Genomic DNA, 143260 nt, shown 5'->3' with positions numbered 1-143260 from the left:
AGCCTGGAGCACGCGAGGATGGATGAGGCGATTTCTGGATTTAACGGTGGTAGAGATGTGGTTACACCTATTTTTGCAAACCCACGGTGGGATGGAGCTCAGCTAACCCAAGGTGTCTGAGAGTCAGGCAGCCAAATCTGTGCTGCTTAAAGCCTGTTCTCTCTGTGAGAGATACTCCTTAAACCTCCCCTACAGCCTCCTTGTGTGCAGAACAGATGCATTTTAGATAAAGCAGGACTCATACCGACCGATCCTGCGACTTTGAGAGCTGAGAAAACACACAAAAATAATGAAGATATGTGGCCAAAAAATGACAGAAAGAGCCCCCTATTCTTTTTCTAAATATCTGAACTGTTACCATATATGACACCAGCAAGAGGTGTCAGAGGGTTTTAGAGGTGTCAGCAATCTGTTAAGGCATCCTTCCTCATATTCCATCAATATCCCATCTCCTTGAGCAGAGACCATAATTTTCACACCTGCCTGAAAACCTCTAGAAACTCACCAGTTTCAGTGCCCACAGAATAACTCCTTGTTCTGCTTATGGTTTTCTTCAATTCACCCTGGTTTTGTGCAAGCTCAAAATCAACACCCCACACAAAATCAATACAATGGCACACAGCATGACCTTTAGCCAATATGTTTTTATGGAAAACTCCCAGAGCAACTACTTCAGATTTGGACAATCTCCAACCATACTTCACTGTAAGAAACACTCATACTGTAAGAATAAAAATACTCGTACTGTAAGAATAAGAAATACTCATACTGTAAGAATAAAATAAAAATTAAAACAAAAATTAGAGAGCAATAAAAATAGCTCAGCTGCAGCACAGCAGCTCTCAGGGCCTGGAGATTGAGCTGCCAGGTCCTTTCTGTACAGATTAAAAAATCAGCACAGTTTGGGAAAGGGGATGGGCTGGGCTGGGCTGAGCTTCCCAGCCCCTGAATCCTTCACTGTGGGAAAACCATAGAATACATCAATAAAAAATAATAGAATACATCAGAAGGGTGGATCTGAAGCACCTGGGATGGTGGGAGGTGTCCCTGCCCATGGATGGGCTCCAAAGTCCCATCCAACACAAACCACTCTGGGATTCTGGGATCCACAGAAGGGCCCTGCCCTCAGAGCCTTCAGGATGGCTCCTCACCACCCCAAATCCATGGGATCAAGATTTGGGATGGTTCCCAGCCCTCCTGGTCTGGATCACTAATGCAGCTTCTTCCACAGCAAATTCATCTCCATGGCTGCTCCCAGAAATTGAAAGTTCACAAGAATTGCCTTCAAAAACCCTTCTGAGAGATGGAATTTTTGCTCAATTCCTTTACACCTGTGGAGAGCAACTCCAAGACTTCAAGCGAAGAGTTTTTTAAAGGGAATTTGGCCACTAAAGATTCACATTGAAGGGTGCTCCAATGGAAATACCTCTTTTCAGCACTGCACGTGTCTGTGTAGAATATAAAATGCCCAGATGCAAGCTCACAAGAGTTCCCTTCAAAAACCCTTCAGAGAGATGGGACTTTTGCACAGTTCTTCCACACCTGTGGAAAGCAACACCTGGACTTCAAGTGAAGAGTTTTTGAAGGGAATTTGGTCACTAAAGATTCACATTGAAGGGTCCCCCAATGGAAATATCTCTTGAAGGGTCCTGCAATGGAAATATCTTTTTTCACCATTCCCCATGTCTGTGTAGAATATAAAATGCCCAGATGCAAATTCACAAGAATTCCCTTCAAAAACCCTTCTGAGAGATGGATTTTTTGCTCAATTCCTCTACATCTGTGGAAAGCAACACCAGACTTTAGGTGGAGACATTTTAAAAGGTGATTTTGTCAGTAAAGATTCACATTGAAGAGTCTCCCAATGGAAATATCCCCTTTCAGCATTCCACGTGTCTGTATAGAACATAAAATGCCCAGATGCAAGTTCACAAAAATTCCCTTCAAAAACCCTTCTGAAAGATGGAATTTTTTGCTCAGTTCCTCTACATCTGTGGAAAACAACACCAGGACTTCAAGTGAAGAGTTTTTTAAAGGGAATTTGGTCACTAAAGATTCACATTGAAGGGTCCTCCAATGGAAACATCCCCTTTCAGCATTCCATATGTCCATGTAGAACACAAAACGCCCAGATGCTCCTGATTTTAGGAGTGTTTCAAAGCCAAACCTGACCTGTCTAAAGGGAGATATCTTTGTCCCAGTCATCCAGAATCCTCTTCCAGGCAATGGTTGGGAATCTGGGATGGGACGGGACTCACCTCACCCCAAAGCAAATGTCTGACAGGTGTCCGACGAGCTGGATCCCATCTCTCACCACTAACTCTGAAGGAAACTTCACTGCAAAATATTCAGGAAGATCCTCCCCCCAGGAGGGACAGAAACAAATCATAGATCTCCCCAAAAAAATGCATTAACTAGATTTTTGTTTCTCCCAGTAAATTTTGAGCACCTTATCTGATGCCCAGTGGGATTCTCCTGACATTCAGGGCGTTTTGGATGGACTCCTCCCTGTCCAGACTGTCCCATTTCTTCCCAGCTACAGCAGGCTCAGGGAAAAAAAGGGAATTTCCCTCGTGTCCCTCAGCCTGACGAGGATTTAGAGCTGTTTTCTGTCACAGCCCTGGCTAGTAATGGGCCCCATTGTGGTTCTCCTGGGGGCAGAGGGACAGACTGAATAGAAGGCTTGGCAAGTGTTCAAGGACCTCCATTCCTGCTTCCCACCCCTCTATTAAACATTGGAAATATCCCTAATAATCATTGGAACTATCTCTATCAGACATTGGAAATATCTCTGTCAGACATTGGAAATATCTCTATTAGAAATATCTCTATTAGACATTGGAAATATTTCTATTAGACGTTGAAAATATATCTGTTAGACACTAGAAATATCTCTATTAGATATTAGAAATATCTCTATTAAGATGTTGGAAATATCTCTAGTAGATGTGGGAAATATCTCTACTAGACATTGGGAATATCTCTATTAGATATTAGAAATATCTCTATTAGATATTGGAAATATCTGTATTAGACAATGGAAATATCTCTATTAGATATTAGAAATATGTCTATTAGATATTGGAAATATCTCTACCAGACATTGGAAATATCTCTAGTAGATATTGGAAATATCTCTATCAGACATTGGAAATATATCTATTAGACATTGGGAATATCTCTATTAGATATTAGAAATATCTCTATTAGATATTGGAAATATCTCTATCAGACATTGGAAATGTCTCTATTAGATATTGGAAATATCTCTATTAGGCAATGGAAATATCTCTATTAGATATTAGAAATATCTCTATTAGATATTGGAAATATCTCTATTAGACATTGGAAATATCTCTATCAAACATTGGAAATATCTCTATTAAAAACTGGAAATATCTCTATTAGACATTGGAAATATATCTATTAAATATTATAAATATCTCTATTAGATATTATCAATATCTCTATTAGATATTATAAATATCTCTATCAGACAATGGAAATATCTCTATTAAACATTGGAAATATCTCCATTAGACATTGGAAATATCTCTATTAGATATTAGAATATTAGAAATATTTCTATGGGACAAGGTGCACCCCTCTGGAGGCACAAGGAGCTCCTGCTCTGCTCAGAGAAATTTGGATTTGTCTCCCAGGCTCAGCTGCAGCAGAGATGGGCTCTGGCTTTTCTCCCTGGTGGGAATTCTGTTGGATAAAGCTGGCTGCCCTAGAAAGATGGGTGTGCACAATTTTTTGCTATAAAACTGCATCTTCCAGCAGAAATACAAACCTGGAAAGGGAAATTAAGAGGCATGGACGGGGAAAAGGTGGAAAGGGTTTGATTTCAGTGAACTGAGAGCAAAGCGAAGTCAGAGGAATTCTTGAAATGCACAAACATCTGTGGCTGTGTCCCTTTGCCAAGATAACTGTCAGGACAGGGAAATCACTTCAAATCTCTCCTTCTTAAGAAGTTTTGAGATAAAGTTCTATCACAATCTGGAGGTAATGACTTGTGGGTGTGTCTGGGGGACTCTGGATGTGCCCAAGAGCACGAGGAGGATGCATTTGTTCCCTGGAGTGTCCTGGAGTAAATATTTTACAGAGGAAGCTGCAAAACCCTCAAAACCCCCAAAATACTGAGAGCCTCAATATTTTACAGAGGAAGCTGCTGAGGCTTTCAGCAGCTGGGCTGAGACAGGACAAAAGATGAATTTCCAGAGGAGAGGGGTGGTCTGGAGGTTTTCAGAACCAACCTGGATGCCATGAATGTTCCTGCACCCATTCCAATACACCAATGAGCACTGAAGAGATTATAAAATACAGAGAAATGATGGATAAAAAAGTTAATTACTTGGTTTCACCTATGTGAATTTATTCCTGGCAGCAGGAATGACAGATTTTAACAATTGGGAAATAGGCAAGTGTGCAAAGACTTTTGGGTATATTCTGAGCAAATCTGGATGATGTTGGTGGAGGTACCTCTGAGCTGGTCTCCTCAATCAAGCTGGAACAGGGGGTTTCACCAGCCAGGCTCCATCAAACACCTGAGACAGGAATTGCACCAGGAGAAAGTGCCCAGTTCTCCTCAAAGAAAGGAGCCAGGAGCCCCTGGCTTGGATGGGAATTGCAGCCATGGGGTGGATAAAGTGAATTCCACCTGAGGTTTTGCCTGCAGATGGACATGGAGTGATGCTGAGATGCTCTGGGATGTCTCCAGCTGCTGCCAAGGACAGAGCAGGTCACTAATGGATTGTGTGCAACCCCTGCCAGGCCTCTGGGGATGCCCAGGATGTCACCCAACCCTTCAACCTGGCATGGGCTCCTGGTGGGAACCTGGCCATGCCCATCTGTGCCATTCCAGGGAGGCCTGTTTAAACTGGGAACACTGGGAATGGTGCCTGGAGACCAGGAAATCTCCCAAACCTGTGATGAACCCCAGGGCAGGCTGGAAATGTGAGGGTCTGAGTTTGAGGAAGAGCTGAGGCACTCCCTGACCCTTCTCCAACCCACTCTGAGCCTGCAGAACCCCATGGGAGAGGAGAAATGACCCTCCCAGACAGCTGGAACCCCTTGCAGGGCTGGTGATGGAGAAGGGAACCAACCACGTACTCTGATGTGACTTTGCTGGCAAAACCTGAGAGTGCAAAGGTGCAAAAGGAGAAAAGAATTTCACAGCATGAAGGAATATCCACCTTGGGAAAGGGCAAGAGCATCCCAGCTAATAATTATCACTGAATCCACGGAAGAATTACTGAGTGGTTTGACACCAGGTCAGAAACTGTGCTGAGGAGGAGACCAAAGGCACCTGGAGCTCCTTTGATGGCCCAGTCTCTACAAATGCAAAGCTCCCTCTGGGCAGCAGCAGCAGCACCCAGATGGGAAGGGGGGCTGTGAATATGCAGGTGACAAACCAGGAAGAGGGACAAACAGCACCTTTGTGATGCAGAACAGCCTCCCCTGGCTCCCAGGCTGCCTTTAAAGCCGTGCCCTATGTTAGGAGCTGAGAACAAGGCAGTTGATGCATCAGCTCTCCTTCCTCCCCTTGGCTTTTGGGAGCTCCTGCAGAATTTGGAGTGAACTGATGGATTTTTAGAGGGTGTGCTAAGACAACAGGAGTTAAATCCTGTCCTTTTTAAAGGGACAAAAGGGAAAAGAGAATGGATGGCACAGGATGGATGGAAACAGCTGGCATGGACATTTTCATGAGTGGTTTTTCTGCAAGACCAACCCCAGACCCGATCCAGCAAAGCTTTGATGGATTCCCCATGGGAAGGCTCCTGCCTGGGTGCTCCTCCAGTTCCAGGGTTAAATCCCACTGAACCATCCAGGCTGTGTCTCTGGGTGGTGACAGCAAAGCAGAGATGGGTTCAGAGAGACCTTTTGGAATGGGGACACTCCTGCTGCAGCCCTGGCTGGGCACGGGGAGGAGACCTGTGTGCTCTGCCATTAAAGTGCTTCTAAAGACCAGTGCTTCTGCCCTGCCATTAAAGCCCCTTCCTGTCACAGAATCACAGAATTCCCAGAACGACCAGGTTGGGAGAGACCTTCAAGGCCATCGAGTCCAGCCCAGCCCCAACAGCTCAACTCAACCCTGGCACCCAGTGCCACATCCAGGCCTTGTTAAACACACCCAGGGATGGGGACTGCACCACCTCCCCGGGCAGCCATTCCAGAACTTTATCACTCTTTGTGTGAAAAACTTTTCCCTGCTATCCAACCTGTATTTCCCTTGGTGCAGCTCGAGGCTGTTTTCCCCATATTCCAGTGGGTTTAACCCCAGTTTAAACTGTCTGGGCAGAAATCACAGAGCTCCACACCACCAGAACAACGTGGGTGCCTCTTCAGAGCCTTCTCCTTCCCATCCACCATCTCCAGACCTCCCTCATCCTCCTCCTCTTTTTGCAGCCACACTGTTCATCCCCACAGGGACTTCTTTAGGAGCCAGCATGACTCCAGCACTGCTCTGGGAAGGGAATTTCCCTGTGGATGGGGTGGGACCTTTCCATGCCTGCTGTAGAACGAGGCTGTCACCCCCAGGTGTGCTGCTCCCAGGGGCTCATCCTGGTGCAGAGCTTGCAGGATTCCCCTGGTGCTGGGTGCTGTCATTACCCCAACAAAGCCCTTTGAAATGCAGCTGGGCCCTTTGAATCAGCACTCGAGGAATCCAGAGCAAGGGCACAGCCCAGGGACAGCCCCTGCTCGTCCCGGTGGGATTTTCCTGCCCTCCCATGTGGCATTCACATTCTCTGGAAAAATCCCTTTGCCCAGGATTTTTCTCCTGGGAAGCCGAAAAGCCTCAGAGAAAAAGGAAAACAATTCTTATCTCATTTGCTTCTCCTGTGTTTTGCTCACGTGGAATGTGTTTGGAGATTGTTTACCCACAGGTGATTGTTTCATTGGATTCTGCTGTGAGTTGTTTTCACTCTTTGGCCAATCAGGGCCAAGCTGTGTCAGAACTCTGGAGAGTCACGAGTTTTCATTATTATCTTTTTAGCATTGAGTATCTTTTCTGTATTCTTTAGTATAGTTTATTATAGTATTATAGCATATTAGAGTATTAAATATATAGCATATTATAGTAGCATATATATAATATAGTATATATAAACATATATTATATATATTATATATCTTTATATACGTAATATATATAATATTTTATATGTATTATATTTCTATATGATAAATAGTATAATAGTATAGTATTCTTTAATATAATATAGCTATATACTATGGTATAGTATATATAGCATTGTGTATAGTATATGTACTATATATAGTATATTATATATACTATATTATATATACTATATTATATATAGTATATTATGTATACTAGTATACTGTATACTAATATATATAGTATATTATATATACTATAATATATAGCATATTATAGTATTTTATATATCATATATATAAAACAATATATATTCTATATATTTATAATATGTATATAATATATATATAATATTTTTTATATATACATACATAGATAGTATTATAGTTTTCCATTCTTTAATATAATATAGCATCATAAAATAATAAATTAGCCTCCTGAGAACATGGAGTCAGATCCATCATTCCTCCCTGCCATGGGGCACCCCACAAGTACAACACTCCTGTGCGTGCAAAGGAAAAACATCTGCTCCTCATGAGGTCTGAGGTGGAAAAATCCCCTCCTCCTGTGCCCATGCTGAGCACCAGTGGTGCAGGGATTGATGCAGGGGCTGCAGGAGCAGCATTGTTGCTGCATGGCTGGAGCTGGGTAGGAGGGAATTGGGATGGAAGCAGGAAAGGGATCCTGCAGGGTTGGGATGGAGACACCAGGGAGTCAGCCTGACTTCCCCTGCTGCAATCAGCAAGCCTTGATTCTCAGAATCAATCAGAAATCCTTGATTTCCCTCTCTAGGAGACACCAGAGTAAAAATCAAGGCTCCTCCAGCCTTAATCTTTTAGAAGGAATGGTCAAGAAGTCTTTTCTTGGCCAACAGAAATTAATATGATTCCCATCCCTCAGCTCCAGCTACCCTGCTTGAAGATGTCTCCGCTCCCTGCAGGACCAGATGACCTTTAACAGGTTCCCTCCAACCCAAACTATTCCAAGCACTCAAAACCTTTCCATAGAGAATTCTCAGAGGTGTTCAAATGTCTGCAAAGGACACGTTCCACCTCTAGGGTTACCTGGAACTATCTGGGGAGCAAAAGGATTCACTTTTCTTTATCTGAGTTAGGAAAGGCTTTTTATTGGATGCAATTCCTTCAGCCAATGCTTTGAATATTGAGTTGCTGGTTTTCAGGTTAATTTCTCTAATAAAGTCCTCTTAAAATGGAAAGGAAAAATCAATTAATACGTAGCAGAACAACACAATTTGATAAAATGAGTCTGAAAGGTGAGCAGATGGGGAATTTGGGATTTTCTATAGCACACACTGGGCTCTCTGGGGAAACCCCAGCCCTCCCCATGTTCCAAACAGGGACTTCTTGCTAAAACTTTACAAAACTTTCAGTTCCTGCTGAGAAAAAACCTCCTGGTGTGATCCTGGTTCAGTTATTAATCTCAACAGAACTGGACTATGCCAGGAAGAACACAAACACCACCAGAGTTCGTTTCTTCAGTCTCACCAGAAAAATGGAGATGGGAAAGTATTTCCCTTTCCCTTTGCACACAGCATGGACAAGAACTGGTTTTTACCACTCAAATCTGCACAGAAATATCCCTGGACCCTTTTCCTTGTACCCCACTGGTGCTTGGGTGCAAAGCACCCATCCCAAATCCCAACTGGTGTCTGAGATGGGCCTAAACCATCACTCTGTGATTAATCTCTGCCTGGAAAAACAGGGCTGGCTGAGATCCTGCTGTCATGGCGATAACACAGGTACAAAAAGGCAACTCCAAGGTTTGGCACAGAGATGGATGCAGAGCAATTGCACTGCTCCACTTGTTGGAATCCAAAATGCAGGGAGCTCTCAGAACTTTGGGCCTGGCAGGCAAAGCTTAGAATGAAACCCAGGAGTTGATCTGAGACCTTGGAAAAGGCTCCCAAACTGAGGTGCTAGAAGTGAGAATGTGGAGTTATAGTTAAAAGCAGAGACACTTTCAGCTAAGTAGAAGAAAGTTTAGAGACATGTTAAACTAAGTAGAAGAAAGTTTAGAGTTTTAGAGTTTAAGATACAGAAAAAAATGAATGTAGTTACAAAGGTAACAAGAAGTTTTTGTAGGTTTGTATGTCATGACATGAGTGGCTAAGAAAGCTTACACTGTAGCACGGGTACATAAGATGAAATATTTAAAGATTGGATCAAAAGCATAAATATCCTTAATGGCAGTGGTTTATTGGTCAATAACTCCTTAAAAAGTCTTGAACTAAGGGTTTTGTGACCTTCTGAACCACGCAGCGAAGGTGTGAGCTGAGCTCAACCTTCCTGCCTATGTAGAAGACAAGAAAAATAAATAAAAATAAATCCCATCACCAAAACGAACACAGAGGTCCTGTCCCTAACTCAGCCCAAATTCCCACATACCCTGATGGATTTTAACATCTCCCCACGACCTGCTGCGGCAGGGGAGGAGACACAGGTGAATTCCAGCACCTCACCCCAGCCAGTGGAGCAGAGGAGTGGGGAGATGCAATTCACACCTGGGAGCCCCAGAGATGGCAGCAGGAGCTGGGCTGGCCCTCAGGTGACCTCCCAGGGATGATCACCCCAAGGCAAGCAGGGCTGGGTTGGTCCTGCAGACCAGGATTGGGTTTCTCTCACTTTCAAACAGGAGCTGTTGACCTTCCTTGAGGGGGACAAACCCCAGAAAAGAACAGAGAGCACCAGGAAGGAGCTCATCCCTGCCCTGCTGCTGCTGTGGGGATGCCACAGTGTGGTGGCTCCAGGTGTGGGTTTCTCTGGGTCTGGACTGAAGGCTCTTGAGATGTTATTTCATGTTCACACTCAGGTGTTTATTGTTTCTTATCAGTAAAACAGTCTCACTGCTGGGAGTTCAGCAGCTTTTAATCAGAAGGCACAAAATGGCCAACAATCTCTTGTTCCAAGGCCTTTTCAGACTTAACTATCCAATTAAGTATCAAGCTGCGCCAAGGGAGATACAGGCTAGAATTACAGAGGAAGTTTTTCACAGAAAGAGTGGTCAAATACTGGAATCATCCACCCAGGGAGGTGGTGGAGTCACCATCCCTCGACGTGTTTAAAGAAAGACTGGATGTGGCACTTGGTGCCATGATCTAGTTGAACAGTTAGAACATGGGTTGGACTCAATGATCTTAAAGGTCTCTTCCAGCCTAGAAATTCTGTGATTCTGTGATTAAGAACTGACACCTGGATTATTTCCCTTTTAACCCAATAACTGATCCCACAGAGCTGCCATGGGGACTTTTCTGCCCAATTACAAAATGCCACCCAAACCCATGGAGAAGGAGGAAGAAGCAGCATGAAGAGGAAACCCAGGATGACACCCTGTGCCCTCCATCTTGCTGCCATCCACAACACACTAAAAACCCCAAACCCTCAATTTCTCACCAAGTGACACACCCACACTGCTCTCTAGAATCTGTTGCACACTTTTGTGGATTCCAGTCTGTCTTGGAGTCTGGGAAACTTTCTCCATGGATGAGGGTCAGAGTCAGTGCTGCCCTGGGGGTCAGGGCAGCCCAGGGCAGACACAGAAATATTCCCAGTGCCCTGGGTTTGCACACCACAGAGCAGGGACAGGCTCAGCAGCTGCACTGAGCATTGCTGGGTGATGTCCCTGCTGTTGGCAGGGCCCCCTCGACCTCACAACTCCCAAATTGCAAAAAAAAAACCACAGGGGAAAGAGCTGCTGGATCCCTCTCCCCAGCCCTCGCAGAAAGGGGATCCTGCAGCACATCACATCCCGCAGGGATGAGGAAATCCATGGATGTGCTGAGGAATGAGAGCAAAGCCACAGCAGGGAAATGTCTGCACACACATCCCCATCCCCTTGTTCCACTGGAACTCCTCTTCCCATCCCTCTCCAGGCACAGAATTTAACCCCACACATCCCCAAGCTGCCTCACACCCAGCAGAAATGATGCCAGTTACTTTTTCCTACACCCCGTACTTCCAGCTCAGCCCAGAGAGCCTTTTTTTTTCTTTTTTTTCTGCTTTCTTTTAAGTTAGTGCTGTTCATTTTTTGATTTGTTAAAAAAAATTAATAATTAAAAAAAAAGAGATTGGAATGAGTGAAGGAAGGTTGAGGGATTTCTGAAGCAAAATTCTGGGATGATCTCCCCCAGGAGCAGCATCCTGGGCTGCAGGAGGATAAAATTCCCAGCATGGAAGCTCTGTGTTAATTTTTAAGGATTTTTTTTTTTTGTCCCCCCCTTCTGAATCATTTCTGCCCACTAGCTGTGTTCAGGCCAAGTCAGGCCACTTAGCACAGATTGATAAATAAAATAAATAAAATTAAAGGGTTTTAGCCCCCCAATTCCATGTGGAGTCAGTCAAGCCAGTGCAAACCAACAGGAAAAAGTTTAAATTCTGCTCATGCTGCTCCTGTGACTCCCCCCAGGACAGGGAACAGGTTACATTTAATCATTTAATCCTCCCTCACCCAGGAATTTTGCTTCAAAATTCCCTCAACCTTCCTTCCCCCATCCCAATCTCTTTTTTTTTTTTTTTTTTTAATATTCTCTCTCTCTTTTTTTTTTTTTTTTTTTTTTTTTAACAGACCAAAAAATGAACAGCACTAACTTTAAAAAAAAAAAAAAAAGCAGCAAAACCCGAAAACCATCTGATTTTTGCAGTTAATCTGGCCCCTGGGTGTGGGAGAGCCTGTTGCTGCTCTAGGTTGAGCAGCTCAGTGCTGCACTGCTCTGGGGAAGGTCCTGTGGGGTTCCTGAGGCACAAAAACCCCCAAAACATCAATCCCAACAGCAACCAGCCCCTCTCCTTGGATTATTGTTAAACCATTATTTCCAAAGCTTCTTTTTATCCCGGTTTATAAATGAATTATTTGATGATTTTTTGATTTTTTTAAGGAACTCACAGAGCCTCCCCTCCCACCCCCAGTATCATCAGGGAGGGATTTTTTCCTTTTTTCTCCACTGAGCTTTTCCCAAAAGCTCCCAGGAATGTGGGAATCTGCTGGGTCTGGCTCCAACAGGTGCCCTGTGCCGTGCTGGGAGCAGCAAATTGAACAGCTCAGCCTAAAAATGAGTTCTGAGAGGGCAGACAGAGCTTACAACACCTGATCCCCATGAGAAATTTACATTTTGGGGCAACAATTTAGCAAAACTCGCAGGAAAATCTCATTTCTCAGCCATTGCTTTTTGCAGGGATTTTCTCCAAGTGTCAATATCCACAGGATGAGCTGATGCTTTAATTGGATTTAGTGGGGAGGGGGACACAATTTGGGGCTGGTAAATGACAGATTTTCTGCTCTAAACACCCAAAATCACTGTGAGCTGATAGAAGGGAGATGCTTGGGGTGGGATGTGACCAGACTTAAAAATTCCTGATTCTCTCTTGCAAAAAATAAAAAAGAGGAAAACAACAACAAAAACAACAACAAAACAGAAGGAGGAGTGGGACACGATGAAATGAAAATCAAATCAAGCAGCAGGGTGGATTTCGGTGAATTTGGGACCTGGCCTGGCAGAGAAGGAATTTGGGATGTGCATCCTGGGCCACCTTACAGACCCCAAACCTCACATCCCCAGGGCTCATATCTCACTTGGGGATGAATAAAGAGGGAAATGTTGGGGATGAATGAAGAGGGAAAGGTTGAGGATGAATAAAGGGGGAAAGGTTTGGGGATAAATGAAGAGGGAAAGGTTTGGGGATGAATAAAGAGGGAAAGGTTTGGGGATGAATAAAGAGGGAAAGGTTGGGGATAAATGAAGAGGGAAAGGTTTGGGGATGAATAGAGGGAAAGGTTGGGGATAAATGAAGAGGGAAAAGTTTGGGATGAATAAAGAGGGAAAGGTTTGGGATAAGTAAAGCGGGAAAGGTTTGGGGGTAAATGAAGAGGGAAAGGTTGGGGATAAATAAAGAGGGAAAGGTTTGGGGATAAAGGAAGAGGGAAAGGTTTGGGGATAAATGAAGAGGGAAAGGTTGGGATGAATAAAGAGGGAAAGGTTTGGGGATAAATGAAGAAGGAAAGGTTTGGGGATAAATGAAGAGGGAAAGGTTTGGGGATAAATGAAGAAGGAAAGGTTTGGGGATAAATGAAGAGGGAAAGGTTGGGGATAAATGAAGAGGGAAAGGTTGGGGATAAATGAAGAGGGAAAGGTTGGGGATGAATAAAGAGGGAAAGGTTTGGGGATGAATAAAGAGGGAAAGGTTTGGGGATAAATAAAGAGGGAAAGTTTGGGGATGAATAAAGAGGGAAAGGTTTGGGGATGAATAAAGAGGGAAAGGTTTGGGGATAAATGGAGAGGGAAAGGTTTGGGATAAATAAAGAGGGAAAGGTTGGGGATGAATGCAGAGGGAAAGGTTTGGGAGGGCGAGGGGAATTTGGGCAGCCAATGCAGCAGCTCCGGGCCTCTCCCGCGACTCCCCCAGCCCAATCCAGCCCCGCTTTGCATTTCCATGGCCCGAGGGGGGTTTGGCCTTGCGAAAGAACCGTCTGAGAGCCCCGGGGAGCTTCGGGGGGGAGAAGCCACCCCGGAGCCCGCGGTGTCACCGGGGAAAAGCCGCAGAGCCCGCGGTGTCACCGCTGCTGTCACACCTGGGGATGCCCCGCTCGGGTGGCACCTCCTGCCCCATGCCCACGGCATTTTCCCATCTTTTACCCATTTCCCGCAGCTCCGTGCACCGAGGGGACACGGGGGACACAGGGGGGACACAGGGGGGACACAGGGGGGACACAGGGGGGCCGGGACCGCCGGGTGACAAGCGAATATTTATGTCGGTATTAGAGGAATGCGTTTCCTTCTCCAATCAGGAATGCGAGCAGAGTTTCTAATTATAAGTTAGATGGTGGCTGGCAATAAAAGATTGCTTTTTAATGACTCCCGTCCAGGTGCTCTCTCTCTCTCCTCTCGCTCTGCCTGTCTTCCCAAGCGCACATTTGCATTTTATTGCTGCTTTTTTTTTTTTCCCTCTTTTTTTTTTTTCTTTTCTTTTTTTTTTTTTTTCCTCCCATCCCAACGAATTCCCTGCTTTCAGACATACCTGAAATAGTTGCAGAGGCTGCTGCCTTCACCACCCTCTCACCTCTGCACCGCCGGACAAGGGGGGGGGACCGCGCATCCCGCACCCGCGGACGGGGCGGGGGGAGCACGGGTTAATTGATTAAAAAAATCAATTAAAAAATGAATACCAGCACGGGGACGATTTTTTGGCTGTTGTTTTTTAAGGGGGGTGTTCGGGAGCCCCCCGGCTGAGCCCGCGGAGCCTCCCCGCGTTAGGGCTTCCCCGAGCGAGCGCAATTAGCTGCGCGGGTAATTAGAGCCGATCGTGCGCCTACATGCCTTGCCCAGCACCATTTGCTTTTCGTGGGGGAGCGAGCGAGATTTTTCTCTTAAAGGCGTAGGGTGCAGAGCGGGGGGGAAAAGGAGGAAAAGCGGCGAAACCCCCCCAAAAAACGAGGCGCGCATCGCCGCGCTGAGGGCGCGCGGGTTTTGCGCGGATTCCGCGCGGGTTTTGCGCCGATTTTGTCTCCCCCAGCCCCGACTTTGCTGCGCCTTCCCCCAGCCCGGCTTGTGCAGCTTCACCTCCTTTTCCTTCCCCTTCCCCACCCCTATTTTTCTTTTTTTTTTTTTTAATTTACCCCTCAATATTCCTTAACGCGAAAGGAGGGGGGGGGGGGGTTGGAAATAAAAGCAAATAAAAGCAAATAAAAGCAAATAAAAGCAAATAAAAGGCACCCAAAAGTTTTGCCGCTTTCCCCCCTTCTCCTTCCACCTGACTGGCTCGAAATCACCTTGAAATGCTCATGTCAACTTCTATCATTATCTCTTTAATTCAGGCAGCGCCTTTTGTTCTTCACAGGAGAGGATCAAAGCGCTCAGAGAGGGGAAAAAAAAAAAAATAAAAACTTTCCGATCGCTCCCTCTCGCTCTCTCTCTTTTACAGTAGGAGAAGGAGAGATCAGGTATAACCCAGTCAAAATAAACAAAGTGAATGCATAAATAAAAGAGGTGAAATGCAGGTTCTAAGAACTTGCTGGCGCTGGAACAATCCCACCTCTTTAGCTGAGTGGCAACGAAAGGAGAATTTCAAGTCATCTTTAAGCGCAGGGGTTGCAGAGAAAGCAGAGGAGGGGAAAAAAATAAATGAAAATGAGCGAAAAAAAAAAAAAAAAAAAGAAGAAGAATAAAAACTTACCACCAGATTGGGTAACTTGACAGAGCCTGACTCAACCCACAAAGAAACAGGAAATATCCAAAAGAGGCCATTGATGAAAAGTTGTCTTTCTTTTTTTTTTTTTTTTTTTCTGTTAACCAGAGTTGCCAAAAATCTTCCTTTCTTCTGAGGCAGGATGATTATTTTAATAATAATAATAATAATAATGCACAATAATTTAAACCAAGGAGAAAAAAAAAAAAAAAAAAGTCAAATGAAGTGAACTCAACCCGACCAGGTAAATCCTCTCTTGCTTCCTTCTACTACTCTCAAGGAAAAAAAAAAAAATCTCCGAGAGGTTAAAAAACTCTTCTCTCAGCCAAGACACTGAAGGCAAATATTAAAAAAAAAAAAAAAAAAAAGAAGAAGAAGAAAAAAAAAAAAGTTTGAAGTAGCTCTCTTAAAAAGGACCCAATCAGCACTTATTGCCAAAGGGAGAATTCTGATGCTTTGGCTTGTTCTGTCAATCAGGAGCGTGAAGTCAGGAATGAGCTAATTGCGAGGAGATAGTGTTTTAATACTCATTAGGGGGCACGTTGGCCCACAAGCCAAGGGATAAAATGTAGTTTTAAAAAGGGGAAGGAAGATTTAGGGGGTTTAAATAGACAGGGGGGACCCCTGTGGATTTGGGTAGCTATAACAACCTGCCCGGATTTCACTCCCTGGGTCGAAGCTACTAAAATGCAAAAAAAAAAAAAAAAAAAAAAAAAAAAAAAAGTGTGAAACGTTGTTGTTTTTTTTTTTTTTTTTTTTCCCCTCTTCTTCTTCTTTTAAAAATTAGTATTTTCTCAATTTTCTCCTTCTTGCCATTCTGTCTTCTTCTTCTTCTCAAAGCTCCATTTCCTCACGGGGACCGTTGGGATGTATTTGAAGTAAAACTTTCTAGAAACTTTCGCTTGGTCTCTTTTTTGGGGGGGCTTTTTTTGCTCCTTTTTTCATGGGGAAAAAAAAAAGAAAAAAAAAAAAAAAAAAGAGGATTTCCACCCAGGCACGCAGCCCCTTCCCCAGCAGTCCAAGCAGCCGCAGACCCAAGAGCTCCACTGAAGACATCTGGTAAAAAATCGACTTTTTCCATGCAAATCTCCAAAGGGCTCCTTCAGCTCATCCCAATTTCCAGGAATCCCAACCCCGGACATTTGGGAAGGCGCCGCTGCAACGACTTCATCCACCAGATCCACCCCACAGGGCACCAGTAATTGAGCTCTTTTTTAATTTCTCTCTCGCCACATTGTCCCAATTTCTCTCTTTTCAGCGCCGGTGGTGGGGGGTGATTTTTGCATTTCTGCCGTACCCAAAAAATTCGGATTTTTTTTTTTTTTTTTTCATGGGGGCAGAAAGTACCAAAAAAAAAAAAAAAAAAAAAAAAAGAGGGGAATGGGGGGGAATCATTATTAATATTATTATAAAGATGTAGCTCCTGGATTCCCGGTCCGTGGTGGGATTTGCTGCTGCTCTGGAACATATTGGTGAAAGCTGGCTGGGGCTGGGAGCAAGTGTCACCCACAGCTGACAGGCGTCCCCTTCCCCTGGCTCATTTGAAAGGGGCTGGAGAGGCGAAAAGAGGGGATGGAGGCATTGCCTGGGCGAGGAGAGATTTCTCCCGATCCTCTTTTCCATGGTTTTATATATATATTTATATTTAATTTTTTTTTTGTGGTTGTATTGCTTGCCGCCCGTTTTTGGTTTTTTTTCCCCTGCGTTTTATCACTTATTTTGTTGTTTTTTTAAAAGGATTCAGCGAGCTGGAGGAGATTTTATTATTTATTTATTTCATTTATTTCTTTCTTTATTGCTATTTATTTATTAAAATAAATATTTTAATTTATTTATTTTATCCGCGAATCAGAAAAACCTCTGTGGCTCGCAGGGAACAAAGCGAGGCACAATTTTTAATGACTTTGTTGGGGGAAGCCTCGCAAAACCCCGCATTAACTCAAATCAAAATGCGCTTTCATCCTCATTAAGAGCCGCCTTTATATTTTCCCTGAGTAGGGAATATTTCTATTTACACGCACAGGGCTTTTACATGCATATATATTTATAAAGATATGTTTGTGTGGAGCTAGATGGGAGAGATAGATTCATTCTAGTGAAATTACACTAGAAACGCAGTTCATTCGGGGATATTTAAATTCGCCGGGAATTTTGGCAGGGGTCGGGCCCTGATTATTTTCTTTTCGGCTTGGATGACAAGCGATTGCAAATGCGAGCTCTGGCAAAGCGCTCCGAGATTTTAATCGCGGAGCGGAGCCGATCCCAGCGCCTTCCAGAGGGGGGAACGGATGCTCTGCGAGGCTGCTCTCCCCAGCAAATCCCCGCCGTGTCGATGCCGCGATTATAGCCAGGGTATTAAATTCAAATCCACCCTCCTCCTTGGGCAGCTCCCCCGAACCCCCCAAGGGGGCTGGAGGAGGGAATTTTATTGCATAAGGTGGGATTGAGGGAAAAGGAGGAGGAGTGGTGGTGGTGGTGGTGTGGTGTGTGTGTGTGTGAAAAATCATCTTAAGGACTTTCCCTGTGTATTAGAGAAAATCCCATCCAATTATAGCATTACTGGAAAGAACCAAACACTGCGACTTTCAAAGGAGGGGATTTCTCCGTCTTTTCAAGTGGAGTTGCTCACGCTGCAGACTGGAACACACACACACACACACACACACTCACACACAGCCAAAGGGCAGGACGCACGGACAGACGGACGGACGGGGCAGGACACACATCCCTCCCGGCTAATCTGCCCCTCCTTTTGTTCCTGCCAACATCTCCCCAAGGCTCTGCCCCTCCCTGCAGGAAGCAGCTTTACCTGCAGGTACAAATTCAGCCACTCTCCCTTTTCTTTGCCTCCCCCCTCTCTTGGCTCTGCAGCTGCCGCTGGCTTGGGGAGGAGGAGGAGGAGGAGGAGGATGGAGATAATCCACTTTGTCAGGGGCGGACAGACACACAGACACGGCCCGGGATGGGCCGCCTTGCCTCTCTCTGACGCCAGCAGCTTCTCATGACGCTGATCCCAAGGTTTGGGCTGGCTGAGGGTTATTCCCAGCCCCAGGAATTGGATATCTGTCAGCAGAGTCACTTCTGGATCTCCAAGGGCCGGGTTTTGCATTAGCATCTCAAAAAAAAAAAAAAAAAAAAAAAAAAAATAATGCTACCAAGCCTTAGGGATACAGGGCAGCCTCAGGGAGGTGACGCCAAAGCTGCAGTGTTTTCTCCCAAAGGCTGATTTAGGGCCAGGCTGGTCCCTTTTTCCTAAATATCTGCACATCATTCAGACACACGTTGGGATGGGCAGGACCTTTGGCTTCTTCTCTCCTGGATCTGCTCATCAATATCTGGGGAGTTTTTTGAGGGGGGAAATTGCCCAGAGGGTCTGGGAAATTGTGAGCACTGTGGCTTGCTCTGACACCAGCAGCTTTTAGTGATGCTGATCCCAAAGTTTGGGCTGGCTGAGGGTTATTCCCAGCCCCAGGAATGCTCCTGGGCATTGGATATCTATCAGCAGAGTTACTTCTCAACCTCCAAGGGTCGGGTTTTGCATTAGAATCTCTAAAAAAATTGCCAGGGGCCTTAGGGATGCAGGGAAGGTGGCACTGCTGGAGTTCGGCTGCCCAAAGCCTCAGAGTTTTCTCCCAAGGGATGATTTAAGGCCAAGTTGGTCCTTTTTCCCCAAATATTTGGGAATATATCAGACACGCGTTGGGATGGGCAGAACGTTTGACTTCTCTCCTGGACCTGCTCATCAATATTGGGGAGTTTTAAGAGGAGAAATTGCCCAGAGAAGCTGTGACTGCCCCTGGAAGTGTCCAAGGCCAGGTTGGACGGGGCTTGGAGCACCCTGGGATGGGATGGGATGGGATGGGATGGGGTGGGATGGGATGGGATGGGATTGAAGGTCCCTTCCAACCCAAGCCATTCCAGGATTCTGTAACCCCACAAGAACCTGCTGCAGGAGCAGGAGCAGGAACTGGACAACTCCAATGACCCAGCTGGGACAGGGAAAAGGGGATGGGAGGACACACGGGGCTGGAATGTGGAGGCAGTGCTGCTTCTGTCCTGCTGACTCACCCTGGCAGCTCCAGGGGCCACCTGAGCCTGTCAGGAGAGCTGGATTTGGGGACATGAGTGATGCCCAGAGCAGGCACCACCACAGGCTGCAGCTGCTCCCACGACAGGCTCATCCAGGCTGTTCCCATCCCACAGGAAGAGATGAGGGAGCTCTGCAGCAATCCAGACTGGTCACAATTCCCAAATAACCCCTGAGTCGCTGCTCCTGCTCTCCCTGTGCCTGTGCCCTCCATGGCAGAGGCTGCAGGATGGGAGGATCACCCTCGTGGAGACCCCACCAGAACAAACTCCTTGTGGGGATGAAGGTTTTGTTTCATTTTAGTGGAGGACACCAGTGATTCAGCCCTTCCCTCCTTCCCATCTGAATTCCCACTGGTAAATTCTGATTTTGCCGCTTCTGCAAATTTCAGCTGGGCTGAAATTTCAAAAATTTCAGTTTTCTGGCTGGTGGTTCACCTTCCCAACTCACAATTTACCTCCTCTGTGCTCCTCTCATTGCCCTCTGCTCTCCAGGGATGGCGTAGCCACCCTGGCAGTGGGAAGATGGCACAGCCTGGTGTTCCTGCTGTGCCCAGAGGCACAAACTGGATCATGAGGGGCACTGGGAGCACCAGGAAATGCCCACGAGGCAACTCAGCAACCCTCCCTCCCCAAAAGCAGCCCTGCTGTGTAACCCTCAGAGCATGTGGGAGACACAGATATCAAAAGAAGAAGAAAAAATTATATTTATAAATATATTATAAAATAATATAAATAGAAATATAAGCATATTTTATATAATAATTATATATAATATTATATAAATACATTATATTATAATATAAAATTATATTTATAAATATATAAATATATACATTATAAAATATATTAAAAATATATATTATTTTTTATATGTTTATATATTTTATATATGAGATATGTGTATGAAATATATTATACATTTTATATATGTTTATATTTTATTTATAATAAATTATAATGTATGTTATATTATTTAAAATTATATATACAAACGTATATTATATATTTTAAAAAACAATATAATATATATAATATATTTATATAAAAAGATATAATATATATTTTTGTATATTATAGAAAAAAGTCTTTCTTTCTTTCTTTCTTTCTTTCTTTCTTTCTTTCTTTCTTTCTTTCTTTCTTTCTTTCTTTCTTCCTTCCTTCCTTCCTTCCTTCCTTCCTTCCTTCCTTCCTTCCTTCCTTCCTTCCTTCCTTCCTTCCTTCCTTCCTTCCTTCCTTCCTTCCTTCCTTCCTTCCTTCCTTCCTTCCTTCCTTCCTTCCTTCCTTCCTTCCTTCCTTCCTTCCTTCCTTCCTTCCTTCCTTCCTTCCTTCCTTCCTTCCCTCCCACTTTTATTTATTTATTTATTTAATTATTTATTAAAAATATATACCAAAACTTTATTTTCTTATTTTTATGAGATTATCCACATGCTAGGTTTCTGGATTCCTGTCTGCTGGAGTGAAGGATGCCAGAGTTTGTCGTGGCCCTGTTGACTTGTGCCGTTTTTATTCTCTCGCTTTTAACGTCCCTAAAGACCGAGATCCACCTCAGCCGTGTCACTGCCACAACAGCACAAAAAGTGACAATTTGGTCGCCAGGGTGGGGCAGGAGATGGCACACAGGGCTGGGGAGGTGGCTCTGGGCAGCCCTGGTGACCATGAGGAGGGTTTGGAGCTCAATCCCTGTCCCCTCACCAAGGCAGGCCCAGCCGCTCTGGCTGTGGCTCTCCATGCTGGAGAGGAGTTTTTCCCCCAAATAATTCCACCTTTCCTTCCTCCTTGGTTCCCCTCAGGTTCAAGGGTGACCTGAGCAGCTCATGCAGCCCATGGAGGTGGGGTGGGCTCCTCCTGGAGCTCATTCCTGTCCTGGGGATCTGGAGCTGCCTGAGATGCCCACAGGCCCCGAGGTGGAGGCACTGATAGCACTGAGCAGATCAGGGCAAACTGGGCTGTGCTTCTCAGCTCTGCAGGCTTCAAAGAGATGTCCTCAGCTCACCAGAGTGGGACAGCAGGTAGGAGATGGGGACACAGGGCTGGGGAGGTGGCTCTGGGCAGCCCTGGTGACAATGAGGTGGGTTTGGAGCTCAGTTCCTGTCCCCTCACCAAGGCAGGCCCGGCTGCTCTGGCTGTGGCTGTGCCCACCAGACGAGGTTGCTCCCATGCTGGAGAGGAGATTTTTCCTGAAAGAATTCCACCTTTCTTTCCTCCTCAGGGCTGACCTCATGGAGCCCATGGAGATGGGGTGGGCTCCACCTGGAGCTTATTCCTGCCCTTGGGATCTGTCTGCTCTGCTCCCATCTCCTGAGCTGGCTGAGGTGCCCACAGGCCCTGATGAGGAGGCACTGATAGCACTGAGCAGATCAGAGCAAACTGGGCTGTGCTTCTCAGCTCTTCAGGCTTCAAAGAGATGTCCTCAGCACGCATGAAAGGCAACAGCAAACATTGGACATTGCCCCAAATCCCCCTGGGATGTGCCCGGGTCATTCCGTGTGTAATCGGAATTTTGGCTGCTCCTGGAGTCCCATTTTAAACATTTCAGTGTAATTGTGTTATCTTCTGATCTCAGGGCTCCAGATGGAAATGAGGGATGTCTGGGAGTGTAAATCCAGTGCTGGAATGAGCCCAGGAGGGGTTGGAGCTATCACTGGATGGAGGCAGAGCTGCCAAAGATCTGCTCTGCTCTGTCCCAGACCTGTGGCACAGCACATCTGCCATGGGTGCTGATCCTTTGCAATTCGAGATTCAGGCTTTTCTATTTCTGCTACCCAACCCAAAAGAACCCAGAATGTTCTTGTGAGAAGGTTCTCTCATGTTTTGTGTGCCTCCAATTCCCTGCAGGCACCAGTGCTGACCCTTCCTTGGATCCAGGCTCTGCCAAACGCCCTGGAGTGTCCTGAAGCACCAAGAGAGGAGTGGTGGGTGCTGCTCTTCTCTGGCCTCGTCTGTGCACGGCCACTGCTCAGGGCTGGTGCCACCAGAGCACATCTGCCATGGGTGCTGATCCTTTGCAATTCCAGATCCAGACTTTTCCATTTCTGCCACCCAACATCTGGTGACAAAAATCTTCTTTTGAGGAGGGTTCTCTCACATTTTGTGTGCCTCCAGCTTCCCCACAGGCACCAGTGCTGACCTTTCCTTCCATTCCAGGCTCTGCCAAACTTTCTGGAGTGTCCTAAAGCAGGCAGGAGCTGCTTTGGGAGGGCAGCAGGTGACAAACACAGGGGTTGAATGGGTGGTGGTGGCTCTGCAGAGCCTTTGCCACCACTCTGTGATGTGGCTTTGTCCCTCTCCTGGGATGCACACCTCTCCTGATGGGCACAGGGAGGAACCTGGGGTTCTCTGCTACCTCTTTTTGCCCCTTCCCTCCGGCATGAGGCAGGGCCATCTGCCCCGTGTGTCCTGCGGGAGAGGTGGCACTGTCACCCGTGTGGCTTTGGCCCACCTAGTGGTGCAGAGGGAGAACAAACCTGCCCAGGAAAAAAAGGGAGGACGGAGAACAAACCCAGGGAAAGGGAGGATGGAGAACAAACTCAGGGGAAAGGGAGGATGGAGAACAATCTGTCCAGGGAAATGGGGGGATGGAGAACAAACCCAGGGGAAAGGGAGGATGGAGAACAAACCCAGGGAAATGGGGGGATGGAGAACAAACCCAGGGGAAAGGGAGGATGGAGAACAAACCCAGGGGAAAGGGAGGATGGAGAACAAACCTGCCCAGGAAAAGGGAGGATGGAGAACAAACCCAGGGAAAAAGGAGGATGGAGAACAATCTGTCCAGGGAAATGGGGGGATGGAGAACAAACTCAGGGAAAAGGGAGGATGGAGAACAAACCCAGGGAAAAGGGAGGATGGAGAACAAACCTGCCCAGGGAAAAGGGAGGATGGAGAACAAACCTGCCCAGGGAAAGGGAGGATGGAGAAAAAACCTGCCCAGGGAAAGGGAGAATGGAGAACAAACTCAGGGAAAAGGGAGGATGGAGAACAAACCCAGGGGAAAGGGAGGATGGAGAACAAACCCAGGGAAAGGGAGGATGGAGAACAAACCCAGGGAAAAGGGAGGATGGAGAACAAACCTGCCCAGGAAAAAGGGAGGATGGAGAACAAACCCAGGGAAAGGGAGGATGGAGAACAAACCTCACATAGGTTCTGCTCTCGTTCCCCAGGGAGAACAAACTTGCCCAAGAAAAAAGTAGGTGTCCCATGGTGTCTCATGGTGTCCCAGGTGTTCCATGGTGTCCCAGGAGGTGTCCCAGGTGTCCATGGCTGGGAGGTGTCCCATGGTGTCCCAAGTGTCCCATGGTGTCCCATGGTGTCCCAAGTGTCCCATGGTGTCCCATGGTGTCCCAGGTGTCCCATGGTGTCCCTGGCTGGGTGGTGTCCATGGCAGGGCATAGGACAAGGGGATTTTTAAGCTTCCTTCCACTCCTTCCATGATTCTGTGGCTCTGTGATCTTCTCCAGAACTTTCCACAACCTCCTGGGGCCATGGCAAGGGGAATCAGAGCTTGGCTGGTGCTGAGGGAGATTTTCCAGGGATCTCCACCAGCAAAGTCGCTTTGTGGAGATCACCCTCTAAAAAATACGTGCCCTAGAGAATAATTTGGGGTCTTCCTTAAAAGATGAGGTTTGAGGAAAACTGATTTATTTTAAGGCAAACTGATCATTTGAAGGCAAATCTGAGACCATAAGGAGCAAACCTGCTTTTCTGGCACACTGAGAACCCCAGAATCATGGAGAAAATAACCCAAAATAACCCAAAATGGGAGCTGAGGACCCTGATCAGTGACAGTTGCCCCTAAGGAAACTCAATAAATGTAGAAATGACCTGAGCCCTGTGTGTGTGGTGTGTGTTTGCTCCTGTGGAACTTCTCCAGGCTAAATTCAGATTAAAACCCCATTAACAGCAGTGGAAAATAATCTCTGGGGCCCCAAACCTGCTGTGAATTGTAGGAACAACCATCCATAGGAGACTGGGTGCCACTAACCGAGGAAATGAAATCTTTCCAAGAGAATAAATTTTAAAAAATTAATATAAAATAAAAAACAGCCTTCTTGCTTTGAGAGAAGCATTTTGGGGTCAGGTATTTTGGCTCTTGGGAGCAAATCCTGCATCCCTTTCTGGCCACATCCCTACTGCCCAATCTCAGGCTCTGAAGGGATGGAAGTTTGGTGAAAATGCACCTCCAAAGGGGTTCAGTTCCTTGGGAGTGAAGAGATTTTGGTGAGAGGACTAAAACATCCTTTGGGGATCTTTATTTTCTACCCCTCTTTCATTATCTACTTCATTAACTACTTTTACCTAAATGCCCAAAGTCAGGAAAGCTGAAGTCCAGCATTAATTGGAATGAGATTATTTTTGACGTCCTTTTCAACAAAAAAATATTCTGTGATTTTATTGAGTTCCTCCAAATTCACACTTAGATTTTTCATGTCCCTTTCAATGAAAAATTCCAACCAAATTCTGTGATTTTTTTGAGGTCCTCCAAATTCACACTTGGATTTTTAATGTCCTTTCCAACAAAAGATATTCTGCAATTTTATTAAGAGTTCCTCCAAATTCACACTTAGATTTTTCATGTCCCTTCCAACCAAAAATATTCTGTGATTTTACAAAGATTTCCTCCAAATTCACACTTGGAGTAAGGGCTGGCTTTAAAACTGCAGTTTCTTTGCTCTATCTGATTGCTCTTTATTTATTTTGAGGGTGGAGATACACACTGGATTAAGGGAAGGAAAAAGAGAGGGAAGCCAAGTGTTTGTGAGACAGAAAGAACAATAAGACGAACAGTTATTTATTAAATCATGGATGCACTGATGTTGAAATTTTCTAATCCCTTTCTAACACCCAATTCAAATCACTCCTTTTCAAAGGGCTGGCCACACTCCTGCTGCAGGTGCAAACAAAGGAAAAAACAAATTTAAAATTTAAACCAGAATTTGATCCCTTTGTGAACTCGCTCCTAACCCCCCTCTTTGAAACTCAAGTGATAGCATCGCTGAGATGAATGTTGGGATTCAGCCTCGTGTTTGCAAATCAATATGCATTTTAAACAGGGATTACTCTGGGCTGCTGACAAGCACTGGACTGAAAAACTGCCCAGACTGGAGTGTCTTCTCTTCAGCCACAGAGCAAGTTAATTAAGATACATTAAAATCACTAATAGGAACATAGGGTACAATTTGAGAGCACGGGAGCATCTGCATTATTGCCTGATATTGCACGGGTGCCTTGGTTGAGGTCTTCAAACCTGTAAATGTGGTTTAAAAGTGCAGAATATAATTTTTTTTAGATTAGTTTTTTTTCTCTTTTTGTTTTCATTATGTTTGTTTTAAAACAGCTTAATTGTAAATATCCCAGTGGCAAAGTTGTGGTGCAGCCACAGGATGGGAAAGAGGAGCTTGGAGGGGGCCAGAAGTGGGGAAATGGTGAGATAAGAAATAATGAAGAATGAAATAAATAATGAATAATGAAGTAAATAATGAATAATAGAATATCTCGCCTGCACCCCAAAATCCACTGTCCCTGGTGCTTTGCTGCAGGAGAATCTGGTGCCAAGGGGAGAAGAGCTCCTGCAAAATTCGTGGAAGGAAAGATCTGCCTGCACCCGGGGGAGGACAAAACCCGAAGGATTTGGCCGAGGCAGTTAAAAAAACCCACAAAACCCCACCAAGGTGCCAAAACCTCAGTCAAGGGAGGTGTTGACAAGGGATCCCAGTTGATAAATAAACAGCAAGGAGCTCTCCCTTGCAAAGCCTGAATGACAAAGAGAGAGAAGCAGGAGCTGCAGAGTGTCCCTCACCATTTTCATCACAAAAGCTGATGGTGGGGGGCAGGTTTTAACACGGCAACAAGTCTGACTTTCTCTCCCTTTCTCCCTCCTTATTTTTTTTTTTTTTCCTTTTCCCCCCCTCTTCCCCTCCCTCTTATAAACAGAGAGGACAAGAGGTCATATCCCCAGGGTTTAAAGAGCCACTTCTCCCCCTTCCAGGGAGGCTGGATGTTCTTTCAGCCTGTTTACAAATTACTCCAAGTTATGATGTCTTCATGCACTTGCAGGGTGGCCACCTGTCCCCAGCTCCCTCCTGCTGCCTCCACTCCGTGTGCTGGGGTGACACCTGCAGATGGTTTCTGGCCCAGCATCCATTTAATCCATGAATTAAAATGAGGCAAAAAGCCACAAATCAGGTTCTTTGCTCGGGTGCCTGGAGGTGTGATGTCCGTGGGGTGATTTGGGCAAGGGATGAGTGCCCAGGCAGGGATGCTGATGGATTTGATGCTGGTCATGGGGGAATGAATTCAAGCTGAAAGAAGGTTCAGATTTGAAATTAGGGAGAATTTTTTTTCGCTTTTGAGGGTGGTGAAGCCCTGGCACAGGTGCCCAGAGAAGCTGAGGCTGCTCCTGAATCCCTGGAGATGCCCAGGCAGGGATGCTGATGGATTTGATGCTATTCATTCCTATGGGGGAATGAATTCAAGCTGAAAACAGGTTTAGATTTGATATTAGGGAGATTTGTTTTGGCTTGTGATGATGCTGAGGCCCTGGCACAGGTGCCCAGAGGAGCTGTGGCTGCTCCTGAATCCCTGGAGATGCCCAGGCAGGGATGCTGATGGATTTGATGCTGTTCATTCCTATGGGGGAATGAATTCAAGCTGAAAACAGGTTTAGATTTGATATTAGGGAGAAATTTTTCGGCTTTTGAGGGTGGTGATGCCCTGGCACAGGGTGCCCAGAGCAGCTGTGGCTGCTCCTAGATCCATGGAAGTGTCCAAGGCCAGGTTGGACATTGGGGCTTGGAGCAGCCTGGGACAGTAGAAGGTGTCCCTGCCATGGTAGGATGGTTGAAACCAGATAATCTTTAAGGTCTTTTCCAACCCAAGCTATCCTCTGATTCTACTGAGGGAATTTTGCCACAGAACTTGGAGCATTTTGGAAGCAAAAGCCAGGGCTGCACCTCTCCGGCTCGCTCTCAGCCTCATGTTTACAGGACCAAAATCAAGCCCACATCCTCCCATTCTTCCCACTCTTTTATAAAGCTGTTTCCAAGCCCTGGGCATGAAGCAACGTGGCTTTAGCAGCAAGAAATTCAGTGGGAAACGCAGCTAATGATGCTTGGTGCACCTTCCCCCTTCCTCTGCGGGCTCCGATAAGGGCTGAGCTCCCTTTTCTCCCGGGGGAAAGGAGGCAAATGCACTAATAAGGTTTTGGTTTTTTGCCTTTTTTTTTTTTTTTTTTTCTCCTCCCCTACCTGTGCCCTTATTTTCATACAACTTAATCTCACTGAAACTTTTATCTCCCTGCCAGCGTGGGCTGGGATTGGCCGAGGGGGGCAGGAGTTGGAGGGGAGGAAACGAGCGGATGGAGACGCTCGCTCGACATAATCAGCTCACCCAAGTTTCCCAAGGAAACCAGACTTCAAATGCTTCACAAGGCTTGCAGGGGCTGCTTACAAATCCCAGTCATGAGCCAGAACCCCCAGTGCCAGGCACTGCACCAACATATTCCTGCACACAATCCTTTCCCCGGGCCAGGGCTCAGGAGTTGAAAACGAGGAGTTGAAGGTTGGCAAGCGCCCCCTTTTCAATATGAATGTGGAGCAACTCCCTTAATGTGGGTTGGATTTGGCTGCAGCCTGCAAAGGAGCAGAGCTGGGCTCTGCTGGGGTTGGTTTTGTTCATGGGAATGGCAAGGAAATCACAGGGCTTGATGAACTTTGCCTCTGAACAGCCCTACTTGGCTTTGATCCCGCCCAGAAATCCTCTTGGCTCCGTGGAGGAAAATCTGCAGGGCTTGGCCCCGTTGGAAGCTGTGAATTTTTTTCTTTAATTTTTTTTTTTTTTTAAAAAAAAAAAAAAAGGATTCTACTCTTTCTCTGCAGGTAGAAAAAGTGCTTGGGTCTTCACAGGACACTGGGTCACCCATGTGCCATTACCCTGCTGGTGTCACAGCAGGAATGAGCCTGGAAAATGCCTTTATCTACCAAGGCAAGGCTTAAATTCTGGAGCTGCTGTAGGAGCCACTAAAAAAGTTATTTTTGCTGCTTAAACTCCTGCAGAACTCCCACAGGAATCAGTGGACAGGAGGAGAAAGGAACTCTGTGGCAGGAAGGGACTGCAGGGTTGGGGATATTTGGGTGAGCTCAGAAGTTCTGGCTCTCCTGGGAGGACCTGATCCATCTCTTCCCAGCCCTGTTTTTCCCAAAAAAGGGATTGTTGTGCTCCCATCCCTGAGGCTGGTGGCATCACTGCCTGACCTGGGGCTGGATCTCCATCCAGCTGGTAGGGAAGCCCAGCAGGTGATCCATGGATGGAGTTCATCTCTGGAGCTGCACAAATTTGCACATCCTGCAAATTTGGAAGACACCCAGAAATTTGCACCCCAGACATCAGGAATCTGCTAATTTTCTTCCTTTCCTTTCCTTTCCTTTCCTTTCCTTTCCTTTCCTTTCCTTTCCTTTCCTTTCCTTTCCTTTCCTTTCCTTTCCTTTCCTTTCCTTTCCTTTCCTTTCCTTTCCTTTCCTTTCCTTTCCTTTCCTTTCCTTTCCTTTCCTTTCCTTTCCTTTCCTTTCCTTTCCTTTCCTTTCCTTTCCTTTCCTTTCCTTTCCTTTCCCCTCCCCCAAAATTCACCCCAAAATTCCACCTGGAGTCCCCAAAATTCCACAAATGTGGAATTCCACAAATGTGGAATCCTTCTCTCAGAACCTGGAAGATTTGAAGGAATCAAATACATCTGGAGCCACGAGTTACTTTCCAGTTTGTAATTTTTAAAAACAGGTGGGGAAGGTGTTTTCTGAAATGTTCTGCCCACCATGGAGCTTGATGTTTGCACAAAACAGCACAACTCAGAAGCTGTTGTGTTGTGAATAAACCCCAAAATACCATCAAATATTGAAGTATTTGCTAAATTAATTGGGAGATACAGATATTTGAGGGAGCAGTGCATAAAAATGGAGACTGACAAGGTGGGGTTGGCAAGCTTGGTCATAAATAACGCAAATTTTCTGAAATATTTTTAGTTTTTGGAAGAAATCAGCAATTTTAAACACTCCTTGAAGCTCTTCTGAATAAGGCCATTGGGACAAGTCCAGGCCAGTTAAGGGAGGGTGTGAGGGAGCTGCTGATGAGGACAAGAAGCCACCTTGGTCCCACTGGCTTTGTGTCATGTATCCCCACCCAGGGGCTGCCTGGCACCTCCCAGAATCACAGGAGTTGGGGAGAACCTCTGAAATCACAAATTCCAAACCTCAACCCAGCTCTGCTGTGCTCACCATGAACCCTGCAGTTTTGGACATGGCAAACCCTGGAACTCTGGGAATTTTTAGGATGGGGGAAAGTGTGACGGTGTTCACAGGGGTCTGAGGATGAGGGAAGAGATGAGGATCTGACTCCATGTTTCAGAAGGCTGATTTATTATTTTATGATATATATTACATTAAAACTATACTAAAAGAATAGAAGAAAGGATTTCATCAGAAGGCTGGCTAAGAATAGAATAGCAAAGAATGATAACAAAGGTTTGTGGCTCAGCTCTCTGTCCGAGCCAGCTGACTGTGATTGGCCATTAATTAGAAACAACCACATGAGACCAATCCCAGATGCACCTGTTGCATTCCACAGCAGCAGATAATCAATGTTTACATTTTGTTCCTGAGGCCTCCCAGCTTCTCAGGAGGAAAAATCCTCAGGAAAGGATTTTCCATAAAAGATGTCTGCGACATGGAAGAAATGAACTTTCAGGAGCTTTGTAACCTCAACCACCACGGCAGAACTTTGGAGCTGGCCTTGACCTCAGGTCTTTAGGGTTTCCTTCTCAGGGCTCTTGTCCATCCTGGGGCTCCTTGGGACACCTTCCGCCATCCCAGGATGCTCCAAGCCCCATCCAGCCTGGCCTTGGACACTTCCAGGGATCCAGGGGCAGCCACAGCTTCTCTGGGCACCCTGTGCCAGGGCCTGCCCACCCTCAGAGTGAAGAATTCCTCCCTAATATCCCACCTAATTTCCCATCTAAATCTATTCTCTTCCATTTTGAAGCCATTCCTCTTGTCCTGTTACTCCAGACCCTTGGAAATATTCCCTCTCCATCCTTCCTGTCACCTCTCTTTAGGTCTTGGAAGGCCACAGTGAGGTGACCCCAAAGCTTTTACTCTCCAGGTGTAATTATATATATATATATATAATATATATTAGATATCATATATATAAATATATAAATATATATAAATATATATATATAAAATATATATTATATATATAAATACAAGTCTAAAACAATAATACATATCATATTATAAATATATTATATATTATATATATTATTAATTATATTTTTTGGAAAATTTTCTTTGTTTAGGATTTTTCTTTTCAGAAGCTGAGAAGCTTCAGAGCAAAAGAAAAGAATATGATTTCATTTGCTTTTTCTTGTTTTGTTACTTTAGAATGTGGTTTAGAAATTGTTTACTTGAATTGTTTTTACGTAATGATTAATTACTGTCTGGCTGTGTGGAGATTCTAGAAGAGGTTATGAGTTTTTAAGTAGTATTTTGTTGAGTTTTCTGTATCTTTTTTCTATTCTTTATTATAGTTTTAGTATAGTATTATTTTATATAATATACTACCATAAAATAATAAATTAACATTCTAAAACATAAAGTCAAATTCATAAATTCCTCCTTCATCCTGGAAACCCAGCAAATATCACATCCAGGCTGAACAATCCCAATTTCCTCAGCCTTAACATCAATGACATCCCTAAAAAGACACAAACCACATCTCCATAGGAGAATGGAAACATCCAACAAAGTGCAAAAAAAAAAATATTTTTCAAGCATTTCCAAGGTTTCTGTGTCAGCTTGGATGTACAAGTGGCATCTGGCCTCATTCAGACTGAAGTGTTACCATGGACTGTGAATATGGGATGGATTTATGGATTTCCCAGGCTTCAGGGTGATTGTGGCTCATGGAGAAACCAGCAGAATTAAAAAAAAAGAAAAGCAAAACCAGCAAGAAACCCCAAAATTCTGCTGAGAGAAATGGAGAGATGAAGTGATGGGAAGAGCAGCAAAAAGGTGGACAAGAGGGAATATCCCAGTTTCTGTTAAAGTGGAGGAAGAAGGAATCATCCAGGTCAAATATGGTTAAAAAATAGATGATGGACGTGGGAGCAAAGTGGTAAAAATGGTTTAGGCTAATTGGGGTTTAATTACCGCATTAATGACACAATGCAAATGAGACTGATGTCACCAAGCACAGGGAGCAGCTGATGCCGCCTTTGAAGAACCCAGGTTGGTGGGCACCAGGCAGGGATTCTGCTCCAAGAAAAAGCTGTGTCCTTGATGGACAGCTCCCTGTGCAGGGCTGATTCCCAAAAATAGAGAAACGGAGTCAGAATCCATCTGGGAGGAAAATAGGAATAATGCTGGGGGTGCCTCGTGAGATTGAAACTGTTCAGCTCCACTCAGCCTCTGTCAAAATTGGAAAGGAAGAGAAAATGAAAAGAGGAGCAGGTTAAAAATATCAGGGGTTCATTGCTGAGAGGTGGTGAGTAATTTCAGCAGAGAAATCAGTCAAGGAGCTGTAATTTGTTCTGACTCATGATCCAGCCCAATGGGATTGAAATTAAAATTGGTCAAAGCAGCCACTTCTCCACAGATGGCTGATGATTAAACCCAGCAACTCACTGCCACAAGACAGCACGGGGTTCTAATAATAACAGAGCAAACCCCAGGAGCAGGGAAACAGCACTTTCATGCTTTGATAAATCAAATCATTCCAGATTATCTTTTGGAAAAGTTTAACAACAGCTCCAGCACGGCTTGGAGTCTCTGGGTTGGGCTTTTCACCCTTGAGGATGTCCAAGCTCACATCTGGCCTCTGCCACCTGTGAGGCTGCTCTGAGTGAAGGCACTTGGTCACAAAATCACAGATTAAACGGAGGTGAGCTTGCAAATAAAGAGATTTTCCTTCCCCCACACTCAATACATGAATATTCATCGACTACCAGGGGTAATATAGATTATGATTGGATATTAGAGTCAAAATTAAAAATCCACCTCCCAGATGAGCACCTGCTGTCCTGTGCTCAGCTTCAGAGAGGTTCATTCTCAGCTTCTATTAAAATCTTGTGGCCATCCCAAAAAATGCTGTAAAATTCCTCTAGCCACCACAAAAATCAACAATTAGAAAACTAACAAAACTAAACCAGCCAATCATATATATATATATATATATATATATATATATATATATATATATATATATATATAAAAATATATAATTTTAGACATATAAATTTTATAGATATAAATTTATATATATATAAATTTTAAAGAATTTTTCTACTTGGCAAGATTTGGGCAAGGAAATGCAACAATTGAAAATCCCATTAATATAATAATATGTCAGCCATATAATTTTGAAAAAAACCCAATTAATTTACTCATTGTTATTGGAGCAGGCCCTCACAGTCCCAACCACCAGGACAGCCTTGCTCTGTTGGAGGTTTTTTCCAACTCCTCTTTGGAGTCTGATGAATTTTTAAAACTTTATCTCAGGTTTATCAAGAAATAAAAGGAGGATGGGAGGGATGGTCCATAACTGTGGGAAAAGCCAATTTTTAAGATGTTTTTTTGCTTTTCCAGGGCTGTCTGCAAGGCAATGACCAGCACTGTGGGCTTGCAGAGATGGGGAGTGGATTCTTCCTCCCCCCTCCTCCTCTCCATCCCTCAGGATGCTTCAGCCAACACAGTGGATGCAGAACATCCTCTCTGCTCCCCAGGGATGTCCACTGGAGATCCCAGAGAAATCCCACGTGTAGAGGTGGGAAAACCAGTGCCAGGCACTGAGGACAAACCCAGGGGAGGACCTGCCATGGACACCCATCCATGCTGGGTGTCAATGTGCCTTCAGCAGCTCCAAAGGTGCCCAGGTGTGGATATCCAGGGAATGACAGGTTCCTCCATGTCCTGAGGCCCAGATTGTCACATGTGTCCCTACAGGTGTCCCAGATTCCCACAGGTGTCCGCACAGCACCTGAGCCTTTTCTCCCTCAGGAGATCTTTTTGTGAGAGTGCAAACATTGGGTCAACCATAATTGGAGTAGTTGATTACCTCCCTTAATTGTTGTCACAAATGAGGTGCAATTAAGGCTTCTCCTCGGGAGTGATCTCATGGGGGGCCACTCACACACAGCATCAATGGGTCTCTTTCTCTCCTGGAATGAGAATTTTTCTCACCTTTGTCACAAAGTTAATTTTTTATTTTGCTGGTGGTCGTTATCATGGAATCCCAGACTGGTTTGGGTTGGAATGGGTTGGGTTGGGTTAGGTTGGAATGGGTTGGGTTGGAATGGAACGGGTTGGGCTTTAAAGCCCATCCAGTGCCACCCTTCCCATGGCAGGGACACCTTCCACTGTCCCTCTCTGCTCCAAGCCCCATCCAACCTGGCCTTGGACACTGCCAGGGATCCAAGGGCAGCCCCAGCTGCTCTGGGAATTCCATCCCAGCCTCTCACCACCCTCAGAAGGAAGAATTCCTTCCCAATATCCCACCCAAATCTCCACTCTTTCACCTTGAATTTATTCCCCTTGTCCCATCACTGCATTATCTCTCCTATGCTTTTGCAAGGAGGATAAACATGTAAATCAGTTTATTTATTGAAATAAAATATTGGCTGGGCTTTTTTTTTTCCCTCTTGCAGTGAGTTCTGCAGATGGACAAGGTGTGGAGCACTGAAGTGTAGGAACACCTCACATGTGGGGTCGGGAACAGCACCGAACCTTTAGTGGTTCCCAAATTGCCAACCACAAACTCGTCCTTCTCACCTGGGCCGCTCCTCACCTGCCAGGAGCTGCCAAATGTGAACAGCCACTGCCATCTAGTGACCACGGAGCAGCTCCCGAAAATTCCTTTTCTGCCTTCTTCAGGGGACGTGAGAAAGGAGATTGCTGGAATCCAAAACGCAGGGAGTTCTCAGAAGTTTGGGCCTGGCAGCCAAAGCTTAGAATTAAACCCAGGATTTGATCTGAGACCTTGGAAAAGGCTGCCAGACTGAGGTGACAGAAGTGAGAATGTGGATTTGTAGTTTAAAGCAGAGACATGTTAAGTAGAAGAAAGTTTAGAGTTTTAGAGTTTAAAATATAGAAAAATAAAAGTAGTTACAGAGGTAAACAAGGAGTTTATAATACAGTACTGTAAGCTTGTGTGTTACAACAAGATGGGCTAAGAAATCTTACACTGTAGCATGGGTCCATAAGATGAAATATTTAAGGATTGAGTCAAAAATATAATATCCTTGTTAGAAGTATTTTATAAGTCAATAAATCATTAAAACATCTTATAACTAAGGTCTTGCAACCTTCTGAACCATGCTATAATGACATGAACTGAACTCACCCTTTCTGCCTCTGTAGAAAACAAGAAAATAAACCCCACCATCTAAAAACTCAGAGGTACTCTCTCTAACTCATTCAAAATTCCTTCCAAAATCCCCATAAGAGATGAGCACCTGGCCCCAGGTGAAGAATTCCCGATTATACGGAGTCATTTCATTGTCCATCCGTTTGACATTTCTTGAGGAGGTGGGAAGGGAATTTTAGCTTCACCAAAGTGTCCCTAGAATTTTTAGGGTTGGAGAAGCTTTCCAAGAACATTGTCTTAGTTTTGCATGGGAGATATTTACAGAAGTAATGTAAAGCTTCTAACCATTAGAAAGTTACGTGTACTTTTGCGAAAAACACATGTTAAAGATGACAGAAACTTAGAAACTTGATCTTTTTTTCTGGTCTGGAAGAAGGTAACAGGAAGTCCCCGTTGTGGCTAGGCCAGGCCCTGTCCATGAGCTCATTCTAATATAATAATTGACCAAGACTAAACTTGCCACATTCATTAATACATTAACCTAAAAATCTCAAATTAACAAACCAATACAATCATAAAATCCAGGCAGTAACCCAGCACCACTGGGTTCACCACCAACCCATGTCCCCACATGGCTTGGAACACTTCCAGGGATGGTGACTCCACCAGTTCCTTGAGAAGATTGTTCTGGTGGTTGACTGTCGCAGACATCTTTTATGAGAAATCCTTTCCTTAGGATTTTTCCTCCTGAGAAGCTGAGAGGCCTCAGGAACAAAATGTAAACATTGATTATCTGCTGCTGTGGAATGCAACAGGTGCATCTGGGATTGGTCTCATGTGGTTGTTTCTAATTAATGGCCAATCACAGTCAGCTGGCTCAGACAGAGAGCTGAGCCACAAACCTTTGTTATCATTCTTTCTTTTTCTATGAAATTAAATCTGATGAAATCCTTTCTTCTATTCTTTTAGTATAATTTTAATGCAATATATATCATAAAATAATAAATCAGCCTTCTGAAACATGGAGTCAGATCCTCGTCTCTTCCCTCATCCTCAGACCCCTGTGAACACAGTCACAGCTGACAACACTTTTGGTGAAGAAATTTTCCCTAATTTCCAACCTAAACCTCTTCTGGCTCAGCCTGAGGCCGTTCCCTCTCCTCCTGTCCCTGTGCCCTGGGATAAGATCCCAAATCCCCCCTGGCTGTCCCCTCCTGTCAGGAGCTGTGCAGAGCCACAAAGTGCCCCCTGAACCTCCTTTTCTCCAAGCTGAGCCCTTCCCAGCCCCCTCAGGATTTTTTCAGCCCTTTTCCAACTCCATTCCCTGCCCTGGACACATTGCAGGTTTCTCCCTTCTCCCACATCTTGATCTCCCCATCCTGATCCTCCTTGTGCCTCAGGAGATCTGAGTGTCCTCACTCCTCTCTCATTCTTGGCCTCACCCAACCCAGCTGTTGGAATTACAATCCTGAACTAACAACAGGAGGAAAGATCCTCTCTGGATCCTCTTATTGTCCAAAAGGGAGGAAGAGGAGGAGGACTCAGAAGAGAAGTTGTGCAGAGATGGGACAAGAAGGATGGACACAACTGGAGTGAAATAAGGACAGAGAAAGGGGGGGCAGATTCATCCCAAGAATAAGCCATGGAAAACCAGGAAGAGCAGAACCAGAGTGGGAGATCAAAGAACAGATGGGCAGATGCCAAAGAGGAAGAGGGACACCCATCAGGGACAAGGATGAGCTGGAAGAACCTCAGCCCATCTCCTGGCTGGGAAATCCAGACCCCACAGGATCTTTTCCCTTCAGGAGGGAAGAAAAGGGTGGGAAAAGGCTGTGGGAAGAGAGAATCCCCATCTCTGTTCCCTTCCCTGGACACACTCCAGCTCCTCAATGTCCTTCTGCTCATGATGGGCCCAAACTGACCCTGGGATTGGAGATGTGACCACACCAGGGCTGAGTACAGGGGGGACAATAAAACCTGAATAACTCCTGACTCTGGTCACCCCAATGACCTGCCCATATTCCCAGGAAAAGCTGTCCTGTCCATGGAAAAGGTGGTTTGGGTGATGGGATTTATCCATCTCAATCTGTTTCAGCTGCTCTGGTCCTCCCTGTGGCTCCAGCCAGAGCTGAACCACCCAGCTGCAGTAATTTCAGTTGTCAGAGCATTAATTAATTGATTAAATTGATTAAATTAAGTGATTGGAGTGATTAAATTAACGATTGCCATCTGGGAGGAACCCACAGCTCAAAGGAGGGTAATTCAGGGCTCTGCTTGCCAGCTATTCACCCTCACCTTCCCATGAGCTGAGTTACCTCACGATGGCCCCAAGCCATGTCTCAGATCCCAGATTTTAACCTTGCTCTCAGTGGATTAGGAAAATGGGACTGGAATTAGAATTGGGTCTGGAATTAGAATTAGTCCCATGCTGGAGCCCTGGGTGCTGAGAATTTCAGATTTCTGTGCTGCCAGGCACTGACCCCAAGAGAACACTGCACTGACCTGAGGCTGTGGAGAAGCTTCCAGAATGGAATGACAGAACTGGGATTGTGGGTGTGGAGTTTGGATAGAAGTGTGTGATACCACAGGGTGGGAAACTCAGAGTTTAAGGGTTTGGAATACAGTAATGGATATAAAGCAAGATGGAGGTTTGGGGTGGAGGCTCCTTCTCCTTCTCCTTCTCCTTCTCCTTCTCCTCCTCCTCCTCCTCCTCCTCCTCCTCCTCCTCCTCCATGGGTTTGGGTAGTTTTGTGTCATTGGATAAAAAGTCCCCATTGCAGCCATGGGTGGTTGGTTATTGGGTTAAAAGTGAAAATAATTTCGGTGTCATTTCTTAATGGGACAGTTGATCCTTCAAAGGCCTTGTAGAGAGAGAGATGGGGCTCCATGTTTAGTTTGTTGGAGTGAAGTGCTGCAGAACTCAGGGTTTGAGAGTGTGACAGAGATAAGAACTGATAAACATCTGAGTCCCAACATGAAAATCTATCTCACACATTTAATCCCCACCTTGGCAAAATAAAGCAAAGAATCTAAAGCAAAGAATCCGCAAAGGAGGGAGTTTTGTATGGATTCTCCACATCTGGGACTGCACTAAGTTCTCCAGGAGAAAACTCCTGATGGAGGTTTTGGGGTGGAGGCTTCTCCTTCTTTTCCTTCTCTGTGGGTTTACGTGGCTCCATTCATGGTGGGGGTTGAAGTGAGCCAATGTCACTGAGCTCCAGCTCCCTCTAAAAAGCCCAAACTGAGCTTGCAGAATTTTACAATTTATGGACATGGAGAAGAGGTGGATTTCCATCTCTCCCTGGACATTATTTCATCCTTCACCTGCACACAACCTTTAAAAACACAACACAGGGCTGCGTGTGAGACAACGCCAAGTCAGGGCATCCTCTGGAGAGCTCCCTGTCCAAAAAAGACCCAAAACCTGGAGCTATGCTGGGACAGATCTCATTTGCCAGAAGATGGCACTGGTTCTCCATGGAACCGTCTGTGGAGCAGGTGCATCCCAACCCGTCCCAGCTGCTTCTGCTCCTCTGCTTGCCTTAAAGCATTTCCCAGGGATCCCGTAGATTTTGGGTTTATCAGGAGCACCGGGGCAGCTTTATCTGCACCCAGAATATCCTGGAATTCACAGCTCTTCCTGCACAAGTGCAGAGCAGGCAGAGTGGATTCCTCGCTTGTAAATGTATGGAAAAGCCACTTTTTGGTTGTTCATTTGGGGTTTTTTTTTTGTTATTTTTGTTTCCTGCAGAGTTTCACTCCCTTGACTCAAAGCCTTCTTTCCAAAGAAGAAAAAGCACCTGAAATAAATAAATATCTTCAGCTTGGCAAGGATTATTTTATTAATTGCTGGTTATCTCTATGCTGGAGATGCTCATCTGCCCATTCGAGCTCCCAGAAGGCCATGGAAATCACGGGAGAAGTGGGGAATTATGGGTTTTTATTCTGACATAGAGGAACAATTGTGATTTTTAAGGTGATCTGGAGCTCCCTGTGCTCCAGCCAGGTTTGTGTCAGGATTTCTGTTGCGTTATTCCCCAACTTCTGGCACTCTGGCTGGAGAGACCCTCCTGGAGTGGTTTTGTGTCAGGAAAGAGATGCACTGGATCTTTTTGTTCTCCAAGCTCTTGTTTGTTGTTATCTTATCTAGAGTTTTGCACGCTGTCCGCACCAGGCTCAGCATGTTGGAAAAGCACCACAAAAATGGCCAACAATCTCTTGTTCCAAGGGCTTTTCAGACTAAACTCCCCAATTAAGAACTGACACCTGGATTATTTTCCCTTTTAACCCAATAACTGATCCCACAGAGCTGCCATGGGGACTTTTCTGCCCAATTACAAAATGCCACCCAAACCCATGGAGAAGGAGGAAGAAGCAGCATAAAGAAGAAACCCAGGATGACACCCTGTGCCCTCCATCTTGCTGCCATCCACAACACACTAAAAACCCCAAACCCTCAATTTCTCACCCAGTGACACACCCACACTGCTCTCTATAATCTATTGCACACTTTGGTGGATTCCAGTCTATCTTGGAGTCTGGGAAACTTTCTCCATGGATGAGGGTCAGAGTCAGTGCTGCCCTGGGGGTCAGGGCAGCCCAGAGCAGCCACAGAAATATTCCCAGTGCCCTGGGTTTCCAAAGGTTTGTGGCCAAACAGATCGGGGCCATTTCCACACCCTGCTCCTGCAGATCCCTCAGAGCAGCTTCTCCCAGTGCCCGCAGCAAGGTGGCTCCGGAGTCCCTGGAATGAAATTTCCATGGGATGTGCTGAGGAAAAGCTTTCAGGTCAGTGGAAAAGGCCAGCAGGCAGGCAGGAGCAAGTCTCCAACAAATCCTGTTCCTCTGCTTCTTTCCCGTGATAAAAGCTGCGGTTCTGCCAATAAAACCTGAAAATCTCCCCGAGGGCAGTGGTGGTTCCTCACTCAGAGGAGCAGCAGTGCTTTGCCAGCCTGGAGAACAGCACAGATTTTCCCAACTTTTTCCATGAGCATCATCTCTGTTCCTTTCCACATGTACGCATGCAGGATTTCTCTCTGCCTTGGAAAAATCCAATTTTTCATCATTTAGTGAGCCATGGCACTTTGAGAATCCTGTGATTCCTGGTGTGTATCTGACCTCTCAGACTGGGCATCAGGGACCAGCAAAGAATCCATCAAAAAGGCAGAAAAAACATTTTTTTCCCCAGCCCCACATCTGGAAAAGCAGAGAAACACTTGCTGCAGAAGCAAATAAGAGCCCCTCGTTTATTCCATTTTCAACACTTTTAATCCCTTGTGTGTTAAGACCTCGACCTGTAAAAAGCAAAATAAAGGCATTCAACTTTTTATTGCAGGAATCTTCCTGCTCATTAAGAATATAATAATAATGAATATTAAGAAATAAAGAAAATGTAAATAATAAAATAGAATTTAAATTACAAGAAATAATAAATAAATAATAATAAATATTGTTCAATTGCCAAATGGAAGAGAGCAGTGCTGGGATTTGCTTTGGCCTGCCAGGTTCCATCCTGCGTGTGGATTTAATTGCCTGAATCACTGAATTCTTACTCACAACCTGTGGGAAGAAAAGAAAGCCCCCCAAAGCAAAGAGAAAAACCCCAAACATCAAAGGAAAGCCCAGCAAGGTGCAGTTTGAGCCCAGGACAAGGCTGAGTCACCCAGGCATGATCCAGCAGCACAGGTAAGTGCTGGTCCTGCAGTTTTGCAAGGTTCCTGCCAATCACACTTGGGATGACAGAATATCCTGAGCCAGGAGGGATCCATGAGGATCAACAGGTCCAAATCCTGGTCCTGACCTCAAAACCACACTGTGGTTTAATAAGGGAGCACAAGGGAGAAAATGCAAACCCCAACTTTGCACCTGAGGGAGGCTGAGTTACCTCATGTCCTTCACCTCCTCCCAACTGGCTCACCTAAAACCCTCTTCCCAAATTTTTAGTCTCCTCCTATTGTAGCAATGTGGTTTTTGTTGATGGAGTGACAAAACTAATTTTTTTTTTTTTTTAAAGAAAGAAGTTTAGAAGTTTTTTCCTTGGATTAGGTGAAAAAGGCATTTTATAGGCTTCAAACTTAAGGATGGCTAATTGGACAGGAGCTAAAAAGTTTCACTTGGGCAATTTACTAGAAAAGGAAGAGAACAAAGGATCCATGAGGATCAACAGATCCAAATCCTGGCCCTGCCCGGGACAAGCCAAAATCACACTGTGGTTTAATAAGGGACCATAAGGGAGAAAATGCAAACCCCAATTTTGCACCTGAGGAAGACTGTGTTAGCCCAGTCCCCATGTCCTTCACCTCCTCCCAACTGGCTCACCCAAAATCCTCTTCCAAATTTCAGGCTCCTCCTATTGTACGAGTGTGTTTTGTGTTGATGGAGTGAAAAAAAAACTATTTTTTGGGGTTTTTAAAAGGAAAGAAGTTTAGTTTTAGAAGTTTTTTTCTTTGGTGAAAAAGGCATTTTACAGGCTTGGAGGACTTCAAACTTAAGGATACCTAATTGGACAGGGGCTAAAAAGTTTTGCTTGGGCAATTTACTAGAAAAAGAAGAGAACAAAGAAACTAATTGCTTTTGTGAGGTGTTTTAGCAAGAGCAAGAACCTCTTGCACCTAGATTGGTTTTTCTCTGTAAAGAGTTTATTATTTTGCCTTTTATTAAATCTTTTTGTTTCCAACACTTGCAACAGAAGCCATCCTCATGATTTTATGCCTCCAAAAGTAGCTGAGCTATCTTGAGTGAAAAAAAGACCTCCAAGAGCTGATGAAACCTGGCTGGAGGAGGCTCCTATTGCTCCAGGCCAAGACTAGAAGCACTGACTTCCACTATCAAGGCCCCTAAATCTTCACTGACCATAAAAGCTGCTGCTGGAGATTCATCCCAGCCTTTTCCAGCTTTTCCAGGCATCGCTGCGTCTTGCAGGAGCCTTTAAACCTTCAGTGTGGCTTTGCTTCAAGACGGGACCTGAAGGAAGTGTGGCTGAGGTCCAGCCTGTGCTGGAAGTGCCAACGAGCCTTGGCCTCCTCACACATACTTGGGAGGATTTAAAGTCAGTGCTGAAACGGGATGGGAATTGCTTTTATCTGCCCCAGCAGCCCAGGCCAGCAGGAACACGCTCTTGGAAGCTGCACACCTTCTTTTTTGGCTTTTGAAGGTGCCCAGTACAGGAAGCCAGGGCACAGGGGATCCTCCCTTTCCTACACATTGGAATTTCACCGTGATATTTTATGAAAAATCCCTTTGCCAGGATTTTTCTCCTGAGAAGCCTCAGAAAACAAATGTAAACAATAATTATCTGATTGCTTCTCCCTGAGTTTTGCTGCTTTGGAATGTGGCAGGCGCATCTTTGATTGGTTCCATGTGAATTGTTTTTAATTAATGACCAATCCCAGTCCAGCTGTATTGGGACTCTGGTCAGTCACGAGATTTTATTTTATTTTATTTTATTTTATTTTATTTTATTTTATTTTATTTTTAATTTTTTTATTTTTATTTTATTCCATTCTTTTTCAACCTTCTGCCTGTATATTTTCTCTATAATTTGGTATAATTTTAATATATAATATAATGTAATATAATGTAATATAATGTAATATAATATAATATAATATAATATAATATAATATAAAGTATAATAGAATATTATAATATTAAATAGTATATAATATAATATAATATAATATAATATAATATAATATAATATAATATAATATAATATAATATAATAATAAATCAGCCTTCTGAGAACTGACTCTGGTCAGTAATGAGATTTTTTCTTTTTTTCTTTATTTTTTTATTATTTTATTTTTTATTATTTTATTTTATTTTATTTTATTTATTTTATTTCATTATTTTATTTTTTAAATTTTTATCGTATTCCATTCTTTTCCAGCCTTCTGTCTTTATCCTTTCTCTATATTTTAGTATGGTTTCAATATATTATATTATTTATATTATATTATATTATATTATATTATATTATATTATAGTATAGTATAGTATATTATATATATTATATTATTTATATTATATTATATTATATTATATTATATTATATTATATTATATTATATTATATTATAGTATAGTATAGTATATTATAGTATATTATAGTATATTATAGTATATTATAGTATGTTATAGTATATTATATTCTGTATAATATAATATATAATTATGATATGATATTATATTATATTCTGTATAATATCATATAATAAATCAGCCTTCTGAGAACTTGGTTTGGGGGGTGTGGATGTGAGACCCTTCAGGAAGGCTCTGGTTTTGGGGAGATGGATGTGAGAGCCCTCAGGAGGGGCCTGGTTTGGGGGGCTGGATGTGAGATACTGGTTTGGTCTGGAGTTGGATGCAGAAAGAATGTGGGAATAGAGGAAAAAAAAAAAGACCTGGGCTGATAAGAAGGTTAAGAAGGGGATTAAGAGCTGCAAGGTGATCGTGATGATTTCTGTGTTTTCCACCCTCACTGCTTTGCCTGGCTCAGGCTCACACCACCAAGCACAAAATCTCTCAGCAAAAGACCCAAAGGAGCCCCCAGCAGATGTTCTGGGTGTCCTGTGCCTCGGCCATGCCTCACCCACACCAATCCCAGGATTGAGAGGTGACCCTGCAGCAGCTCAGCGCTCCAGGGGCCTCTCTGCAGGAGATTTGTGTCCTTTCCATCTCTCCTTTCCAGCACTTCCCATGTCTGAGGCATCTCAGCGTGGCAAAGCTGCTTCTCCTGCACCCACAGAACCCCTTGAAAATGCCCTGAGCTCCCCAGAGCCTGGCACTCCCCTGCACTTGAGCGAGGAACCACCTCAGAGAGCTGGGCCTGCTCGTAAATCAGGCCTTGGTGGCAGGGGATGCTTCAGTGCTCAGCCCCTGACCTGTGGCCTGCTGTGTGTGGGTGCTGACAATGATTTACAGGCCCGCAGAGCTCTGCATGCCCACACACACTGCCAGGGGCCAAAATGCCCTTGCAAACTGCAGCTACAGCCGGCATGGAATCCCCTGGGAATGGGGCAGGGCATGGGTTCTGCTTCTCAACTCAGAGCCAGCAGAGAGAGGAGAGCAGATTGCTTCCCTTGTGCTCCTTGTAGAAGTTTGGGAACAACCAAAACAAGAGAGAGGAGGGAAAGGTGATGGCTCAGGTTTGAGCTTTTATATTTTCAGATCCTGTGCTGCTTTAGTGTGTGGGTCTGAGCTTCACATCAGGGCATGGTGAGCTCTGTGCACAGAGCAGGGAGACAAAACAATTCCTGCTCCAGCTGGGCACCAAGGACAAATGATCCAAATCTCAGCCCCAGAGCACAAACACCGTGGGCTGGAGAGAGAAAAACAAGCAGGGTGGGACTGCCTGGGCTAAAGCTGGAATGGGACAATGAACTGCAAGGTGCAAATGGAGCAGAACTGATCCCAGGGAGAGACCCCGGGAGCGCTTGTGCATTTTGGGGCCATTTTGGTTCATCTTGGGTGCAGCCCTGGCTGGGCTCTGGTGCTGCCCAAGGTGCATCCATGGAGGCCTTTGAATAAATCCCTGCTTTATTCTTTAGCTCTGTCCAGTCTCTGCTCTAGGTCAGGCTGCACAAGGCATCAGGGGCAGATGGGTGATGGGGACTTGGCTGCAGGAGGAACCTGGAGTGAACCTTCCCCATCAAACCTGCATCAGTTTTAGAATATCTCACTGCATTCAGAGCTCAGGTGTGCCAGGCTGGTCCCAACATTGCCTGTGGTTGCCCAAAAACCCGAGGTGTGAACCAGGATCCTGTGGCACTAAATAAACCAAGCTGGAGCATGGACAAAGCCCATCCAGGCCCCTCTGTGGTGTCTCCGCTCCAAACAGGGCAGCTGCCCCAAACTGGCTACTGGCAAAATGCATTTTACCTAAAAGTACTCCAGAGATCCCATCCAAAAAAAGGTGTGTTGAAACACATCTACGTACAAACATATTCTATCCCTTGCTCCATGTGTGCACAAGGTTCAGGCAACCACAAAAAGCTTGGAAAAATATTCCCAAGCCAACCACCTGATCTGGGACTCCTGCCTATGGCCCAGTGATGTGATGTGACTGTTTTGGAGGGGCATAAAGAAACCTGAGTGCTCAGCAGCTCCAATGCACACAGCAGAACATTTTCCTGCTATCGGCAGGAAATTATTCCAAAAAGCCAGAAGATGAAGGACAGTAAAAGTAACAAGGAGATAAAGTGGAAATTAGTGATCAGGCGTCTCCTAAACCTCCCTGGCAGCTGGGGAAGGAAAGATACAAATACAGAACCACACTTGGTCTGGTTTGTGGCTCCTTCCAAGGTCAAATTCTCACTCCATTTCCAAGCTGAGGGCATCAGGCAAAGATGTGCAAGTTCTCCAGCCACTTATGGGCCTCTGGGAGCCAGAAACCTCCCAGAAACCTTCTGAATCCAGCAAATCCAGGGGAGTTTTCCTTACATTTGAGTCATTCCAAGTGGCTTGAGAAGGCCCAGACATGAGTAGGAGGAAGATCTTTCCAGGGATTGCCCACATTTGGTGATGGGATCAGATCCCCTCAGATCATAATGAAACCTCAGATTCCCTCTCACATGGAGCCCCCAAATCTCAAATCATCTGCCTCAATGTTATTGTATTTGCTGGGACCCTCGTGGCAGGAAGGAATGATGAATCTGACTCCATGTTCTCAGAAGGCTAATTTAATTTTTTTTATACTATATTATTTTAAAGGCCAATTTATTATTTTATAATACTGTATTATATTAAAAGAATAATATTTAATATTGTATTAAAAGAATAAAAGAATAATATACTATACTATACTATACTAAAGAATACAGAAAGGATACTTACAGAAGGCTAAAAAGATAATAATGAAAACTCGTGACTCTCTCCAGAGCCCCAACACAGCTTGGCATGGATTGGCCAAAGAGGGAAAACAATTCACAGCAGAATGCAATGAAACAATCACCTGTGGGTAAACAATCTCCAAACACATTCCTGATGAGCACAACACAGGAGAAGCAAATGAGAGAAGAATTGTTTCCTTTTTTCTCTGAGGTTTCTCAGCTTCCCAGGAGAAAAATCCTGAGCAAAAGGATTTTTCAGAGAATGTGAATGTGACACAATGGCGGTGTTTAATGTTGTCTGAGACACTGTGGGGCACCTGGGACGTCCATCTGGAGGCCATCAAACCTTCTGGATGTCTGCATGCAGGTGGGGCAGCCCGTGGGGGATTTTAGGTGGCAGGAAGTCCCTGTGGTCAAACCTCATCGAGGTGCAGACACCAATATTTAGATATTTCAGTGTCCAACCAAATCCCAGTTCTTCAAGGTCTGGAGGTTAATCCAAAGGCTTCCTGTGGCCAGCAGAGCTTTAAGGGCAGTGGGGAAGAAGAAAGCAGGCAAACTGGTGAATTTGTGGTCACTGGGACCTGGGGGTGCTTTTCTACCCTCTGCATCCTTTTCTTGGGCATGAACTCTGGCACCAAGAGTTTCCTAAATAGTCACAAGTTGCCCTGGGCTGCTGCCAGATTTTCCTTTGGCCATAGAGCTGAGAGCCCCAGAGCTCCGGTTTTATTGGGAAGTGATAAAATAAAACCATTTGCTGCAAGAACATTCAGAAGGGGAATCCCCCAGGATCAATGTCAAGCGTTGTACCCAAGCTGTTTTTGCAGGGAACACGTGGCCAAGAGCAATGGCTTCATAAAGGACAGGAAATTTAAACACTGAAGTTTTTATTTAGCAGAAAATTAGTGTGGCAAACAATTTAGACCTGCTGGAGAGAGAAACCTGGCTGGGGACAGAGGTTCTGGTTGCTTTTATTGGTTGGCAATGATCCGTGTTGGGCATTTTTTGGGGATCATCTCCTTTCTCTTCCCTTGCACAGGCAGGAGTTTCAGTTTCTTTTTTAGGACAATGCAAAAGGAGACAAAAATTAAAAGCTTTAAAAGAGTGAGATGGGGAAAGTGGAGAGTGGCTACAGGAAGCAGCAGTGATCTGCAGGGAGGAATGATTTTGAAATGACTGATGGATGGATGAAACACTGATTTTCTGTAGCTTGTAGATGATATTTGCAGAAAATGAGTTGGGATCTGAATTGAAACTGAATTTTATGGGTTATAGCCCTTGGAAAAGGGAAAAGTGGCCTCAAAAAGATGTAGCTGGTCAGACTGAAGAAAGTTCCTGTGATTTTCATCTGCTGCCCCATCCCTGGCAGTGTCCAAGGCCAGGCTGAGCAACCTGGGAGAGTGGAAGGTGTCCTGCCCATGGCAGGGAGTTGAACTGGAGGATCTACAAGACTTCTTCCAACCCAGACCATCCTGGGACCTTGTACCTAGGCCTGAAAATACATTTAAGCTCCTCCTCAGCCAGGGTTTTCCTGTATTGCCAGTAAAAAGTAAATCAGCCTGGTAGCAAAGGTTTGAAATCAAAGCAATCAGAGCACAGCTGTCTTTCAGGGGGATGAGATCCCAAAGGATGGAGGGTTTGCTGCAATTGGATGGAGAAGAGCTGGGCTAAAACAGAGGGGACAAACAGACAGTTTATTGTGTATTTAAACAGGCAGTTTATTGTCTATTTAAAATAAACTGTGTTTATTTTGAATATGTTCATTTTCTGTGCAGGGGAGGTTTTTCTGCGTGTTATTTTGCATTTCCCTCTTGAGGACGAGGAGATATTTTCTCTTTGCTCCTTTGAGTAAAATACTCTTTGTTATTCTACCATTTGCCTTGGTGAATTTTAGCTCCCGAGTGAATTTCCTGGGCGTCCTGAGGTTGCTGGTGATTTCTGAGTGAGCCCTCCACCCCCCAGCCCTGTCCCTGCTGCTGCCAGCCAGGCCTGCAGACAGGTCACACTAATGTTTAACTCCAGCCTGTGTCACTGCATTCAGAGCCTGCTTTCCCTCCCCTCTGCACAGGTTTATTCCCAGTGGATGCAGTGACCCCCTCACCTCTCGGCGTCCCCTACACCAAACAAGGCTGGCTGTGCCTCCCCTGCCCTTCACAGGGCATCTCCTGAGAGCTCCTTTCATCTCAGCTCTCCAGCCCTGAGCCTCTCCAGGGGCCACATCCCTCCCTGGAGCAGCAGGAAGGATTTGTGATGGGAGGAACAGGTGGATTCCTGTGCTGGGGGGAGGATGGGGTGCTGACACAGGTCAGATCCAGGACTATGGGGGGAGAGGGCTCTGACTTAATGTCTCTAAGCAGAAGAAAAGCCATCCCTGGGATCCTTTGATGTCAGATTTACTTCCTTATCATTCACTTCAAGGTTGGATATTTGGTCAGGGCAGTGAGGTCATGATTGATGACTATGATGTGATGATTACAATGATGATGATGATTTTATGTTTTATTATTATCTATAGTTGGAGTTATTAGGATGACTATTATGGCTATGGTTTTATTATATATTTATTGTATTTGCTGGGTCCCCTGATGAAGGAAAGAATGATGAATCTGACTTCATGTTCCCAGGAGGCTAATTTATTATTTTATAATACTATATTATATTAAAGAATACTAAACTAAACTATACTAAAGAATACAGAAAGGATACTTACAGAAGGCTAAAAAGAAAATAATGAAAACTCGTGACTCTCTCCAGAGTCCTGACACAGTTTGGCCCTGATTGGCCAAAGAGTGAAAACAACTCACAGCAGAATCCAATGAAACAATCACCTGTGGGTAAACAATCTCCAAACACATTCCAAAGCAGCAAAACACAGGAGAAGCAAATGAGATAAGAATTATTTTCCTTTTCTCTGAGGCTTCTCAGCTTCCCAGGAGAAAAATCCTGGGTGAAGGGATTTTTCAGAGAATGTGAGTGCCGCATACACTATTCTCATTATTGGTGTGATTATGATTGATGATTATTGATGATGATGATGATATCAGATTATCATCACCACCTGCAGTACCTGTGCTGTGGGCATTGCCCCAGAAGCTCCTCCAGGAATGCAGAAACCTCTGGCACAAGGGCCCATGGAGCTGTTCCTGTCTGGACCCAGCCAAAGAGATGCCTACCAGCTCAACCTGGCTGTGGTTACCTCACTCTAAATTTCCTTGAGGAGAAGCCTGCCCCATTCCCCCTGATTTTAGAACCCTCAGCACATTTTCCCCCTGGAGACAGGGATCAATTCCTACTGCTGACCCTCTTCTCCAGCCTGGTGGCCACGACCTGTCCCCACCACCCTGAGTGGCATCAGTGCTTAACAACAGCAAAATCAGCTCCGTGACACCAGAATCCAGCCAGGCTGCGGAGCGCTCTGAGTGGGAAGGGAACCTGCACTTCAAAGCTTACTCATCCCTGCCCTGGAAGGCTGGGAGTGCTTCCCAAGTGTCCTCTGGGGAGGAACAAACACTCCAGGTGTTTGCAGACCACTCTCCTCCTGCCTCTTTCCTCCTGGGATGATGACAGAAAGTCAACACTGCTGTTCCTGGAGTGGACTTGAAGTGTGTTGACCTTGCTGAGTCACACAGGCCCCAAGGCTGCTGAGGGTAGTCCTGTGTCTGGTCTGTCAGCCCTGAGTGGCTCAGGTGTCTCTTTTTTTCCCCTCCAGGGTGTTGTTTCCTGGTCCTGGGGGGCCAGGCTGTGTGTTTTAGGAGATAGGGAAATGGTTATATCCTGCTCAGGGTGATGGGAATGGATCGAGGGAGTTATTAAGGATTGGAACCCTGGGTGCTGAGAATTTCAGATTTCTGTGCTGCCAGGCACTGACCCCCAAGAGAACACTGCACTGACCTGAGGCCCTGGAGAAGCTTCCAAAATGGAATGATAGAACTGGGATTGTGGGTGTGGAGTTTGAATAGAAGTGTGTGATATCACAGGGTGGGAAACTCAGAGTTTAAGGGTTTAGAATATAGAAATAGATATAAATGTTTTTGAGCAGTAACTAGTCCTTCTTCTTCAAGGGTTTCAGGAGTATTTTGTAATTAGACAAAAAAAAAAATCCACATTACGAGACACGAGTGATTGGTTATTACGTAAAAAACAAAAAGGACATAATAAATAAATAATAATAAATTAATAATAAATAAATTTAAAATAAACAAATAAATATAGGACATGTTTCCAGTGTATTGGGAGTGGTGTTTCCTCCTATAAATTCCTTGTGGGAAGGGACAGATGCTCTGGAAGAACCCAGCTCAAGGGAGTGGAGTTGGATGCTTAATTATGATTATGCGTGGAATCAAACTCCTGTCAAATGAAGGTGAATCATAGAATCAGGGAATATCTTGAGCTAGAAGAGATCTACAAGGATCGTCCAGTCCAACTCCTGACCCTGCACAGACACCCCAACAATCCCACCCTGGGCATCCCTGGCAGCAGCGTCCAAACCCTCTGGAGCTCTGGCAGCCTCAGGGCTGTGCCCATTCCCTGGGCAGCCTGGGCAGTGCCAGCACCCTCTGAGGCAAGAACCTTTCCCTGATATCCAGCCTGAACCTCCCCTGGCACAGCTTCGCGCCATTCCCTGGGTCCCGTGCCTCTGTCACTGTCACAGAGAGAAAAACTCAGTGCCTGCCCCTCCACTTGGGGTGAAAATGCACATTTGTCACTGTCACACAGAGATGTTCAGGCCAGGATGCAGTAATGGAGTTTGATATTTGCTGAATACACTAAGGGAGAAAATTTGACCCAGAGGCTCCTTTCTTGACACTGCCAAACTCTGATTTCTCACCTGGGTGAGGTGATCAGGTGGATGTCCCCAGGGCCACACAGATGTGGTGCTTGGGGACATGGCTCAGGGGGATTTGGCAGTGCTGGGTGAATAGTTGGGCTTGATTCCCAAAATCACAGAATCACACAAGGCTGGAAGAGACCTTCAAGATCATCGAGTCCAACCCAGCCCCAACAGCTCAACTCAACCCTGGCACCCAGTGCCACATCCAGGCTTTGTTAAACACACCCAGGGATGGGGACTGCACCACCTCCCCGGGCAGCCATTCCAGAACTTTATCATTCTTTCTGTGAAAAACTTTTTCCTGATATCCAACCTGTATTTCCCTTGGTGCAGCTCGAGGCTGTGTGCTCTGGCTGTGTCAGTGCTGCTGCAGACAGAGCCCAGCCCCAGCTGAGCACAGGCACCTTTCAGGAGCTGCACAGAGTGATGGGGGCAGCCCTGAGTCTCCTTTTCTCCAGGCTAATGATGGTGATCTTGGCTTCCCAACCTCAGTGATTCCAACGTCTTCCAGAAATTGAAATATTGGTGTATTCCCTGTGTGAGACATGTTCAAACAAGAAACTCCTACAAAATGACAGAAAAGAGCAGAACTGAGCCCCCTGACCCCTCCATGACATCTCTGATGGATCTATTCAGACAGCAAAGGGTGCAGGGTGGGGTGTGCAAGCTCAGGACTTGCATTCAGAGCAAGAGGAGACACTCCTGACACCCTGAAACCCTGCATGGTGATGGCTCTCACTCTGACTTGCTGCTAAAAGAATTTGGAGTGAGCTTTGCCTGTAAGCTCACAACCATTTGTGTGAAATTCCACCTGCTCTAGGGGAAGGTGTCCTGCCCATGGACAGATTATTTGTAGGATCCCTTCCAACCCACACCATTCTATGATTCTGTGATATCTGATAATCATTTATCAGATATCTGATGAATTATTTAACTGATATCTAATTTAACTGTTGGAAAACCATTTGGCGTGGAAATAATAATTTAAAGACCAGACAGGAACTCCTCCATGTGCCCTTGTGCCAGAGGTTTCTGCATTCCTGGAGGAGCTTATGGGGCAGTGCCCACAGCACAGGTACTGCAGATGGTAATGATGATATGGTATCATCATCATCATCAATAATCATCATCATCAATAATCATAATCACACCAATAATGAGAATAATATATAATAAAAGACATAACCATAATAGTCATACCAATTACTCCAACTATAGATAATAATAAAACATAAAATCATCATCATCATCGTCATCATATCATAATCATCAATCATCAAGGTAATCTCACTGCCCTGACCAAATATCCAACCTTGCAAGTGAAAGGTAGAAATAATAATTTCATAATTTTATTTTGAGGATCTGTGTGTGTTTCTGCTCTGCACACATTTTTGTTTGTGCACACAATGTGTGTATTACAGCCACATATGGATTTAGCAGAGTGTATATCTACAACCACACATGGATTTATGTGTGTTTTTACTCATTTTGTAACCACCAGAATCCTCCAGCCTGGCATTTTCCCTCTCCCTGCTTGTCCCAGTGTGAAATCCTTTCCTGCTGCCCGGGAAGTCAGCCTGTCACATGAGCAGCAGGCCAGGGGCATTATCTGCCTGCCGTTCCTCCTGAACAATGTGAGTAGATGATTAACCATTAAAGCAACACACTTTGCCGAGCCATTAACCAGGGAGGAAGGCCTGAGCTGGGATGAACAATGGGCTCCATACAGAAACCAGCCCAGCCTGCCCATCCTGGAAGTGCCTCTCTGACAAAGCCTTGGAATGGCTCGGTTTGGGCTCTCACACAGCCAACCCCGTGCTCCCCACTTTTCCATCTGCCCTGTGCTGACCTTGGAAGCTGATCTTGCCCAAATCAAACTTTGGGAGGTTTAGGAGCTGCCGCTGGTTTTCCAGCCTGCCTTTTGCACGCTGCAGGAATGCCGTGTGGGAATTGAGGGGCTCCTAATGATGCCTTGTGCAGGCTGACCTAGAGCAGAGGCTAAAGAATAAAGCAGGGATTTATTAAAACCCTCCATGGATGCACCTTGGGCAGCACCAGAGCCCAGCCAGGGCTGCACCCAAGATGAACCAAAATGGCCCCAAAATGCACGAGCGCTGCCGGGGTCTCTCCCTGGGATCAGTTCTGCTCCATTTGCACCTTGCAGTTCATTGTCCCATTCCAGCTTTAGCCCCTGCAGTCCCACCCTGCTTGTTTTTCTCTCTCCAGCCCACGGTGTTTGTGCTCTGGGGCTGAGATTTGGGTCATTTGTCCTTGGTGCCCAGCTGGAGCAGGAATTGTTTTGTCTCCCTGCTCTGTGCACAGAGCTCACCATGCCCTGATATGGAGCTCAGACCCACACACTAAAGCAGCTCAGAATCTGAAAATATAAAAGCTCAAACCTGAGGCATCACTAAGTCGGCCAGATTTACTTATCTGGAGGCATTGGCCAAATACATGAGACAGAATTAATCGTTTCTCTCTAGATAATAATTACTAATTAAATCTTTTTGGGAATTATGGTGCTCCATCCCATCCTGGCTGTGTCTGTCAGATTCATCCTCAATCAAACCATCCCAGAATCACTGAAGGGCTTGGGTTGCAAGGATCCTTAAACACCAAGTTCCATCACTCCTGTGTTTTAAAATCCACCCAGTTGTATCTGCATGTGTGTTTCAGAGTCCCTCTTTTTGTGTTTTAAGACCATCTAATGTGTTTTAATGACCATCTACTTCCATCATTCCTGTGTTTTGAAGACCACCCAGCTCCACGATTTATTTTGGGTCTGTTCCTGCTCAGCTGTCCCATACTTACCCCCTGGCATCCTCCTTGGTGGGTGCCACTGGAAAATCAGGGAAAAGAATTTCCCAACCCTCTGATTTCAAAAGAGAAGGAAAACTGGTGATGTGATAAAGCCAAGGAGGGAACTCTTCTATCTGGATGTCATCAAAATCAGGATGTGACACCAAAACTGGACACTGAGATGGGGAGATTCCCACTTTTTTGCCCCTGCCCAGGTTAGTACATGGATACAGACTGGGGGGATGCTCTGCAGTGTGTACATTTGGTACATGGAATATTCCTGGTGCACCTCAGGCTTCCCAGGAATAGTGAAACAGGCAATGCCCCAAAGGCAGAGATCCTTGGAGTTCCATTTGACTCAGATTTCCAAGGTTCTTTAGAACAGTGAGTATGAAAACAGAACACAAAATATTTCTTTTGCGGCCTGGGAGGAAGAGTGAAAAATGGGTGAAAATCCTGCTTTTGTGGCACTTGGAGATCCAGTTTTGGGGTGATTATGTTGGTGTTGGGTTCATTGTTAGAGTGGATGATCTTGAAGGTCTCTTCCAGCCTTGATGACTCTTTGATTTCCCAAATTGAAACTTTGAAAAAATCATTTATTTGAAACAAATAAGGATGAAACTTTCCTACATATTGAGCTTCATCTCTGCTTCCCCCTACAAATTCCTTGAAAAATTCCTGTTCAGATGAACTAAATATATGACAGAAATCAGATTTTGGGCCAGATCTGGAGTGACCCAGTACCTTTGGGATGAGTGTCCTGCCCTGGAGTCTGCACACCCTCCCAGCTTTCCACTGGGGATGGGCCCTGCTTCCCATTGCTCTGCTTCCCTCTCGGGTTTTGTGTGATTGAAATGGCTCCCAAGGTATTAAAAAGTCTCTTTTTTCCCAGCCCTGCGACCGAAGAAGAATTCGAGATTCCTCGGTTCTTCTTCTCAAGGCTGTTTATTTTCCCTTATCTATTCCATTCTTTCTTTGACCTGCTGAGATCTGTCTGGCAGGTTGGTTTGGGGCACACTGACCATCCTTGAGGCAGCGTTAGCTTTTTATACTAAAAACTATGTGTACTTTATTTACAATAATTTTCCAATACCTATCACCTATGTTAGACACTCTGTCTTTACGCTAAACCAATCCAGAAATGCCACCATCACAGCAGAAGATGGAGGCCAAGAAGGAGACGAAGAAGAAGACGACAAAGAAGAAGACAACGAAGAAGACAACGAAGAAGACGATGATGAAGAAGAAGAAGAAGAAGAAGAAGAAGAAGAAGAAGAAGAAGAAGAAGATGATGATGAAGAAGAAGAAGGACAGCACATGCCCAGATTCCTCCATCTTGCTTCTTGAACCCCCATTCTAAATCCCCAAAATTCTACTTTTTCACCCTGTGATAAATTCACTATCATTCTACTCAAACTCTTGTGGCTTGTAACTCCCCACACAAAGTTGGGAATTGTTCCCATGGGCTAAAATCAAATGCACAGGTGTTTGTGACTCCGTGCCAAGGGCTCTGAGCCCCCTGACAGGGTCTGGAGTCCTGCAGGGCAGCCAGAGGGATGTCCTGGGTTCCGACACTTCCCAACTATCCACAAACCCCCATGGTGATGTCCCATCCCAAACACCCACCAGACAACACAGCCCTGGACTCTGAGCTCACCCAGCTCTGTGGGCACAGAAATTGGGATGCTCCAAGATTCCAGGACTTCTGGTTGTCTTCCAAACTGGGTTTGGTCAAAGATTTGGACAGAAGAAAACGGATGACAGCAAAACCAGAAGGCCATGGTGATATTCAGATTTTTACCTGTTGAGAGTTGGGATTTTTGTTTTGCTGCTTAGCTGGAAGCAATCCTGGGAAAGGATTTCAGGGATGCAGCAGGCTGGGATGAGGTTTGCAAGAACTTGAGCAGCAACTGGAACTTGTAAAATGATTATTTCTGTATTTTTGGCTGGGCAGAGAGGCAAAACCACTGGCCGTAAACAGGCAGAGCAGCAAGAAAAATACTCTGTGCTCAGAAACTCCAGAATTACAGAACAGATTGGGTTGGAAGGGTCCTTAAAGATCATCCAGTTCTACCCAGCAACACTTCCACTATCCCAGGGTGCTCGAAGCCCCATCCAGGCTGGCCTTGGACACTTGCAAGGATCCAGGGGCAGCCACAGCTGCTCTGGGAATCTGAGCCAGGGAGGAATTCCTTCCCAACACCCCATCCCAACCTTCTCTCTCTCATTTTGGACCCATTCCCCCTTGTCTTGTCACTCCAAGCCCTTGTTAAAAGGACTTTTGAACTCGAGTTTTCTTTCAAAAGGCTCATTTTACACACAAGAACAGGGATCACTCACAGGAACCTTCTCCTAACTTGGCCAGAACCTGCAGTGCTCACAAACCAGGCCAGGTGACAACACCCAGCTCCCAGACCTGGCTGGGGACCAGGCAGATGACAGCCTTCAGGACAATCACATCTCAGTTCCAGCAGGAAATCATAAGCCCAGCTTCAAAGAAAGCAAAGCCCTGTGAAATGAAACACTTTTATTAGCAGGGAACATCCAAAAAAAGTGAAATAACACCACCAGCATCACCCGTCCTCCAAAAATAAAAGCAGAGAGAGAGTTTTCAGCAGGGCTGGAAAATCCCTGACACACTTTCAATGGGTGGGCTTGGTGCTGTGGCTACAAAAACATTTCTGCTCAGTTTGTTTCTGGCTGCTCTGCAGCTGAAGGGTTGCCAGGGTTGGATGGATGGTGCCACATTTCTCTTCACAGAGAAAAGCAAGGCACAATTCTTCCCAAGAATATTTCTGGCATTCATATTCTCCGAACCTCACAGAAAGGAAAAAATAATTCTTATTTGCTGTGCCTGTGTTTGTTCTCAAGGGAAATGCATTGTAGAAGATTGTTTACTTAAAAAAAAATTAGTAATTAAATTATAGCATGTTTTAATTCACTAACCAATTAAATCCAAGTGTGTGTGTATCAAGACTGTCAGCTGTCAGTCACAAGATGATGCACAGTAAAGTACAATTAAGTGCTTAGCAAATTGAATTTAAATGTAATATAATATAAATATAATGTATTTATATACATTTTATTATATATACATTTTATTTATATATAATATAAATTATATATTCATTATATATAATAAATAGAATAGAATAGAATAGAATAGAATAGAATAGAAAATACAATATATAAAAATATAATATACAAATGTAAAATAAAATATATAAAATAAAACATCTAAAATAAAAAATGAAATATATAATAGAAAATAAAATATATAAAATAGAATATATGTAATATATAATATAAAATGTAATATAATGTAATGCAATGTAATGTAATATAATATAATGTAATGTAATATAATATAATGTAATGTAATATAATATAATATAATATAATATAATATAATATAATATAATATAATATAATGTAATGTAATGTAATGTAATATAATGTAATGTAATGTAATATAATATAGTATAGTATAATATAATATAATATAATATAATATAATATAATATAATATAATATAATATAATATAATATAATATAATATAATATAATATGATATATAAAAACATATTTAACCTTCTAATAAGATGAAGTCCTCCTCATCCTGCCTCTCCTTCATCAAAAGCAAAAATACCCACTATAGCTGGATCCCTTTTCCTTCAGCATTCCCTGACATGGGATTGCTCATCCCAAAAATGCTTGGAGGGATGGTGGACACTGGGAATAACTCCCCTGATAAATGTCCTAGAAATATCCCAATGTTTTGAGCCACAGCAACTGCCAACAACTTCAAAGAAATTCCTTAAAAAAACCCAAAAATGTATTTTTTTCTCCAGAATTTCAGGCTGGGAATAGCAGGGCTGAGGAGCAGCAGTTTTCCCATTTTTGTTGAAATAAGTGTGGCTGCTCACAGGACGGAGCAGCACAAGAGGACACGTCCCTGGGGACACTCCTGCCCCCCAAGAGCTGCTTTGGACAACGTGGGGTCTCCCAGAACCCAAAACCAGCCCAAATTCAGGGGGAAGCTCAGGTAGTTTGGAAACACCAAAGGAATTTGGTCTTTTTATCTTCTTCTCCAAGGCTTTCCATCAAAAAATGAAACCAGAGAGCAGCAGATGTCCTTTAGCTCAGCCCAGGACATCCATGGAGCTCAGTTTTGTTCCCTTCTGAGGATATTTCACTCTTCCCTTTCCAGCCTTTCCTTTGCACTCTGGGATTTTTTTAAAGCCAGCTGTAATTTACAGGCAAAAAGGTCATATTTTGAAATATCCAAGGAAATCTGTTGATATTTTGGACCTGCATTGGGAATATTTTAATTTTTTCCCCACAGAAATTTTCTCCCACCTTTTGTGCCACCCACACAATTTCAATGTGGATTTTTTGGATATCTTCTCTTCCCTGCCAATCTCCATTTCCAAAAAATTCACTATTAAAAAAAAAAAAAACAAACAAAACCAAAAACCAACCAAACAAACCAAACAAGCAAAAAAAAAAAAAAAAAAAAATAGAAAGAAAAAGAGAGAAAGCACTGCCCAGACCCGCTCCTCATTCACTATTTTTATGATTTTTTTCTTCTTTGCTGTGCTAAAAACTGATCCAACATCCCATGCCGCTTCCCAGTGAATCCAATGGAGAGAGGATTTTTTAACTGGAATTATTTCATCAGAACAGTAATCAATTAGAAGAATTTCCAAAAAACCCACCAAAATTATTTTATCAGAGCGGTAATCAGTTACAGGAATTTCCAAAAAAACCCCAAACCCATGGTGGAATGCAGCACCCACAGACAATGGAGATGGTTGGAACCCGTTGCAAGACTTCAGCCAGAAATCAATTTGTAGAGATTTAGAGAAGTTTCTGTCACCTCTGTCGAAGGTGACAGCAGTGACCACAGCCAGGGGCAGCTGAACTCCAGCTTCTACTCCCCACTTTCTACTCTTTTTTTCACTTTTTTTTCCCTTTTTCCTTTCTTTCTCCCTTTTTTCCTCTTTCTCCCCATTTTTTGCTTTTTCCCCTCTTTTTTCTTTTTTTTCCCCTTTTTTCCTCTTTTTCCCCTTTTTTCTTTTTTCCTCCCTTTTTTCCCCTTTCCCCCCCTTTTTTTCCTTTTTCCCTTTTTTCTCCCTTTTTTCTTCTTTTTTCTTTATTCTTTCCCCCTTTTTTCCTTTTTTCTCCTTTTTTCCTCTTTCCCCCCCTTTTTTCCTCTTTTCCCCCTTTTTTCCTCTTTTTCTCCCTTTTCTCCTCTTTTTCTCTTTTTTTCTTTTTTCTTTTTTTTCCCTTTTTCTCCCTTTTTTCATCTTTTTCTCCCTTTTTTCCTCTTGCCCCCCCCTTTTTTTTTTCTTTTTTCCTCCCTTTTTTTCCTCTCCCTCTCCGTTTTTTCCCCCCTTTTTTCCCCTTTCCCTTTTCTCCCACACTATCTCATCTCTCCTCTCCCCTCAGGAATTGTGCATTAAATGCTTTAATGTACATTCAAGGTCAAAGAGCCTTGGCTGGGGCATCTCCCTGGCCCCTGCCTCCATCCCCAGGGGGACAGAGGTGGGTGACCCTGAGGACAGAGGGACAGGTCACCAGATCAGCTGGGATATTTACCCTCCCTGTAACCCTTGATTCCCCCTCTTCTCCCCCAACTCCTGCCCCCACAACCCCAATTTCTTCATTTCCCCCTTCCAGTCGCTCTCCCAGTGAGCCCAGGTGTGTCGCAGCTCAGGAACAGCTCAGGGTTTCAATGTTTATTCTAGAACAGAATTAATCAGCTCAGGAATAGCTCAGGGTTTCAATGTTAATTTTATTCTAGAACAGAATTAACCAGCTCAGGAATTATCTCAGGGTTTCAATGTTAATTCTATTCTAGAACAGATTTAATCACCTCAGGAATATCTCAGGGTTTCAATGTTAATTTTATTCTAGAACAGATTTAATCAGCTCAGGAATAGCTCAGGGTTTCAACGTTAATTCTATTCTAGAACAGATTTAATCAGCTCAGGAATAGCTCAGGGTTTCAATGTTAATTCTATTCTAGAACAGAATTAATCAGCTCAGGAATATCTCAGGGTTTCAATGTTAATTCTATTCCAGAACAGAATTAATCAGCTCAGGAATATCTCAGGGTTTCAATGTTAATTTTATTCTAGAACAGATTTAATCAGCTCAGGAATAGCTCAGGGTTGCAATGTTAATTTTATTCTAGAACAGATTTAATCAGCTCAGGAATATCTCAGGGTTTCAATGTTAATTCTATTCCAGAACAGAATTAATCAGCTCAGGAATATCTCAGGGTTTCAATGTTAATTCTATTTTAGAACAGAATTAATCAGCTCAGGAATAGCTCAGGGTTTCAACGTTAATTTTATTCTAGAACAGATTTAATCAGCTCAGGAATATCTCAGGGTTTCAATGTTAATTCTATTCCAGAACAGAATTAATCAGCTCAGGAATATCTCAGGGTTTCAATGTTAATTTTATTCTAGAACAGATTTAATCAGCTCAGGAGTAGCTCAGGGTTGCAATGTTAATTTTATTCTAGAACAGATTTAATCAGCTCAGGAATAGCTCAGGGTTTCAATGTTAATTCTATTCTAGAACAGAATTAATCAGCTCAGGAATAGCTCAGGGTTTCAACGTTAATTTTATTCTAGAACAGAATTAATCAGCTCAGGAATAGCTCAGGGTTTCAATGTTAATTCTAGAACAGAATTAATCAGCTCAGGAATAGCTCAGGGTTTCAATGTTAATTCTATTCTAGAACAATTAATCAGCTCAGGAACATCTCAGGGTTTCAACGTTAATTCTATTCCAGAACAGAATTAATCAGCTCAGGAATATCTCAGGGTTTCAATGTTTATTCTAGAACAGAATTAATCAGCTCAGGAATATCTCAGGGTTTCAATGTTAATTCTATTCTAGAACAGATTTAATCAGCTCAGGAATATCACAGGGTTTCAATGTTAATTCTATTCTAGAACAGAATTAATCAGCTCAGGAACATCTCAGGGTTTCAGTGTTAATTCTATTCTAGAACAGAATTAATCAGCTCAGGAATTATCTCAGGGTTTCAATGTTAATTCTATTCTAGAACAGATTTAATCAGCTCAGGAATAGCTCAGGGTTTCAATGTTAATTCTATTCTAGAACAGAATTAATCAGCTCAGGAACATCTCAGGGTTTCAATGTTAATTTTATTCTAGAACAGAATTAATCAGCTCAGGAATAGCTCAGGGTTTCAATGTTAATTTTATTCTAGAACAGAATTAATCAGCTCAGGAACAGCTCAGGGTTTCAATGTTAATTCTATTCTAGAACAGAATTAATCAGCTCAGGAATAGCTCAGGGTTTCGATGTTAATTCTATTCTAGAACAAATTTAATCAGCTCAGGAATAGCTCAGGGTTTCAATGTTAATTCTATTCTAGAACAGAATTAATCAGCTCAGGAATAGCTCAGGGTTTCGATGTTAATTCTATTCTAGAACAGATTTAATCAGCTCAGGAATAGCTCAGGGTTTCAATGTTAATTCTATTCTAGAACAGATTGAATCAGCTCAGGAATATCTCAGGGTTTCAATGTTAATTCTATTCTAGAACAGAATTAATCAGCTCAGGAATATCTCAGGGTTTCAATGTTAATTCTATTCTAGAACAGATTGAATCAGCTCAGAGAGGCGCTGAGCTCACACAGGGGTTTCTCCCTCCCTGTGCACAAGTCCAGGTCTGTCTTTTACGCCTGATTTTCATAAGGAAATGACAATTTTCCAATCGTCCTCACAGTCCCTCAAATAATGGCTGGTTAATGCAGGTTTTCCAGCACAGGCTGAAGGTGGGAAGAGTCCCTGCTCCCTTGGCACTGCTCCTTCAGAGCTCAAAAATCCCTCCTGCAGCTCTGCCCCACAAAATTCCTTCATTCCTGACTTGTCTGGATGCCGTAAAGACAAAAGGGACCCAATTTTGCACTGGGATTAATTATACTAAAAAGCATTCTGGTTCAGACTATAAAGTCCATCATTCTCCATGAAATTACCAGCAAAAAGGTGAATTCCATGTGAGGAATTCCTGCCTGGGTTTGCTCAGAGGGGCTGTTTTTATGGGATGGATGTAATGAAGATGAAGCTTTGCAAGAGCAGAACACAGCTCAGGAAGGATGTGCATGGAAGCAGGAGGCAAAAAAAAAATTAGGTACTTTAAAAAAATAATTTGCCAGCTTTTGGAAACATCAGTGAAAGGAAATGTGTTTTGTTGCCAGAACAAAAGGATTGACATTAATAGAAGCAAGAAGAGAGAAAAAGAGGGACATGAGGGACTGGAGCCCCCCTGCTCTGGAGGGTTGGGAATGTTCCCCTGGAGAGGAGAAGCTCCAGGCAGAGCTCAGAGCCCCTGGCAGGGCCTGAAGGGGCTCCAGGAGAGCTGGAGAGGGACTGGGGACAAGGATGGAGGGACAGGACACAGGGAATGGCTCCCAGTGCCCGAGGGCAGGGATGGATGGGAGATTGGGAATTGGGAATTCCTGGCTGGGATGGAATTGCCAGAGCAGCTGTGGCTGCCCCTGGATCCCTGGAATGTCCAAGGCCAGGCTGGAGCACCCTGGGACAGTGGAAGTTGTCCCTACTCAAGGCAAGGGTGGGGCTGGATGAGTTTAAAGCCCCTCCCAACCTTTTTATGCTTCCATGATTCTCTTCAGGAAGGCGCAGGCACCTCAAGGTCACTTCATGCAAAAAGGTGAAGAATTGGTGCTTCCTTCTGTTTAACTTGGAAGCAACAACTGCCTAAATTAGAGGGAATCCCTGTAAATCCAACAGCAGGGTGTGATCCCAGGGGGACAAACGCTGTCCCGTGGGCAGGTAGCATTCCTTGTGTTGTATATGTGGGGTGCCCCAACAAAGGCAGGAATGATGGATCTGACTCCATGTTCTCGGAAGGCTCATTTATTATTTTATGATACAATATTATATTAAAGAATGCTATACTAAACTCTACTAAAGAATACAGAAAGGATGCTTACTGAATGCTAAAAAGATAATAATGAAAACTCCTGACTCTCTCCAGAGTCCCAACACAGCTTGGCATGGATTGGACAGTGAGTGAAACCAACTCACCAGAAACCAATCAAACAACCACCTGTTGGTAAACAATGTCCAAACACATTGCAGATGAACTAAACACAGGAGAAGCAAATGAGATAAGAATTGTTTTCCTTTTCTCTGAGGCTCCTCAGCTTCCCAGGAGAAAAATCCTGGGTGAAGGCATTTTTCAGAAAATGTGAATGCGACATTCCTGGCTCCTGTCTGTTATTTCAGCCTCCCTCCGGAGGGCACAGAAACACCAGGCCCACTTCTAATTCAGGGAACTGAGAAAGGGAAATGTGAGTGGCTCCAAACGGAGGAAACACCACCAGAGGCTTCTCAGCTATCCCAGGAACGGCCTCGGCCACCCGGCCCAGCCCAGCCCGGTGAGGTCTCTGCCCCTCCTGCCCTGCTTGGGTTACTCCAGCCTGGGAGTGGCTGCCAAATACCTCATGGGGAATCCGTGCAGGGCTGGCAGGGAGGGATGAGCGAGATGAGCTCACCGGTATTTTCCTCGCCTCTCACCCTCCTGTGAGTCAGTCGTTCCTGCTGAGCTGGAGTGGCTGCCCTGGAGAGGCAGAGAAACCTCCATGGGCAAAACCCCCTGCTCTCCAATGGATGATTTGGATGGTGGGTGGAAGCTGGTGTTGCACTGCAGAAAAAAACACCTGGAGCAAAGCTTTAGGGAGGGAAGGGTGTTGGGATCTCTTGCTGGTCAGAATGACTCCAAGAAAAGTTGGGAAGTCTCTTTCCCAGCCTGAGTGCTTGAAGAAGGAGTCAGAGCTCTTCATTTCTCAGTCTCAAGGTTGTTTATTGTATCTTATCTATAAAATTCTTATTTCTGTCCAGCTGAGGTCTGTCCAGCAGGACAGTTCCAGGCACTCTGCCTGCCCTGGGGCACTGTTATGTCTTTATACTAAAAACTACATGTACAATGTTTACAATTACTGTCCAGTTCCTATCACCTGTGTTAGACAGTGAGCTTCTACTCTAAACCAATCTGTGAGTGCCACCATCACAGCAGAAGACGGAGGCCAAGAAGAAGAAGGAGAAAGGCTGGGCACACCCAGATCCCTCCATCTTGCCCCTGAACCCCCATACCAAAACCCCCAAAATCTACTTTTCCACCCTGTGATAACTTCACTAATATTCTACCTAAACTGTCATGGCTTGCAGATCTTCATCTAAGGTTGGTAATTTGCTCCATGGGTCATAATCAAACCCACAGGTGTTTTGGGCTCCGTGCCAGGGTCCCTGAGCCCCCTGGCAGGGGTCTTGGCAATCCTGGACAGCCAGAGGGATGTCCTGGCTCCTGACAGAAGGGAAGCCCTGGAGAAATGATGAGCTGCAAAAATCACATGAATGGGAGCAAGGGCTCCTGTGGGATGGGGAAGCCTCAGGCAGGCTCTGCTCCAGAGCTGAGTCATGGAGCAGGAAAACTTGAAATCAGCCACCCTTGGGAAGAGCCTGCTGGAGTGGACACAACAGTGCTGGCTGAGCTGCCATGGGATGGTGTCACCCACAGGACAGGGACACAGGGAATGGGATGTCAGGACACTTTGCAGGATGCCAGGCTTGGATCCTCACAGGTCACTCCCACAACTGCTTTGCCTGCAGGAGCACATTCCAGAAGCACAGCGGTGAGGTTGTGGTCATTTAAAAATTCTCTACAAATGCATTTCCCACAGGGTGAGGACACAGGGTTTGTGCTGCTGCCACACCAGAGGTGACAACAACTCTGGGGCCCCTTGTCCAGCATTATCCCTGCACCTGGCATCTTTTCATCCCAAAGAAAACAATTATGACCCTTTGGAACTGCCACTTTGTGACCGTGTTCACAGGGGTCCCAGGATGAGGGAAGAGACGAGGCTCTGACTCCATGTTTCAGAAGGCTGATTTATTATTTTATGATATATATTACATTAAAATGATGCTAAAAGAATAGAAGAAGAGGTTTCATCTCAGAAGGCTGGTTAAGAATAGAAAGGAATAAATAACAAAGGTTTGTGGCTCGGATAGAGATTCTGAGCCAGCTGGGCTGTGATTGGCCATTAATTAAAAACATCCAATATGGGCCAATCCCAGATCCACCTGTTGCATCCCACAGCAGCAGATAATCAATGTTTACATTTTGTTCCTGAGGCCTCTCAGCTTCTCAGGAGGAAAAATCCAAAGGAAAGGATTTTCATGAAAAGATGTCTGCGACACCACTTACACCACCAAATCCCTTGTGTGCTTGGCTGCTTCCCCGTGGCTCTGCTGTGTCCCTTCCCTCCCGGACAGAAAAATTTTCTTTCCCAGAGCCTGTGTGGCACTGCTCCTATGTGGCACTGCCCTCTGCTGTCGGTGGCTGCGGGGACAGCGCCCGAGGCCCCTGCCCTGAGCAGAAACACCGAGATTTCTGTCACCTGAAGGACCTGGAAGCCACCAAGCTGCCCCAGGAAGATGCTGCATGCGTGGTCCCCAGGCAGCAGCACCCCGGGGGAGCCACTGCCTGCTCGGGCTTCCCTTTTTGTCCTGGCTGGAAGCAGAAGTGGGGACTATTTTTGGAAAGAGTCACGCACAGAGCCAGGGCATCACCCCGGGTCTGGCAGAGAAAATGAGTAACAGCAAAGGGGCTTGCTGCCTTTCCATGACCCACAGGGGCTGCCTGGAGCAGCTGGAGTTTCCTTCCACGTGCTGGGATCACCAGCTCCTTGGGGATGTGCGTGGAAAATGACTCCTAAGCTGCTTTTTCCACCAGAGAAACGCTCAGGAAAAGCCTCCCAGTGATAACATTGCTTGTCCTGGCCTCCACCTACAGCCCTGCCTTGCCTTTTCCCAAGCTGGAAGGGCTCGGGTGGCAGGATAAGGACACTCAGCGTGACCCTGGCGCTGGTCCTATCTGCCGAGTTCTCCTCCAGGAAAGGCCTCTAGATGGGGCTTTAATGAAATAAAATGACTGCGGCGGCCCCACGGGGCTTCTGACCCCCAGCACCCACAGGGGGCTGACTCGGTGCCACTTCACAGGGAGAAGGAAGCTGAGATATTCCCACATAATGGTGAATCACATGGATTTGAGGAAGCTGGAACCCACCCCAAGCCAGTTTCAGCCCCCATCTCATGGGGTGCTGATGCAGAGCCACAGTGGGAGCCCCACATCCCATGCCCGGGTGGATGTGGGGAGCTTTGAACGATGCTTTTCCACGAGGACACTTTTGTTTTGGCAAAAATGTGGTCAGGGACTGGGCTGAGGTGTTTTAAACATTAAAAAATAAAAAAAATATTCTTTCTCCTTCTCACCCCAAAAATAAGCAGGATCCACACAGTTTGCACAGTGCTGGGAAGGCTGGGAATGCTCAAGGGTACGGTCAGGGGTGAGAATGAATTCACTGAGCTCTCTGTGTCACTCCAGGGGCTGTTCCAGGACAAAAGGTTTATCCCCATGAACCGTCCCCCTGTGTGGCTCCCGAACTGCTCTGCCCACACATTCTGGGGGTCAGAAACACCAATGCCCCCATTCTGAGCACCACATGCACCAAATGTCACCTGCCGGGGCTGAGCTCAAACCCCCAGGGATGGTGGCTTTGGAGATGGCAGCCAGTGCCAAGTGTCCTCCTGGCTGTGTCCCCACGGGGACACGGCTGGCTCAGCAGTGTGACACACACACGCCCAGCAGGGGAACCTTCCCGTCCTCGGGAGCTGGAATTACCTCCAGGATGACGGTGACAGTGACATCGACAGGCCTGGAAAAACGCTGCCGGCCGCAGGGGTGACATTCAGGGCATTAACTGCTTCCTGCCCGGCCTGCTCGGCGTGCCTGCACTGCTCCCAGCGCTGTGGGTGTGCGCACGAGTGTGCAAGGGCTGTGCCTCCCCACACCCGACCTCTGCACAGCTGCCCAGATGTGCCAAACCTCCCCCTCGCACATCTTCCCTGACCCTTGCACCACCACCCAGCCCTGTCACCTGCAACACCCACGCCTTGCACACCTGGCCCTGCTGCCCATGCTATGCCCAGATGCCAATCCTTTGCACAGCTGCCCAGATGTGCCAAACCTCTCCCTTGCTCAGCTCCCCACCCCTGGCACATCCAGCCCTTTCAGGACTGCTCCATTCTTGCACAGCTGCCCAGATGTGCCAAACCTCCCCCTTGCACAACCTCCCTGATCCTTGCACGGCCACCCAGCGGTGTCACCTGCAACACCCACGCCTCGCTGCCCATGCCATGCCCAGATGCCAAACCCTTGCACACCCACCCAGATGTGGCACACCTACCCCTGGCACATCCAGCTCTTTCAGGACTGCTCCATTCGTGCACAGCTGCCCAGATGTGCCAGACCTCCCCCTTGCCCAGCTGCCCACCCCGGCATATCCAGCCCTTTCAGGACTGCTTGATTCGTGCACAGCTGCCCAGATGTGGCACACCTATCCCTTGCACAACTGCCCAGATGTGGCACACCTATCCCTTGCACAACTGTCCACCCCTTGCACATCCAGCCCTTTCAGGACTGTTCCATTCTTGCCCAGCTGCCCACCCCTGGCACATCCAGCCCTTTCAGGACTGCTCGATTCGTGCACAGCTGCCCAGATGTGCCAGACCTCCCCCTTGCCCAGCTGCCCCCCCCGGCACATCCAGCCCTTTCAGGACTGCTTGATTCGTGCACAGCTGCCCAGATGTGGCACACCTATCCCTTGCACAGCTGTCCACCCCTGGCACATCCAGCCCTTGCCCAGCTGCCCACCCCGGCACATCCAGCCCTTTCGGGACTGCTCCATTCGTGCACAGCTGCCCAGATGTGGCACACCCACCCCTTGCACATCTTCCCTGCTGCAGCCCCGGCACCTGCAACAGCCACGCCTTGCACACCTGGCCCTGCTGCCCGTGCCATGCCCAGGTGCCAATCCCTTGCACACCCACCCTGGCACACTCATCCCTCTCTCCCCTGCCCTTTTCTCTCCCCTCCTGCCCTCTCCCCTTCCCCAGCGCGTCCCGCGCTCCCCTCTCCGCGCTCCGCTCGCGTTCCCCGCTCTCTCCCCGCCCCTCCGCTCCGTGTCCCTCCTCCCGGGGCGTGTCCCCGTGTCGCAGCCCGCCTCTCCCCCGTGTCCCTCCCCCCCCGGCGGCCCCTCCCCGGCCCGCCCCGCCGCCGCTCGGGCTCTCTCCGCCGGCCGCGCTATAAGAAGCGGGGCGGGCGGCGGGGCCGCAGCGGGCGCGGCGGGGGAACGAGATGAGCAGCGCCGGCGCCGCTGCAAGATGCTGGATGGACACGTCCTGCTGGGATGGCTCTCCTCCTGCGCGCTCCTAGGGCTGCTCGCCTGCGCCCCGCGGCCCTCCGCCGCCTACTTCGGGTAGGTGCCCCCCCCCACCAGCTCCTGCTCTTTAACTTTTGCCCGAGTTTGTTTTTTTTTTTTTTGACGCTCGAGGGGTTTTGCGCTTTGGTGGGGATGCCGCTGTTCTCCTGCGGGCACCCTCCGTCTCTCGGGGGTGCGGGCATCCCCTCCTGGAGTGACAGCCGGGACAGGGGCAGCGACAGCGCTGTGCCCGCGGCTGTCCGGCGTCCCAGCGCTCGGAATCCCCTTGGATTTGCCAGGCGGGACCGGGCGCTCCGGGAGCTGCCGGCCTGTATCCCGGGACCGGGGGCGAGCGAGCGCTTCGTTCCCCCGTTCCCCGCACGGGTTCCCCGCGCTGAGCGGACCTGCAGCGCACCAGCCGCGAGCTGTAACCCCGGTAGCATGGGACAGCGAGGAGAAAACTCCTTTTTCCCCTCAATTAAATCGCGGGTTTCAACACCCGGTGCCGGCAATGGGGTGCTGCCGGTTGTTTTTTGGGGGATCCGCGGGTGCGGGCGCCGCATCCCCGGCGCTCACCTGTGCGCGGCGCGGGGCGCGGCCGGCAGGGGGCGCTCCCGGCCCGGCGCGCGTCGCGCAGGTGGATCCCGGTCCCTTCCCGACCCCCGATCCCGGCCATTTATCCCATTATCCCGGGGCTTTTATCCCCCTTATACTGAGGTTTTATCCCTCTTATCCCGGGGATTTATCACCCTGTTTTTATCTCCCTTATCCCGCTTTCCCGGCTCCGTGCGGTGAGCTGGACCAGCCAATTCGCCCCGCTCCCGTTCGATGACCCCCGCAGCCGCCTCAGCTCCGTGCGGGTTTTCCCTCTGTGCTTTTTGGGCTGTCGCTGCCTCTTATCCTTCATTTTAAACTATTTGTCGTAAAATATTATCGGTTTGAGAGAGGAGTTTGACGCGAGCACCTGTGTAAGAGGTTTTGTGTAAGTTTACACAACAGTGGAGATTCTGCCTTTTTTTTTTTTTTTTTTTCTTTTCTTCCCCTTTTTTTGGGGATGTTGTGTTGCGACCACTGGTAGGAGCCACTGGACCAGCCCTGGAGAATGTTTTAGCAGACTTGAGGTTTCCCCCCCTTCTTTCCAGTAAAACAAATCCTGGTGTTGAGGCTTGTCCATTGCTTGTGGTCTGGCAAAGTTTTGCAAACAGCGCTACTTACATCTTCTGTTTCCAACTCCACAACCGTTTCACTTCCTGCTGCTGGGGCTGGTTTTCTAAGGAAACAGCCTGTCCTGTGTGTGCAGGTTTTTAGGAAAAGCCCTTTTCCCCCTGGGCAGTGTGCAGAGGGCTGTTCCCAGCCCGCTGGCTCGTGTGTCTGCCCAGGACCACCGGCACTGTGCAGCTCAGTTGTGCCTTGGGGACTGACGGGCTCTGCAAGGAGCTTGGCTGTAACTCTCCCATTAATCCCTGCTGTGCTGCTATCTGCTCTAGAGCAGCAGGTAACTCATTCCAGTTCCTTCTGGGCTTTCTCTCTTGCCTTGGAGAGGTTTTAACTGTGCAAGGGACGTTCTGAGCCAAGGGCAGTGTCTGCTGTCTGTCCTGACTGCTTTGGGATTTTCTCTGTCTTGGTACAGCTGCTGTTTCTGGGTTGAGACTCCCTGCCTGGCAGAGAGGAGATGCTGCCAGATGTGCACTCCGGGGCTGCTGTGCTGTGCAGTGGGGTTTGCTTATGCAAAACCTCCTTGTTTCTGGTTAAAGCCCCAGCGAAGGAGCAGCTGATCCCCTCTTTGTTCTTCCAAGAGCAGAGGTTGCACTTGCAGAGCTGCTGGGGCCACTGGGAATAGTCAGTGCTGAGATCCCAGCTCCTGATAACCCACAAGTGTGTGTGGAAGAGCTGTTCCCTCCTTGCTGTGGGTTTCTCTCTGTTGGTAAGGAAAGAAATCCCACCTGGTAAAAGCTGGGTGTTCCTGCAGAACTTCTCAGTTTTCTCTGCAAGTAGAACTGCAGAGAGTCCCTGCAGTACTCCCCAGTTTTCTCTGCAAATGCCCTGGGAAGGCTGGTATTGATCTTTTTTCTTCTGCCACGTTCATGAAGGAGCTGCTCCAGGTGAGGCAGCACATCTGTTCATTCTGATAAATCCCTGCTAGCAGCTTGGCTGAATGACCTGAGCTAAATTACACCCTCCAGGCAGGGAAAGGGATGTTTCTTTCGAAGCAAAGCCACTTTTTGGTGGCCTGCTGGCCCCTCTGGGTGCTGGCATCCCTGTGGAGGAGGTGGTGGGGCACGGAGCGAGGCAGTGCTCAGCAGATGTCACACTGTGGCTGCTCCCTTCCTCGGCCTGGAGGGGGACAGAGACAGCTGTGGATGAGCCCTTCCCCCCCCCAGCCCCAATGTCTCATTTCAGGGAAAGAATTCCACGTCTCCAAATGTTTGGCCTGGTGGGGAATGAGTGCCCAGGGACAGAAACGGGGCATGGTTACAGGGTAATGAGATTGTGTCAGCATGGAGTTATGTCTGAGCCTGTCCCTGGAGGGGATGCTGGGCTGGGGACACCACGGCTGGAGGCTGCTGTGCTGCCCTGGTGTTCTTGGAGGGATGCACAAGTGGCTGAGTGGGATAAATGCCCTCTGGAAGCAGAGTTTGGGATGTGTGGGAGTTAAACTGTGGTGCAGGTGGGGCTCTTGCTGCTGTTCTACTCCATCCCCAGGCTGTCTGACTGGGAGATGTGCTAAATGTGATGGTTTGTGGAGGAAGAGAGAGATTTTCCCTTTTCTTGAGAGGAATTCTGGCAGCTGGGCGTCGCTGCCCTCCTCCTGGAGCAGGTGCCAGCAGGACCCAGGGTTCCTGCACCTGCAGTGATGCTGAGCAGAGCTGAGACCATGCAGGCACCTGCTCAGGAGGAGTTTGGAGGCTTTGGCTCTGCCCTAACTCTTAGGAAGCAGCTGGAGAGCCTGGCTGCAGGGATCAGGGATGTGGTGATGCTGCAGCTCCTGAACCTTGGCTGATAAGAAACTTTTTGACTGAGAGGAAAAAGCATGTCTGTAAAACTGAGCACAGCCCTGCTGGCTCTTTGTGCACTTAGAGCTGCCCTTGAGGAGGAGGATGATGATGGTGGTGGCTGAATTTTGTGGAATTTTGTGTTTTTGGGGGGAGGCCTTGCCTGGGGCTCTGTGTCAGCCCGCTGGGATGCACTGGCTGCCCCAGGGGTGAGCCTGCTTTTATATCCAGCCCCGGGCTCTGCAGCTGGGCTGTCTGAGCACTGATTTGCACCATATTCCAGCAGGCTGCTGGGGGGAGTCTGGAGCAGCCCCAGGCTGCCAGGATCCCTGAGGAAGCATTGCGTTTCAGTTTTCCTCCCTGCTTTGCTTTCCCGGTGCCTGACACGCTCTGGGCGTGGGTACCTGCCCTCCCTCCCTGCCTTTCCTCTCTCCGGGGTGGCTGGGGGTGGTGGGAATGCCGGAGCAGCATCTGGGGATTGTGCTGGGACTTGCACTTCTGGGCTTTGGAGGTGGCAGGTGACAGGATTAGCCATGCTGGGGTGACAGGGGGGCCGAGGAACTTCAATCCTGCTGTGCCCTGTGCTGGTGGGAAGGGAAACCAACCCGTGGGAGCTTCTGCTTTCCTGATCTGTGAATCTGAGGTGATCCAGGCCATAAATCAACTCCTCTATTTTCTGTTCTGATTTGGAGTCTGATTCAGTTTTGATGCACCTCTTTTCTTTAAAAACAATATTTATTTTTTTAATTCTCGCTGGAAGGAACATTTTTTGCTGCTGGTTGGGATTTTGCTCTGCTTCCCCTCTGGGAGCAGAAGGATCCCAGCAGCTCTGCCCCCTCTGCAAACACTTGTCAAGACAGTAGTAATGTTACAAGTGGCTCATGCTTACATAGTGTTTATATTGACAGATTGCAATGTTCTGCATAAATGTAACTGATCTGTCCCCTGCACGCAGGCAACAGGAACCCTCAAATGCTCACGGGGGGAGAGGGAGGGAGGCAGGGGAAGCATAGCTTGCCCTAATTTACCAACACACCACTCACTGCGGGCTTTGCAGTGTGGGAAGCGCTGTGTATTTTTATTCCCTTTGGCAGGTGCAGGATAGGTGCCCTGCTCTGCTGTGGGGTAGAAACCTCGCTGTTCAGGGCGTGAATTTGTTAGGAGGGACTTGGAAAAGAGTGGGATGTTGGACTTGAAGGGGCTGTTCAGGCACCTTCAGGGTTCCTGAGCGGGGCACAAAGTCACCCTGAGTTCCAGTGTCAAGTGTAGGATAGAAACTTCACTGTTCAGGATGTGATTTTGTTAAGAGACTTGGAAAAGAGCAAAACGTTGGATTTGCAGGCTGTTCAGGCACTGTGACCATTCTGGGCTGGGTTCCTGAGCGGGGCATGAAGTCGCTGCAAGTTCCAGAGTCAGCTGTAGGCTAGAAACCTCATCCTTCAGGGTGTGATTTTGTTAAGAGAGAATTAGAAAAGAGTGGGATGTTGGACTTGAATGGGTTGTTCAGATATCATGAGTGCTCTGGGGTGGTTCCTGAGTGGGGCATTAAAGTCACCCTGAGTTCCAGCCTCAGCTGTAGGATAGAAACCTTGTCCTTCAGGGTGTGATTTTATTAGAAGAGACTTAGAAAAGAGCAGAAGGTTGGACTTGAAGGGGCTGTTCAGGGTGTATTTTTGTTAGGAGAGACTTGGAAAAGAGCAAAACATTGGACTTGAGGGGCTGTTCAGGCACCATGAGTGCTCTGGGGTGGGTTCCTGAGTGGGGCATTAAGTCACCCTGAGTTCCAGTGTCAGCTGTAGGATAGAAACCTCATCCTTCAGGGTGTGATTTTGTTAGGAGAGACTTAGAAAAGAGGAGGATGTTGGACTTGGAGAGGCTGTTCATGTGCTGTGAACGCTCTGGGCGGGTTACTGAGCAGGGCATGAAGTCACCGTGAGTTCCAGCATCAGCTGTAGGATAGAAAACTCATCCTTAAGGGTGTGATTTGGTTAGGAGAGAATTAGAAAAGAGAAGGATATTGGACTTGAGGGGGCTGTTCAGGTGCTGTGAGCGTTCTGGGGTGGGTTCCTGAGTGGGGCATGAAGTCACCACAAGTTCCAGCATCAGTTAGAGCTCTGTGAGTTCCAGCTCTGCTGTAGGACAGAAACCTCGCTGTTCAGGGTGTGATTTTGTTAGGAGAGACTTGGAAAAGAGCAAAACATTGGACTTGAGGGGCTGTTCAGGCGCCATAAGTGCTCTGGGGTGGGTTCCTGAGTGGGGCATGAAGTCACTGCAAGTTCCAGTGTCAGCTGTGGGATAGAAACCTCATCCTTCAGGGTGTGATTTTGTTAGGAGAGACTTGGAAAAGAGGAGGATGTTGGACTTGAAGGACTGTTCAGGGCATGATTTTGTTAGGAGAGACTTAGAGCAGGATGTTGGATTTGAAGGGGCAGTTCAGGTGCCATGAGCGCTCTGGGGCAGCTTCCTGAGCAGGGCGCAAAGTCACCATGAGTGTCATCTGGAATGTCCCCTCCGGGAGAAGCAATCCCACGGGCTCTGCCAGCTGGAGTGTCCCCTCCATGAGAAGCCATCCCACAGGCTCTCTGCCCATTTTTCCAGCCCGTGGGCCGCTCAGGACGATGGCAGAGCCCGCGTGTGTGTGGCTGTCACTGGAGGGTGGTGTGGGGCCACGTGCAGGCCGCTCCAGGCCGCGGTGGCTCCGCCGGGCTCTGGCGTGTGTGAGATGGAGCAGCTGCTTCCCAGCACGACCCAAAAAAACAAAACCTGGCCTGGGCTGGCGAGGCAGGAATGCAGCAGGCAGGCAAACACAGCTGGAGTGCCCGGAAAGGCCGGCTCGGCCATCCCGCCCTGAGCCGCGCGTTCCGCCGCTCCCACACGGCTCTGCGGGGTTCAGCTGCTGCTTTTGGGGTTTTCTTTGGAAAAATTGAAGGGTTTGCCTGGTTTGGGTGGGTGGGTTTGGTTTTTTTTCCCCCCTTCTCTTGCTTTTTTGGAGCTGGGTGAGTTGTCACTGCTGTGAGTCCTGCCTGGCTTGGCTCCCAAAGTTGGCCTCTCTGGGTCAACTCAAAGCAGTGTTTAACCTCCATTCCTCTGGAGAGGGAGCCCCGTGCCCAGAAGCAGCATTTGCTTTGTAGGTGCCTGGAAGTGGAACTGGATTTGATGAAGTGCCATGAGTGTGGTGGCAAAGCCAGGAATATTTGGAAAAATAACTGTGCCAGACCTGCATCTTCATCCCTGGGGAGCAGGATTTGTCCCAGATCGGGCTGGGAAGTGTCTGGAAGCTCCTCCTGCCTGCAGAGGATGGAGCAGCATTAACTCCGACAAGAATTAGTAATTTTTTGGCTTAAGTAGTGGATTGATCACATTGCTTGACATTTTGGAACCACCAACTTGTGCCTCAGTTTCCTTCCCTTGGAGCTGTTCCTCTCTGAACTCAGGTTAATGATGAGCACTGCTGCAGCCTCCATGTCCAAATATTGCATTTTTCTTTTTCCCAGTGCTGTAAATGACACCTTGGAGGGGGAAGATGGGTTGTTAGGAGACTATTGCGTGGATAACTGGCAAAGCAGGAGGCTGGTGACTTCCTTTAGCCTGACTGGTGATGCAGAACCAGAGACCGGGAATCCACAGGACTCTGGTCTCCTGCTGAAAGGCCTGGTCAATGATTAACTTGATTTCTGGAAGCTGCTGACAACAATAAAAGGGAGTCCAGCCCCACAACCCCAACACAAAGAGCCCCAGAGTGTTTAATAATTAAAGGCCTTGTGCTTTATCGGGGTAATGAGAATGGCCTGAAGGCTTATTTGGTGGCAGGTAATTGAATTAGGCTGTGGGATTGGCAAGGGGGAGCAGGTGAAGTGGAAAGTCTGCAAGGCTGCATGGAGAAGCCTCTGTGATGCAGCTTAGTCAGAATCTTTCTGACCAGAGCAAGTTTTGTCAGTTTTTGCTGCTTTCTTCATGTTTCTGTCAGATTAATTCATTGTGCTGGCAGACTTGGTGTAGGTGCCTCTTGGAGAATCATGGAATGATTTGGGTTAGAAAGATTTTCTAGTTCCACCTCCTGCCATGGGCAGGGACACTTTCCACTGTCCCAGGGTGCTTCAAGCCCTGTCCAACCTGGCCTTAGACACTTCCAGGGATGCAGGGGCAGCCACAGCTTCTCTGGGCACCTGTGCCAGGGCATCACCACCCTCCCAGGGAAGGATTTCCTCCTAACACCTCACCTAAACCTGTTTTCTTTCACTTTTAAACATTCCCACTAATCCCATCACCATCTATCTGTGTAAAAAGCTCTCTTGTGGATATTCCTGGCCCAGGGATGCTCCATTCCATTCCCTTCATTTAAGGACGTGCTGACAGTGTTGTTATTTCTAATAAATGTTGGTATTTAAATATTCTTTAAGGTTTTTTTAGTGGAAAATCTGAGTCAGAAGAAACTGTGAAGGTTCAGCTGTTGTGGGGGTGGCTGGGGAGCCAGTGGAGGTGCTGGACCAGTGACCATCACTGGTGTTCCCACAGTGTGAGGCATTCGTGGTCCTGAGCTGCACAGGGGTGGTGGCACATGGAAATCTTGGCTCAGGAGAGCTCAAGACTGGGTTTGCCTTCCCTGTCTCCTGTTTCATCCCTGTGCCTTGATGCCTTCTAAGAGGGAGTTAGGTTTTGCAGGTGTTTAATCAGAATGTCTCCACTGAGGGGACTACCAGAGGTGGGAGGACTTCTGATGCCAGAAGCTCCACGTAGATCCTCTCTGCTCCAATTCCATGGAATAATGTGGCCCCTTCAGGGCTTGTGTTCTGTGACTACCTGAGTTCTGTGGAAGAGAAAGGGGTCAAAGCTTCCCCTGATGATTGAGGAGAGAACTTGACGCATTCAAATTGTCTTGATGTGCACTCTCTCAATTTCTGTCCCTGTGCTTCTTTGAGACCCCTCTGGGGTGGGATGGTGCCAAGTTCACGCTGAAATCTTCTGTTAAACCCAAACTTCCCAAGTTCCCAACTCCCAGGGCTGTGTTTGAGCAATTCAAGAACTCTCCTGGACCTGTTTATCCATTCTGAAACCTTCTGAGCCCCTGGCTTCCCTCCACACTGGAGCAGCCCCTTCTCCCTGCAGCCAGAGCAGCTCTCTGGTGGCTTGTGCTGTGTTCCTACACTTGGTTCCTTGACCTGAGGAGCCCTGGAGCACAGGGCTTGGTGTTTGCACTCCTAAATGGTCATGGGGGGCCACTGCTCCTCCTGCACAACGTGGCTGCAGGTTCTGGGCCAACATCAGCCAGCTAGGATTTGCCTTCCTGGCTTTTTCCATAGCACAGGTCAAGTTGAGAGGACCCAGAACTTATTAGGATTATTATTATGGAAAGGGTTAACCCTTTAGAAGCTTTTTTTTTTGACGTCAAGATGCAAATTTTTTTCCTCTTCTCCTGTTTGTGACTGTGCTTTATAAGGTTCCTCCAGCTGCTGGCTGTAAGTGCTAATGAGCCTTATCTCTGCAGATACTGTCATAAAACACACTTATGAAGTTTATCAGTTCAGCAAGCTTTACATTTTATTGTAATGCGTGTTTGCACTTCCCCAAGTGGAACAGGGAGTATTTTGATTCTGTGGATAAACACAGCACTTACAGGATTTGCTGGAGCTGATAGAAGAATATATCCTGATTTTTTTTCTTTTTTTTTCTTTTTCTTCCCTCAGCTCTTACCAGGAACTCTTGTTTCAATTGAATCCAGCAGCTCCTGATTGTGTTTTGTAGCATTCCAGTCTGTTATTATAAACCATTCTCTGAGGTGTGGGGAGCATTTTGTTAATTCAGTTGCTGAATGATCTTGGGGGAAGGGGAAATGACAGGTTAAAAAAAACCTAAACTCGTTTTTGGGGAAGAACACAGAGGAAAACCTCTTTTCATCCACCACAGAAAATGCAAACTCAACAATTTCTGACAGAAATGCTGAGTCTGGGATACAGCATGGAACACCCAATTCCTGTTGATTCCCAGCAGGCTGGATGGGAGTCGGCAGGAATTTCATGAGCAGATCCATTTGGCCTAGATGATTAAACCAGCATTAATTGGTCATGGAGTCTGGGGCAAACTTGCTCTGATTTCTGCATTTGCCATATGCTGGGTGGAGGAATTTCCCAACTGGAGCAAAACTTTCCTGGAAGAATTTCTTGGGGTCTTCCAGAGTGGAGCAGCAGATGATTTCCTCCAGATCTGAGTGAAGCACTGAAAGAGACCCACAGGGACATCTGGGTTTAGCTGAAAATCCTCCCTGCTTATTGTATTTGTGGGGTGTCCCTTGGCAGGAAGGAATGATGGATCTGACTCCATGTTCTCAGAAGGTTAATTTATTATTTTATAATGCTATATTATATTAAAGAATACTGAACTAAACTATACTAAAGAATACAGAAGGGATACTTATAAAATGCTAAAAAGATAATAATGAAAACTTGTCACTCTCTCCAGAGTCTCGACCCTGATTGGCCAATAAGTGAAAACAAGTCACACCAGAATCCAATGAAACAATCTCCAAACACATTCCAAAACAGCAAAACACAGGAGAAGCAAATGAGATAAGAATTGTTTTCTTTTTCTCTGAGGCTTCTCAGCTTCCCAGGAGATAAATCCTGGGAAAAGGGATTTTTCCAGAAAATGTGAATGCCACACCTGCTGGCTGAGGCAGTCCTGGCAGGGATGGGCAGAAGTTTCACCAGAACCTTGGTGTGCTGTTGAAATCTCTGAATTTCTCTGGAGCAGCCTCCCAGCACAAAGAGGGTCAAGCCACTGCTGTTTTCAAGGCCAAATCCTTTTGGAAGAGGTCAATTGATGAGGAAAAACAAATAATATCAAAAATTAAGAGCTTATTTTGAAATACCCAGGGAGGTGTGCTGGGTGTGACCCCTGGGAGGGGACACCAGTGGCAAAATGAATTGTTCTGATTCAGAGCCCACAGCTTGGCACTGGGATTTCTGCTTCTGGATCTTCAGCACCTCTTAAGTCTGACCTCAGAGCTCCTTCCAGTGCTTAAAGGGGCTCCAGGAGAGCTGGAGAGGGACTTGGACAAGGGGTGGAGGGACAGGACAAAGGGAAATGGCTTCCCACTGCCAGAGAACAGGAAGAAATGGAATATTGGGGAGGAATTCCTCCCTGGGAGGATGGGGAGCCCTGGCACAGGGTGCCCAGAGCAGCTGTGGCTGCCCCTGGATCCCTGGCAGTGCCCAAGGCCAGGCTGGTTGGAGTTGGAGCAGCCTGGGATAGTGGAAGGTGTCCCATGGCAGGTTCTCCTCATGACTTGCTGGGATTTTTGTAGCCTTCCCTCACCTGATCCTAAAAGGAACAGCACGGAGGGATTGCTGTGCCCTGCTCCTCATGGCTTTCCTGCAGCTAATTCCCAGTGCAGACCTCAGTGGGAACCCCTGTTGCCAAACCCTGCTGAGCTGGGGGTATTGTTTCTTTACTATTTTACTATAAATATTAACATAATAATTCTATAATTACTATAAATATTAATATAATGCAATGATATGATTAATCTAAATATCAATAGAATACAATGATATAATTACTCTAAATATTAATATAATTAAATAACTAGATATAATTAATAATATAATAAATGTAAAAATGATAATATAAACTTAATATATAAGAATAAATATGACATACATAATAATAAATATACAAATTTATACATAATAGAAATATATATTATATAATATATAATATATATGTATTAAATGTAATATATTAATATATATTATATATTAATAAATATTATATATTAATAAATAACAATAAAGATATAATATAGTATAAACATAATAAATAAGTATAAATGTATATACTAATTTAGTATTAATTATTAAATATAATTAAATATAGGATAATTAATACTAAATATAATTAATATAATTCAATTAATGTAATTTCTCAATATCTTTTTGGATTTTTTTTTTTTTTGAAGATTTATGACCTGATGTTTGGTATTCCAGCAAAACAAAGCCAGGCAGCCCTGGTGGTGTAACTGTACTTTTTGTTGATGGCTGCTGAAGCTTTTGGGTAGTGGGGAGTGGTGGCTGAGGGCTCATCAGGAAGGCTTTGAAAATTACCCAGATAATCAAAGAAAATGTGTTTGCGCTTGAGTTAACATGGAAAGGCTGCTGGGTTTTGGTGTTTCTCAGCTTTTTTACACCCTGGATTGGGAAGCTGGGAGCCAGCTCAGTGGCTGCACTGGGGATGAGCGTCCACCTTGGAGTGGGTCCACTGGTGTTGGCTGCAGAGCCTCTCCCAGGGCAATCCATGGCTGCAGGGGACCGTTCCCAGCTCAGGAACATGGAGATCAGCTGCTCTCCTCTGACAGGAAACCCAATCCTGCAGCCCAAACCCCTCAGGGGACAGCTCACCAGAGCTGATACTTGATTTAAAAGAACTGACTTGTTTGGCTTAATCTTGACAAAATTCTTTTCTAGCCCTAATCCTCTCCCCGTGTAAGGTGAGATCTTGAAATACCTGGCAAACCTGGAGCTCAGCTCTCTCTCTCTGCATCTCTGGGCCTCTCTGCAATCAAAGGTGAGGGGGGCAGGGGAATTTTCAGCATTTTCAACCCCTGCCAGAGATCGGTCTCCTGCTGGGAGCAAGCAGGGAGCTCTTTCCCAGTCTGTGGTTAACAAGTTGATCTGAGAGGCCAGAGGTGAAGCAGCCACTTGAGCTGAATTACAGGGTCTGACCAAAGATCCAACACTTCCTCTGGCTCGTTAGCACAGCTGTGCTGCGTCCCTGGGGACTCTTTCTATCTCCTGGCTTGTCCCTTGTTGACTCTGGAAATCCAGAGGCTTAGCATGAGTTTGGAGAGAGAGAGGGCTGGAGCTGAAGAGCTGCCCTTGGGAGGGTGTGAGGGAGGCTTTGAGCAGTCCCTGTGGTCAGTGCTACGAGCTGTAGTGTCCAAACTGGTTTGTGGAGCTGAGGAAAATGTGTTTTCAGGCAGATTTGCTTCTCTGCAAAGGTGCAGGGCAGGCACTGAGCTGAAGGGATGGTGCTTGCAGGGTGGTGGGACCAGGCATAATCCTGGATCAGCTGAGCTTGCAGAGGGATCCCCAGCGATGAAGAAACAAAGCTGACGTTGTGGAGATGCCGTAGGAGTAACTGCAGTGGGATTTTGTGTTCCCAGAGCACAGACTGGGTTCAGCAGGGCTGTCCCAGGGCAGGAGAAGGGCATCCTCCCTCAGCCCTGCATCCCTGGGGCTGCTCCAGGCTGATGGAAAATCTGAGAGCTGCTGCTGGGAGGGGGCAGCTGAGCTGACAGCCTGGCCTGGGCTGACTCACAGCCACACAAACGCCTCAGTTTGGGGCTGACCCCGGGACACCACGGCTCTGGGGGTATTTCTGCCTGGATGTGCCCCCTCACAGACTCATGGTGAGCAGTGATGGGTGATTGCTCTGCTCCCAGAGCCTGCAGAGAGCCAGGGCTGAGCTGAGCTGCTCCCAGGGATGCTCTGCTGCTGCTGGTCACATCAGTGGCCTTGTCCAAACAGCTGCTCCTCCCTGCCTGTGTGAGGCTGTTTATTCTGCTCCCAGGGCTCTCCTGTCAAGTGCTTGGGGTTGAAGTGGCTCTGGAGCTGCTCTCTGACCTGTCTGGATGTTCAGTTTTACCCCGTTGTGGGTGAAGGGAGTAGAGGTTGCTCAGGGTCTGCGTGACTTTGGGTGCTTCAGTGTCACATTCACATTCTCTGAAAAATCCCTTTGCCCAGGGCTTCTCTCCTGGGAAGCTGAGAAGCCTCAGAGAAAAGGAAAACAATTCTTATCTCATTTGCTTCTCCTGTGTTTTGTTCCTTTGGCATGTGTTTTGAGATTGTTTACCCACAGGTGGTTGTTCCATTGGATTCTGCTGTGAGTTGTTTTCACTCTTTGGCCAATCAGGGCCAAGCTGTGTCAGGATTCTGGAAAGAGTCAGGAGTTTTCATTATTATCTTTTTAGCCTTCTGTAAGTATCCTTTCTGTATTCTTTAGTACAGTTAATATAGTATTCTTTAATATAATATAGAATCATAAAATAATAAATTATCCTTCTGAGAACATGGAGTCAGATCCATCATTCCTTCCTGCCACAGGGCACCCCACAAATACAGTACCTTCAGCTGTGGCACAGGGCTGTTCTCACAGGGAGCAGCTCTGAGCTGAGTCAGGGATTTGGTGCACATCCTTTAAAGACCCAAAAGGCTTTGGGGCTATGGATTTTATTTAAAAATGCTTTCAATATGTGCCTGACAAAGCAGAGCCCTCTGGGTGGAGTTTCTCCTGTTGCAGCAGTAGAGGGGACCCCAAGGTAAATTTGTAGGGGGATCCAAAGGCAAATTTATAGAAATCTTCCTGCTGAATTGGTGAGGTCTGAAGTGTTTAAAATCAGGAAACACCAAGCTCCAGCCCTCGAGGTCTGGCTGCAGAACAAGCTGAGTGGTGCAGGCTTCATTTTGGGGGTGCAGCGTTGCACCTGCTCTCCTTTCCCAGAGCCTGGCTGGGAGATGCGTGGCTGCATTTCCAGGGCAGCTGCTGCCCTTGCTTCAAGCAGCAGCCACACGTTGCTCCTGCTCCTGTCAGCTGCCCGAGCTCCTCTGTTTGTGTGTCTAAAACTTGAAGGCTGGGGAGAAGGAGGAAACCTGACCAGTGCAATGGAAACCTTCAATTCCCCGCGGTCCCAGGAGGAGCAGAGCAGCTCCGGGCTGGAGCTAGCAATGAACTCCGTTTGTACGCTGCCTCGCCTCTCCAGGAGGAGCAGCAGCCAGGAAAAATATCAACAGTTCCATTAAAAAGTCTGCTGCTTTGCTCGAGTAGTGGAATAAACATACCTGGAGGTAAAGCAGCCCGAACCGCACAGGAAACATTAACAGCAGCGAACACACGCAGCCTCTCCCTGTGGATGTCCCCGAGAAAAAACACTGCGTCCATGGCGATGGGGACATCAAACAGCAGCTGGGGGGATTATTCTTAGCTGGGGAAGCAGTGGCTTGTGTGAAACAGGGGCTCTGTGGTTTCCTAGAAAGGCAAAACCTGGGCTGAGCCTGCCCTGTGCTGCTGGCGGCTCTGGGGAGGGGGAACCTGGGGTAAAAATGGAGGCAGGATGTGGTTTGGGGTGGTTGGTAGCCCTTTGTTTGGTTTTATTGCCCTTCTTAGCTTCCTGGTCGCTGTTTCTGTGGGAGTTGTGTGGGGCTGACCTGCTTTTGCTCTAAGCAGTGGAGAAGCTGGAATGAAAAGCAGTGGGAAGTGGGAGCTTGCAGAAGGGCAGGGTGGGTGTGGTAGCACTATAAATGTTGGATCCAATCACCCCCAGCCATCCATGCACGGTGGAGCTGGCCCCTTCCCACCTGCACAGACCCCAAATCCATCCTCTGACCCCTTTGGGGCAGGGGGAAGGGAGGGAGAGCTGTATTTGATATTTCAGTGAGGTATGGTAGCCCTTTGTTTGGTTTAATTGCCCTTCTTAGCTTTCTGATTGCTGTTTCTGTGGGAATTGTGTGGGGCTGACCTGTTTTTGCTCTAACTGAACTGGGATGAATACCGGTGGGAAGTGGGGAACACACTGGGACCTTGCAGAAGAGCAGGGTGGGTGTGGTAGCACTAAATGGGGGATCCAGTCACCCCCAGCCATCAGTACAGGGTGGACTTGGCCCCTTCCCACCTGCACAGACCCCAAATCCATCCTCTGACCCCTTTGGATCAGAGGGGATTGCTGTATTTGATATTTCAGTGAGGGGATGTGAGCATGGCTCCAGTGGGAGATGCTGCCAGCACTTGTTGGACCAGGGAGCTGCCCATAAAACCCAACTTCCCCTTGGCCGTGCCCAGCAAATGTGGTCTGCCCAGAAAATCCGCGTGGAAAATGCCTTTGGTAGCAACCAGGTGGCACCTGTCAGGCACCAGGAGACATTTCTATTAGTGCTCTCATTGGAGTGGTTTGGATCCCTCCCAGGCCTGAGCTGTCCTCCCTGGGGCAGATTGATGGGATTATTGCATGCTAGAGACAGTCCCAGTGCTCCCAGGCCTCATCTGCACAGCCACTTAGCACAACTAATCTGAAGTGACTTTTAAAGTGGATTAGTTCAATTACTCTTAACTAGCCCTGGTGGAAACGCTCTCCTTGGGGATTAAAGGTCCTTAATTCACTTTAACAGACTCGATTTCAATGCAAAGCAGGCTGAACTGAATTAAGGGCACTTCAGAGCCTTGTTTGGAGGAGGCACTCCAGAACTGATGTGGTTTCACCACCCCACTTTGCATTCCTGGCCTCCATTCGTTCCAGTTGAGCGTTGCTGGAGTGTCCCCTTACCGGTGACTAATGCAGGCAGCCTCTCACACAGGGAGCTGCAAACTTCACCTCAGCTCATGTGAGAACCAGCTCCTCCTGCATCTGCTGAGCCACTGCTTAAAATTGGTGTTTTACAGGTGTTTACTCTCCTTAATTTTTTGATTTTTTGTTTTCTTTTCCAAATATTTTTTTCCCCTTCAACTCTTCAACCCAAGCTCGTTTTTGCTTTTTCACTTCAAAATGCAGGGCAGTGAGTCACACATCAGCTTTTCCCTGCTGTCCTGAATCTCTGGATGAACTGGGAATACTTGACCAACAGCTCACTCCTCCTTTAGCTGGGGAGTTTCCCTCCAGTTGAGGGTGAGCTGTGGTTGTGAAAGACTTGTTGGCCTCAGTTTTCCTCAAGTTTTTGTGAAAAACAGTCACTCCATGTGGTGCCCTGGATAATTCTTGCTTTGGAGGGAGCTGGGTGGGACAGGGCTTTTCCTCTGCATTTGCAGTGTTGGCTGATGTGGGTGTGGAGGAGAAGAGGGGAATCCTGCCAGTGCCAGGGAAGGTCCCTGAGGGGAAAAATATCATTACTTTTTATTTCCTTCATGCTGATCCTAAACGTTTTGGCTGTGAAGGGGAGAAGATGTAGCACTGACCCTTCTGCAGATGGGGCTCTGCACCCTTTGTCCTCATCCCGCACCCCATTCTCTGACCTAATACCATCCTGATCCCATCAGATCCCTGCTTTGCACCCAAGTTTAATCCCTGAGGAGCAACTTTGAGCAGACTGTGGAGGGAATGGCTGCTGGGCATAGCTCTGCCACCTTTCCTGCCCAAGGAAGGGTTAAACGCAGTGACTGCAGCGAGTGCCAGCATTGCTCTGGGTAAGGCTCCTCCAGCGTGCCAGAGCAAGGTTTATTTTACTAATAGCCCTGTGTAACTTCACCCTCCCCTCCTGCTCAGGATATTTCAGCTCCTCTCCTTGGTTCAGCATCCCTTCAGAGCTGGGGGAGCACTTTGGGTGGCCACAGCAGCAGCTGGCAGCCCTGTAGGGATTTTTTTGGGAGGGTTGGTGAATAAACCCTGAGTTTCTTTAGGTTGGGCTGTTCATGGCTCTGCTGAAGGGTCCCTGCAGGCTGTGGAGAAGGGAACAGACACTGCACACAGGCAGGACATGGATGCTGCTGCTGCTGCCCTGATGTGCTGGGGCTGTGAGACCTCTCTGTGCTGCAGCTCAGAAATCCCTCAAAGGCCCCTCTGTGCTGCCCTGCAGAGGCTGTGTCTCGCTTACAGCTCTGCCTGAGCCCTAAGCTGATTTAATCCCATCTTCTTGCTACCAAGGAGCTCCTCCTTCCCTCTCCACAGCAGCTGAAGGACATCACCAAGCTGCTCCTCAGGCCCTGGTGGCCTTCAGGCTTGGCTGGAGCTTGGCACAAACAGTGCCAATGTGGCTGCTGTGGTTCTGCTCCAAGCCTGGTTTCTCTGGTGAAGTTTTCTGGAGCGGTGATGGAAATCAAGGCCAGATTTGGGGAGGTTTTTTTTATTCTTATCATGGAACCGGTTGGGTTGTCAGGAGCTTTAAAGATCATCTTGTTCCACCCCCTGCCATGGGCAGGGACACCTTCCACTGTCCCAGGATGCTCCAAGCCCAACCTGGCCCTGGACACTTGCAGGGATCCAGGGGCAGCCACAGCTTCTCTGGGCACCTGTGCCAGGGCCTGCCCATCCTCACGGGGAACAATTTCTTTCTAATATCTAATCTAAGTCTGTTCTTGCTCAAAGAGTACCCACAAAAGTAAATACCTTTTTTAATTTAAATTTTTAGTTATATGACACTGTTTTGAATTATCTGGGCCGAGAGCTCTTTCTCCCTAGGTTTTGGTGGCAGTGCCTGGTGAGTTTAGCACCATGAGATGCTGCTGTTTTCTTCAAGACAAAAAAGCCATTAACTTCATCTTTAGCATCTCTTAAGACTTTTGGGGACTTTTTGCTCTGGGAAATACTGAAAGACTACTGAGAACACATCAATGTTATCTAGGTGTCCAACTGAGAAACTCCTGAGAAGACACTGAGGTGTTGCTGAGAACTCTCACCTCAGGACACATTTTTATTTGGGAATGATGCTGGTTTTAAACCTCAGGATCTCTAAAGAGGTGCATTAATACATCAAAACCTTCTTCTCTCTTAGGGATAGCTGGGAGTGCCCCCATCCCTGGGAGTGTCCAAGGCCAGGCTGGACAGGGCTTGGAGCAAGCTGGGATAGTGGGAGGTGTCCCTGCCATGGCAGGGGGTGGCACTGGATGATCTTGAAGGTGTTTTCCAACCCAAACCATTCCATGGTTCTCTCTCTGTTCTAGAGTAGCTTTTTGAAGGCCTCTGAGGTCAGGCTCACAAAGTTTGAGTTTGTGACCATCATCCAAAGAGGGAATCCAACAAGCTGCCTTGTTGCCATCATCCAAAGAGGGAATCCAACAAGTGCTCACATCCAAAAGCAGCCCAGTGTCATTTTCCATCCCTTGTGGGGGGATTGTAGAGCTCCAGAGCTGCTCTTCTAAGCAGTCAGGAGTGCTGGAACCATAAATGCAAGACCTGCGTGTCCTGGGAGGTTTTCATTTTAGAGCCAAATTAAATTATTTCACTTCAGTGCCACTTCTTGCATCGTGTGTTACTGTGGCCATTGGGTGTGGGGGATAAAGGATCTGCTGGAGTGGCCCTAGAAATGAGCTTTCAGTAGGTAGAAGATACCTGGCAACACCTAAACTGGATTTTTCCTCCTGTAAACTTTCAATCTGAGGGATGCTGACCTGTGGCATTCGTGGGATTGGTGAAGTTTTCTGTGTTTTCTGTGGAAGTTGCCCCCTTCTTTTCACTCCTGCAGCTTTTCCACAGGGATGGAAACTCTGAGGAGATCCTCAACTTCCATCTACAAAAATGAACTAATCAGCATCAAAATTGGGAGTAATGGGTTGAGTGAGATGTTGGTGTATGGATTTTATGGCTTTTTGTGGTTTCGTGTTGGGAAGAACGAATCTAGGAAGGGCCTAAGAACTTAATGAGTTCTTGCTGTGATCAACTAGTGGTTGGGTGGAGGAGCTGAGCAGATTTAAATCTGGAGTAGAATCACAGCCAAGTCCTGTCCCTTTGAGGATCCAAAGGGAAAATTCCTTTGCCCACCAAACTCTTGTCCAGTTAGGCCAACATCTTCCCCAGTAGTTCCAAAGAGAGAGATGATGTTCTCAAAATCACTGAAAACTCTTAAAAATCACTCAAAATCTCTGCTGTGGGATTTATATACATCCTGCTTAATGGGTTCACACTGGAACACTTCTTGATCTCTTGCTGCCCTGTTTTCAGCAGCCTCTGGACAACCTGAGAGCTGTTGCATTTAGGTGCCAGGATAATTTGGTAAGGATTTGTCCTTTTTAATGGTTTCTTTCCCACCTCACTCTTTAAAGCTGCTCTAATTCCATGTTGCCCTAATTGTGATATGCAAACTTTAAAAGGAAAATCGCAGCCAATGTATTTTAAGATCCTTTTGGGCAAGCAGCCCCCTACTTAACGTGATAAATTTGGACAGCTTTTCTCACTAAGGAAAATAAAAAGCTTTCCAAATCAAGAAAATTATGTAAGCAAATCCGATGAGTGTGCTCTAAAATTAAACCTGCCTCACAAGCTTTGGGACCTTTAGTGTGGAAGTAATGTTGGGGTTTTTGGGGGACTTTTTGGTTGGGTTTTTTTTGTTTTTTTTTTTTTTTTTTTTTTGTTTTGGAAGCTGTAAAACCTTGCTGGGGAATGTCCAGTGGTTTGTCTCTGATTCACCCATCCACTTATTATGACCAAATGTGGAAGAACATTGAATTATCAGGGACCATCCTTGCCCAGGACCTGCTTCCTCTCACCCTAAATGAGCCACAGGAGGTATTGGGCCAGGAATATTCTGGAAGCAGTGGTTGCCTTGTCCTGTTCCTTCATGGATCTCCTGCCATGCAGCATCCAAGCATGACTCTGTAGAATTCCAGAATGGTTTGGGTTGGAAGGGACCTCAAAGCCCATTTCATTCCAGCCCCCTGCCATGGACAGGGAACCTTCCACTGTCCCAGGTTGCTCCAAGCCCTGTCCAACCTGGCCTTGGACACTTCCAGGATGGGGAATCCACAACCTCTCTAGGAACTGCGGTGCTGTTGTGGCCTGGTGTGGATTTTCTGTGCTGGAACCAAGTTGTGCTGTCTCCTCACCTGTGACTCAAATTGTCTTGGGTGAGGCTCCTAAACCTGGAGTTTGCAAACTGCTACGGACACTCTATCTAAAGGATAATTGTTCCAGCATGAAGGTGGGATAGAAAGGTTTTTACTGGTCACTTTTCCATAAATCCCTGTCTCCTCATTCCATGTGCATTGGGGAAGTCTCTTTTCTTGCTGCTGTCTTCATCCTCCCTCCTGCTGTATCACCTCAGCTCTCCTCCACTTTGTCCACGGTGTGTTTTTCTGTAGCCAAGCTTTGGAGACCTTCATTCCCTTGCTGCAAATTTGGAAGGGCTCAGCATTATCCTCCAGGGAAAGCAGTCAGCACCTTTCTCCTGAGGGAATTGGAGGTGCAGGCACTGATCTCCTCTCTGTAGTTGATGCCTTGTGCAGGCTGCCCTAGAGCAGAGGCTGGACAGAGCTAAAGAATAAAGCAGGGATTTATTCAAAGGATCTCCTCCATGGATGCACCTTGGGCAGCACCAGAGCCCAGCCAGGGCTGCACCCAAGATGAACCAAAATGGCCCCAAAATGCACGAGCGCTCCCGGGGTCTCTCCCTGGGATCAGCTCTGCTCCATTTGCACCTTGCAGTTCATTGTCCCATTCCAGCTTTAGCCCAGGCAGTCCCACCCTGCTTGTTTTTCTCTCTCCAGCCCACGGGGTTTGTGCTCTGGGGCTGAGATTTGGGTCATTTGTCCTTGGTGCCCAGCTGGAGCAGGAATTGTTTTGTCTCCCTGCTCTGTGCACAAAGCTCACCATGCCCTGATGTGGAGCTCAGACCCACACACTAAAGCAGCACAGAATCTGAAAATATAAAAGCTAAAACCTGAGGCATTGTAGTGCCCAGTGACAGGATCCAGAAGAACAGCAGGAGGCTGTTGAGGGGTTCAGGTTGGATAACTTCTTCCACCAGAGGGTGGTTGGGCACAGCCCTGAGGCTGCCAGAGCTCCAGGAGCATTTGGCAATGCTCTCAGGGACAGGCTGGGGTTGTTGGGGTGTCTTTGCAGGGGTGGAGTTGGACTTGATGATCCCTGTGGGTCCCTTCCCACTCAGAATATTCTGTGATTTGAGTGTCTCCATGTGGTTTCCCTGTTGGGACTCTGGTGCCAAATGCCCTTACAGGTTGGAATGGGAGGGAGACCCTCAGCTCTGCACACAGTTGGTTTCTCCAGCCAGAGCAGGAGTTAATTGACCTTAACATTTGTTCTGAGTCCTCTTTGGGCTGTTGATAGCTTGAGGTGACCTTTAGGGGTTCACGGCACCTTTCCTGGCCAAAGCCAGATACGAACATCTGTAAAACTTTAGCATTTCACCCTGCAGAGTCTCACACTGTGCTCTTCACTTGTTGGCCCCAACAGCTGTGTCAGCTCAGCCTCCCAAGGTGTTTCCATGTGGGGAAAATCTCCCCTGATCCTGTTTTACTCCTTTATCTGCAGCCCGGGACAGGTTTCCAGCAAACACTCGCAGCAGTTGTGAGCGTTGCTATCCCTCCCCTCTCTCGTTCTTGGCCCTTGGTCCTCCCGAGCTCGTGCAGCCAGGAGACTCTGAAATCCCAACTGTGCAGGACACAGCATGGATAAACATCTTAATCTCACGGATCCTTCAATCTAAATGTTTTCTGGGGCCCTCCTTCAGGCAGGATTAGCCGGGAACGGCGTCCCAAAGGTCGCAGCCTTGCTGTGGCTCGCGCCGCTGCTCAGGATGCTGAACGTGTGTGAAAGCCTCAGCAGAAAGCCTGAGATGCCATCCCTGTTCTCCGAGGAGCATCTGTGTGTCCTCTTGGGCTTTGGACTCAGGTCTTGGAGCTCTGCCTGCCCCTGTTAGCCATTGTGATAGCGTTGCCTGGAGCGCCCAAATGTGACATGTAGCAACTGGCATTTTGGCTACACTTAAGTGCAAGATTTTTCCAGTGTAGGTTTATATCTGGTTTGTTTTTTTTTTTTCTTCTCCTCTTCTCTCAAGTGTGTGCATATTACTGTTATGATTTATTTTCAGGCTCTAACTTGGGTTTTATCCCTTGAAATGCTTTGGAAACTTTGAGGGTTTTTTTTTTAATTAGTGGCATGGCCTTCTTTACCTCAGAGGAAAATTCCAGGGTGAAGAATGCTTTTGATTGACAAAGAAATTATGGTGGAAAGGTTTTCCTCTTATCTTTGTGTTCTTTGGGCATTACTTTCCTCCTTGAAGCTGCCATTTGCTTTGCTAAACTTCACTTTGCTTCTAGAATGGATTAGGGTTTTTTCCTGGAATGTCAAAGCCCTCAGTGTGGATGCAGAAAGTTGGGTGGAAAGTCATGATCCTGGGAAAATAGTCTTGAGTTCTTGCTTAATGTGACACAAGGTGGAAGAAATGAATACAAAGAGTATTTTGATGATTAATAGCAATTTTTTTGGGCTAGGATGGGTTGTTCTTGCTCCCTTCATCCTAAGACCTGTACCAACAAAGTGAACGTCTCCCAGTCATTTCCTCCCTATACCTCCATGATTTTGGTTTCATTTCTCATTGCTCCAGCTGCCTGTGAGCAAAACATTTTTGGGGCACTGCTGTTTTGGGGCTGGACAGGGGTAAACTGGAGAGATTCCTTTCTCCAGCACCAGGAAAACAAATGGCAAACAAATGTGGAGCACAAAGCTCCCGCCGCTGTCGTTCCCGCGGTTCAGGCCGTGCCATCGCTCGCGGGGTTTCACAGAAACGAGCTGTGGGACATCCAGGCTGGTGTCCCTGGGGTTGTGAGGGTCAGGGATGGATGCTGGACACCTCCCCAGCCTCAGGGAGGTCTGGCAGGAGGCTCTGGCAGCGAGGAGCCACCGAGGCTGGGAGTGGGACAGGGCTCTTGACACGGGGCCAGCGGGAAAGTCTCGGGCTCGGACGGAGCGAGGGGCTGGGGAATGTGATCCCGGCTCCCAGGCAAGGACGTGGCCAAGTTCTGTCACAGAGCTCTTGGGTTTCAGCTGCTGCTTCAGCAACGTGGTTGTGTAGGATTTGCTGAAAGAGCTGGGAATTCTGGTTTGGTTTGTCCAAGAAACCAAAGGCAGATCTCACCCTGGGTCTGCTTAAACTCCCAAGTTTCCTTGAATCTCCTGAATTTCCCTTCAATTTACATTCATACCCTTCCTTTTAAATATGTTTTGCCACAGGATTCAGGGAAAAAATAATGACTCAGGCTAAATTGGAGTGCAGGCAGGGCTCAGATAGATTTTAACTTCTTTTGCCCTGAATTGTCTTTATGTATTGAGTGGGCGGCTCTGGTTCTGCTTATCCTCCCTGCTGAGGAGATTTATTAATTAGCAAGTTTTTATTTTAATTTTTAATTGGGAATATAAGTCTGCTCTTTCTCCAGTATCATTATTAATATATTTTTTTGAGATTTTACTCAATAGCTGATCACCTTTGTGACACTTGGAAATTAATTTAGAACCTTCTGGTTTTATTTTTTTTTTTTTTTTTTGTATTTTTAGCTTGTTAACTCTAATTCTGATAGGCTCCATGTAGCTGTGCCCTGTATCCTCCTGGGAATAATGACTCAGTGTCCAGATCCACAGAAGTAGGTGGGATGTGGGATTTGTACAGCTAAGCCCACGTGCATTTTGGAGACAGATGGAAACTCCATTTCAGGCTGGGGCTGCTCTGGTTGTGATTAGCTCTAATGAGCATCTGTTGATGGAGTAGTTCAAGAATGGTTCTCAGTGTTCTTTGTCCCTGCTCGTGTTGGAATATCAAGAGCTGAACTGAAAAGGAGGATTCAGGTTGTTTGTGAAGACTTGCAGCAAAGCTGTCTTGCTTATGGAATATACCCCAATGTGAGGGTTTTAATATTTATTTTAATTCTTATTCCTCTTGTTGTTGTGCTTCCATATTGGACAAATTCTACCTGTGTTGTCAAAAAAAATCACTTTTTATTTATTCACACCCCAGGATTTCCCTGATGTGTCTGTACACTCAGGTACACCCTGGAATTTGCTTGTCCCTTGTAGTGCTGGACACAATTCCTGGCAAATCCATGAAAAACTGAGCATAACCACCAAAAGTGCATCTGCAAGTGAATCTGGCTGTAATCTGTGATCCAATGCCAGCACCCCAGGTATCTGGAGACACCTTTTACTGCACAATTACTGCTAATTAAGAGCTCAGAGTTTAATTTGGGAAGCTGCAGAGGAGTTGCCTCAGTCATTCCCTCCGTGCCTGCACCCTGCCATGGAATTCTGTCCCGTGATTCCATGCGAGGTTTGTCCTGCAATTCCTCTCCCCTTGCAGTGAATGGGCAATTACTGAATATTTCTTTTCTGTTCTCATTAACTGCCTGGCCCCAGGGCTGATTTAGAACACATTATCCGTGTTCTCTATTCCATGGAAAACACATTTGGGTCCTCGTGGGTGTTTTTGAGGTGCTGTCTGACACAGAGCTCAGAGAAAGCTGTCAAGAGTCCACTTACTCCAGCATTGCTCCTGATGCTGAAAATCAGATTTCTTTTCATTACTTTGGAGTACTTGGAGTTATTATAGGTCATCCTGTATTTGGTTGTCACACCAGGGAAACCTAAAGCCAGGGAAAATGAGGAATACTGATGACCTGGGAACAACTGTGAATGTTCTTTCCCTGAATTTGCTTTTTATTGTCACGCTATGAGAATGAATTTTAATTCTCAAAACTGAGTTTTCTCCTCCCATTGCCCACTGCCTCCTTTCCTTTTAGTTGTCCTTAGGGAATTAAGAAAAGATGGGAATGTGGAAAAGGATTCTGCTGCCTTGCAGAGTATGGCCATTTTTCTATTATTTTTAGTAGAATTGATTTCCTACTGCATACATCGAATTATGCTGATGTTTCCTGGCCCTTGAGTGGCTCAAATTCAGGTAATTTGTCTGTAATGATTTTGTTTCTTTTGCTTCTTCCACCCCTAGCTCCCAAAGGCATTCCCAAGGAATAATTTAGACCCCAAACTTTCAAATCTCCTCATCTCTTTCACAGATGGATTCTGTAGCATTCTGGGTGTTTTCAGAGGAATTTAGGGATGCAGATAATTATTTCAAATGAGATGTCAGCTCTGAATATTTAGCAAACTGATTGTCCAGGTCTGGGTTGGGAATGGATCCTGTGTTTTCAACACAAGCATTTTATGTTGCGAGGCAGAGCATCCTCCTGGGTCAATGCTCTGTGCAGAAATTGCACCAGTTGGCTTTTTCCAAATGTGTCAATTATTGGGCTCTCTCTCAGCTGGGACTTGTGGCCTCACTGGAGTTCCTCACAGATGAAACCTAATGCTTTCCATTCAGCTGAAACTCAGCAATCTTTCCAAAGGAAAAGATTCAAACCCTGTGCTGGAGATTGGTTGGGAAATAGACCCTCCAAATCTCCCATTTCTGAGGTCTAAAGAATAAAACTGTTAAAACAAAGGGAAATCATGGAGTCACTCAATAGTTTGGATTAGAAGGCTAAAGGAGAAATCATCTCATGCTGTTGGAACCCTGGTGACTGAGAATTTCAGATTTCTGTGCTGACAAGCACTGACCCTCAAGAGAACACTGCATTTGACCTGAGGCTGTGGAGAAGCTTCCAAAATTAAATGAAAAAACTAAAATTATGAGTGTATAGTTTGAATTAATGTGTATAGTATCACACAGTGGAAAACTTAGAATTTAAAATTTTAGAATGTAGTAATATATATAAAACAAAATAGAAGTTTTGAAACAGAAACTAATCCTTCTTCACCTTCTTCATGAGTTCAAGTAGCATTATATAATTAGATAAAAGTCCACATTGTGAAACATGACTAGTTAGTTATTAAGTTAAAAGTGAAAATAATTCAAGTATCATTTCTTAATTAGACAATTTGTCCTTAAAAAGCCTTATAGGGAAAAAAAATAAAAGATAAAAACTCAACATCATGACACTATCCTGATGTGGGCAGGGTCACCTCCCACTGTCCCAGGGTGCTCCAACCTGGCCTTGGGCACTGCCAGGGATCCAGGGGCAGCCACAGCTGCTCTGGGAATTCCATCCCAGCCAGGAATTCCCCATTCCCAATCTCCCACCCATCCCTGCCCTCTGGCACTGGGAGCCATTCCCTGTGTCCTGTCCCTCCATCCTTGTCCCCAGCCCCTCTCCAGCTCCCCTAGAAGGTACCAGAAACATTTCCCTTTTCCCTCAAGTTCTTTGGCACTTGGAAATGCCCAATGTGGGATATTGAAAGGAACCAGTCTTAGACCATGGCAGCTTTACTGATTTCAGTCCTGTCTTTCTGCTCTGCTGCTTTTCTGAGCTTTTGGTGGCTGTTTTAGGAAGTAGGAACTCACAGAGACTGATAGAAGGTGTTCTGGATGATCTTTACCTGCTGGGATAACGCTAAACCTGTGGACATTCTTCTCATGAGGGTTTTTCCTCAAGATACTTCCTATCATGTTTTCTTGCACTTTATCATTAGAATTGAAAATTATTTTCCCTTTAACCGCAGAGATGCAGAGGATTGGTAGAGGAATAACATTTTCTTGCACTTTTTAATTTGAATTGAAAATATTTTTCCCTTTAACTGCAGGGATGCAGAGGATTGGAAGAGGAATAACATTTTCTTGCACTTTTTAATTTGAATTGAAAATATTTTTCCCTTTAACTGCAGGGATGCAGAGGATTGGAAGAGGAATAACATTTTCCTTCACTTTTTAGTTAGAATTTAAAATATTTTTCCCTTTAAGTGCAGGAAGGCAGAGGAACAACGTTTTCTTGCACTTTTTAATTAGAATTGAAAATATTTTTCCCTTTAAGTGGAGGAGGGCAGAGGAATAACACAGTGTAGCTCTGCTTTTGTTGGGACTTCCTTCTCCAACACCCCCAGCTTGCAAATCAAATGGTTTCTTTACCTGCTCTGCTGCTCCTGAGGTCACCTTTTTTAGGCAGTGGTTGTAACTCGAGGCTTGCTCCGAGCTGCTTCTTGGAATTGGAGTGGAACAGCCCCAGTTTGATGAAGGATGAGTCTCACAGGGCTGGGCAGCAGCTCTCAGCTCCATGAATATGGATGCAGCTGTGGCATCCCACAGCTTCACATCCAGCCCTAAAGCCGGGCTCTGTCCCCCCCAAAAGTGACCCAAAATCCCCCAAAACCCAGCGAGGAACAGCTGCCACATTCAGTGGGGATTGGGCTAGGGTGACATAATGTGTCTTTGCCCTCTGTAATCTTTTACCCCTTCCACCATCCAGGCACACAAGGGCCGATTCAATTCTTAATCTCGGTGTAACGAAACCACCTCGTGGTTTTGTGTGTTCGAGTTGATCTAAATTGGGATGGCAGCAGCTCCTGAATCCGACAGCTTTAGGCTATTTTAGGTGGTGAAAATCTGCCATTGGCACTATGGGAGGCATTTATAAGCAACCAAGCTAATTATGTAAAATGCACACTGTCCACTTGTTAAGATCTTCTTAAAGTTTCATAATCTAATCAGAATTTGCTATGTATAACACTTGGCTTGTTGTCCTCCCCCCTCTGCCTTTTTAATGCCACTTTGTGGGGTGGGTGGGTGATCAATACAGGAAGGAAATGCTTTCCTTAATACTGGTTGGTGGAGTGTGCCCCACGTGCTGCTTTAATGCACAAAGGATTTCAATTACTGAGCACAAATGCATTGCTTTGAAGTGGATCAGAAAATCAGAGCTTGGGTTGGGTTGGGTTGGAAGGGACTTTGAAATTCCACCCTCCTGCTGTCCTAGGTTGTTCCTAGCCTCATCCAACCTGGCCTTGGACACTTCCAGGTGTGTGGTGCCTTACAGGGAAGAATTCCTTCCTTATATCTAATCAAAATATCTTTTAGTTTAAAACTCTTTCTGCTTTTCCTATCACTGTATTTAAAACAAAAATGGCTCTCCCTCTTTTTCCCATTTTTATGGATGCTGTTCAGTCCACAGAATAAAACTGTGGCTTTCCCTGGCCTGGGGTGTTTTGGTTAATGTGGCTCTTTGTTCAGACAGACTTCATGTAGTATAAAAAAAACCAGGTATGTGCTGAATTCAGCAAGGATCCTGAGGGTGTTCACCTGAAGTGTTGGCCAGGGTAGCTCTGGCTGAGGTCCTTGCCACTGCTCTGCAGTCAAGTCACATTGGAAAGATAGCTGAGATCTAGTAAAAACATCAATATTGATCTGTTTGCCCCCTCTGATTAACCCCAGCATCAGCTTCCCTTCCCCAGAGCTGGGCCTGGATGCAGCCCTTGGAGGACAGTGGTGAAGGAACATCAGGAGCTTGAGGGCCGATGTTCACACTGTTTCTTCTTTCCATTTTCCTCTTGCTGGAACGCTTGAGGTGTGGAGGAGCAGGGATTTGGGGGAGCCCCGGGAAGAGCAGTGCTCAGGGTGGGTGGAAGGTGGGCAAGGAAGGAGCACACAGTGCCCCCGAGTCTGGAGCAGAACTTGGTTTGGGGTGTTGGTGTCAGAATGGAGCAGCAAGAACATTTCCCTGCACTGGTGTCTCATCCTCACCTGAGTTTGAAACCTTGGCCAGGGCTGCTTTGTTTAGCTGAGGTTCGACCAATAAAGTCCCATTTGAAGCCTCAGGACTGCAAGGCTCCTCCAGGAAGTCATTCCCAAGACACCTTTGGGCATGGGATGAGTTCCCTGAGAGATCCTTTGAGTGTCTTCCTGTTGAGTTTTGTAAGGAATCAACCTCTGTGCCCACAAGGGATTCCCACAACCTGTGCTGGGGCTCAGGATGAGGATAAACTTCCAGCACCCCATCACCCCAAAGCCTCTGGTGCATCCTGCTCTGTGCAGTGCCCCAAATGTTTGTTTTTTCACCTGTTTAGTTTTGAAACCTGCCACGAGGATAATGTGACATTAGAGTGGAAAAGCTATCGGGGCTGCGCAGGGGAGGAATTGCAGACCCGTAAACTGCTCCCAAAATAGCTGAGATGATGTGTCAAACCGCCCAACCATCCCAATCCTCCATGAGCTGACCTCCCAGGGATATCTAATAGGGGCTGGTAGCGCTGGGAGGGGAGGGGGAGCTGACACCCCTCCTCCCTGAATCCACATGCTGGTTTCTAGAAGTTGTCATTTATCCAGAAGTTGACCAAGAGCCAGTCCCTGCTTCCAGCTGGGACCTCCAGGTCCTGGATGTAAAACTAGGGCTGGGCAAGGAGGAAGAAACTCCTTCTTCAGTTGTTTTTCTGTCCAAATGAGCTCGATGAGCTCTTTGCACTCAAAGGTTTTATTTCATTTGTGTTGTCTAGAGAGTAAACTTGATTTTCTCTTTAGCTGCTGTGCTGCTGGAGCGGGTATGTGTGCACAGGGAAGCTGCTGCCTTGGCTCCAAGGAGTTTCCTGCCTGGCTGCCAGGCTCTGTGGTCTGGGCAAGGGCAGCTCTGTGGCTGCAGCATCAGCTGGGAACAGACCGGGCAGTGTTGGGGATGGACAGCACCATTTATCCCAGACATGGGAAAAGGCAGGGACAGCCCCAGCCAGACCTTGCTGCTGCAGAGCTGGGCAGCCTTCACCCCCTGTCGCAGACATCTTTTATGAAAAATCCTCTTTTTTAGGGTTTTTCCTCCTGAGAAGCTGAGAGGCCTCTGGAACAAAATATAAACATTGATTATCTGCTGCTGTGGGATGCAACAGGTGCATCTGTGATTGGTCCATGTTGGTTGTTTTTGATTAATGGCCAATCACAGTCAGCTGGCTCAGACTCTCTGAGACAGAAGCTTTTATTGTCATTCTTTCCTATTGTATTCTTAGCTAGCCTTCTGCTGAAATCTTTTCTTCTATTCTTCTAGTATAGTTTTAATGTAATATATGTCATAAAGTAATAAATCATCCTTCTGGAACATGGAGTCAGATCCTCGTCTCTTCCCTCATGCTAAGACCCCCGTGAACACGGTCACAACTCCCCAAAGTGGACAGAAGGGCTGGCTGAGGTGTGAGGGAGACGAGCAGGAATTCAGTGGGAAGTCAGATGCATTCCCTGGCAGGGGGAGACTGACACTGACACATGGCTGTGGGAGCCGTGCCCACAGCCCGGCGTGCCCAGGGCTGCCGTGGGTGGGAGCCCTGCTGGGACTGCTCCCACCCCATCCAGCCTGGCCTTGGACACTTCCAGGGATGGGGCAGCCACAGCTTCTCTGCACAACCTGTTTGTCACCAGCCAAGAATTTTTTGTAGCACCTGATCTAAATCTCTTTATTTAAAACCATTCCTCCTTTGTCCTGTTCCTGTTGGAACCCTGGGTGCTGAGAATTTCAGATTTCTGTGCTGCCAGACCCCAAGAGAACACTGCACTGACCTGAGGCCCTGGAGAAGCTTCCAGAATGGAATGACAGAACTGGGATTGTGGGTGTGGAGTTTGGATAGAAGTCTGTGAGATCACAGGGTGGGAAACTCAGAGTTTAAGGGTTTAGAATACAGTAATGGGTATAAAGCAAGATGGAGGTTTTGGGGTGGAGACTGCTCCTTCTTCTTCCTCCTTCTTCCTCCTTCACCTTCTCCTCCATGGCTTTGGGTGGTTTTGTGTAATTGGATAAAAAGTCCCCATTGCAGCCATGGGTGGTTGGTTATTGGGTTAAAAGTCAAAATAATTGAGGTGTCATTTCTTAATTGGACAGTTGATCTATAAAAGAAGGATGGGCAGAAGGTGTTTTGAGAGCTGGAATTACCCTTTTGAAGGAATGTTCCTTCCTCCTGTGTGGTGCTTTCTGATTCCTTGTTGGTAAAATAAACGAATAAAAAGCAGCATCAGTGCAAGAAGCTCAGGGAACAAACATTTATGGGGCTTTTGGGCCTCATGTTTAGATTTCAAATGCCAAATATCATTTATTCTGTGGATCTCCTCCCAGATAAGGGAAGCTGGTGAGAAAGATCATGAACTTGGATTTTCTTTGCTTGGAATAGAAGATCAAAGCTATTTCTGCAGGTTTATAGATGGCATTTTGGCTTCTAGGAATTTGGGATTTGTGGTGGGAGCAGATGGGTTTCCATGGGGCTCAAGTTTGGCACAAGAAACTCAAACCACTGAGCCTCTGGGCCACCTCCTTTGGTCTCCTGTCTTTAAAGTCCTGTATAAATTATTTTGCTGTGTTCTGTTGTGTGATCCATGACATTTGTGGTTCTTTCCTGGTCCTGAATCCCACCAAAAACTGCTCAAAAGCAAGGCAGGGTGGTGATGCATATCTTCTATAAGTGACATCTAGAAATGTCCTTTGTCTTTTATCTCATTTTAAGCCAAATTTTAGATAAAAAATCATGGAATATCTGGAGTTGGAAGGGATTTGCAAGGATTGAGTCCAACTCCTGCACAGGACAGCTCAACAATCTCACCCTGTGCCTGAGAGCGTGAATTTCTCTAACCCTGTGTCAGGGATGGAGCTGAGATCCTGGGATGAAAGGATATTCAGTGCTATAAAAAAAAAACCCAAATCCCACAAACTATTCCCCTCTCCCCCCAAAAAGCCCCAAACAAAAGCCCCAATATTTTAAAAATCTGTCTCTATTTGGGCTTTTGATTTATTTTTTTTCTCCCCTCTAGACCATGTGGAGTTAATGGGTTAAAAAAAACCCTTTTATTTTCTTCTCTGGGTTAATTCTTCATCTTCCATCACACTTTTCCTGCTTCCCTGCATGAAAGTCCCAACTCCTTGTTGCCTATGCTGCAGCAGGCTCCAGGCCAAAAGAAATGATGTTTGGCTAAAAAAATTAAAATTAATTAATTGAAATAAATGAATTAAAATAAAATAAGATAAAATAAATAAATTAAAATAAATTAAATAAAAATTATCAGTGGCTGGCCAAGGAGCAGGGGTTTGGGCTGGGGGTCCAGGAGCTGTCCAGCCAAGGAGGGGATGGTGTTATGGGGATAATTCCTGGCACAGGCTGCCAGGGCCACAGCTAATGCCTCTTAACTCAGCACTGAAAGCCCCTGTTGCCGCCTGGCCCGTGCATTCCACTGGCACCGTTGGGTTGAAAATCCTTTGTAAATCTCCCTGATTGCTGTTTCATTCTTGAGAGGATGAAGGGGAGAGGAAACAACGCAACCTTTCCCTCCCCGCCCTCTTTCTCTGCTTGTTTGTGGACAGAGTGGGTCCTTCCAGGGGAATTAGGTCTTGGGGCTGAGGTTTTTACCTAAAATCAAATTATCTTTTGCTCTGATGGGCTGGAAACCTCCTGGATAAGGTTTGGTGTGAGGAGAGGAGGGGGCAAAGAGGAGAAATTCTTCAGCCTTGTGGTTCAGGTGTGCCACCAAAGAGCCAAAATTGATTCTTTTCTCTGCTGAGTTTGTTCCCCCTCACTGGGGAAGGGAAGGCAAATCCTCCCTTCAGTGAGTTGTAATTCATCACCTGTGCAGACCTGCTTTGCAGGAGAGGGGAATGCTGCTGCAGCTTGGAGCTTGTGGTGCTCCTGATGGAGCTGTTCCTCATGGCACCTCCATCCCATAAAATCCTCTGCAGGAATGGGAACATCTCCAGCCCTCCACAGCTGAGCTGAGTCACATCTTCCCTGCTCATCCACTGAGAGGTTGTTTCCTTTATAGGTGTGTCACATGCCAAACTTGTTGGTAATTTGTCCAGGGGAAGGTGAGGGCCTGCTTTGGTAGGAAATTTGATGGAAGTTAATTTTTACACGCAGCAACCATCCTCTATCTGGGAGAAAACCATGCATGTTTAGTCCCATTCCCAGAGAAATCCCTTCTGAACTGATTTAAAAACCTGCTGGTGGTTGGAGTCCAGTGTTCTCCTCAGTGAAGGCCTGGGGAAATCTTCCAACTTCCATGTGAGCTTCATCTGCATCTAAAATGGGAAGCTCTGTGGTAGCATCCAAAAAGAACTTTGGGCTCAGAGTGGTGGCTGAGTGCTGGAGGAAAGCTGTGCTGGAAAGGGACAAGCTGGATGTTTGCACCATTGGTTTATTTTGTCCAGAAGCAGCTGTTGGAGGTTTGCACCATTGGTTTATTTTGTCCAGAAGCAGCTGTTGTTTTCCCTTTTTGCTGGATGCTGGAATAACTCTGGGTAGGACCTGAGGTTGTGGATTCTTTCATGTCCATGTGTCCATCCTGAGATGGCTCAGAGGATGCTGCTGTATGGATCTGTCCAGGCATGGTTGAAGAGAGCTTGAATGATTGAAACCTACATGAATCTGCACCTTTTTTCCCTAAAAAAAAAAAACCCAAAAATCTGTTTGAACAGATTCCATAAGGAGACTGGTCCTTCCTTTCCTGGTGAGTGGGGTCTGCTGGGTTGGAAGTTCCCCTGTGCTGTCACTTTTATCCTCCTCCTTCCCATTGCTCAGAAGCTGATCCAAGGACCTTAGAGGATTTCCCTCTGTCCTAAAATTCCAGAATCTTCCATTAGAAAAACCCATCAAGCACATGGTCTTCTTTGGAGCAGGGCTGTGGGGTTTGGCTGCTTTCCACCTGGATGCTGTGAGCTTGGAAAGGCCTCTCACCCCTACTTGGTGTTTTGGGGAGTGTGTAATGTTGTAGTAAGCCCTGAGGAACCCCTGAGGGAGCTGGGGGTGCTCAGCCTGGAGAAAAGGAGACTCAGGGCTGCCCCCATCACTCTCTGCAGCTCATGAAAGGTGCCTGTGCTCAGCTGGGGCTGGGCTCTGTCTGCAGCAGCACTGACACACCCAGAGCACACAGCCTCAAGGAAAATACAGGTTGGATAGCAGGAAAAAGCTTTTCACAGAAAGAGTGATAAAGTTCTGGAATGACTGCCTGTGGGAACCCAGGAAATTCCTCTGGCTGCCCTGGAGGGCTCAAGCCCCTGCCCAGGGGGCTCAGAGACCCTGGCACAGAGCCCAAGCCCCCCCTGTGCCTTTGATTGAGCGCTTGGAAAAAACAATTACCAACCTCATATGAAGAATTACAAGCCATGACAGTTGAAGTAGAATGATAGTGAATTTATCACAGGGTGCAAAATAGATTTTTGGGGTTTTTAGAATGGGGGTTCAGGAGGCAAGATGGAGAGAACTGGGTGTGTCCAGCCTTTCTCCTGCTTCTTCTTCTTGGCCTCCATCTTCTGCTGTGATGGTGGCACTTTGGGATTGGTTTAGAGAAGCTCACTGTCTAACATAGGTGATAGGTATTGGGAAGTAATTGTAAATATTGCACACATGGATTTTAGTATAAAAAGATAACACCGCCCTGGGGGTGGTCAGAGTGCCTCGGACTGTCTTACTGAGCGGACCTTGGCAGGCCAGGAGAAAGAATTTCATAGATAAGACACAATAAACAACCTCGAGACTGAGAAATGAAGAGTTCTGACTCCTTCGAGCGCCAGGCTGGGAAAAGAGACTTTCTAACACATCTCGGGGTCACTCTGAGCAGGAAGAGACCAGGAGAGCTGCCTGGGGAAGGTGGTGCAGTCCCCATCCCTGGGTGTGTTTAACACAGCCTGGATGTAGCACTGGGTGCCAGGGTTTGGTTGAGCTGTTGGGGTTGGGTTGGACTCGATGGCCTTGAAGGTCTCATCCAGCCTGGTCATTCTGTGATTTTGTGATTCTGTGTGGAGTAGCCTCTGCGTTGGAGCTGTGACTCCTCTAGAAACTCCAACTGAGATTTGGGCACTGCTGACTGAGGAGGAAGTGACATTTGAGAGGTTGTCACCTAAAGAAAGCTCTGGCCACACTATTGAGAGGAAGATAAGGATCAAAACAGCCATTGGGCGTAATTGTGGTGGGAATTGCTTCACTCTTTGCTGGAGTTTATAATTGCTTTATTTCTGGTCTCCCACAGCCAGGCCCCATTGTTTGGGGACAATGACAGGGAGAGGTGAGCCCAGGGAATGGAGCTGAGGGAGGAGAACTGGCACGGCCATGAGGGACGGTGGAACTTGCAAAGATGAGTTTTAGCAAAGCTGGGTTTGGCTCCTGGCTGGGCTCCAGCTCTGTCCTGTAAAGGCCTGGGTGGTTTGGATTCCCTCAGGCTGGGAAAAACACTTTTCCTCCTGTCACCTTCCTTGACCCTCTCAATGTCACAGTATCCTGTCAGGGGATCACTGGGAAAATTACACTGGAAAAGGGGTGAGGTGGAAGTGGAGAATTCTGACAGGACAATCTTTGTGAGCACTTGGTGAGATTTCATTTTGGAAGCCTGAAGTTTGGAGAATGCACAGCCTTATTTTTCTGTAATATAAAGAGATCTGGGATATTTTTGAGTTCATCTGGGCCCTTTAATCTCTAAACACTTAAAAACCCAAACAGGACAGTGAAGAATGAGGTGGTTGAGCCTTCCATGTCCAACTCTTCTTCCAAATATCAAATCTTCACTACTCACCTTGAAATTCAGATTATTTTCTTGGACTTTTGGTTTTTATACTTCAAATATTCAATAGCCTTTGTGGGAGGAGGAGCGTGATAAATCAATTTAGGAAAGATTCACTGAGTGGGAATGTGATGATAGGGGAGAGAGAGCAACTGGTGGTTTTTGGGTGCAAAATAAAATAATATAGGCCTGGTGTCCAGCATAACTCAGACTCCTTTGGCTGTGCAATCATTAATTTAAGTATTGTGGTGAAGACTCGTGGTCAAGCTGTCAAGTTTCCAGAAGCTTTTTTTAATTATTAAAGGAAAAGTGGTGAAAAGAGAAGAAAAAGGGCTGAAAGCGTGGCAATTCCACAGGAAAAAATTAATGTGGAAGGTAGAACTAGAATTAATCCAGTCATTGTACAGATGGACCAAAGGGAAATTTCCTAATAGAGGAGGAAGTGGGATAGGAATGCAGAATTTCTGCAGCCCTGTCATTCCAGGTGGGAGCAGCAGAGGAAACTCTGGAACACCTCAAAAATGAGGGTGCCCTCACAGGTCAGTGTAGGTGCCTTGAATCTGCCTCATCCTGCTCCAATCCCCAGCAGGAAAGTCCCCACTTGAGCAAGGGAAAATCCAGGGCCACTGATGGAAGTGTGAGCTGATGAGGCCATAGAAACTCTTGACCCCTGAGATGAGTGGGAAGCAGGATCTGTCTTGCGTTGCCTCTTGGAAGGGCAACAATTCCATGATGTCACAGATAAAACTTGGCCTGTGTTGTGGCCAGGGCTCTGCTTGGGATCGCTCCCAAATCCTTGGGTGATTGAACTCCAGGAGAAAAATGTAATTAGCAATGTTTGAGAGGAAGTTTACGACCAAGGAAGTGACACCAGCAGAGTGTGTGCAAACCAGATGGGTCTTGCTTTTTACATCAATTAATGATAAATGTGGAAAGTGGAACTAAAATTAATCCAGTCATTGTACAGATGGACCAAGGAGAAATTTCCTAACAGAGGAGGAAGTGGGATAGGAATGCAGAATTTCAGTAGCCCTGTCATTCCAGGCGGGAGCAGCAGAGGAAAAAGCTCACCTCGGATCCCAGCTCCAGTGGCACTTGATTTAATTATAAACCTTCTGATTACCTGGCTTCAGACTGGTGGAACTGGAATGGGAATAGCACAAAGGATCCTGCAAAAGTTCTTGTCAGGGTGGTGGGGCAGCCAGGTCCTTCCTGAGGTTTGGATGTTGCACTCGGAGCAGAAATTGGGGAAGATTAGGTCAAAACTCACAGAATATCCTGAGTTCTACCTACAAGGTGCAAAATTCTGCAGCAGAAATTCAAAATCCTGACTTTTATGAACAGTTTCATGACTCTGGAGGTTGATGTTGCTCTCAGAGTTAACTCCCAGAGAGGTAAAGCTTCCTGGGTTGTGTGCAATGAGGCGTTTGCTCTCTCTCCAGGTTCCTGGTGGACATACACACAGAACCCTTTGGAATCTTGGAATCTTAAAACTTAAAACAGTTTGGCTTAGAACAGCTGGTTCTTAGCTTAGAACCAGCTGAGTTTGCCTTAGATGGTCTTGGCTTTAAGACCATCCAGTTTCAACCTTTTTCCACATAGAGGTGTCCACTCCATCTCCCGCTCAGCCCCTTCTTGGAGCAAAACTACACAATCACAGGGCTCTGGCTGGCAGTTTAATTGTAACAGCCTTGGCTTAGGTGTGTAAAAAACAAAAACACACTCACACACACACAGCCCCTGAAACATTTCCTTGGCAAGAACAGCTTGGCCTTTGTGAGGAGCTGAGAAAGCGTCCGACTGACACCGTTGCCTTACAGGACCTCGCTCAGCTGAGGTTGCATAAAAGGGCTTTGTGGGATTAGAAGGGCTCCATGCAGCAGCGTGTCAGGTGGGGCAGCTCTCCCTGCCTCTGCCCGGGCTTTGTTATTGATGCCACGCTCTGCAAAGTGCCACCTCAGCTCTGTCCCCAGGGCCTCTGGAATGTGCGTGCGGAGCCGAGGGCCCCCGAAGGGAAAACGTGTGTGTGGGTCTGTGTGTGTGGCTTCTGCTCTTCACCTGGCAGGGTTTCTGTGTGCTGCTGAGGGAAAACCACTTTTCCCTCTCAATTTACTCCTTGGCTTGTTCCAGGGGTGCTTCTGAGCAGTAATGCAGGCAGTGATGGGATCTCTGTTCATCGTGGTGTTTCATTGGTGGTTCTTCTGCCAGTTGTGGCACTGTGAAGCACCATGAGTCCCATTTCCTACCATCTGCTGGACCATGGATCTTTATTTTGTGTGTGTTTAGGTGACTTTTGTCACCTAAACACCATCACTGTCAGCCAGTTTTGGAAGACTGATCTGTGGGAAAGTGTAGTTTGAAATATCCCAAAGCTAAGCTTCTGCTCTTCACCTGGCAGGGTTTCTGTGTGCTGGTGAGGGAAAATCCCTTTTCCATCTCAATTTACTCCTTGGCTTGTTCCAGGGGTGCTTCTGCGCAGTAATGCAGGATCTCTGTTCATCACATTACCCAGGTTATTCTTCACCAGCTGTGGGAGAGTTGTGGCACTGTGAAGCACCTTGAATCCCATTTCCTACCATCTGCTGGTCTCTGGATCTTTATTTTGTGTGTATTTAGGTGACTTTTGTCACCTACACACCATTGCTATCAGCCAGTTTTGGAAGGCTGATCTGTAGGAAACTGGACTTTGAAATATCCCAAAACCAAGCTTCTGCTCTTCACCTGGCAGAGTTTCTACATGCTGGTGAGGGAAAACCCCTTTTCCCCCTCAATTTACTCCTTGGCTTGTTCCAGGGGTGCTTCTGAGCAGTAATGCAGGCAGTGATGGATCTCTGTTCAGTGGGAGCTTTGGCTGACTTTTGGGAGTTTTGGGAGGCACCAGAGCTGGGTGATGTCCCCCTTTCTTTGGGGAGCAGCTGGGACAGACCAGAAATGAAAGGGTTAAAACATGCTTCAAATAGACCTTGCTGTTTGGCTTTCAGATTATTATTATTATTGTTGTTGTTGTTGTTCATCTTCGTCTTCTTCTTCTTCTACTTCTTCTTCTTCTTCATTATTATTATTATTATTATTATTATTATTTGAGGGGCAGCAAAACTTGAGGGAAGATATTTTTTCACGCTTCCCACCAATCCCTCTGTGCTTTTATCACCGCAGGGTTTTTCTAGAGATATTAATACCTTTGAGTATAACTGAAGGAGAACATTTGAACATTTTCCTGTCCATCTTTGTCCTAAAAATCCCATTTTTGCTCCCTCCCTGAGATATATCTGATATTAAAGCACCTCATCAATGCCTCAGTAATGACTGGATCTGTACTGGATGTGCCTGGCTGGGACTCAGGGCAGGATTTTATGCCCATTGTGCACCAAGGTTTGGGAGTTAAAGCATCCTGAGCGCCTGTGCTGCTGGCAGGATGCATCTCATTAATTAGAGAGAAAGACTCATTAAAACCAGCAAATCATTGCTCCTGTCTTGGGTTTTTAAAGGTTGAAATGACTTTTGAGGTATTAAAGAGTCTTTTTTTCTTGCCCTGCATCTGAAGAAGTCAAGATGCTTTGGTTTTTAAGGTTGTTTATTTTTTTTATCTATTACATTTTTTTCCTGGCTCACTGAGGTTTGTTTGGTAGGTCAGTTTGTGGCACACTGACTGTATTTGGGGTGGTGTTAGTTTTTTATACTGAGAACTACATGTACTTTATTTACAATAATTTTTTAATACTTATCACTTATGTTAGACAGTCTACTCTGAACTAATTTAGAAGTTTCACTATCACAGCAGGAGATGGAGGACAAGAATAAGATGCTTAGATCTCTCTATTTTCCTTTTTCAACTTTCATTCTAAATCTTTAAAATTCTACTTTTTCACTTTGTGACAAATTAACTATCATTCTACTTAAACTCTTGTGGCTTATAAATCTTCACACAAAGTTGGCAGTTTTTTTTCTGTGAGCTAAAATCGAAGGCACAGGTGGTTTTGACTCTGCGCCAAGGTTTTTAAACTCTTTGCCAGGGTCTTGAGTCTTCTAGGGCAGTCAGAGGAATGCCCTGGGTTCCACACTCCTGTGTGGAACAGGTGGAGTTTTAAGCGTTTCCACCATCTCAGCAAAGAGGGTGAAGGAGCTCCCCTCCCATTCCCATCACTCCATTTTTGCCAGTGCCATTAATTACAGAGAAATACTCATTAAAACCAGCATTAAAATCACTGCTCCTGCAGGACAGGTGGGGCTTTAAGGGGTTTCCATCATCTCAGCAAAGAGGGTAAAGGAGCTCCTCTCCCATTGCCATCACCCCATTTTTCCCAGTGCCATTAATTACAGAGAAATACTCATTAAAACCAGCCAATCACTGCTCCTGCAGGACAGGTGGGGCTTTTCCAGCATCTCAGCAAAGAGGGTTCCCATTGCCATCACCCCATTTTTCCCAGTGCTCCTGCAGCACTAGAGTTGTCCAAGCCCCCAACCCTCCCCAGTGCAGGACTGCAACATTCCAGCGTGTTCCTAGCTCTGGATTTCCAGATTTTTTAGCCATTCTTCTTTATCTGGCTGTGGGATGTGTCTGCAGGTGCTGTGTGAGCCATTCCTCCCATTCCCACCACCCCATTTTTCCCAGTGCTCCTGCAGCAACGGAGATGTCCCCAGCCTTCCCCAGTGCAGGACTGCAACATTCCAGCGTGTTCCCAGCCCTGAATTTCCATATTTTTCATCCATTTTTCCCTTTCTGGCTGTGGGATGTGTCTGCAGGTGCTGTTCATGCCCGGGTGGTGATCCCCGTGGGCTGTGGGACTGGCACCTGGCCGGAGCAGGGCACAGCCAGCACAGTGGGGCACAGCGGCCTGGCCAGCAGAGCTCTCCTGAGCCCAGCAGATGTTCCTGCAGCCTCTCTGCTCCTGGGGACCATGCCAGCCTGGTCCTGTGCCATCAGCTGTCACTTGACACCAGGAACAGTCCCCTGGCATCTTTTGTTGCCCACTGTAGAGTCAAGGACCTTGTGCTGGGGAAGGGAGGGGGTGAGGCAAAGGGACATGAATTTCTTTGGGTTATGGGGTTTCTTTAGGTTTTGAGCTTGTTCTGTCTTGTAAAAGCTTTTGGCAGTGTTTCCTGGAATGTCAGGAGCCAGGACATCCCTCTGGCTGTCCTGAGCAGCCCAGACCCCTGCCAGGGGGCTCAGGGACCCTGGCACAGAGCCCAAAACACCTGTGGGTTTGATTATGACCCGTGGAGCAAATTACCAACCTTGTATGAAGATCTGAAAGCCACAACAGTTTAGGTACAGTAATAGTGAAGTTATCACGGGGTGGAAAAGTAGATTTTAGGGGTTTTGGTATGGGGGTTCAGGAGGCAAGATGGAGGGAACTGGGTGTGTCCAGCCTTTCTCCTTCTTCTTCTTGGCCTCCATCTTCTGGGTGATGTTGGCACTCACAGATTGGTTTAGAGTAGAAGCTCACTGTCTGACACAGGTGATGGATATTGGAAAGTAACTGTAAATATTGTACATGTAGTTTTTAGTATAAAGACATAACACTGCCCTGGGGCAGGCAGAGTGCCTGGAACTGTCCTGCTGGACGGACCTCGGCAGGGCAGGAGAAAACTTTTTATAGATAAGGAACAATAAACAACCTTGAGACCCAGAAATGAAGAGCCCTGACTCCTTCTTCAAGTGCCAGGCTGGGAAAAGAGACTTTGGAACTTTTCTCGGGGTCGCTCTGGGCAGTGAGAGATCCCGACACTGGAAAGTGTGTCCTGCACTCCAGCCTCACGCTGTGGCTTGCTGGGTTTTGTGTCAGGATCTCCTCTGCTGAGGGCAGGGTGGCTTTCTGTGCCTTCTCGGGGTGTCTCTTGGACTCTGAAGGGACAAATCATCTCCTCTGTCCCTTCCCCAGCTGGGTTCTGGCTCTGCTTGCTGTGCTAAGATGATTTTTTTGTTTATGCCCAGTGACAGTGGTGCTCGTGTATTTTTGCCAGTTCCCCAAGTTCATGCAGTGAGGCACCTGAAATGATTTCTTTCCACTTTCAGTTTTAAACACAGTCCTGTGGTGGAGGTGGCCAGGGATTTATGCCCAAACAAGCTCTGTGAGATCCAGTAGGGAGCATAAATCCAAATATTTCCTCTTACCTTTTTCCTGCTGCCACCTTGCACACACACTGTGAGGAGCCCCACTGTAAATCAAGTCCACAGGGATGCTCAGCCAGGAGATCCTGATCCCATTTCTATCACAGGCTGTATTTCATGGAATCCCAGAATGGTTTGGGTTGGAAGGACCTTAAATACCATCTAGATCCAAGCCCCTGCCCTGAGTGGGGATGCCACTCACTAGATCAGTGTCCAGGCTGGCCTTGGACATTTCCAGGCATGGTGCAACCACAGCCTCTCTAAGCAACCTGTGCCAAGGCCTCACCACCCTCACAGGGGAGAATTTCTGAGCTGGGGGTGCTCAGCCTGGAGAAAAGGAAACTCAGGGCTGCCCCCATCACTCTCTGCAGCTCCTGAAAGGTGCCTGTGCTCAGCTGGGGCTGGGCTCTGTCTGCAGCAGCACTGACACAACCAGAGCACACAGCCTCAAGGGAAATATGGGTTCGAAATTAGGAAAATGTTTTTTCACAGAAAGAGTGATAAAGTTCTGGAATGGCTGCCCGGGGAGGTGGTGCAGTCCCCATCCCTGGGTGTGTTTAACAAAGCCTGGATGTGGCACTGGGTGCCAGGGTTGAGTTGAGCTGTTGGGGCCGGGTTGGACTCGATGATCTTGAAGGTCTCTTCCAACCTGGGAATTTTGGGAATTCTGTGATTCTGTGAAAGGAAGGAGCTTTAATGGCAGGGCAGAAGCACTGGCCAGAGCACACAGGTCTCCTCCAAGGCTGCGGCACGACTGTCCCCATCCCGAAAGGTCTCTCTAAACCCATCTCTGCTTTTCTGTCTCTTGTCATTCTGTGAACTCTTGCAGTAATTTTTTGTTTTCCCTGCCCTCACCATGATCCCTCTGTGTCTCTCTGCAGGCTGACGGGGAACGAACCCCTGACCATCCTCCCTCTGACCTCAGAAATGGAGGAGGCGGCCGTCAAGGCCCACTACAAGGTGTGTGACCGCCTGAAGCTGGAGAAGAAGCAGCGCCGGATGTGCCGGCGCGACCCCGGCGTGGCCGAGACGCTGATGGAGGCCATCAGCATGAGCGCCCTGGAGTGCCAGTACCAGTTCCGCTTCGAGCGCTGGAACTGCACCCTTGAGGGCCGCTACCGCGCCAGCCTGCTCAAGAGAGGTGGGGCTGGGGGCTGCAGGGGGGTCCTTGAGGGTGGGGAGTATGGGGGATCTTGGGGGTCCTCAAGGGAGGGGAGTCTGGGGCCACCTCAAGAGAAATGAGTCTGGGGGGCCTCCTCAAGGGAGGTCTAGAGGGGAGGCCTCTTCAGGAGAGGTGTGTTTGCGGCCTCCTGGAGGGAGGTGAGTCTGGGGCTCTGGGGGGCTCCTAAAGAGAAATGAATCTCTGGGCTCCTCAAGGGAGGTGGAGTCTGGGGCCTCCTCAAGAGACGTGAGTCTGGGGATCTGGGGCTCCTCAAGGGAGATGAGTCTGGGGCCTCCTCGAGGGAGGTGAGTTTGGGAGGCCTTAGGGGGATCCTAAAGAGAAATGAGTCTGGGGGCTCCTCAAGAGAGGTGAGTCTGGGGGTCTGGGGATTCCTCAAGGGACATGAGTGTGGAAGGTCTCCTCTAGGGAAGTGAGTCTGAGGGGTTCCTCAAGAGAAGAGAGTCTGTGGGGCCTCCTCAAGGGAGGTGAGTCTGAGGGGTTCCTCAAGAGAAGTGAGTCTGTGGGGCCTCCTCAAGGGAGGTGAGTCTGTGGGGTCTGGGGGCTCCCCAAGAGAAATGAGTCTGGGGGACTCCTCAGGGGAGGAGAGTCTAGGGGGTCCTCAAGGGAGGTGAATCTGGGGGCTCCTCAGGGGAGGTGGTTCTGGGGGTTTCTCAGGGGCCTTCTCAAGGGAGGTGAGTCTGGGGGGTCTGGGGATTCCTCAAGGGACATGAGTCTGAGGAGTCTCCTCAAGGGAAGTGAGTCTGAGAAGTTCTTCAAGAGAGGAGAGTCTGGGGGCTCCTCAAGGGAGGTGAGTCTGGGGAGTGTGGGGGGCCTCCTCAAGGGAGGTGAGTCTGAGGGGCTCCTCAGGAGAAATGAGTCTGGAGGTTCCTCAAGAGAGGTGGGTCTGGGGGGTCTGGGGGCTCATCCTGCCCTGATGGCCAGTCTGGGCCATCCTTTGCTGGTGGTGTTTCCCCAAGGTCCACCACGGGCTCCGTGCAAGGCCTGAGCTCATCCCTGGAAGTGCAGGGCAGGCAGAGAATGTGCTAATGGGGGTAATTTATGGGCTTGCCCTCTCTGCTTCCCACTGCTGGCCCTGGCTGCTCTCCTTGGAGGCTGGAGCTGTTTGTGCAGCTCTCTGCAGCTGCATTTTCTGCCCATTTCTGCTGGAAACTGAGCTGCTGCTGGAGGAGAGCATTGGGAAGCTCTCAAAGCTGTCCCCTCTTTCTTTATTAATTTCTTTCTTATATTCTTTCTTTATTATTTCTCCTGTTCATTTTTCCTATTTATTTCTCCTGTTTATCATGCCAGTCTCTCAGGAAAAAGGTTGAGGAAACGCCTTTTTTAAGGAAATAAGGCAAACCAGACTGTTCTGTGCTGTCCTGTTAGAGGGGGCAAGGGGAGCCCTGTCACAGTGCAGGGCAAAACCTGCAAATTAATAATAAATAAATCCTTGCAATAAATCTGTTATTGCCAAGGATGTGAGCAGTGGGTAATTAATTCACCTGTTCTCATCAACTCAGGTGGAGATGGCCAGAAATTAGGATTATTGGAGGAGAAGGTGATATTTTTACTTCTTTTATTTGTACCACCACATATAATCCAGTTTCTTCCACCCTCCCAGTAAAATCCAGTTCTTATTTTAGCACAATTTTACAGACAGCGTTCGAGGGGCTCCAGGGCTTTAGTGCCTTCCAGAAAACCCCACACTCAGCAATAGGCCTGGACCTGGAAAAGCCAGGGTGTGAAAGGCTTCAAAGATAAGAGCAGAGGTTTGCAGGGCTTAATTAGTGAGGAGGAGTAATTCAGAAGCACCCGGGGCTTAACTAATGCACTGTCACTGACTGGTGGAAACAAGGAAAGTCCTTATGAAACCCAAGAGCTCCGGGCCAGAGCTGCAAGACATTTAAAAATATCCCTGCATGCCAGAGGAGTCCCTGGATTAGTGGTGCCTTGGGGAAGCCAAGCACTTTCTCATGCTGACACCTGGAGGCCACAGCTCGTTCCTTCAGACCTGCCTGTGCCCTGGGCAGGGTAGCCTGGAGTTAAAACCCCACGGAGACCCCTCCATTGTCAGGGATCTGGGTGATGAATGAGAGCTCTGAGGGCTGCAGGGCTCTGCTGCTGTCTCATTCTGCCGTGGTTTATATCCCTGCAGCATCTCTGCCCTGCCCCGCTGCTGTAAATCCTTCAGGTGCTGTTCCTGAGCAGTAACACAGTGCTCTGTAAATCTTCCTCCTCCTCCTCCTCCTCCTCCTCTGCAGGAGCTGCTTGTTCCTGGCTCAGCATTGCAGCAAGTGGTACCCCAGGGCAAAGGCTGGCATGTATCACCCACTAGGGCACAGCTTTCCAAATCCGTCGCTCTCCTCCTCCAGGACTTTGCAAACAGAAAGGAAAAAGGGGAAAAAACCCCACTTTTTTCACTTAAAAGCAGAAACTTTTTTACACTTTGGTCGCCCTGGCTGTTGGTTTGCAGCTTGGGCTGATGCAGCCCCCGTTTCTTAAAATAACAGGGGATTGTTTAAGGGACTCGTTATCCTCTTTGGATCCTCGTGCACAATTTTGGAAATGGCTGAAACTGGATAGCCAGGCCCGGCAGACTGTCAATGCACTGGGGCTTAGAATGCCTGCATTGATTTAAAGCTCATTATCTTGTTACAAAATATCTTGGTGCAATCAAATAGTGCGTGGTGGAGATGGCTTTAAAATCTGGCCAGAGCCAAATGTCACATGGAGCTCGTTGGGAGCTGTGAGATGATCCCCGTGCTGATGGGCACAGGGAATTTGGGAAGCTCTCAGTGGTGTGGGGAAGGGAAGGAGTGGAGACAAAGCTGGTGGAAAGGGAGAAGCTGGCAGATGAGCTGCTCCTGCTGGCTTTCTGTCAGGTCTGGAATGCGTTGTGGTCGCACGGCGCTGACTTTCTGCTGGGATTCCACAACTGCTCCGGATTCAGCAGGGTGGAGAGCTGGGCTGCCCAATTCAGCAATTCACGCTGGTGGCTGGGAGCTGAGTGTGCAAGGCCAGCTTGGATGGGCTTTGGAGTGACCTGGCATAGTGGAAGGTGTCTCTGCCCAGGACAGGATGGATCTCGGGATCCCTTCCAACCCAAATCACGCCATGATTGCAGGCTCAGACCTCCAGGGCAATGTTGGCACACCCCATCCCATTGAGGATTCTCTGTTTGACACTGGTGCCTGTTCATTCTGTGTGGCAAGAATTCTCCAATCCAGGAGCACAGCTGGCTTTGGTAGTGGCATCCCTCTGACAGGCATGTGGGCAGTCAGACCAGAGGTGTAGCCTAGAAAAACCTGTTTTTAGTGAAAAAACATAGTTCAGAAAGGATGAGAGATGCTTAGAAGGCTGATGGCTGGGAGTTGAGTGTGCAAGGCCAGCTTGGATGGGGTTTGGAGCAACCTGGCATAGTGGAAGTTGTCCCTGCTCAGGACAGGATGGATCTCAGGGTTCCTTCCAACCCAAACCATGCCATGATTGCAGGCTCAGAGCTCCAGGGCAGGGTTTTCACACCCCATCCCATTGAGGATTCCCTGTTTGACACTGGTGCCTGTTCATTCTGTGTGGCTGTGGCAAGAATTCTCCAATCCAGGAGCACAGCTGGCTTTGGTAGTGGCATCCCCCTGACAGTCTAACCTGGGGTGTAACCTAGAGAAAACCAAGGATTTTAGTGAAAAAACACAGTTTACAAAGGATGAGAGATGCTTAGAAGGCAGTTTCTACCCAGAGGAGTATCTGGGTACCCATGAGTTTTTGTTGTGTGAATTTAGAATATGGAATTTAGAATATTCCACTTATATATGAAGAATACTCCACACATATATAATATATGAATTTAGAATACTCCACTTCCAGTGGAGTATTTGCAGTGCTGAAGGTGTCTCTGGGCTGTCAGAATATTAAAATAAGAAAATTTGTTATTTTAACTCTCACCACTCTTTGCAGTGTCCTCAGTGAATGTAGAGCTGAATCTTCTTTATTTTAGTTTTGTTTCTAGAGAGGAAAAGATTCCTGTTCTCCTTTTCCAGGTGAGCAGTAGAATGATTGGATAATTCCTACCACAACTTGGAAATAGAACCTCAAAACCCTTGGGAGGACCAAACCTCAGTGTCCTGGGGTGGATTTTCATCAGTCTTCCTGCTCCTGGGAGTGTTTTGGGAGGGCAGACTCTGGGAATGGCCACATGAGTTTGCTTGGAGTGTCATGAACCTCCCAAGGAACAGTTCCAAAAATGACCTGGCAGTGTCTCTGCATGTCCTTGGTTGACACACCAGCTCACAGATATATCCACTACTGTCACCATCCACTTGTGTTATTTTTGAGTGGGGGATTTCTTGAGTCCCATCCAAAGCCGTTCTGGAATTGCATCTCAAATATGCAGTCGTTTACAGCATCCATAGCTGGGGAATGGGCAGCTATAAATACTGCCATGTTTGCTTTTTATTTCTGGCTTTTATAATTTGGATTGAAACCCTGGGTCCCTCTGGGTGTCACTTGCCTGTCGGGGGTGTGGATGCTGTCACATCCCTGCAGGTGAGTGTGGAGGTGTAAAGAAAGGCCGTGCATGGAGGTTTGAGGTGTAAACTGGGGTTTTTTGAGTGAGATGCTGCATTGGGTGACACATCTCCTGCTTCCCAGCCCTCAGGTGTCATCTGTCAACAATTCTGCCAGTCTGGAGCAGGACCCAGTGATTTGATTCAGGAGGAAAGGGCAGAGTGAGGAGGATTGGAAGCCTCTGCTGGGTTCTGCAGTTTGGTGTCCCTTTGGTAGCAGCAGTGGTACCTCCATGTCCTGTCCAACTCTTCATGGAGTCAAAGCTTTGGCTTTGAGGGCACCTTAGACCTCATCCAGTTCCACCCCCTGCCATGGGGAGGGACACATTCCAGTATCCCAGGTTGCTCCAAGCCCTGCCCAGCCTGGTCTTGGACACTTCCAGGGATGGGACAGCTCTTGCTCAACTCTTTCCATTTTCAGGCAGAGACTGTGAGTGACACAGAGTGACAGGCACCGAGCTGGCCAGATTCCATGTGCATTCCTGAATCTTTGTGCCACTCTGTCCATCATTCCTTGCCCTCCCCTGTGCCCTGTTCACCATCAGTGATGCAAGCAGAGTTTCCCATGCTGTGAGGGAGTCAGGAGGGCACAGCTTTTCCCAGTGGTGCCCAGCAGTGCCACAGGAGGAACAGGCGGGAATTGGTGCCCAGGAAATTCTACTTGAACGTGAGGAAGAACTTCTTTCCCAGGCAGTGACTGAGCCCTGGTGTGGAGTCTCCCTCACTGAGGATATTCCAGAGCAGTCTGGATGCAATCCTGAGCCCTGAGCTGTGGGATGGCCCTGCTGGAGCAGGGAGGTGCCACCAGCTGCCCCACCATGGTCCCTTCTGTCGCTGGCTGAGGTCTCTGTACAAATCACCAACAGGACGGGGATGTTGTGGAACGTGCCTTGAGTGTTTTATTTTCCAGCCTCAGTCCCATTCCATGGTTATGACAATGGGGAGATGCCAGCAGCTCACATCCCAGGCAGCAGACTAAGAATTTATGTTACAATTTACTTTGTAAGTTTTTTGACCAATCACACAAAGCAAAAGCACATTGACAGTAGTTCTATCCAACCACTATAAGCACAGGTACCTTTGGTTAAAACAATGTTTGCTTATTTCAAATACAATATCTGCTTGTGAGCCTTAAAACACAATGCACACAGCTCCATTATTAAGCTTCAAACTTCCTAATATCTCACTAGATAAACTTTTCTGTAGCTTAGAGAGTTATTTTAGACAAGGGTTAATACACAGACCATTGTTCTATTTGTCTTTGCTTTTCTATAGTTTAAATAATTTTTCTGCTAACCTATCTCACGGCTGCTGCTTAGCTCTAATCACAGTTCTGCTGCCTCTGGGGCCTGCCTTTTGCAGCTTTCCCAAAACCCTCTGATTTTGTGAATTGCCTCACCTGCCAACCTTACCACTCTCTTACTCCGTGACGCAACTCACGCTCTTCTCCCGATAGGCTTTACCTCCATTTCCTGTGAGTTTTTCCTTTCTTTAATGTAGGATTGATGGAGGGTAGCACGGTCGGTTTGGATGGAGATGAGAGATCTCTGCAGCCAGGTTGTGGAACTTGGGGTTTATTGCAAAGGGCCTGGGTGCAGGGGCCTTTTGGAATTTGGGGTTTATTGCAAAGGGCCTGGGTGCAGGGCCCTGCTGGGATTTGGGGTTTATTGCAAAGGGCCTGGGTGCAGGGCCGTGCTGGGGTTTGGGTTTATTGCACAGGGCCTGGGTGCAGGGCCCTGCTGGGATTTGGGGTTTATTGCACAGGGCCTGGGTGCAGGGCCCTGCTGGGATTTGGGGTTTATTGCACAGGGCCTGGGTGCAGGGCCCTGCTGGGGTTTGGGGTTTATTGCACAGGGCCTGGGTGCAGGGCCCTGCTGGGAGCTGCAGCCACAGCTCAGAGCAGGACTGAGAGAGGCAGAGAGAAGATGAGAGGGTAAGAGAGTAAAAGGATAAGAGAGTAAAAGGGGTAAGAGCATAAAAGGCAAGAGCTAAGAGACAAGAAGTAAAAGACGAAAGGTAAGAGCTAAGAGACAAAGGTAAGAGAGCGAAGTTCCCGTTACAATACAATAAATCATCTTCTGTGTTGAATATTCTGATTCTCACTAACCAATCTAGTACAAGATACAAATCCTATAGCATTTACATACAGCCTGTAAGAATCACTACATTACCACACTGTGTTACATTTTAAACCCTAAAAACTCCTCTTTGGGTCCCTTCTGCCAAGCTGGCAGGGTCTGGTCTGCCCCTTGGAGCTGTCTGCAAGCAGAGGGTGTTGTTTCATCAAAAGGGAATTACCTTCAACCAGCCACACTATTGTTGTCCCATTGTTCAGTAACTGAGGTATCTCAAACCTTGCTTTCATTTCATCTTACTTATAGTTTCCATATTCTCCAAATCTTTTGCCAGAAAATCATATTTGTAAGGCCTTCCTGTTTCATCTCCCCCAACACTTTAAGCTGCAACTAGAGCCTGTCCCTGCTTGTCCCTGCAGGTTTCAAGGAGACAGCCTTCCTGTACGCCATCTCCTCGGCGGGGCTGACGCACGCCATGGCCAAGGCGTGCAGCGCGGGGCGCATGGAGCGCTGCACCTGCGACGAGGCGCCCGACCTGGAGAACAGGGAGGCCTGGCAGTGGGGAGGCTGCGGGGACAACCTCAAGTACAGCAACAAGTTCGTCAAGGAGTTCCTGGGGAGGAAGCCCAACAAGGACCTGCGAGCCAGGGTGGACTTCCACAACAACCTGGTGGGCATGAAGGTGCGTTGAAGGCGCCGCGGAGTGGTGGGGTCAGGCTGCTGTGGGGTTTTGGAGGGAATTATGCTGGTTTTGGGTGTGGAATAGGAGTGTTGGAGGTGAAATGGATGGAGTGATGCTCCTTCTGGAGGGGAGAAGGCTGAGCTGTGGGATTATGCTCTGGTTTTGACTGTGCAAAACCATCGGAGAGAGACTAGAGGGAAAGAAATGGGACTGGCCAGGTTTAGGAAATATGAGGTGGAGACAAAGATTGCTGGTTCCCCACAAGGAGGAAAGGATTTCACACCACAAAGGGATGGAAAGGCTTACATGAGGTAGAAATGGAAGAAAGGTTTTATGCTGCCACAACATTCTTGAGGGATGCTTCTCTTGCAGCAGCTGAGTAGAGCATGGACAGTGTAGCATCTCCTTGGCCAGGTTTCTTTAAAACTGGCTGGAGAAACAGCTGGCAGGGAACCAGGGTGGAGAGATTAATTTCAGGCTGACCTCAGACCTAATAGCCCCTTCAGTTTTGTCTTCTGTGTCACCTAGAGCACAGAAACCTCCTGTGTCCCCTAGAGGGGGAGATGGTGCTTGGTTGTAGAGTGCCTTTTTCCTTTTCCCATCTTTATCCTCTCTTCCTGCTCTTTACACCAACTCTGAGGCTGCCTGGGGGCCTCTCTGCAGGACTGCCAGAATTCAGGAAGCATTTGGACAATGCTCTGGGACACATGGTGTGATTTTTGGGTTTGTCCCGTGCAGGGCCAGGATTTGGACTCGATGATCCCTGTGGGTCCCTTTCCAGCTCAGCATTTTCCGTGACAGATGTAAAGGACAAAGTGTCTGCGAGTGCTGGGTCATCCCAGCAAGGGGAAAAGGAAGAGGCTTTCCACCTTCTCCCATAAAATGCTTGGCTGTACCTAGCCTAGAGTTGCTCCAACATGAAAATCCCTCAGATTGGCCAGCACAGGTGCTTAGGATCAGTGTTTCATTGCACCAACCTCCAAGGGGGACATACTGCAGGGCCAGAAATAGCCCTCGAGCCTTGTTATTGTCTGTGTGATTGGATGCAGGCTTGGGGCTGGGATGGGGGACCTGGGTCTCCAGTTTCCCAGGCAAATGCAGCCCAGCCAGTTGTGCATTCTAGGAATGGCCACCCCAGCTCAGTTGTTGCTGTGTCTATGTATAAAATGTCATTCCTCGCGACGGAATTGGGGCATTGGGGAATGCCACCAGCCAGGGCTGGCCAGCAAAGTGTCTCCCCCTCTCCCCGCTACCAGATGCTGCTAGACAGCGCTGAGATCAGGATTAGAAATATCCTGGATTTAGCTGGTGTCTGGTTTTGGCTGACAGCTTTCCTGCTCTGGATTAAAGGGCTCAGTGTCTCTGAGCTCCTGTGGCAGCTCCCTGACGTGTCAAACAGGCTTTGCAGGATGATGGGACTTCTCTCAACCCTGGTGTTGGTTGCTCTGTCTCATCTTTTGGAGTTGAGTGTGCAGTAGATGGGATGGCAGTGGAGAAGGTGGTCCATGGAGGCTGTGATTCCATGCTGGATGTTTCGGTGAGATGTCCTGGCTCTCCTTCCATTCTCCTTCCATTCTCCTTCCATTCCCATCTCTTGGAGTTGAGTGTGCAGCAGATGGGATGGCAGTGGAGAAGGTGGCCCATGGAGGCAGTGATTCCATGCTGGATGTTTCAGTGAGATGTCCTGGCTCTCCTTCCATTCTCCTTCCATTCCCATCTTTTGGAGTTGAGTGTGCAGCAGATGGGATGGCAGTGGAGAAGGTGGCCCATTGAGCTGTGATTCCATGCTGGATGTTTCTCTGAGATGTCCTGGCTCTCCTCTCATTCCTGAGTCACACAATACAGTCCCATCAAAACCTCCAAGGATGTGACTCTGGCACGTTCTTGTGGCTCCAGGAATATCCACCAACAGTGGCAGGGCTAAAAACCTCCCAGATGGGTTTGGCCCAACTCCCAGTGTTCCCAATCCCAGGAGCTGCAGTCAGGATGTCCATATGGCTGAGGCCACTCTTGGATTTAGGATTCGTGTCCTTAATTATCATCTGTGCTTTACACTGCACAACTCTGAGCTAAACAAACTCCAAGGATGAGCTGAGAGGTTGAACCTTCCCTTCTGTGTGCTGATCCTTGTGAGTTAGCTCCCAGGGGAAGATGCAGGACTCTCCAGCATCCTCTGCCTGCACTCCCCTTGGCACAGTGGGACTGTGGCCACTGGCAGTGGTTTCTCAGGGTGGTATCTGCAGCTGAACAGCTGAGTAACAGTTGTGACGGTTGTCCAGACACCCAGAGCCCTCCTGGCAACCCAAGTCTCAGACCTCTGCTGCAGGTCAGTCATCCACTGCTCCTATTTTCGTCCACCCACAACATCTCTGTCAGGCTGGGATTGCTGTGTGACAGCTCTCCTTTGCCTGTTTGCAGCAGCAGTTGAAATGATTTCTCTGTTTGTGCTGCTGGATATTATAATTCATTGGGCCATGGCATGGTGGAAAGCCAAGCCAAGCAGCCCAGCAGGCTCACAGCTCCACCATGGAGCCAGGCAGAGAAGGAGGGAATGCTGAGGAGGAAACTTTCAGGAGGATGGTGGTAGAAGATCAGGAGAACACACATTTGTATGGTTAGGATATTTGGCTTTAAACCCCTGGCACGATTTGGTGTCACTAAGATGATGATCAGAGTGAGGACCCAGGCTGGCTCTGTGACTACAAAGTCAAAACTTGCAGTGCTTAATTCAGATTCCAGAATATTGAAACCAGTTTGACCTTCTTGATGTGGTGGATGGATTGTCTTTGGCACTGCTTGCTCTCAAGTGTGGATCAATATCAGGTTTGATCCCTGTTCTTCCTCCTGTTCCCACTGCAAGTGCAGGGATGAGGGGATGGAGGCTGAGAGCACCACTGCATTCCTTGCTGAGTTTGTGGATATTTTCCTTGAGGAAGGTACTGAGTTAAAGATGATTCTCAGCACGTTTTCTGTGCCTTCAGAGAGGCTGCCCACCAACCAACTCCTTCCATAAAGACTTTGCCACTATCAAGCAGGTTTGCTCAGTGACTGCAGCAGTCTGAAACCCCTTTGGACTCACCTACCGTGGTTATTGGAACAGTAACTCATCTGGGTTTGATTTGGGGTTGATCAGAGGCAGTAGAGGGGTGCAGACAGCCTTGATTTTTGCCATTTTGGAGCTGAGCAGTTTAGAGCTGAAGTTCTTTCAGTGTGTGGATGTGTGTGTTCACTGAGAGAGTGGAGAAGTCTCTACCAATGATACAGCACAAGCTTGGTGGTCTCTCACTGATTCTTTACGTGTCATTTCTCCCATCTAATTACTCCCAACCATGGCAAAACATACAAATAGTCCCTTGAGACCCAGCAAAAAAAAAAGGACCTGTGCTGGACTGACTAATTTGGCAAGCAACCATCTCCCCTCCTGGTCACCACACCAGTTTCTCCATGGTGTCACACCAGCAAACAATCCCTGTATTTCTGCGAGGGTGACATGATCCTATCCCGCCTAGTTTTAGTGTCTCTTGGTAGACGTTCTCATTTAATTATGAATTCACTTCTGCTTTTTTACAACCTTGATGGGCTGCCTGTAATTTTGCTGCCACCAGTGAAATAATCACTGAACATGTTGTGCCCGTGGTGGCTCACCAAGTTATATGATATGACCTCAGTGGTTAATGAAAGGGTGAGCTTGTCTAGTGTGAGGATGAGGTAATTAGACCAGGACTTCTCCAGCCTTCTCTTTATTGAAAAGCAGGAGCTCTGAATAGACCACTTATTAAAAAAGCAATTTCCCTTCTTTTGCCAGATCTACTCTCCCTCATTCAGCCATTCTTTCCGAGGGGTCTTGGGTGGAGAGGGTGTTTTGGGGGGAGAAGTCAACTGTATTAAAGCTCCATTGCCAGCAATGAAGTTTCTGAGTTATATTAAATGAAGCCCAGGCAGCCTTGCTAAAGCTCTCATCTTCTCTCCATCCTCCCCCCTTTTCCCCCTTGTACACACAAGTGCAGCCCTCTTTTGTAACCCATTAATGAAAAGGCGGAATATTAGAGCACTCAATTAGTTCCACTGGGCTTGAGTAAGTGATGTTTTAATTAAATTTGCCCAGTTTCTCAGCCAAGTATCATTAAACATGACTTTCCAACTCCCTCTCTGGAGCGTTGCTAAGTTTCTTAATCCCAGGAGTGCTGACCTCTTCCAGAGGTATGTCTGGTCAAGCATGTCTTACAGATCCAAGGGGCACAATTAAAAGGGGCTGCTGTTGCCCTAGGAAAAAAAAATTATCATGTTCTCACTGCCTTTTCCCTTCATCCTTCCACAAACCTTTGCCTGAAGTTTATGTCTTGAGAGCTGAGAGTGTTTAATACAAAATTTTGGGGGAGGTAGAGATGGAGAAGAAGAAAAGGTCTCTCTTCCAGCAGTTTCCTGCTTTGAAACTGGTTCCTTTCATGAGGAGCACAATTAAAAGGGGCTGCTGTTACCCTCGAAAAAGAATTATCATGTTCTCACTGCCTTTTTCCTTCATCCTTCCACGAACCTTTGCCTGAAGTCCTTGTATAACCACAGTTGTCTTGAGTGTTTAATACAAAATTTTGGGGAGGTAGAGATGGAGAAGAAGAAAAGATCTCTCTTCCAGCAGTTTCCTGCTTTGAAACTGGTTCCTTTCATGAGGCTTCATTGTTTTTTGCACAAGATGCTTTGGTGTGTGCAGAGCAAGTGTTTCTGAAGGATCACAGCATCCTGGAATGGCTTGGGTTGGAAGGGACCTACCTTAAAGGTCGCTTTGTCCCAAGCCCTTCATGGTCCTGGTCACCCTTGTAGGCTTCAATTCCAGATCCACCCTGAGACAGCTACACCTGGAACATCTGGGATGCTCTGGAGAGGATAGAGGGAGGTGCCTGGTCTTTCCCTTGCTGTTGACTTGCTTATTTTGGAATTCCATCTGAGGAATGGCTTTTCCCCCCCAGGCAGCGCTGGCAGGGATCTCTCTGGAGGGCTGGAGATGCACTCTCCATATCAGGGAGATGTTTGCCCAGCTATCATCTGTCTGAGGAACTTCATGAGCTATCACATAACACGTTATCAGAGCATGCCACCCTCTTCATTTCTGGAGCTCCGTTGGGCAGAGGGGGGAAATTGAGACCCAGAAAGATTAAGTGACTCACTAAAGGTCACACACAGGCGGAGGGAGGCACAACTCTCCTGTTGCAGAGACAGTGTTTACAAGCACTGACCATCCAGTCTCACACAGTTCCTGCTCATTAACACAGTTCCAGTCCAATTCCAGGCTTTGCTGCACCTTCATGGTCTGTAATAATTGCTATTTTGGACCTTAATCCACTTGGTGCATGCAAAAAACCCAGAAGACATAAAGCATCCTTCTTGGCAGTTTTTTAGGGATATGTTTGCAGTGAGAAATGGGGCATCACATGTTTACCAAGGTACAAATCAAACCCAGCAAATAACAGCCTGAGAAGAGCTCTTAATGTACAGATCAGTTTTCAGGGCCACCACTGGTATTAATTGCTGCAGGTTATGACAGGTAGGAATGCCCAGGCGTGCTCTCTGGATTTTCCTCTCCTTTCAGGCTGAGAATGGCTCAGCCAAAGCCTTTCTTAGGCCTGGAAATCAATACTCTGGAAAAAAAATTACTTGCTGTGTCCCATAAGTGATTGCAGTTGGTTGTTTATGTGGAGCTTTTTTAGCATGGGAAGCATGCTAGGAATACTGAGCATGGGGAAAATACTTCTGAAGTTCTCAGTTTTAAGTAGGGTTATGTTGTTCTGTGCTTAAATGTTTGTGTTTTAATACCTATGTCACTGAAATATGAATGTTCCCATTTTTTAAAAAGGGAAGGGTAGTGGGAGGGGAAAACTGTTCTGAAAAAGCAGGTTGAGAACAGGCTGAAAAGAAGGGTTTTTAACACGGTAGAAGAAAAAAAATAAAGGATGACAACAAACAATTTGTGAAATTTTTATAGTTCAGCCAGTGGCATTGGCCAGTGTGAAGGGACAAGTCTGGTCCACTGGTTGTGTGTGGGGACCGTGGCTGCTGTCCAAACAAACGTTAATACTCGAGCTGAGAGAATGACTAAGCCTATTTAAATTGGAGAGGGGACAGAGAGGATTGGATTTGTGGGGAGGCATCCCAAAGCCCTTCCCAAAGCCAGGCAAGGCTTTTCCCTGGATGATCTGCCTGCGAGGAGGCTTTGCTGCCTCCTCTCCCCCAAACCATAGCGAATGGTTTGAAGCCCTGGAGCCGCAGCCCAGCCATGACGACAGCGGAGCAATGAGTGCGGAATTCCCACGGCCGGGTGTCGGCCCTGGGCTGCTGCTGCCCAGACAAGAGTTGTCTGAAAAAAAAAAAAAACCAACAAAAAAAAAAAAAAAAACACTGCCAGAGCCCCGTGACCCAGCTGGGAATGAATGGGAATCCTGTCCTCGGCGTTTCAGCTAAAACACTGAGAAATTGTGTGTTGCAGCATGTCTGAGACTGATCATGACGGGGGCACTCAGTCTGAGCTTCGCGGCGCACCATTGTTGGGAGGAAGGATTACATGTTGCATAGCAATGCTCTGCTGTGATCCCTTTTCCCCATGTAAAGCCAGTTGGGAAGGCAGTCCAGCAGAGCTATCTGGTTTCCTCCGAGCTGGAAAACCCCAAGAAAAACGGTTCTGTCTTGCTTTGTGTTTCCCTCATTCTGATTTTGTCACTATTGGGTGTTCTCACGGCAAGGTCAGTGGGAATTTGTGTTCCTATGTCAAGCTAAAAATCCTTATTTTCCTCCCAAGCTGTTCTGTTTGATACTGCCAGACCAGGTGGTTGTTCAGAGGAGAGTGGGAGGACAGAATTCCCATGTGTGATGCCATCCCTGACCCACCACTTGTCTTTGTTTGGCTTTGATTTCATGGTAGGAGCTCTCTGCAGCACACAGTACAAAAGGGATGCTCCTTGTTGCTGCTACTCTTGAGTTACTACAACCCTGTGTGGTATCTGTGGAGTTGGGGCCATGGGGAGGATGAAATATTTTGTGCCTTGCATGGAAGCTGAGCCATTCTGCTTCATATCTGTGACAAAGGTGCAGGTGGCCACATCCTTGGTGTGGATGAAGTGATTATTCAGTGGTGAGCTCAGAACAGGTTCAGGTCTGTGTAGGATGGAGGTAAATCAGGCTCTGAACTGTGATGAGCCTTGAAAAGAAATCAGGAGCTGCTACAGCTCCTGAAATATGGTTTCATATGGTAAAACCTTACTCTTCCTCATCTAACTAAGAGTTCTTTCGCTATAAAAACTGTGTTTTTCTCTGCTGGAAGAAGGATAGAAGACCTTCAAGTTTGAAAGCACGATCCAGACATTTGTCCCAGGATCCAGCCAGCAAAGCTTTCTCCAAGCAACCTGCTGACTTGGATCAGTCTTGCTCTGCTTCCTGAAGAAATGAGGTGGATTTAAGTGTCTCTGACAGGAGCTTGCACCAAGAGGAGGAAAGGTCGTTGTGGAAGCTGGGGAGCGGGACGGGAACCAGAAGGGCTTTGCCAAGATTCATTTTGGCTTGTGGGTGGCTGGGGCTGCAGGCAGCAGTTCCCCATCACGCAGCGCCTCGAGGAGCTGCAGCGTGACTGACAGCAGCAGGGGAGGCTGCCTGGGCAGGGAATTTTTCTAGGATTTTCACTCTTGCTGCCTCGTAACATTCTTGAGCCCTTCCCGGTCCTTCCAGGAGAAGCTTTACGGGGCGGTCAGGATGCACCGCGCTTGCACGGCAGCCGCAGGAAAATCCACATGCTGGATTTCATGAACTGCTGCATTCATGGGGACAGGGACAATGGAAACCTTTTATGCTTTGGTCCACCAGAGCTGTCCCAGCCACTGCTTAACAAGGAGCTAGAAGCGAGTCAGGAAAATCCAGACTGGGGTTCATGTGGAACTTTGTTTGAGCCCAGATGAGGAGAATAGAATTAATCTACCCAAATACACTTATTAGTACCCCTTGAGGGACCTTTATGCTGGTGGAGGGACAGCTGGTGTGATGAGAATGTTTTGAAACACCTCAATTACTGCTAGATGGAGATATTTAAACACCTGAGTTTCACCCAGAGGGCAGGATTCTGCTCACAGACTCCCCTGAAATAAGGAGCCTCTGTGTGGGCTGGGTCCCCAGGCTCCTGTTGGTGATAGAGATGTGCTCAGCTGTCAGAGGGAGCCTGGAGAGCTGTTCAGTGGAGCAGGTGTTTGCCTCCCTGCAGGTCCTGCCCTGCTCTGGCTGCCCTGACTGCGATGAGAGTTCTGAGGTGTTTCTCAGACTGAGGTGTTTAAACTCGAGTGTTTGCCTCGGTGAGGTCAACCCTGGCTGGCCGGTGTGATTCAAGTGCCTAAACCTACATGCTTACACCTGACTGAAGGTCCTGCGCCATCAGCCAGCTGCCAATCCATCAGGATCAGGTTTTCCAACACGTGTTGGGCTGTATCCACCAGCCCCACGTGGACGCCTTGGCTGCAGCGCTCCTGCAACGTCAGCACTCCCACCGAGCTCCAGAGAGGTGGCTCCTGACAAGAACAGCCCCGAGTCCAGGTTCCCTTCCTGAGTTTCATGACCCTGTCTTGTTCAATCAGCTCCGAGCCCAGGAGCAGGACTGCAAGCTGAGCCAGTTCCTGTTGGTTTCTTGCTTTCCCAACTCCTGGGCAATGGGGGTTGCCTCCTTTTCCAGGTGGAGCAGATGCAAATGCGCTGTGGGAGGAGGAAAGGTTGAGGAAAGCCTGAAGTGATGAATGACTGCAGTGTGCAGCCCTTTCCCAAGTATCCCAGCAATTTCTGCCCGCTTTGCTGATGGTGTGGGCGTGAAATCAGGTGGAGGAGCTTTGTTTCACACGAACTCAGCTCTCACTTCTGGACAAGCAGCGAAACAGGACTTTACACCAGGGAGGGGACGGGTGAGGGTTGGGGTTTTCCCCCCTCCCCCTCGGTGTTGAAATGTGTTCTGCACGCTCTTGTCTGACATTGTGGGATTTCTTGTGGACTTGGCGAGACACTTTGGCACACAAAGCGTGACAGCCCTTACCCAAGGCATCCCAGCTGAGCGCTATAACCAGCAACACATCTCCCCCTGTAACCCGTCACCGCTCTGAATGCTACTGTGTATTATTGGATTGCACTCGCAAAGGTCTCTGGCTGTCACAGGAATGAAGTGTGACCATTGGACAGGCTCTGCTGAAGGCTGCATTATGCATATTGTCTTTCTAAAAATGTTTCTGGAATATCACAATTGGGCCAGGCCCCAATTCCGAGTCCATGACCTATTGCACGGTTGCACATGGGGCTCAGCAGGATTTGTGCAGCCAAATAATTAAGAACTGGATGGTCAGGAAATGGACTGCAGCCAGTCCTCTGCTGTCAGGAGGCCACAGCAGAGCCAGATGCCATCATGGGCACGGGGGGAGGTTGTTTTCTTCTTTTTTAGGTACCGTAGATGCCCAAAGGAAGGGCACTTTCAACAGTACTTTGGTCCCTTGTCAGGACCCAGCTTTGTCAAACAAACTCTGTCCTCACTTGCTGATTTAAGGGGTGGTTGTATCTTACCCATTTAAAGTCAACAGAATCTAATTTTGGGAAAGGGGCAGGGTGGGAGAATTAGAAATACAAATTTGTGTTCATAATCTGTGGGCAAAATGTGGAGTAGGTGTGGCTGTCCAAATAACATCTCTGCTCGTGTGTTGCCCATGGAGGTACCCCAGGTAAATCTCTCTCTGGAGAAGCAGAGATGGAACATTCCAATGCTGTTTCTAAGTAGATGGATGTTGTTTTGTGCCGTGAAACTTCTTTATTACATTGATTTGAAAAGAATTGGATCCTTTGTTTGGCATCAGTCAGTTGATGATGCTAAACTAAGATTGCTTCTTCTTGTACTTGGGTTTGGGGTCCTGTGGTATGGAGAAGGTTCCTATCATCTGCATTTCTGTTCTGGAGCATGTGCCACCCCACCTCTTTCTGTTTCTTCCACTTTTATATCTTACCTACTTATTACTGACAAAGATAAATAGGTCTTAAAATATGTATTAATCTCTTAGTTGTATCACAATTTCAGATCTCTAGCTACAAAATGAGTGGCAGCACTGGACAATCTTTGTGCACCTTTCTAGTATCTTTAATTAGCCAATTAAGCAAAGTTTTTGCAGGTGAATGTCATACTCTGGGAACTGAGATCTTTTTCAAGTATTTCTTGTAGGATGCGTTTTCTGTCTGATTGCAACAGATGTATTGTCATCGACTTTGTGTCCCTGAAGCATCTTCTAGAAAATATCATGTTTTACTTGATGCTTTGATGACTGACTCTCTCTGGGGCCGTGTGTGTGTCTGCAGGTCATCAAAGCCGGTGTGGAGACCACCTGCAAATGCCACGGCGTGTCCGGCTCCTGCACCGTCCGGACGTGCTGGAGGCAGCTCTCCCCCTTCCACGAGATCGGCAAGCAGCTGAAGCAGAAGTACGAGACCTCGCTCAAGGTGGGCAGCACCACCAATGAGGCCACGGGGGAAGGCGACATTTCCCCCCCTAAAAAATCCATCCCCGGCCACAGCGATCAAATCCCAAGGACTACGGACCTCGTCTACATTGACGACTCCCCGAGCTTCTGCCTGATGAGTCGCTATTCCCCCGGCACGTCGGGACGGAAGTGTTACAAGGACAAGAACTGCGACAGCATCTGCTGCGGCCGGGGCCACAACACGCAGAGCCGGGTGGTGACGCGCCCGTGCCAGTGCCAGGTGCGTTGGTGCTGCTATGTGGAGTGCAAGCAGTGCACCCAGAGGGAGGAGGTTTACACCTGCAAGGACTGACACGACCCGCGGCTGCTGCTGCACTTGGGCCAGCTTGGAGAACTGCTTATGGAGACAAACAGGGTTTGATTGACCTTCTGGCATCTGGAAGCTATGTTGAGACATAAGCACTTTGTAGGGTACAGGTGACCCAGCTGTGTTGCTGTTTTGTTTTGGGGTTTTTTGTTTTGTTTTCTTTTTGTTTTGTTTTGTTTATCCTGTAGACTGAATTTTCATGAGGTCCAACCATGTGGAAATAAGTGCCTGTCACACTGGGGTTAGACACCAGTTGACCTTCACCTTTGTCATCTACGTAGTTTGACGGATCATTTCTCCTTGGAACATTGTTTCAGCCATCCTCCATGAACTCCTGGGCTAAGAGATTCCCTTTGACATGAATATCCTGTACTTCTTTATTCCTGGAGCTCACCCAACTGCTCAGAGAGCTGAGCAGACACAAAAGATCTTTCCACTTTGAGTGTGGTGGTGCCGGAACCGGACATTTATTTCTCCTAAAACTCAAGAGGGATTTGTAGGGAATGATGGGTTCTTCCAGTGGAGTTTCTGCACATGGAGCAAACCAGGCTCTGACAAAGAGACCCACTGGAAGCATCAGCTCTTTAATGACAGCTCCGTGTCCATATGCATTGTCACCAGTACAGCTTGGAAACGTTGGGTCCACCACGCTGCAGACAGAAATAGATCCAAGGAAGAGGTTGGGAAGACAGCAGAACACCAGATGTGCCTGTCCCCTTCAGTCAAATCCCATTCTTTATTTAAAACAATTCACCCAAATGCAGGCTCTTTAGCACTATCGCTGTCTTAAATTGATTTTTTTTTTTTAAACCACTAGATACTTTTGTTTCATTTTCACTTGGCGCATGATTTATTTTTCTCTCCTCTTCCCACCTCTTGCCGATGGAGGTCAACCTGTGGTAACTGCTTCAGAAATCCCAACTGGAACTCGTTGAGTTGAATTTGGACGTGTTTCTCTTGAGTAGGACAAGAGGAATCCGAGTGCCTCTTGGAACCTGGGGCTGTCTTGCCTTGTGGAGCAGCCGTTTTGGCCTGGATCAGACCTCTGGAGGAGCTGACTTTTCTTTCCTAGGTCATCATTCCATTTACTCTAAACCATGGCAGTGGTACATGACACAAGCTGTATATAAACCCTATGACCTTAAGATGATTTTGGTTTGTTTTTTTTTTAACCACTAGATCGAGAACTGTACTTTAAAAAACACACCTGCTCAATCCTAACAAACTCATGGATTTGGAATAACCAATCGACACAGAGACAACCTGGGAGAAGCCAGAAATTTGACTGCAGGGGTTGATCACTCCCACGCTGTGAAACACATGACAACCTCCAGCATTTCTTTTTTGCTTGGAAGAGGAGATTTACAATCCAGGACTTGGCGTGCCAATATTCTTCATATAAAAGTGGATTGGAGGCAGCCAGAGAATTGCCTGAATGAAGATTTCTAAGGAAAAAATGGGGAGCAGAGCGTTTTTTGTTTGAATTTTGGTAGCAATTTTTTATTGTCCAGTAGTAGCAATTTCCACTGAGTTTCTATAAGCCATTGATCTGGTGTTCAAAAGAGGAGATTCTCAAACATTAGTAAAAATTAGTAAACAAAAAGAGAGCAATTTCCCAGGATGAGCCGTTGTTTTTCAAAGTCTTTTTTTCCTTATTTAATTTTTTCCCCCCTAATTGTAGCCACTAATATTTAAGCTGTTCATATGCATCTACTGGGAAGAGAAAAGATCGATTTGGGGTTTTCTTAGTTAAAAATACCTGCAGTCCAGCCTGGCTCGTTGGCATCAAATCTTGAGGAGGGGGCAAGGGGAGGGACAGGGTGTTGCTGATTAATAGCACCATGCTCTGCAGAGTGAAGCAAAATGTCTCTTTTTTGGTGTTCCCTTATTTGCTGTACAATTCTGGAGGTTGGGATAATGCTGGAGGAGTGAAAGTGGAATCCACATGTGGAATTCCCACCTTCCACCCCAGCAAAGCACCAGGAAGGTCTCACAGCTTTTGGGAAAGTCACCCCTGAGCAGTTTATCTAATGGTTTAAAAAATAAATTGCCTAGAAACCTATTATTCAGTGTGTATATATAGATATATATGCACACCTTGACACATAAATATATATATATATATATAAATATTGAACATTTATTTATTGTAAAGCCCTTCAGAAGGACCTTCTTATGGTTTCAATGTGGTATTATGTTAAATTCTCTTTCTCCCTCTGTCTCTCTCTCTCTCACACATATGTGCAAACTCACTGTTACATTTTTGTGTGTTCTAAAATAGCTCTTCCCCTTCAAAGTAAAACCAGATCCAAACCTGCTCAAAACAGGAACTTTGGGGTCTGAATTACTATTTCTGGCACCATTCTTTCTTTTTTTTTTTTTTTTTAATCTGTTCTTAATTAAAGGATGGGCCACAATTTATGTGCATTATTATTATTATTAATTATTATTATTATTATTATTGTTATTGTTATATTTAAACCATGGGCCTCATTTTCCTCCTTTTCACTGGTGTCTCTGTCTCCATTGACCTCGCTGGAGTAACTCCACATTGCACTGGTGTGAGAGGAGAATGAGTCCCTAGAAGCAGAAGAGAGGGGAGTGTTGGCATGGATATCCTGGCCAAAAAAAAATTCCAGGATGGGATGGGATGGGGTAGGGAAGCTTGGTGTGTTCAGCAGTGTGGGGGAGAGAGAGATGGGTGGGAAATCAGACAGATTGTCCAAGCTTGTCTAGAAGGAAGCAGCAAAGAGTGAATGAACTACTGAGTGAAAGAGCTCTTCTGTGTATTATAACTCACGCACTGAAGCCTGGATGCTTTCTGTAAGTATTTAAAAAAAAAGACAAAAAAGAAAAAAAAAGACAAAAAATAATTACAAAAAAATGAATAACAAGAAAAAAAACCACCACAAATTGTATTTATGTTCATGTGGATATAGTACTTGCCTGTTATATATTGTAAATAGCACGGTTTATTCTCCTGTGGTTAAAAAAAAAATTATAAATAACTAAATAGTAGCGAGGCACATGTGTTAAATGCATAGGCAGTGTATAAAATATACTAACACTCTGAAATCAGGAGAACTTGTCTTCTTGGCCTTTTGACCTAGGGTGGTGAAACAAATGTGGGTTATTTTTCTTCTCCTCCCTGCACCACGCTGTGGCTGTGTTTTGGGTGGGGAGTCTTTAGTTCCAGCGTTTTCCAATGTTTGCCTTATCGTTGAAGAAGGAATTGGGGCAAAAGCCTCCTTTTGGAAAAATCCAGTGGAGCTTAAGTAGGAGCTGGGAGAGAATCTGTCAAACCATCTCAAAACCCTTTGGAGTGCTAGGCCTGGGTTTTCTGATGGTGGGAAATGTGTTGGAGTTGAATTAATTCATGGAGTATGAGTCCTACTGCATCCACAAGTCTGGAAAACCCTAAAAAAGAGACTGGGAACTCCTGTATAAAACACTGGGGAGTGTCCTGTAAAACCCTTTTTGTCCCAGCTGGATTAAACTGGATTTTTCCAGAGAGGCTGATTCTGCCACCACACCATTGGATCTCCAGTGCAATTCAGTGAAATTGCTCGGTTTTGTAAAACTACTTCAATGGTGGATTTGGGTCCCTGAACTTTTTCATGGTGTCATTTCATATATATATATATATATATAAATATTAAAAAAAAAAAGTGCAAAGCAACTTTCCCCCTTTTTCTTATCCCCAGAGAAACAGGATTTTGCTCAGATGTAACTGGAGAAGGACAGATGGGTGGAGGGGAGATCTCTGGTTCCTGACCCCCTTTCACCCCCTGTCCCCCCAAAAGTGTCAAAGTGTTGGTTCTCCTAAGCTGATCCAGCCAGATCAGTTTTGGGGTGGGGGGGTGCAACCATTATTTATATAACTTTTTTATTAATTTTTTTAAAAAGAGAAGTTAGCTGATGGAAGAATATTTTTATTGAATAGTGCATTTTAGTTATGTCAGAAATATAAAAAAAAATATATAATATTTTTGTAAACAAGGCAAACTGAAAACGTTTGCTGTTTTATATTAGAATTTTCTATTAAAAGAAATAAAAACCCACAGAAATAATTGTTGCACCCGTCATCTGTTTTTTAACAAGCTTCTATTCTGTGTGACTGACTCATTTATGCCGGATGTGGAGAAATGCAAAACAAGTCCTAAACATTATGTTCTCCTTATCTTCCAGTTATCAAAAACTCCAGTTGGTGAAACAAGCAGTGCTTAATCAAAGGGGATTTTTAATTATTATCATTATTAATGCTAAAAATGAAAAATTAGTAGCTTGTAATGGAAAGACAAAAAAAAATCTACTCCAAAATTTCTAGTTTACCCTTTTTTAGCTGAACTGAACATCCTGGTTTTGAGATGGGTCTGAATGGAGGAAATCCCAAATCTATTTGCAGTTATCAGGGATTTGCCACTGAGCTCAGCTGGCTTGGGAAGAACAGCTCTTAAAAAGGGGGTTGGGGAAAATAAAATGATAATCTGAGTATATTGGAAGGTTAAATGAAGAGGACCAAATTCCAGGCTTGATCCAACACAAGCAACTTTTATCTATTTGAATGGGGCAGTGTAAAACCGGGGAGCTGGGGATTCGATCTGCCGTGAGTCAGGAAGTTTGTCCATCACCTTGGGAAGCAGGGAATGATTTATGGACCCCCTGTTTTCTAAAGAACTTTTGGGATTGCTGGTTTGGAGACCTGAGTAGGGGCTAAAATAATTTCTGAGGAGATTTTGTTGTCAAGCAGCTCATTGACATCTGCCTTCCTTCAGGCCAGGTCTGGAATTCCTTTGTCCGCGGTTTTTCAGCTGCCCTGTTTTAGGGAACATACAGTCGGGTGTTTTGGCTGGGGTAGGCTTGGATGAGACCCCAGATAAAGGGACGGATTTCTCAAGGGTACTTTCATGGAGTAGATGCTGCTTAAGGTGATTTTCTGGTGGATTATGGTGCCTGTGAAAAATTCCTCAGTTGATGCTGCAGTAAAATCCGTTCTGTTCTGTACCCTGTGGAACAGGTGCAGTAAAGCTCCTCATTCCCGGTTTATCCAGCTCTGCGGGCACATCTGTTGGGTTGAGTCTGGCTTCCGTGGCCAGCTCATCCTGGATTTCAGTTTTTAGGGTGCTAATTAGGTGATGACTTTTAGAAAGTGACGTTTTCCCACAAGAAATGCAAGATGTGGCCTTTCTGGACCGCATCGCTCAGTACGGCACAGGATCAGGTCCAGAGGAACCATAGGAACCATGGAATGTTTGGGGTTGGAAGGGGTCTTCAAGATCCATCTCATTCCAACCTCTGGTTAGATCTGCTCAACCCCCTGAAGCCTGATCATGGGTACTACCACTGAATAGCTTTTAGATCTATTTTTCACCAACTAACAGTGGATTTGACCAAATTATTCACAAGCAGAATATTTCTGAATAGAGCAAATAAAAGAAAAAAAGGGAATCTTGAGGCTTTGTGGGTGGGGAGGAAAGGAAAATGGATTTGGCAGCACAGTTTTACTCTGGCTTCCTGTAACTACAATTCCTCAGGTGCAGGGAGGGAGTGGGGAGTGAGGCCAGAATTTATGCAGACACATCGAATTCACCTGTCAGGGGAAAGATCAGAATTTTGCCTTTCTCTCAGTTGTTGCTGAGTGTTTTCAGAAATGGGATAAAACCCTTCTTAGCACTGGGCAAGATGACCCAAAAGGCCAGGAGATGACTTCCTTCAGGGGTGTTGGGAGAGGTGTTGGCACTGATGTGGGTCTGGAATCACCCCCTTGGGAAAGGAGCCCCTGGTCTGCAGCTCTGGGGCACCTCTGGGAGGTGCTTGGCCCATGTGGAGGTGCCAGTTCTCCCTGCTGACAGTAGAAGGGGATAAGGACATCCAGCTTAGTAAAGGTGAGATTGAATTCAGGAAAATGAGGAGATGTGTGGGTAATCCTTCCAGCTCCCCTTGAGCATGGATCCATCTGAAACACCAATCACCAAACCAGCCCAGGAATTTCCCTTGGACCACCCCCACCTTTAATAATTTGAAGCAGGAATGTAAAGTCTAGGATTTGTTTTGCACACCTGGGATGGCATTTCCTTTTAAAGGGAGGTGGGAATACTAACATGAAGGATTAGTATTTTTCTTGTTTTTCTTTTTGTTTTGTTTTGTTTATTTTCCAATGTCTTATGGGAGCCTAAGTTATTTTTCTCTACCTCATATGTACAGCTTGTAGGTATAAATCTGATTCTGAGTGACTGTTGAGAATGTATTTAAGTTATTTAACATCTTTGTATAACAAAAAAAAGAAAAAAAGCAAGAACAAATGAAACAATAAATGTATTTTAAATTATACTTGAAGCGTGCTCCTCTTTCTTCACATCTGTTGGAAAAGTCTTTGTACAGTGTTTGTGGGAGATCCTTCTTTCAGCCTTATTCATGAACATAAGCCTGGCCTTGGGGCTAATTTAAGCCCCAAAAGTGGTGCCCTGAGCTGGAGAAATGCCTCTCCATCCATTGCAAATGACATCATTAAACAAGCTCAGGAGGCTGAGGGACTCCATCAGCTTCCATGGGATTCCATGGTCATCACACTTTGCTGGAGAAGTCAGGATACCTTGGCAGAGTGTCCCTGTCAGGATGTGATTCCAAAATAACCGCCTGGAGCTCAGAATAGGTTGGATGTGGCCAAATTTAGTCTGGGGGAATGACAACAATTTAAAAAACCTGTTGTTATCCCAGGCTCTGACTTGCTTGACCCGTTGATGTCAATGTGTCCTTGCCTGGCACGTTGTCTTGCTTGATCAAATGTCTTTTTCTTAACAATGGGCCTCTGGAGCTGTTCAGTTCCTCATTGCAGCTGAGCTTTAAATACCCAGAGTTGGGAGGGACCCACGAGGATCCTGCAGTCCAACAATCCCACCCTGGGCATCCCTGAGAGTGTTGTCCAAATGCTCCTGGAGCTGGGGTAGCCTTGGAGCTGTGACCATTCCCTGGGCAGTGCCAGCACCCTCTGGGGGAAGAAAATGTCCGTGATATCCAACCTAAACCTAGGAACAAGACCGTCTTTAAAATCCCCTCCAACCCAGACCATTGTATGGTTCTGTTGCTTTGAAAACTCTCACTTGTGTCTCCAAAGGGTTTCCAAAGTCCCTTTGGCTTTCCAAGTCTCTCCTTCCCATGCACACAAAATTCTTGCATTTATTCATTTATTTTACCTTCCAGTCCCATTTCCTGCTGTGAGAAAAGCACCCAGGCTTTTAATCCACCCCTTCAGAGCCGGTTCCCCATTGCACAGAATCAGCGCTGCCATCCTCAGACAGAAATGCTGGAGCTTTACCCAGGATTGTGCTGGCGTTGGGATGGTGTCCCACTGCTGTTCTCCTCACAGATGATTATTCACCCAAGGATTGTTTGCTAAATCAGTGAAAATTCTGCTCAACCAATGCTCCTCCTGCTTTTGCTTTGCTTTGTCCATTCTTATGGTGAGAAACATCAGCTTGAAGCTCAGAGGAACCAGGCAAACACTTTGATCCAGGTATTTTTCATACAAGCATGGAATGGGTTGGTGTTGGAATTCAGGACATCCCTCTGGCAGTCCTGGATTGCCAGGACCCATGCCAGGGGGCTCAGAGACCCTGGCACAGAGCCCAAGATGCCTGGGACTTTGATTATGACCCATGGAAAAAATCACCAACCTTATATGAAGATTTGCAAGCCACAAAAGTCTAAGTAGAATGACAGTGAATTTATCATGGGGTGAAAAATAGATTTTTGGGGTTTTTAGAATGGGGGTTCAGGGGGCAAGATGGAGGAATCTGGGTGTGTCCAGCCTTTCTCCTTCTTCTTCTTGGCCTCCATCTTCTGCTGTGATGGTGGCACTTTTGGATTGGTTTAGAGTAGAAGCTCACTGTCTAACATAGGTGATAGGTATTTGAAAGTAATTGTAAATATTGTACATGTAGTTTTTAGTATTAAAAATATACTGAATAGTGCTGAACAGACCTCAGCAGGCCAGAAGAAGAATTTCATAGTAAGAAGCAATAAACAACTTGAGAACAAGAACGGAAGAGCTCTGACTACTTCTTCGATAGCTGGGCTGGGAAAAGAGACTTTGTGACACATCTTGGGGTCACTGTGAGCAGCAGAAGTCCTGAGAGGTTGGGTTGGAAGGGAGCTCAAGGATTACCTAATTCCCATCCCCTGCCATGGGCACCTTCCACTAAACCAGCTTTTAAACCAGAAGAACGAACAATTGGAGATGATGGGATGGGAGGTGGATCTACCTCGGCTTTGCTTCCCACCAAACCCTGCAGGGCAACCTTCTTCAGCTTCCCAACCGAGCTCCCATTTGCACTTCCTGGCAGTTGGGTAATGGGAACTGGCAGGTCTGGAACCTCACAGGCAGCCCCTTAAGGAGCTGCTAACGGGAGCTGTAAAGCCGCAGGAGCCCGAGGATGTGGTGGGGTTTTCACAGCTGTTCCCGCAGAGGAAGTGGGTGACTCAGAGTGCATTGTAAGAATCTGGGATTAAAACAAGGATCACATGAGAGATTTCACCTCCAGAAAACTAAAATGGGTTTATTTCCTCCTTTTTCTCACGTTGTTTCCCTCGGCATCACTGAGATGCCTTGAAGGTGGTGTCAGGCTGCAGCTGGGGATGTGCTGAGCAGGAGGGGAGCATAAGAAGAAAAATCCAGTAAAAACAGAGTTGCCTTTAGCTTAGAAAGAAACAATGACTTGCCTGAATCTCTTATAAGCTTTCAGGTACACTGAGGGATGAGTTTTGTGTGGAGTTTTGTGTAACCCAGCTGGGGAACCAGTGATGGAGCACAGATGAGTGGAGAAGAGCATGCAAAGAAAAACACAGAATGAGGAGAAAGAGAAAACACAATGAAGGGACAAACTTTATACTGAGCTTCCTTTTAACCAGGCATGAAAGACTAAAATCTGACTATTATTTGGACAAAAATAAAATTAATCACCAAGAGATGAGATGGAAGAGTCAAGTCTCAAAATCACAGAATGGTTTGGGTTGGAAGGGACCTTAAATTTCCTCTCATTCCACCCCACTGCCATGGGGATGGACACTTTCCACTGGACTTAAGTTGCTCCAGCCTGGCCTTAAACACTTGATATTGATTCTTCATCATCATCATAATCATCATTAACATCATTAGCACCATTAACATAGCTCAAGCTGTGTAGTCATTTCGAACATCTCCTTTTAGAGATTCTAACTGAGCTGCTTAAAGGACTTTTTTTAGTCTAAACAGAACGACAAACACAGGGCCAGAGAGGTGAAAGAGGGCCAGAAATGAGACATGGCTTGGCCAAGCTCATCCCTTAATCACTCTGAGAGCTGGGGCCAGGTAGTGGGAAATGCCCTCAATGCTGTTTGAGATGTGGGGGCACCACAGGTGAGCAGGGCAGAGCCCCAAGTTGTGCCACAATTCAGAGCTCACCTCCTGCTCTGTGCTGTGGGATGTGGGTGGGAGAGCAGAAGGGTTTTCCTGCTTCCCAAGGAATTTATTTGAAGCTGTGTCCTCCATTTCTGCAGCGGGAACCATAACTGGAGATGATGGTGAAGGTGCAACTCCCTCGTGAGCTGGTGGCTCCAGGGTGTAACAGCTGCCAAATGCAAAATGGGGAATTTCCCTCAGGACCTGGGATATCCAGGTGGTGGGAAGCTGCTTGGAAAAGAGGAGGAGGAGCCATCCAACCTTCCTCATCCTCTCCCAGACCGTCTCTGCTCCCGCTTCCAGGAGTTATTGTCGGTACAGGGAGTGGATTGGACTTTTTGGCTACAGCTCCATGATTTAATTAAACACAGCCCTCCTGCTGATGCCACCTGGCCTAAACCAGCCCACATCCAACCTGTGAAATGTCCTGGCCTTCCAGAACAAGGTGTCTCCATCCAAAATGTCTCCTGGGAATGGCCCTTGGCCCGTGCCAGCTCCTGAGCCATGCCAAGGAATTACTTGGGAGCTGCTTTTACCTGAGCCAGCAGCACGCCAAGGATTTTCTAATATTTTAACAATTTATTTGAGCAAGTTCCACTGCCCAGGAATGTTCCTTGCCACTTTTTAAATGGGCTAAAATCAATGTAGAATTTCAAGTGCTCTGAAAATAACTCTCATAAGCCAAGCCTGAAGTGTTTTGGGTTGGTTCTTTGATTATGGTGGTGGAGAAACCACATTTCTGGAAGGATGACCTTCCTGGCTGGACTTAAAGAATTAACTGAAGGAATTAAAACAAGGAACAAGTCCATGGAGCTGCTCCAGCACATCAGCCTCTAGCTACCCCTGAAGTAATGGTGAGTAAATATAATTGGAGCTTACAAAACTCATTATTTTTTTGTATAAAACGTGGCCAGACCTTGAAAATGCCTCATATCAAATGACAAAGTGGGGGTGATCCATCTGGGGGCTTATCAGTGTTTGTAGGCCCTTAAAACCCTTCCATGGCTTCATTCCACATCCTCAAGGACTGAACAGCCAAAGCTTCCCTCAATTATCTACCTGAGGTCCTATCTAAGGAATGCAGGGGTGCAACCTCCACCTGGGACAATCAGTGGGATTTAGAGGGAATGATGCCTTTCATCCTCCTCTTCCTCCACTCTTCATTCCTTAGGTTGTTGTTGTGTCTGGCTCTGCACTCATTTATTTATTTCTTGTTTGAATTCCCTGAAATTGGTCAAAAAATGTGAGGCTGTAGCACTTGGGGTGTGGTTAAATGGTGAATATGGTGGTGCTGGGTTCAGCTGGGCTTGGTGACCTTAAAGGTTTTTTTGATCCTAAATTATTCCCATTAATGATTTACATTCCCATATCCTATAAAGGTAAAGGCTGGCAGCATTCCCTGCAGAATTCCAAACCCGGGAACTGGCACAAAATCTTCTTGATTTAACAGACAGACCCTGATTGCTCCTGACCAGACCAGAATCTCAGATCCACACAAACAATACCAGAATATCAATTATAAACATCGGAACATCAATTACAAATACCAGAATATCAATTATAAATACCAGAATATCAATTATAAATATTAGAATATATATTATAAATATTATAATATCAATTATAAATATTAGAATTCAAGCCCAGAGCCTGTTTTTTTAATCCATTTCCCACCTCTCCTTCGATGATGAACTCCCCAGAATGGTATTCCTGTCTTGGGTTCTCTTTCATTCCCGGCCTTCTCAGCTTCCTAGGGCAGTGTTAATTTGCAAGGTCACTGGAGTCACTTTGCATAACCCTCCCCTCCAGGTCTCTTCTCCTCACTGTTCGGGAAGGTCCCCACCCGTTACTCAGAGAAGGGCCATTACCTCGCCCCAGCCAGGGCTTTTACTAATACAAAAACAACCATTAACAACAACGACCCGTAATTACCATAGCACAGGCAGCAGCCCAGCAGTAGTGGTAACCTTTTTCTCACAGAAAAAAATCAACTGAATTTTTGTTCATAACACTTTCCGACCCGAACCAACCTGGGATTCTACTTTCTAAAAGCAAATTCTACTTTAAAGCTTTTCGGGCTCTCCCTGAGTGATGTCCCAGGAGAACTGGGCAGCCTTTTGGGAGGGTTGAGGGAATAAAATGAAAATAAAGTGGTTGGGCACTGAGGTGTTGACCAAAGGGATCTCCAGCCTGAAGAAATTCCCTAAAACCTGCTGGGAAATTCTACCAGTTAACCCTGCTTGGTGAAGCCCCGGTGTGTCTGAAATTTCACTTATTTTTGTAAGAATTAAGGATGAAAAAAATGGGGTTTGTTACGTCTAACAACATAGAACTAAAATTATCGTGGTCAGAGCTTAAAAAAAAAGGCATAAAAAAGACATTTGGGACATTTTGTCTGATTTGGTGTCTTGGTTATGAATGGCCAAATGTCCCAAACATCAAGGCTGGTGTGGAATCATGTTTTCCATGAGCCACCCCTCTCTTGTTCCTCTATTTGTTGTCTCCTGAGGCAAGGAAACTCCAATAAAATCAAAGTTTTCCCCTCTTCAGGTGGGAATGACCTCACTTGTGCCTGTTTTCCTTTGTAATTCCTTGTGACAGTCACTGGGACACCAACCCAGCTCCAAAACTTCAGGGCCACAGTGAGGAGGGGATTTGATTGTAAATGAATTTTATTTCTGGATTGCATTTGCCTTTAACTTTGAATTTTCCCTCTTAAAAATCCTACTTCAGCTAAAAATCCTTTCTGCCAGCTGCCATTTGGAAAAAATAAAGAATAAAGAATAAAGAATAAAGAATAAAGAATAAAGAATAAAGAATAAAGAAGCCATTCCTGACTTTTTTTGGATGCTCTGGGCTGGTGGTGGCCTTGCCCAAACCATGTTTGGTTGAATCTTCCTTGGTTTATTGCGGCAATAAATTGGATTTTGAGTCGAAAGTGGGATCTGTAGTGGGAGGGCTTTGCTGGGGAGAAGCTGAGCTGAGGGTTTCCACTTTCAGTCATGGTTTGAGGCTGCAAAGGTGGGAGAAACAGGCACAGGTGAATTTTTCTGGTGACAGAAAAGGTTTGGTGACAGAAAATGAGCTGGAAAAGGTTATTTTAACAGCATAAACGGGACCGTGGATTGGGTAATGTTTTAGGTTGTTTACTTTATATCTGTGCAAAAAAGCAATTTTTTTTTTTTTTTTTGTTGAAAAACTGAGGAAATAATTAGAAATTCAGCTCTGATGCCTCAAAAATCAGAGTTCAACAATTTCCATTCCCACTTTCCCCAATGGATTGGTCTCCTGGGCACAACAAATTATCCTGATGGATGAAATGTCCCCTCCATGGGACATTAATAGGCCAGGAAGATTGGGGTGTGTCTCAGCAGTGGCAAGAGATATTTGAGTTTTAATTCTCATTAAAAAAAATTAAAATAATTCTTTCAGTGCATGGAAGTACAAAGGAAAGGATAGCAGGGAGGGAATCTGATGAAAAAAGCAATATTTTCCATGAAAATCAGAATATATTTTATTTAAAAAAGGTAGCTCCACTGCAAGAATTTATGGGAAATTTTAGGTTTTCTGCAGATAAGAGGATTTTCAGAGATCAGCAGGAGAATCCTGAAGATTCCTGATCCAATTTCTTGGCTCCTGATACCAAGATGTTCCCAAGGCCAACCTCACCCAAACCACCTCAATTTTACCTCTCACTCACCCAAAATCACACCTGAGATGTGCTGCAGCACTCTGAGAGGGGGAAGGTTGTTTACATAAATCCATATTTCATTTTTATTTTTGGATTCTGTATTGTGAATTTCCGAGAAATCCAGAGCCAGTTCTAGCAGGCTAAACACACTCAAAATGCAAAACAAGCAGCTGTGTGGGAGGCCTGATAATTTAAGTATTCAGGAGTTATAGAACTGAAAATATGGTTCATAATTTAATTATTATTCATTTTAAATTAGTTGTTTTTAAAATTCTTGTTATTTTCTGTACAAATGATCATTCTGGAATATTTTTGCTTTACACAGAGCTTTTAATTCCCTGTTTAAAGTATCTGCTGTAGGAATCACCAATGGAAGGAATATGAGTTATTGCTGATTATTTTGAGGAAAGAAAAGCATAAAATGGGAATGGTATATAAATTATTTATTTATTTAAAACCTTTTTGCTGGATGCCCACCTCAACTGAAATGGGAATTATTACGACAACTGCCAAATATCCTTGGGAATCAACCAGCAATTCCTGACTTCCCTGTGGTTATTCCCAAGCGTTTTCTTTTATTCTGGAGTTGGGGGACAAAGTGTGGCTCCAAACATTCCTTTTTTCAGAGTGGGAATTCTCTCCATGCTCTCCCCTGCCCCAGAGAAGAGCCAATTGCACATTTGTTTTAGTTTGAAGAGACAGACGTTTGCTAAGGAAGGCAGGAGTCTCCCTTGAAATGGAAAATGTAAACCCCCTCCATCTGAATTATTATAATTTTGAAATTAAGGGTGTCTCAGGCAAAGATATGGGAATAGGAATAGCAGTTCTTTAATAGGAAAATTAAAAATTAAAATGTAATAGTGCAAACAAAAAATTCCCAAAAACCTGCCAGACCATGCCCTGCCCCCTGTGTGCCAGGGGGTGTCCCAGCCCCATCCCAGGGGGGCTCAGCCCTCCTGCAGTGCCAGCTGTGGCTCTGCTGCAGCAGGGATCCTGCACAAGGGGGGAGTTTTCCTCTGCAGCTCCAGGGCTGCTGCAGATGGGCCTGGGCTCCCTCTGGCCATGCAGGGCAGCAGAAAGCTGCTCCTCGGGCAATGCAAGGGGCAGAGGCTGCTGTGCTGTGCCAGGCTCAGATTGGATCCAGGCAGGAATGCTTGGCTCCTCCCCTGGGCGGAGCATCTCCCCATGGGATGCTGGGATTGGATCAGCCCTGCAGGGACACTCAGTGGCCATGGACAGCAGAGATCTGGAGGGAGGGTTGGATGTGGCAGAGAGAAAGAAAAAACTGCCCCATGGACAGCAGAGAACTGCCCCAGCTCTGACAGATGAGGACAGAACACACACACATATATCTTACAACCCAGGACAACATTCCACGTTCCATCCTGGCATGGGCACCGCTCCCTTCCCACAGGGATGTGCCCGAATGGGTGGAGGATGTGGAGCAGCAGGAAACACCCCTGGAGATGCTGATGGGTAGGGATTGCATTGGGACATCTGCTCTGCTGCTCTCCACATGGCCTTAGCTCACACTGGGGTAATTTACAGAATAAATGGAATTTCATGAGATGCAGAGTTTTAGGAACTGTTGCCTTGGCTCTGCCTCCCTTCCCCACGCTTCCTGATTCCATATTGTCTCTCCACAGCTTCATCAGTGCTTCCAAACTTGGAATTTCCCCCTATAGCTCCCATTACTCCCTAGAAAGGCTCCACTTCCCACACCCTGATGTTTTTCACGCCAGTGACCTCAGCTCCTGGCATGTGGAAGACAGGGGAAGATCCCAAATGGATGCACCCAGCATTCCCAAGCCACTTCCAGCAGCCATAAATAACAGTGTTTGGAATCAGCTTGATGATAGAAGTCAAAGCATTGCATGTTTGGGGCTGTGACATCTTAATTAGCCATGAGCCAGGCCCTGGAATTTTTGCCAGCTCATGATTTTTTGATAATTTATGATGTTTAGAAATTAGATATTTATTTTTAAGAAAAAGTTGGGAGTTTTTCATTATTCCTTTTTCTTTATTTTTTATTTCCTCAGGAATATATTCTGTTATACATTTTAAAATATCAAATTTCTAGTATGCAAAAAAAAAAAAATATTAATTCCTGCTTTTAGAGAATGTTTTGCATTTCTGCAGCTACCTGGATTTTCTTTGGAATCTTCTTCCTCTCTTTCTGGTTTTCTGGTTTCTTTCTCTCCCTTTCTCTTTTTTATGCTTTCTCTCTTTCCTTCTCTCAGTTGGTGACACAAAAAAAAAAAAAAAAAAAAAAAAAAACAAAACCAGGCAATGATGTTGCTGCTTCTGTTCCAATTGTGTCTGGAGAAATTTGTGTTAAGGCCTGGTCTGAGCTGTATTCTGGACCAGGAACTAACCTGATCCTGCAGATATTTTAATCAGGATTTATTTTTTTA

At 46.5% G+C, this 143260-nt stretch overlaps 2 protein-coding genes across 2 annotated transcripts in view; one reads left to right on the top strand and one right to left on the bottom strand.

Annotated features, from left to right (window-relative positions):
* Positions 1-15380, bottom strand: part of WNT3A (Wnt family member 3A) — a 98012-nt gene extending 82632 nt beyond the window's left edge. Inside the window, 1 exon segment of the mRNA XM_058028803.1 lies at positions 15306-15380. Within this exon segment, the coding sequence (XP_057884786.1) occupies positions 15306-15380 (75 nt within the window).
* A 52091-nt stretch (positions 15381-67471) lies between these two features.
* WNT9A (Wnt family member 9A) lies at positions 67472-134016 on the top strand. The gene is made up of 4 exons (XM_058028789.1): positions 67472-67606; positions 109284-109543; positions 116621-116883; positions 127231-134016. The coding sequence occupies exons 1-4, from the start codon at positions 67512-67514 to the stop codon at positions 127702-127704; spliced, it is 1092 nt and encodes a 363-aa protein (XP_057884772.1). The 5' UTR covers positions 67472-67511; the 3' UTR covers positions 127705-134016.
* Positions 134017-143260: the final 9244 nt, after the last annotated feature.

The sequence above is a fragment of the Melospiza georgiana genome, chromosome 1 (genome assembly GCF_028018845.1).
Source record: "Melospiza georgiana isolate bMelGeo1 chromosome 1, bMelGeo1.pri, whole genome shotgun sequence".
In the NCBI taxonomy this organism is placed as follows: Eukaryota; Metazoa; Chordata; class Aves; order Passeriformes; family Passerellidae; genus Melospiza; species Melospiza georgiana.
This window is presented reverse-complemented; position numbering and strand designations above follow the sequence as displayed.

What these genes read in the sequence shown, in the direction of transcription:
- WNT9A (XM_058028789.1), top strand. Translation starts at nt 67,512, where the DNA reads ATGCTGGATGGACACGTCCTGCTGGGATGGCTCTCCTCCTGCGCGCTC. An exon ending in CCCTCCGCCGCCTACTTCGG is followed by an intron (nt 67,607 to 109,283) that starts GTAGGTGCCCCC and finishes GTCTCTCTGCAG; the next exon opens with GCTGACGGGGAACGAACCCC. An exon ending in CGCCAGCCTGCTCAAGAGAG is followed by an intron (nt 109,544 to 116,620) that starts GTGGGGCTGGGG and finishes TTGTCCCTGCAG; the next exon opens with GTTTCAAGGAGACAGCCTTC.